Source organism: Prinia subflava, chromosome 23, assembly GCF_021018805.1.
Source record: "Prinia subflava isolate CZ2003 ecotype Zambia chromosome 23, Cam_Psub_1.2, whole genome shotgun sequence".
Lineage (NCBI taxonomy): Eukaryota > Metazoa > Chordata > Aves > Passeriformes > Cisticolidae > Prinia > Prinia subflava.
This window is the reverse complement of record NC_086269.1, coordinates 3,161,729-3,287,173: the sequence shown is the minus strand read 5'-3', so window position 1 is coordinate 3,287,173 and position 125,445 is coordinate 3,161,729. Positions and strand designations below refer to the sequence as shown.

General features: G+C 53.2%; 6 protein-coding genes and 2 long non-coding RNA genes across 25 annotated transcripts; 4 read left to right on the top strand and 4 right to left on the bottom strand.

The window, feature by feature from the left end:
- Nucleotides 1-9,584: 9,584 nt before the first annotated feature.
- APOBEC2 (apolipoprotein B mRNA editing enzyme catalytic subunit 2) lies at nucleotides 9,585-29,840 on the top strand. The gene is made up of 6 exons (XM_063418654.1): nucleotides 9,585-9,738; nucleotides 10,927-11,135; nucleotides 12,010-12,148; nucleotides 23,314-23,471; nucleotides 27,263-27,810; nucleotides 28,468-29,840. The coding sequence occupies exons 2-5, from the start codon at nucleotides 10,963-10,965 to the stop codon at nucleotides 27,801-27,803; spliced, it is 1,011 nt and encodes a 336-aa protein (XP_063274724.1). The 5' UTR covers nucleotides 9,585-9,738; nucleotides 10,927-10,962; the 3' UTR covers nucleotides 27,804-27,810; nucleotides 28,468-29,840.
- Nucleotides 29,841-29,980: 140 nt separating this feature from the next.
- Nucleotides 29,981-33,546, bottom strand: OARD1 (O-acyl-ADP-ribose deacylase 1). Of its 2 annotated transcripts, none has more exons than XM_063418631.1 (6): nucleotides 33,522-33,546; nucleotides 32,860-32,927; nucleotides 31,744-31,888; nucleotides 31,577-31,635; nucleotides 30,795-30,907; nucleotides 29,981-30,513 (listed from the first exon to the last, which is right to left on the bottom strand). In XM_063418631.1, the coding sequence occupies exons 2-6, from the start codon at nucleotides 32,893-32,895 to the stop codon at nucleotides 30,411-30,413; spliced, it is 456 nt and encodes a 151-aa protein (XP_063274701.1). In that variant the 5' UTR covers nucleotides 32,896-32,927; nucleotides 33,522-33,546; the 3' UTR covers nucleotides 29,981-30,410. The 2 variants fall into 2 exon arrangements, with proteins under 2 accessions (XP_063274701.1, XP_063274700.1); XM_063418630.1 differs by lacking the exon at nucleotides 33,522-33,546 and adding an exon at nucleotides 33,202-33,394.
- A 379-nt stretch (nucleotides 33,547-33,925) lies between these two features.
- NFYA (nuclear transcription factor Y subunit alpha) lies at nucleotides 33,926-52,289 on the top strand. Of its 14 annotated transcripts, none has more exons than XM_063418595.1 (10): nucleotides 33,926-34,105; nucleotides 36,273-36,360; nucleotides 38,944-39,024; nucleotides 40,942-41,088; nucleotides 43,511-43,642; nucleotides 44,294-44,399; nucleotides 44,832-44,998; nucleotides 46,008-46,181; nucleotides 48,326-48,427; nucleotides 49,217-52,289. In XM_063418595.1, exons 2-10 carry the CDS (start codon nucleotides 36,286-36,288, stop codon nucleotides 49,268-49,270), a joined length of 1,038 nt encoding a protein of 345 aa, XP_063274665.1. In that variant the 5' UTR covers nucleotides 33,926-34,105; nucleotides 36,273-36,285; the 3' UTR covers nucleotides 49,271-52,289. The 14 variants fall into 14 exon arrangements, with proteins under 14 accessions (XP_063274665.1, XP_063274662.1, XP_063274663.1 ...); XM_063418592.1 differs by having other exon boundaries at nucleotides 38,944-39,027; XM_063418593.1 differs by having other exon boundaries at nucleotides 38,941-39,024.
- Nucleotides 52,290-57,244: 4,955 nt separating this feature from the next.
- Nucleotides 57,245-62,697, bottom strand: LOC134561518 (triggering receptor expressed on myeloid cells 2-like). Of its 3 annotated transcripts, none has more exons than XM_063418619.1 (4): nucleotides 62,286-62,491; nucleotides 59,700-60,041; nucleotides 58,156-58,213; nucleotides 57,245-58,038 (listed from the first exon to the last, which is right to left on the bottom strand). In XM_063418619.1, exons 1-4 carry the CDS (start codon nucleotides 62,380-62,382, stop codon nucleotides 57,831-57,833), a joined length of 705 nt encoding a protein of 234 aa, XP_063274689.1. In that variant the 5' UTR covers nucleotides 62,383-62,491; the 3' UTR covers nucleotides 57,245-57,830. The 3 variants fall into 3 exon arrangements, with proteins under 3 accessions (XP_063274689.1, XP_063274690.1, XP_063274691.1); XM_063418620.1 differs by having other exon boundaries at nucleotides 58,156-58,210; XM_063418621.1 differs by having other exon boundaries at nucleotides 57,902-58,038; nucleotides 58,156-58,287; nucleotides 62,286-62,697.
- Nucleotides 62,698-62,839: 142 nt separating this feature from the next.
- On the bottom strand, nucleotides 62,840-72,177 carry LOC134561494 (polymeric immunoglobulin receptor-like). Of its 2 annotated transcripts, none has more exons than XM_063418564.1 (8): nucleotides 72,052-72,177; nucleotides 69,281-69,598; nucleotides 68,713-69,003; nucleotides 67,444-67,767; nucleotides 66,723-66,798; nucleotides 65,823-65,938; nucleotides 65,040-65,089; nucleotides 62,840-64,607 (listed from the first exon to the last, which is right to left on the bottom strand). In XM_063418564.1, the coding sequence occupies exons 2-8, from the start codon at nucleotides 69,375-69,377 to the stop codon at nucleotides 64,407-64,409; spliced, it is 1,155 nt and encodes a 384-aa protein (XP_063274634.1). In that variant the 5' UTR covers nucleotides 69,378-69,598; nucleotides 72,052-72,177; the 3' UTR covers nucleotides 62,840-64,406. The 2 variants fall into 2 exon arrangements, with proteins under 2 accessions (XP_063274634.1, XP_063274633.1); XM_063418563.1 differs by lacking the exon at nucleotides 72,052-72,177 and adding an exon at nucleotides 71,382-71,811.
- A 3,662-nt stretch (nucleotides 72,178-75,839) lies between these two features.
- LOC134561538 (uncharacterized) lies at nucleotides 75,840-77,510 on the top strand. Its single transcript, XR_010082941.1, has 3 exons — nucleotides 75,840-75,948; nucleotides 76,685-76,868; nucleotides 76,996-77,510. It is a non-coding gene; the product is annotated as an uncharacterized LOC134561538 (long non-coding RNA).
- A 27,659-nt stretch (nucleotides 77,511-105,169) lies between these two features.
- On the bottom strand, nucleotides 105,170-116,693 carry LOC134561568 (uncharacterized; the record flags this gene model as incomplete). The annotated part of the gene is made up of 2 exons (XM_063418700.1): nucleotides 105,170-105,238; nucleotides 116,649-116,693. Coding segments are annotated over 2 exons (114 nt in total), but the record flags the coding sequence as incomplete, so codon positions are not given.
- Nucleotides 111,813-116,588, top strand: LOC134561539 (uncharacterized). The gene is made up of 3 exons (XR_010082942.1): nucleotides 111,813-113,955; nucleotides 115,566-115,918; nucleotides 116,145-116,588. It is a non-coding gene; the product is annotated as an uncharacterized LOC134561539 (long non-coding RNA).
- Nucleotides 116,694-125,445: the final 8,752 nt, after the last annotated feature.

Sequence of the window (125,445 nt, the reverse complement as noted above, 5' to 3'; positions counted from 1 at the left end):
GGAAAGAAAGAAAGGAAAGGAAAGGAAAGGAAAGGAAAGGAAAGGAGCTCTGGGTATAAATTGCTGCAGGAGGAGCAGGGGGGCTCAGGCTTTCCACAGAATCGGCCAGGAGCAGATTAAGGATCGGAATCCAAATGAATATTTCCCCCCAGGCCCCGGGGGCTATAAATAACCAATAACCTCCCCCCAGCTCTCTCAGTTTGGAATCTGGATTCCAGAGGATTCCCAGTGCCCGGAGCTGCCTCTGGGAGAGCAAAGGGTGAACTTAAAGGGAGGAGAAACGTCCCCAATTAAAGAGGCAGCTGCTCCCCTAATCCACTTTATGCCCTGCCCCAAACCCAGATCCGGCTCCTAATTAAATCACCAAAAAAATAATTAAGGCCACACTATCACTGCAGTGTTTGCCCGTGGCCATTCAGATGGGATTGACCCCAAACCAGAACCCAGGATCTGGTGCCGATGTAGATCAGGAGCTGGAATTGGAGTCGAGTGTCTCTGAAACTGGGTCACATCCCAAACTCCTGAGTTTTGTGGGAATAAAGCTTTTTCAAACCCCCAAACCCCACGAGTTTTGTGGGAATAAAGGTTTTCCAAACCCAAAACACCCAGGTACTGTGGGAATAAGCTCTTTCAAACCCCCACACTCCTGAGTTTTATGGGAATAAAGGTTTTCCAAACTCCAAAACACCAAAGTTTTGTGGGAATAAAGATTTTTCAAGCCGCAAAACACCCAGGTACTGTGGGAATAAAGGTTTTCCAAACTCCAAACCCCCAAGTTTTGTGGGAATAAAGGTTTCCTAGGTAATCTCCAGGACACAAAGTGAATGAGAGTGGGCAGGAGCTGGGAGAACGCTCCTGTTTTTATCATTTCCCTTTTTTGAACAGAACCCCTCCCTGCCAGGCACGTTTCCCTCGTTGGCACATGCCTGGGATCCTCAACCCCTGGCTGGGATCCCAGGGCAGGATCCTTTCCCTCCCCGGGGTTTTTTCCTGTCCATCCATCCCTCGTTTAATTCCTGCTCCCAATACCTGGGATTCTCCCTGGGATGTGCTGCAGGGCCCAGGGGAGTTGCAGGGAGCTGATCTTGGCCTCCCATCCCAGGAAAACACAAACCTGGGATTGTCCAGGGCTGGGATCAGCCCCTCTGGAAGCAGCAGAACCTTCAGGGCATCCTCTGAGAACAGATCCCAGCTGCCCTTCCCTGAGCCAGGGGTTTTTTTTTTCATCCTGAGCTGGCAGCCAGAGGCTTCTCCTCAATCCTTTATTCCCCAAATTTCCTTGAGCAGCTCTAGGAATAACAGCAAATCCAGGAGGAGAAAGGCCTGGAGATAAACCTGAGGGAGGGGAGCTCAGCTCCAGGGTGACACAGGTGGAGCTGGGCTCTGCTGGAGCAGGAGGAAGTTTGCTCTCCCATCAAAACAGAGATTTTCATTAAAAAAACCCCAACAAACCAACTAAACAAACAAACAAAAAAACCCCAAAAAACACTCAAAACCCCCCCCCAAATATTTGAAGTTTCTCAGCCGCTCCAAACTTGGGCTGAACCATGCAATAAATGCAAATTCCTGGAGCTCTCCAGGCTGCTGCTGGTGCTTTTCCAGCTTTCCCAGTTCACTCCCTGGACAGGGGAAACACCCCCGAGGTTTTTCCTGCAGCTGCAGAAACCCCAGCTCGGAGTCCTGAGGTCAGCGCTGCCCCTCAGCTCCCGGTGATACAGAGGAGAAAAAAATATTCTCCTCTGGAAGCACCCAGGAATATTTCACATTAAATTCCGATATTTCACACCACGGTGCTCCCAAGCCTTTTTTCCCAGGCTGGAAAAGTGTCCCGGGGTGATTTAGGACACATCAGAACTCGAAAGTGAACTTGAGTGAAGCGAGGGGCATCCCCTGGAAACCGCAATTCGGCAATTAACTCCGAATTAATTAATTCCAAGGTCTCTCCGATTGCCGGGAGACCTCGGAATGCGGCTCGGACCTTTTGTAAAATCCTTTACGAGCGTTTTTATCGCGGCTCCCTTCAAACCCGACCCCCCGTGTGACAATGACACAGGGGCTGCCACCCCCGGAGCCGGCTCCATTCCATCCCCTGCCGGGGAATTCGGGATTTCTGCAGCGCTTTTATCCCCGGGGAAGGGCTGGGATGGGGTCGGGAAGGGGCTGGCAGGGGTGGGAGAGGGTGGGAAGGAGCTGGAGGGGATTGGAAGGATTGGAAGGGGCCAGCAGGAGATGGAGGGGGTGGCAGGGGATGGAAGAATCTGGAATGGGCTGGAAGGGACCAGAGGGGGGCCTGGAAGAGCTTGGGAGAGTCTGGAATGGGCTGAGGGGTTTGGAAGGGTTTGGAAAGAGTTGGAAGAGGCTGGCAGGGGCTGGAAGGAGCTGACAGGAGTTGGAATGGGCTGAAGAGGGTTGGGAGGGGTTGGAAGAATTTGGCAGTGGCTAGAAAGGGCTGGCAGGGACTGGAGAGGACTGGAGGGGACTGGAGGGGACTGGAGAGGACTGGCAGGGACTGGAGGGGACTGGAGGAGACTGGCAGGGACTGGAGGGAACTGGCAGGGACTGGCAGGGACTGGCAGGGACTGGAGGGGACTGGCAGGGACTGGCAGGGACTGGCAGGGACTGGAGGGGACTGGCAGGGACTGGCAGGGACTGGCAGGGACTGGAGGGGGCTGGAGGGGACTGGCAGGGACTGGCAGGGACTGGCAGGGGCTGGAGGGGGCTGGAGGGGACTGGCAGGGACTGGAGGGGACTGGCAGGGACTGGACGGGACTGGAGGGGACTGGAAGGGACTGGAGGGGACTGGCAGGGACTGGCAGGGGCTGGCAGGGGCTGTCCCTGTCCCGGCTGCCCCAGGTGCCCCCCGGGGCTCCCCGAGCAGGTATGACCGGTCAGGGGAGCCGAAAGCCGAATAGAAATGATTTCCTGTCCCGTTCGGGCTGGGCTGGGCCCGTGCCCGCGCGAGGTTCATTAGCGAGGCTGGGCTGCAGGGCGCTAATTTGCTAAGCTGCAGGGCCGCGTCCCGGCTGTGCCAGCGGCAGGAGCGGAGCCGGGGCCGCTGGAATTCGCTCCTTGGGCTGCAGGGGCGGCTCCTGCGGGCGGGCAGGGCGAGCCCGGCCCGGGTTACCGCAGCGGGCAGCTCCTGCCAGCCCCTTCCTGTCCCCTCCAGCCCCTGCCAGCCCCTTTCTGTCCCCTCCAGCCCCTGCCAGCCCCTTTCTGTCCCCTGAAGCCACTTCCAGCCTCTTCCAGACAGCTCCAACCCCTCCTTTTCCATCTCCCCCTTTTCCACCCCCCATTTCATCCTCCCTTTTTCCATTCCCCCTTTTCCATCCCCCTTTTCCATCCCCCCTTTTCCATCCCCTCCTTTTCCATCCCCTCCTTTTCAATCTCCCCCTTTTTCCATCTCCCCCTTTTCCATCCCCCTTTTCCATCCATCCTTTTCCATCCCCTTTTCCATCTCCCCCTTTTCCATCTCCCCTTTTCCATCTCCCCCTTTTCCATCCCCCCTTTTCCATCTCCCCCTTTTCCATCCGCCTTTTCCATCCATCCTTTTCCATCCCCTTTTCCATCCCCCCTTTTCCATCTCCCCCTTTTCCATCCCCCCTTTTCCATCCCCTCTTTTCCATCCCCCCCTTTTCCATCCTCCTTTTTCCATCCTCCTTTTTCCATCCCCCCTTTTCTAGCTCCCCCTTTTCCATCCCCCTTTTCCATCCATCCTTTTCCATCCCCTTTTCCATCTCCCCCTTTTCCATCTCCCCCCTTTTCCATCTCCCCCCTTTTCCATCCCCCCCTTTTCCATCCCCTTTTCCATCCTCCCTTTTCCATCCCCCTTCCAGCCCTTTCCAACCCCTGTGTGCCCCAGCCCAGCCCGTCCCTTCAGCCTTTCCGAACACACCAAAACGGAACTTTCAGCCCCAAAAATGATCCGCTTAAAGATTCCCTCTAGCGGGGAGAAGGTGGAAATCCGGCTCCCTGCTCGTTCCGCATCCAGCCTGAAGGGCTGGGGGCTCCAGATGGAAAAAACCCCAGCTGGACAGCTGGAAAATCCTGGATCCCTTCATATGAGCCAGGATTTTTTATGTCTGCATCACCAAAAAATAAAATTAAAAAAAAAAAAAAAAAAAAAAGAAAAGAAAAAATAAAAATAAAAGTAGGGTGGTGCTTTGGGTTTAGTTGTTGGGTTTTGGGGTTTTTTTTCAGTACAGCACCAGGAAATGTTTCTGCCGCAGTGTCGGGGCTGGCAGGTCGCAGGGATGGCCACGAGGGTCCTGCCTGTCCCCTGTCACGTCCTTGGTGGCAGCCAGGCGCGTCCCCACGCCGGTACCAGCCCTTTATTGCAGCTGTAAATCAGGGAAGCTCCGCCGCCTTCCAGGAGCTCTGCAGATTTATGCCGGGAGCTGACCCGGCATCTCTATTTTCAAATCTAGGGCGGATTGAAATATGCTGCTTTTCAATAATATATTCAGGTTAACAGGGCCTTTCTATTTGAGCGATTAATCTTGCGCGGAGCCGGCACCTCCGGGGACAGCGTGCGGGGGTTGCTAAGGAGAGGAAAACAAACAGCGTTGTGTAACCCAGCCCTGCTGCGGGGATGCAGCACAGCCCGGGCTCCCGAATCCCGGGATGGACACGGCTCCACTGCAGAGCAGCCTCAGCCCAGCCCGGGTCACTGTGAAATGATCCGGAGCAGAAATATCGAGGTGTGAATCTGTGGGAAGAGGGGAAAGGCAGGGCTGTGCTGGAGGGAGAATTTCCAGAGCATTCCCAAGGCTGTTCCATCCTCCAGCACGTGTCCAGGGCAGGAGGGGGACTGAGGGCACAACGCACATCCCTGGGGGTGGCCATGGATGGATTCGTGTCACAGATAAATCCAGGCTGGCTCCGGCACTGATGGTGTCACCCAAACCTGGTCCTGCTCTTTCCCGAGCTGAGGGATGGACACGGTTCCACTGCAGAGCAGCCCTGGCCCAGCCTGGGTCACTGACAAACCATCCAGAGCAGAAATATCGAGGTGTAAATCTGTCAGAAGAGGGGAAAGGCAGGGCTGTGCTGGAGGGAGAATTTCCAGAGCATTCCCAGGGCTGTTCCCTGCTCCAGCAGGGCAGGAGGGAGCCAAGGGCACAATGCACATCCCTGGGGGTGGCTGTGGATGGATTCATGTCACAAATAAATCCAGGATGCCTGCAGGACCGATGGTGCCACCCAAACCTGATTCTGCTCTTTCCCGAGCTGAGGGATGGACACGGTTCCACTGCAGAGCAGCCTCAGCCCAGCCCGGGTTACTCACAAATGATCCAACACAGAAATATCGAGGTGTGAATCTGTCAGAAGAGGGGAAAGGCAGGGCTGTGCTGGAGGGAGAATTTCCAGAGCATTCCCAGGGTTGTTCCATCCTCCAGCACGTGCCCAGGGCAGGAGGGGGACTGAGGGCACAACACACATTCCTGGGGGTGGCTGTGGATGGATTCATGTCACAAATAAATCCAGGCTGGCTCCAGCACTGACGGTACCCCCAGAGACTTCCCAAAGCTGATCCTGCTCTTTCCTGAGCCGTGGGAAGGACATGGGAGGGGAACAGGCAGGATCCACTGCAGAGCAGCCTCAGCCCAGCCCGGGTTACTCACAAATGATCCAACACAGAAATACCAAGGTATAAATCCATCAGAAGAGGGGAAAGGCAGGGCTGTGCTGGAGAAAACCTTTCCAGAGCATTCCCAGGGCTGTTCCCTGCTCCAGCACGTGCCCAGGGCAGGAAGAACTCCAAGGGCACAACACACATTCCTGGGGGTGGCTGTGGATGGATTCGTGCCACAGATAAATCCAGGCTGGCTCCAGCACTGGTGGTGCCCCCAAAGACCTCCCAAACCTGATCCTGCTCTTTCTGCCTCCCTGTCGCTGTCTCCTGCCAAATTCCAGCTTCATCACCACCCAACAAACACTGGGACAGAGAGAGGCTCTTCCCAGCCAGGTCCCACAGCACCAGGAGGGAATGGGAACCTGCTGGGAGCTACCTGGGGCAAACCTCACCCCATTTTTTCTCACCTCAGGTCTCCCCTGTGAATGAATCAGGAAGGAATTGTTCCCTGTGAGGGTGGGGAGGGCCTGGCACAGGGTGCCCAGAGCAGCTGTGGCTGCCCCTGGATCCCTGGAAGTGCCCCAGGCCAGGCTGGATGGGGCTTGGAATAACCTGGGACAGTGGGAGGTGTCCCTGCCCATGGCAGGGGGTGATCCTTAAGGTGCCTTCCCACCCAAACCATTCCATGACTCCCTGATCCCCTTTTTTACCCTAAAGCTCAGTTCAGACACAGCTTTTAGGCCTGGAACCGCCCTTGTGATTTTCCCCCTCTTCCCATTTCCTATTCCCCCATCTCAGCAGCATTCCCAGCACCACAGATTCACAAATCCTTTGAGGGTTTCACCCTCAGCTTCTCATTCTTCCAGCACATTCAATTCCCAAAACCAGCCTGGGCACACTCCTGTAACCATGGGGGCAGAAAACCCTCCAGCTATAAATCAGATTTTGTGCTTTTTGCAGGAGCTGCCGGGGGCTGGGGGAGGCAGCAGGGGCTGAGCTCTGCAGCCCAGCAGGGCCTGGCTCCGATGGAAACCATCCCGGCTCTTTTAGGAGCTGCATCATTCCAGGACACAAATTTCCAGTCACAAATAGCAACAGGCTCTGGGAGAAGATGCAGGTGGCTGGAGCGTGATTAATGAGAGCTGCCTCTGTCACTGGGAGTGGGAATTCCACCGGAGCAACCCACGGCAGGGCAGGATCAAGGCTGGCTGAAAATCTGCTTTTCTGCAGGGTTTCTCCCCCTCTTTTTTTTCTCATCCAACAAAAAAAATCATTTCCTTGGGAGCCCAGTAAAAAAGGAGATTTTCCTGATTCCTGTTGCAGCAGCAAAATCCCAACGTGTGAGGAGCCAGCGCCGCTGCTGCCTCTGTGAAATCCAGGTAATGATCCAGAACTGCTGGGAATTAGTGTTTCATTTTGGCGGCCCTGGCAGACAGCTCCCTAATGGAAATTGATCTCTGGCTTTCCCCTCTGCCGTTTCACACAGAACAGCTTCGGTTCACCCGCCAGGGGATTCGGGCCAAAGGGCTGCACGGGTGGCCCCGGGAAGCACCTGGGTAATTAGCGGGGTGTTAATGAGCACCCGGGGGCATGGGGAGGGGGGGATGGGCCAGGAGTGAGGCAGGGACATCCTGTAATGGTGACAGTGACACCCCATGAGTGTGACAGTGACATGCCATGAGTGTGACAGTGACATGCCATGAGTGTGACAGTGACACCCCATGAGTGTGACAGTGACACCCCATGAGTGTGACAGGGACACTCCATGAGTGTGACAGTGACACCCCATGAGTGTGACAGGGACACTCCATGAGTGTGACAGGGACACCTCATGAGTGTGTCAGGGACACCCCATGAGTGTGACAGTGACATGCCATGAGTGTGGCAGGGACACTCATGAGTGTGACAGGGACACCCCATGAGTGTGACAGTGACATGCCATGAGTGTGGCAGGGACACTCATGAGTGTGACAGGGACACCCCATGAGTGTGGCAGGGACACTCATGAGTGTGACAGGGACACCCCATGAGTGTGACAGTGACATGCCATGAGTGTGGCAGGGACACTCATGAGTGTGACAGGGACACCCCATGAGTGTGGCAGGGACACCCCATGAGTGTGGCAGGGACACTCATGAGTGTGACAGTGACACCCCATGAGTGTGGCAGGGACACTCATGAGTGTGACAGTGACACCCCATGAGTGTGGCAGGGACACTCATGAGTGTGACAGGGACACCCCATGAGTGTGGCAGGGACACCCCATGAGTGTGGCAAGGACACCCTGCGGATGTGGCAGAGAGATCCCATGAGTGTGTCAGGAACACCCTGCACATGCAGCTGGGACACCTTTGAGTGTGACAGGGACATCCTGTGAGGGACACCCTGTAATTGTGACAGGGACACCCATGAGTGTGGCAGGGACACCCCGTTGAGTGTGACAGTGACACACTGTACATGCAGTAGGGACACCTCTGAGTGTGACAGGGACACCCTGTGAGTGTGACAGGGACACTCCATGAGTGTGACAGGGACACTCCATGAGTGTGACAGGGACACTCCATGAGTGTGAGTGACGTCCCATGAATATGACAAGGATATCCCATGAGTGTGACAAGGACACCTCGTGAGTGTGGCAGGGACACCCTGTACCTGCAGCAGGGACACTCCATGAACACGACAGTGACATCCCATGAGTGTGACAAGGACCTCCCCTAAAGGTGCCAGTGACACCCCTGAAGGTGCCAGTGACACCCCCAAAGGTGACAGTGACACCCCATGAGTGTACCAGGGACCCCTGTGAAGGGGACAGTGACACCCCTGAAGGTGACAGTGACACCCCATGAGTGTGGCAAGAAGGGTCACCCCCTGAAGGTGACAGTGATGCCCCTGAAGGTGCCAGTGACACCCTATGAGTGTGCCAGGGACCCCACTGAAGGTGACAGTGACACCCCATGAGAGTGGCTGGGAGGGACACCTCCTGAAGGTGACAGTGACAACCCTGAAGGTGACAGTGACACCCCGTGAGTGTGCCAGGGACACCCCTGAATGTGACAGTGACACCCCTGAAGGTGACAGTGACACCCCGTGAGTGTACCAGGGACCCCTGTGAAGGGGACAGTGACACCCCTGAAGGTGACAGTGACACCCCATGAGTGTGGCAAGAAGGGTCACCCCCTGAAGGTGACAGTGATGCCCCTGAAGGTGCCAGTGACACCCTATGAGTGTGCCAGGGACCCCACTGAAGGTGACAGTGACACCCCGTGAGTGTGGCAGGGAGGGACACCCCCTGAAGGTGACAGTGATGCCCCTGAAGGTGCCAGTGACACCCCCAAAGATGCCAGGGACACCCCTGAATGTGACAGTGACACCCCTGAAGGTGACAGTGACACCCCGTGAGTGTGGCAGGGTCACCCGGTGCAGCAGCTCCCGCCCCGTGCCCACGCCAGGGCCGTGCTCTGGGATGTGCCCAGGGCTGGATCCGGGTCCATCCCGGGGGTGACAGCCCCGAAGCCACCGCGCCCTTCCAGGCCCCAGCACCCCAAATTGTCCCAGGGATCCATCAGCCCAAATCCCCGGTGATTGTCCCCAGGCTCCACCATCCCAAATTCCTGGTGATTGTCCCAGGGCTCCACCATCCCAAATTCCCAGCGATTGTCCCCAGGGTTCCAGCACCCCAAATTCCTGAGGACTGTCCCAGAGCTCCACTATCCTGAATTCCCAGGGTTCCATCACCCCAAATTCTCAACAATTGTCCCCGGACTCCAGTGCTTCGAATTCCCAGTGATTTTCCCCGGGCTCCACCACCCCGAATTCCCGATTGTTGTCCCCGTGCTCCACCACCCTGAATTCCCGATTGTCACCCCGGGCTCCACCATTCCGAATTCCCGACTGTCACCCCAGGCTCCACCATCCCAAATTCCCGATTGTTGTCCCCAGGCTCCACCATCCCGAATTCCCAATTGTCACCCCGGGCTCCGCCACCCCAAACTCCGGCGCTTGTCCCCAGCGGGAGCTCCCGGTTGAGTCTGGCCCAGCCCCCCCGCACCGCCCAGTTTGGGGCTGTTTGGGTAAAACCGGGTGCCAAGGGCGGCACTCGGGGAGCGCCGGTGGCCCTGGATGTCCCAGCCCTTCCCTCGGCCAGGCGGAGCGGGGCGCTGACACAGGTAAGGCTCAGGCAGCTCGGGGGGAGGCAAAAAAGGGGTTTTAACCTCCTCCACTTCTGCAGCCGCCCAGGAATTGGGGGAAATCCGCTTTTCCCACATTCCGTTCCCGCGGTGTCTGTGGGAAGCAGAACTCGGCGGGGCTGGGTCGCGTTTAAAGCAGAATTGGATTTTTCTCGGTTTTCCTGGTTTTTTGAGAGTGCCATAAATTGTCCGGTGAAGGAATTGTTGGTTGAGGTGGTGTTTGTTCCCTGCTGAGGTGGGAATTGGCTCCCAAACACGTCGTGGTGTGGTAACAAGAATAACAATTAGCTGGGCGTGCAGCAGAGCGTTAATTGGGAACTGAAATCCCAAGCAGAGCGTGTCCAGGTCAGTCCCGTCCTCTATTCCCGCTTTCCCTGGGCAGCGCTCGGGGCTCCGGGACAATTCCCTGCTCCGTGCCCGCTGCTCCTCCTGCATTCCTGAATCCCGAACCCTCCCGGGGCGGGCTGTGCTGACAGCTCAGCACCGCGCTCCTGCCTGGCATTCCCCGGGAATGCTAATTGAGGTTTAATTCCTGCACGGATCCGGAGGGAAGGGGAATTTGGGGAGGAGGGAAGAGTGGCAGGCTCGGAGCTCTGCAGGGGAAGCTGCAGGACAGACACTGAATTCTGGATTCGTTACCCTGCATTGTGTGGGGACATTTTTATTATTTAAGCAACTTTCCCTTGGTTTTATACAAAAGGGAGTCCATGAACAAATTCAGAATCTCCCCCTGTGCCTCAGCTCCCCTCTTGCTGTGGGTTCCTGGAGCACTTCGAGCCACTGGAAGGATTTTTCTGTCATAGACCTCTTTTAAAATAGAAATTAAAGTAGAAACCCGCGGTGAAAAATCATCGGAAAGTCTGAACGGAGTTTGGGTTTTCATCCTCAGGGCAGCTCCAGGAGGCAGCTCAGAGCCTCAGCCCCAGGAGCGGGGAGGGGGACAGCCCTCAAATCCCCCCACCATGCAGGAATATCACAGGGAACTGGGAAAATCGGGGGGAAAACATCCCAGGCAGGAATAATCCCCATTTCAGAGAGGGCTGAACACAGGAAACCCTTTCCATCCACCTTGCGGGCTGCAGTGCCACACGGACTGAAGCAGAGCACAGAACCAGGGAAAGAAACGTCCTTTAAAAGTGACGCTGTGGTTTTGGTTTTTTACCTCAGAGCAGGAAAAAAGCGATTTCAAGCCCCTGAGGGAGGATGTGGGCTTACACCGTGGGCTTCACCGTCCTGCCCCACGTCGGAGGGTTCCTGGGCTGGTTCCTCAACAGGAAGGAGATCCCAGAGTGGTACGAGAAGCTGAAAAAGCCCTCGTGGAGCCCGTCCCGCAGGATGTTCCCCGTGGCCTGGACCATGCTGTACACGAGCATGGGGTGAGTGCTGCCCGTCCTGCTGCCCCTGCCGGGCTCTGCCCCTGCCGGGCTCTGCCCCTGCCGGGCTCTGCCCCTGCCGGGCTCTGCCCCGGGGTTTGGGGTGCCCTCAACAGCCAGGGGTGAGCCTGGCACGGCGCTGGCAGGGACACAGCCAGCCCTGGCACCGGGCTGGGGGCAGGAGCCGCTCAGGGTGGGACAGGGGAGGTTTGGGAGGGACAGGGAATTGTGGAGTGGAATCGTGGAATGCCCTGAGCTGGAAGGGGATGATCCAGTGCAGATCCTGGCCTGGCACAGACACTCCAAAATCCACTCTGTGCACCCCTGGCAGCGCTGTCCAAACTCTCCTGGAGCTCTGACAGCCTCAGGGCCGTGCCCATTCCCTGTGCCCATTCCCTGGGCAGCATTCCCTGTGCCCATTCCCTGTGCCCATTCCCTGTGCCCATTCCTATTCCCCCGCACCCTCTGGGAGAACTTTCCCTGATCTCCAACCTGAACCTCCCCAGAGCTGTTCCCTTGGCCCTGCCCTGCCCCAGAGAGCAGCTCAGTGCCTGGGCTGCACCAAGGAAAGAATTGTTCTTTTTTCCAAGAGCAGAGACACGAGAGTGTGTCAAACTTGTGAGCCTGCCCCCACTGCCCCGAAGGTCATAATTAACGACATAATTGGCAAAAAGCCCCACGCAGGATCCGCCAGGTGCAGTGCGAGTGCCTCATCCTGGAGCATTTCTGTGCTGTTATTAATGAGAAAAGGGTAAAATAATGGGAATTCCAAAAGGATCCTGCTCGCTGTGGTAAAAACGGTGCTGCAGGTGGGGAAAACCCTCCTGGGGGAGAGATTCCATCCCTGCCACGGCTCTAACGCGGGTCCTTCCTCCAGCTACGCCTCCTACCTGGTGTGGAACGACCTGGGCGGCTGCGGCAGCAAGGCCATGGTGCCCCTGGGGCTCTACGGGGCTCAGCTGGCGCTCAGCTGGGCATGGCCCCCCCTGTTCTTCAGTGCCCGCAACCTCAACATGGTAATGGGGCTTCCCTGCCGCCTTTGGGGTTCTCTGGGGCGGTGCAGAGGGGGATGTGAGGCCGTGCAGGGAGGTTTGGGGCTTTGGACAATGGTATCGGCCTGTCCCAGCCTCGCCCCGCTGCGATAGCCGGGGTGGGGGCTGCGGGCTGGGCAGTGCCAGGGCTGCACCCCGCAGTTAAGGGTCCTGGCTGGGAGATAAAGGCCTTTGTGGGGTCACACCCTGCGTGACAACGGCGCTGTCACATCCCTGGAGGGGGAGCGGCTGCCGGGGGCTTATCGGGCACAGCCAGGGCGGGGCTGGGGAGGTGCCACACCCGGGCTGGGACACCTGGCTGTGCCGCAGGTGACAGAGGCACGGACGGGGATTTGCGGGTTTCCAGCTGAATTTTGTCACTCTGGGAGTGAAAGGTGATGATGGAGAGTTTGTTCAGAGGCCAAGGCCAGGTTGTGTGTCAGCAGAGGGGACACTCACCACGAGCAGGGCGTGAATTTTTGAGATTCCATAATGAGCAGAGAAGGGCGCATTAATTAGTGACATTAATTAGTGACATGAGTACAGCTTGGGGTGTGACACACTCAGATGTCACCCATGGGGCTCAGGGACAAGGTCCCGGGGGTTGGGGTCGCTCCAGTGCGGATCTGCCCCGGCTCCCCACCCGCAATGGGATTTTTTGGGTGTTGGAGTTTGTTCGGTGGCCATGGTTGGTGTCAGCACAGGGGACACTCACCACGAGCAGGGCGTGAATTTTTGAGATTCCATAATGAGCAGAGATAGGCACATTAATTAGTGTTGGCCCGGGGTGTGACACATTCAGATATCGCCGATGGAGCCCAGGGACAACATCCTGGGGGTTGGGGTCCCTCTGGTGCGGACACCCCCATCCCTCCCCCGGCTCCCCACCCGCAATGGGATTTTTTGGCTGTTGGGAAATTTTGGTGGCCACAGGCAGGGGCAGGTTGGTGTCAGCACAGGGGACACGAGCAGGGCATGAATCTGCGGGGCTCGAGCGGAGGAGAGCACATTAATTAGTGACATTAATTAGCAACATGAATACAGCTCAGGGTGTGACACACTCAGACATTGCCCATGAAGCTCAGGGACAATATCCTGGGGATTGGGGTCGCTCCAGTGTGGATCTGCCCCGGCTCCCCACCCGCAATGGGATTTTTTGGGTGTTGGGGTTTGTTCAGTGGCCACGGCCAGGGGCAGGTTGGTGTCAGCACAGGGGACACTCGCCACAAGCAGGGCGTGAATTTTCGGGATTCCACAATGAGCAGAGAAGGGCACATTAATTATTAATCATTAATTAGTGTCGGCCCGGGGTGTGACACACTCAGATGTCGCCCATGAGGCTCAGGGACAAGGTCCCGGGGTTTGGGGTCCCTCTGGTGCGGACACCCCCATCCCTCCCCCGGCTCCCCACCTGCAATGGGATTTTTGGCTGTTGGGAAATTTTGGTGGCCACGGGCAGGGGCAGGTTGGTGTCAGCAGAGGGGACACTCGCCACAAGCAGGGTGTGAATCTGCGAGGCTTGATAACGAGCAGAGGAGAGCACATTAATTAGTGACATTAATTAGTGACATTAATAACTCACATGAATACAGCTCAGGGTGTGACACACTCAGATATCGCCCATGGGGCTCAGGGACAACATCGGGGTCCCTCTGGTGCGGACACCCCCATCCCTCCCCTGGCTCCCCACTCACACTGGGATTTTTTGGCTGTTGGGAAATTTCAGTGGCCACAGCCAGAGGCAGGTTGGTGTCAGCAGAGGGGACACGAGCAGGGCATGAATTTTTGGGATTCCATAATGAGCAGAGAAGGGCGCATTAATTAGTGACATTAATTAGTGACATGAATACAGCTTGGGGTGTGACACACTCAGATGTCGCGCATGGGGCTCAGGGACAACATCCTTTGGTTTGGGGTCCCTCCGGTGGGGACACCCCCATCCCCGCCGGTCCCCACCCACACCGGGACACTTTGGCCGCTCGGGGCGGGCGGTGCCGTTCCCGGGGCGGGCGGTGCCGTTCCCGGGGCGGGCGGTGCCGTTCCCGGGGCTCAGGGCTGTGTCTGTGTCGCAGGCTCTGATCGATGTCCTGTGCCTGGACGCGCTGGCCGTGGGCACGCTGTGCTCGTGGGCGCGCATCAACCGCGTGGCCGCGCTGCTGCTGCTGCCCTACCTGGGCTGGCTGGCCATGGCCACCTGCCTCACCATCCGCGTCTGGAGGGACAACCCCGAGCACAAGCGCGACTGAACCCGCCTTCTGTCCAGCTGAACCGCCCCGAGGTGGAGAGAAGGTGGAATAATTTTGGGGGTTCGTTTTGGGATGTGCGTTTTCTTCTTCATCCTCCTCCTCCGTTGTGAGAGGTTTGCGCCGTTCTCTACTTTAAACAGATTTTTCTCCAGAAGGTTTGGGGGTTCCCAAAGCTGTTCCTTAATGCCACCAGGTCAGATTGCAAAAGGATCTGGAATAATTCAGGCTGGGAACCGCGGGCACCCCCGGCCGCTGTCCCCATCCCCCCCAGAGCAGAGCGGGGTCACACACGTGGCAAATCCACCTCCTCTGCTGGGCCAAACCAAAACGGCCTTCACCTCTGCATACCCATTCTTTAAGAATTTACTTGATTTTTTTTTAAATAAATGGATTTATTTCAGAAATTACTTGGTTTTTTAAAAAAATAAATTAATTGGGTTTTTTTTTTAAATAATTACTTGATTTTAAAAAAGAAATTACTTGTTATTTTTAAAGAAATTGATTTTTTAAAAAGAAATTACTTGATTTTTTAAAAGAAATTACTTGATTTTTTAAAAGAAATTACTTGATTTTTTAAAAGAAATTACTTGATTTTTTAAAAGAAATTACTTGATTTTTTTTAAAAAAAATTGATTTTTAAAAAAGAAATTACTTGAATTTTTTAAAGAAATTACTTGATTTTTTTAAAAGAACTTGATTCTTTTTTTAATTACTTGATTTTTAAAAGAAATTACTTGATTTTTAAAAGAAATTACTTGCTTTTTTTAAAAGAAATTGATTTTTTTTTAATTACTGGATTTTTAAAAAGAAATTACTGGATTTTTTAAAAATTACTGGATTTTTTTTAAATTACTGGATTTTTTTTAAGAAATTACTTGATTTTTAAAAAGAATTTACTCTATTTTTTTGCTCTTTGTGCTGTTGCTTTGTGTTCCTGGATTGTGCTTTAGCTCTTTACCTGCCAGCAGGGATGAGATTTGGCTCTGCCTCCCGTCCGGGGAGGATCCCACCCCTTCCCCTCCCTGCTCCGGGATAAAGCAGCAAAGCAAACGCTTTTCCCAAGAGGAAATTCCCCTCTCCCACCTCGGTGTGCCATTCCTCAGCAGAGCTGAAAAACAGCAGTGCCTTTGAAGAAAACTCTTAATTTTGTGCTTTTTTCCAAGTGTGGAGACACGAGAGGATGTCAAACTTGTGAGCCTGCCCCCACTGCCTCGCAGGTCGTAATTAATGATATAATTAGCAAAAAGCCCCACGCAGGATCTGTCAGGTGCAGTGCGAGTGCCTCATCCTGGAGCATTTCCCTGCCATTATTAATGAGGAAAGGATAAATTAACAGGAATTCCAAAGGGATGGGATGGGGACAGACACAAGGGGTGCAGGGACTCATCCTGGTCTGTCCCTTTTCCTAGAAACCTGAGCTCTGCTGTCTCCAGACAGAATTTATATGATTTTTAATTGCTAAAAGCACTAAAGAGAAAGGGCCACGTGGATCTTCTTCCTGGCACTGGCTGTAATTGGGGCTGTAATTAATTTGGGTTTTAATTGGGGCTGTAATTGGGGGTGGGAGGGCTCAGCTGGGGCTGTACCATAAATTGTATTTGCTTTGAATAAAACAAGCCATTGTGGGTTTTTTTGGAGAATAAATAAATAAATCTGAGTTATTCTCGCTGTGCTGGTTGGAGTGAGGTTCCCAAGAGCTCAAGGGAAGGGATTTGGGAAGGCTCCACGGGTGGAGCAGGTTGGGAGTGCACGGAACCCCCAGAATGTCCCCAAGGTCCCTCCTTGGGGACAGCACGGACACCTCCCCTTGGGGACATCCCTGGGATGGGTATTGGGGTCCCCAACACCTCCGAGGGTGCAGCCCTGCAGAGAAATGGCTCAATAAGAGCCAGACGGCTTCTCGTTGTAAAATAAAAGGTTTTAATAACGACAAAAATAATAAATATTATAGAACAAAGAAATACAAGCCGGACACAGTGCAGAGAACACTCTCACACTGGCTGAGGGTCCTAAAAAGCCTCGAGCACCTCTGGGCTGTCCCTCGAGTCCCTGATGGTTCAGGTGGGCTGTTTGTCACCCTGCCCCATGGAACTGGCACCAGGCTTTGAGAGGCACCTCCAAAGCCAAATTGGTGCCTCTGTGCTGGCACTGGGCCACTCACAATGAGCAGGCTGTAAAAAATTCTACTTTAACTTCTTTACATGTTCCAAAGCCCGCTGAAACTCCTTCCCTTGTCCAGAAACACCCGCTGGGTGTGGAAATGCCCTGCGGCAGAGGCTGTGCTGCTCCCAGCCCAGCTCCCAGGGGAGCAGCACCATTCCTGGCACTGGGATCCTCCTGAGTCACTCCCAGCTGGATTTTGGGAGGTGCTGAAGGTCCCTGCACCAGCCTGGGCACAGCTGGGGGCTCAGCACCGCTGCTGGAAGAGCCTGGAGGGATGCAGGACTCCCATGGAGCTCTTAATAAAACTCCTGTTTTATTGCACGGATGGAATTACAGCAATCTTGAGTCGTGGGTGAGAAGAGCCAACCTAAACCTGCCAGACACAGCTGAAAGCCTGAGCTTGAGAGACCCCTCAGTTGTGGTTACAATACATTTTATCTTTTTCTGTGCTGAATATGCTGATTTACAGCATCCAACCAGTAAAAGACACAAATCCTATAGAATTCACACACAGCCTATTAGAAGTCCTGCATTCCCATACTGGGTTACATTTGAAACCCTAAAAGCTGCTCTCTAGACTTTCCTTTCCTTTCCTTTCCTTTCCTTTCCTTTCCTTTCCTTTCCTTTCCTTTCCTTTCCTTTCCTTTCCTTTCCTTTCCTTTCCTTTCCTTTCCTTTCCTTTCCTTTCCTTTCCTTTCCTTTCCTTTCCTTTCCTTTCCTTTCCTTTCCTTTCCTTTCCTTTCTCCTTTCCTTTCTCCTTTCCTGCCACATTGGCAGGGTCTCTCTGACCCTTGGACCCCTCGACATCCCTTTATTTTCCAAGGATATTGTTCAATCCACAGGGATCTTCCCACTCAACCATCATTTTTTCCAGTTGTTCAGTATCTACCTGGCATCTTATACATCAAAACCAGCTCTCATTTCTATTTCATTTAGAGGTTTCATATTCTCAGAGTCTTTTGCCAAGCAATCACATCTGTAAGAGTTTCCTGTTTCACCTTCCCCAGCACACTGAGCAACGGGAGCTGAGAGCAGCTGGAATTTGTAATTCCTCATTAAATTTGGTGATTCAGTGATAAATTTGGTGATAAATTTGGACATTTTGATCTGTTATTTTTTTCCCCCTGGCTCGGGAATTCTTTCCCCAGGGCTGTCCCAGGGAAAAGCTGCAGGAAAAGGCCGAGGAGCAGCCGAGGCTGGGAGCAGGAGCAGCCCCACAAAGCCCTGCCAGCAGCACTGGCGACATCAAAAGCTGCTGGAATGAAAAGGAAATTAAAAAAAGAAATCCAATAACACTTCAGGGCTTTCTTTTCTGTGATACCACTGCGCTCATTTACAGCTCCTGTGTCTCGCAGGAAGTCCCTCATGCCAAAGGACAGGAAAATGTAAATTATTTCTCCCTCAAATGAAGGTGGGGTCTGGCTGATTTGGGGGAGTTCAGGCTGATTTAGGCTCTGCCCGTCCTGTTCTGAGGGATCAGGGATGAGCAGGGCCATGCAGAGGGGCCAGGAGGGATTAAAGGAGCCTTTATATCCTTTTGGAAAGAAGAGAGAATTATTTAAATCACATTTAAATTGGTGGCTCTAGATCTGGCTCATACCTGCAACTCTTTAATAACATTTCCAATTAAATAGATGAATGCATATTTGATCAGCTTTCATAAATTGGGTCTATTTCCTCTTCCCACATTTTTTCTGCAGGCAAAGGAAAATCAGAAATTAAGATTAATAGATTTTTTTCCATGTTTGCCCTCCCCATTTCCCCAGCTGCCTTGCTCTTGTTTTCCTTCCAGTCTCTCCTCCTCCCAAGCCAACCTGGAAGTGCAGAAGGAGCTTTTCTTTGCCTCCTGCCTTTTCTCACAGGCAGCAAAAATAGCAAATATTCCTCCCTGTCCTATCCAGAGCAGCTTGAAATCAACTGGGAAAATTAAATTCAGTGAGACACCCTCCTGTATTAATATTTAAAGCATCGTTTGGTGCGTTTGCTGTTTAAACAGATACACTGAACCCCTTTGCATAAAAATAACTTTAATGACATTTCAAAGTCATCTGGAGGGTTTCTTGCCCAGGCTGTGCAGCACAGCCCCAAACCAGTTTGGTTTTACAGAATCCTGGAGTGGTTTGGGATAGAGGGGAATTTCAGGATCACCCATCCCACCCCTGCCAAGGTGTCCCAGGTGGGTCCAGGCTCGTGTTTGCCCAGCCCAGCCCAGGGTTGCCTTTGGGACGGGCACAGTGTCCCAGGCCAGGGATGAGCCCCGTGGCTCTGAGGGCTCCCAAGGGCACTCGGAGCCCAGAGCAGCTCCCTGGGGATGCCCCTCACTCCCAGCTCCAGCCGCTCTCGACAGGAGATGGAGGAAATTCCCAATAAACTGAGGGTGCCCAAGGGCCCAGCAGTTGTTCCTTGGCTGCTGCAGCCACAGGATTTGTGCACAACCTTCTTCCTTTCCTTTCCTTTCCTTTCCTTTCCTTTCCTTTCCTTTCCTTTCCTTTCCTTTCCTTTCCTTTCCTTTCCTTTCCTTTCCCTTTTTTTGTCTCCCTTCCCCCTTTCTCCTCCCCTTCCCCTTTTCCTTCTCTCCCTTTGTCCCTCTCCCTCCCCCTTTTTCCTCTCCCTTCCCCCTTTTCCTCTCCCTTCCCCCTTTTCCCTTCCCCTTTTCCCTCTCCCTCTTTTCCCTCTCCCTTCCCCTTTTCCCTCTCCCTCTTTTCCCTCTCCCTTCCCCTTTTCCCTCTCCCTTCCCCTTTTCCCTCTCCCTCTTTTCCCTCTCCCTTCCCCTTTTCCCTCTCCCTCTTTTCCCTCTCCCTTCCCCTTTTCCCTCTCCCTTCCCCTTTTCCCTCTCCCTCTTTTCCCTCTCCCTTCCCCTTTTCCCTCTCCCCCATTTCCCTCTCCCTTCCCCTTTTCCCTCTCCCCCATTTCCCTCTCCCTTCCCCTTTTCCCTCTCCCTTCCCCTTCTCCCTCCTCTCCCCTGACTCTCAGCTCTCCCCGCACTCTGCCTGCAGCAGGGCAGAGCTTTCCCCGCTTCGCTGCTGCCTGCAGCACTTAAAGCACCCACCGCGGTGCCAGCCCGGGTTTGTCACCTCCCTGCAGGTGACAAATCCACCCTGCCAGCCCTGCCCCAGCTCCGGGTGCTGCAGGACAGGGATTCCCGTGCTGGGATTCCCGTGCTGGGATTCCGTGCTGGGAGCAGCGGGGCTGGAGCTCTGCTCCTCTCCTTCCCCCAGAGCAGGGCGCTGCAGCAGGAGCTGTCATTAACTCCCACTTAATGGGAATTAATTGGGGAGCGCCTGCCAGGGCTCCTCGTGTGCCAGGCTGGGATTTGAGCGCCTGGGAGGGTCTGGCTGGGGGGATGAGGAGGGTACAGGTGAGAACATCCCTCACCTGGGGCTCAGCACGTCCCACCTGGGGCTGGAGCAGCTTTCAGCGGGGTTTGGGCACTGCCCAGCTCCACCCGTGGCACGGGAGGGTTTCCAGCCCTCCTGGAAACCTTTCTGGTCCTGAGGGAGGAGGAGAGGGACAGGTGAGGACCCCAAAGGAAGGAAGGGAGGAAGGAAGGGAAGCTGTCAGTGTTTATTTATTTGTCCCGTGGTTACAGCTGGAAAAAGCAGGAGGGGCTGGTTGCCAGACAATGTCTCCAGGGAGACGTTTGTTAGTGCCACCAGCTGTCCCCTCGGCATCAGAGCCGTGACTCACCCGGCCGGGCTCTGATTTCACTCTCACATCTCTCCCGAAACGTTCCTGCGGGCCCACAATGCCATAAAAGCTCTTTTTTCCTGGCGGCGGGCAGGTGTGGGTGAGGGGGAAGGGAACGGCCAGGTTAACCCCAGGAATTCCTGCTGCTGGGAGAGGGACGGCACAGGGGGCACAGGGACACAGCAGAGATCCCTGCTTGGGGATAAAAGTCATCAGAGGCACCTCTAAAGTCACTGAAAAAGCTGCCCTGGACTTGGATGGATGCAGAATCCTCAAAATCCTAAAGTCCAGCAAAGCCTGGAAACTTCTCCCTGTGCAGGCTGTCCCTTAGCCCTGTCCTGTGTGTCCCCTGTGATCCCCCGGAGCTGGGGAAGGTTCTGGAGGGTCCTGAGGGAGCTGGGGAAGGGTCTGGAGGGTCCCAGGGGAGCTGGGGAAGGGTTTGGAGGGTCCTGAGGGAGCTGGGGAAGGATCTGGAGGGTCCTGAGGGAGCTGGGAAGGGTCTGGAGGGTCCTGAGGGAGCTGGGAAGGGTTTGGAGGATCCTGAGGGAGCTGGGAAGGGGCTCAGCCTGGAGAAAAGGAGATTCAGGGGGAATTTCTGGCTCTGCACAACTCCCTGACAGGAGGGAGCAGCCGGGGGGGATTTGGGATCTGATCCCAGGGCACAGGGACAGGAGGAGAGGGAACGGCCTCAGGCTGTGCCAGGGCAGGCTCAGGGTGGCAGCAGCAGGAATTTCCTCATGGAAAGGACGCTCAGGCCTTGGAAGTGCCCGGGGAGGTTTGGAGTGCCTGTCCCTGGAGGTGGCACCGAGTGCTCAGGGCGGGCACCGGGCACAGCTGGGACTCGATGATCCCAGAGGGATTTTCCAGCCTCACTGATCCTGGGATTTTATGGACAAATTCAGAGCCAGCTGGACAAAAGATAAAATCAGCAGGGACAGGGACAGGTGGAGGGAACCTCAATCCAAACTCTGGCTGGCGGGTGCACAATTTGGGGTCCCCTGAGCCCCTGGGGACACGTTTGGGGTCACAAAGAGCCACCAGAGCCAGCAGAGCCCTCGCCCAGCCCCAGCTCCGACGCAGCAGCTCCGTGGTGCCCTTTTATATTTTTGGCTGCAGTGGGGGGAGGACCATGGCAGGTCCAGGCGCTGCCCTAGAAGGAGCTGGGGAGCAGCTGGGAAGGGCTGGAGAGAGGGGGAGCCTCGGTGCCACATTCCCCAGATTAGATTAGAGCTCAGCCCTCGCAGGGGCCAGGCTAAAGCTGCAGCAAAATTGGGACCCCGGCCATGAAGAGCTTCCAAAAATAAACCAGAATGGGTCAGAGGGACTGGAGAGGGGCTGAGATGCTGCTTGAAAATATGAGGATTAGGAGGAAATGAGCTGTCAGTCATTGGGAGAGGATTCCCACCCCAAAAACAGCCCCTGAAATGTCAGAGGTGACAGCAATTGGACAGGGGAGGTGGAATTTGAGCGTTGTCACCACGCAGGCGGCAAAACAGCAGCCCTGCCCTGCAGGAAAGTATTTTAGGCTTAAAAATAAATAAAATCCTGCACCGTGGAAGATATATGTTCCATGGATAGGATGTCTTGGAATTTGTCAAATCCCTGGTTGGGCTGTCACCACTGCCAGCTCTGTCACCTAAACAACACCACCTAAACAACAACTCACCCAAGGGGTGCTGTGTCCCCAAAATCTGCATCCACGCGGGCACTGGGGAAAAGCTCCAAGGGTTATCCAGCACAGCAAGGCAGGGTGGTGGCAAGGGGGCTGGGAAGAGCAGGCAGAATTAATTATCTGTCATAATTTGTTATTAATTTTCTCTGATAATAAATGCCCAGTAGTGTGGATTTATTTCGCTTTGTGATGGTGCAGTCTCATCTCACAGCTCTAAAGATTTGGGTTTAACAGGATCACAAAGGCTGAGCTGGCTCCAAAGCAGATATTCCCACTGATTTGATTTTTATGGAATATCTTTTCTCCTCCTCAGACTAACAGCAGGTTTTTTCCATTAATGCTGACAGAATACAGCACCAAACACAGCTGAATATTCCATATTTCCTCCAAGTTTGCTGGCGGTGGGTTCTGAGGTAAGAGCAGAGCCCACAGTGCTGGAGGTTTGATTTCCAGTGTGCTTTGATTCCAAAATCCTGCACGGCCACACTTTCCCCACTTCCTTTGCCCCGTGGCATGGCCAGGATTGGGAAAACCTCACTCAGGTTTTTATTAAACTCAGCTCAGGCAGGATTGATACAAACTGTAAATGACTGAAATTGAGTGACACGCTGGGATAGTTTCATACAACTCTGAAAGGAACAGGAAAGAGAAGGAAAAGCCCCTCCAACCCAGATGGATCAGAACTTATGGAACACTCAGGAAACGGAGAGGAAAATGCAGAAAAATGGGAGAAGCAGCACTGCTGCCCACTGGGAATTCCTGCTGGAGTTTCAAATATTTGGGAGAAGGTTCTGGCTTGGATTCACAGCTCCAAGGAGGAGATCTCCCCCTCAGAGTCCTGCACGAGCAGGGTGGGGCGAACCTCAGGTCTGCTGGGATGCTCCAGGTGGTCCAAGAAGCCAAACCCACCAAACCCGGGGATTTTCCAGCAAAACAGCCACGACCTCTTCCCCCCTTGCCTGAGCCAGGCCAGGCTGAGCTGCTCCTTCAAGGTCAGCCACGGAATCCCCTGGCAGAGGGGGCTGTGAGGGCACGGAGGTGCCCCGTGCCCCGTGCCAGGGGATAAAGACGCTCCCAGGATTTTCCATCAGGGAAAATTATGGGCTCATCCCGCCCACTGTGAAGTTGTCACTGGGTTTGAAATTAAAAGGGGGGCAAGAGGGACCGCTGAGAGGAGCTGGAGAGAGCAGGGGAAGGAGGTGACACCCGAGAGCCCTGGGTCACCCAACCCCTTCCAGCCCCTGCCGCCTCTTTGTTCCAAATTTAGTTCCTGACAACTGCGCCTGGGGCAGGAACTCCCAGCTCTGTTTTCCCTCCTCCCTCGGCTCCCCCTCCTCCCTCGGCTCCCAGGGCTCTCAGAATTCGCTATTTCTCTCTCCCAGTGGCCACGGCTCGGTCCCAGGGTCCTGGCAGAGATGGCAGAGAAGCAGGAGGAGCCCAGCAACGCCCAGAACGGGGAACCCGACAACGCCGAGGAGGGCGAGGGGAAGAAGAAGAAGGTGAAGAGGGAGGACCTGCCACCCTTTGAGATTGTGACAGGGTAAGAGACGGGCATTAAAAATGGGATTGGGGGAGTTCACAGAGCTCTGTCTCAGCTCTTAGCTCGGGCAACACAAGCAGCATCTTCTGCCAGTGCATTTCTGAAGAGCCTGAAATGCTTTGGATTTATCTGTGGGGTTTTGTTTTAAGTTTTGCTGACTTTTAGGGGGTGGAGTCCCAGCAGGCAGGCACAGGAGTGCACTCGTTCTGTAGGAACAGCTCTGCTCCTGCAGCCCTGGCTCCCTCCCAGCCCCGCTGATGGGATGGGGATGGAGGTGTTGGCTTTGATGAGAGCTCGGTATCGATCTCTTGCTGTGATCAATGGCTCTTGTCTGAGAGTTTCTCCACCTGTGGATGAGGAAAAACACCCCTGCTATGGCTGATTGGCTTGATGGGCCTGAGGGACAGATTTTTCAAGACACCTCTAAAGGTTCACATTTTCAAGAGCTCCGCAGCCACAGCTGGAACCTGACTTTCATAAGGGAACCAAAAAGCCCAGCTTGCAGAAAGGCTCCAAAACAAGAGGCAGTTTTGAAGGCAGCAGGGCAGCAGGGAGCCTGGCCTTTGGAAAAGTGGGATATCTCAGGGATCTGGTGGAAGCTGAACTCAGCCATAATTGACAGAAAAGCCCTCGGTGTCTGCCCCCTGCAAATGCTCCCTGTAGGAGCAGCAGGATGAGTCCTTCCCCCCTCACATTTCCCTTATTGGTCACCAAAGGAGTGGCCCAGCAAATAAAATAAACCCAGGATTTCTCCCAGCTGCTTAAAAGTAAAGCTCAGGCCTCCAAAATGTCCCCTGGAATCCTTCTGCCCGTGCCATGCAGGTGAATTTTGGCTGCTTGTTCTGACCAGGATGAGTGAGGCAGGGCAGCACCCCTGTCACAAAATTGGGTTCCATTCCTGCCCAGGGGAGGAAAAATCTCCATTTTCTTCTCAAAATGTGACTGCTGTGGAAAAAAAATCCCTTCTTGGGGTGGTCTCTGTCACATATAATCATAGGAATAAATGATTGGCAGTGGCTTTTAAGGAAAGAACATCCCTCTGCTAGGAACAGAGCTAAGGCACCTAAAATTGTGGCTATAAACCACTGAACACTTAACACATGTCCTAAAATGAATATTAATGAGCAAATTGGGTATTCCAGCCTTGGAGCACTGAGCCTGCAGTTAGAAATGCTGAGGGACTGAGCAGGATTTCCAAATTTCCCTGCTAAACCCAAGGCCCTGTGCTAACCAGGGCTGGAAAATTTCCTCAGCCTCATCCTGCAGTTAAATCCTTTATTGGAACACCACGAGTATTCCAGGATTGGACAGGATTTTCCACCCTGCAAAGGGGAGAGTGAGGAAGTGAAGCAGGAATCCTAAAGGAGCCCCAAAGAGGTGCAGAAACCCCAGGGATTTTTAAAATTTCATTTTAAGGAGGACAGCAGGAGATGGGGCCAGGCCTTGCCCTGGGATCACCGCCTGGGTTTTCCCAACGATTTACAAATTCCCAGCCAATCAAGGCGGTCATGGGAGTGACGAGGAAACACAACTGCAGCCAGGGAAGAAGCACTTAAACCCAATTATGTGGCATTTCAGCTTTAGCCCTGGGATTAGGGGCATCTCAGGACTCCCAGCCAAGTTCTCACTCTGCTGTTTACTGCTCCACGAGGAGTCTGGCTTCCAGGAATCACTGCAAAGCCAATTACTCTCTTTAAGAATATTATTCCATTTTTTTTTGGCTGAACACAGCCTGTAATCCCAATCTGGGAGTGTTTCCTGTCACATTTATTTCCACTTTCCCCAGGTATCAATGAGGCTCCTCGTAGGAATAATTCCTTGTTACTCCTTTAGATAATCCACATTTTTATTCCCTCATTGGATGTTTTCCTTCTCTCCTGTGTGGCAGTGTCAGGGTCTCGCTGGGTATCTGCTCTTTCCTCCAGTTCACCTGATTTCAGCAACTTCAATCACAAACTGAAGATTCTGCCTCAAAATTTCAACTTTTTTTGGTCTCAATATGATCTATCACTTTGCTGCCCAGGGAAAACCGATAAATTAGGTTGGAGGATTTAGAAATCCCAAAAAAAATGGCATTTAATGATGCTTTTGAGGGAAGGTTTCAGTTTTGACCTTTCCTATCCTCAGGTGAGCTGTGCCACCCCAGCCTGGTGTCAGAGCAGGGTTTATATTGAGAATATTGGGGGATTCAGTGCCTGTAGACAGTTTTAAAATGATTTCCATAAACATTTTCCCTCTCCACAACGCCCTGACAGGAGCCAGGTGGGGATCAGCCTCTTCTCCCAGACAACAGGATGAGGGGAAAACACCCTCAAATTTTACCAGGGGAGGACATGAGGGGACATTTCTTGACAGAAAGGGCTGCCAGGCATGGGAATGTGCTCTGAGCGTTGTTTCTATTCCTTATTGGAACCTTATTAATTGAACTAATGCAGATTCCAAACGGCTGGGAGCAGAATGGAGGTGAACATCCCAGCTAAGCTCGGGCACACGCCGAGATAAGCAATAAAATCCAATAAAACCCATCTGGGAGGGCTCCCAGTCAATCCCTCCTGGAGCAGGTTGCTGCTGCTTCAGCTGTTCCATGGAAAGCTGTGACCCCTCTGCTGTGGGAGAGTTAAATCAGGGATGAAATTCCCTGTGCCTCTGATGTATTTAAAAAGCTGATGTTATTGTGAAACCACTCGTTGCAGGCAGCGCTCAGGAATGGGTGTCTCATGTCTGCCCTTCAAAAAAGTCGTTAATGAAAGAATCCTGAGCCAAAGAAGCACTCGTTATCCACGACACCAAGCAGGAAAATGCTGCTCTTGGAAGTTCGTGCATTTTTCCCACTCTTTTCCATCCCTTCCCCTTCCCATCTCCAGAGCCATCCCATGAGATGTTCCACCACGAGGTGGTCTTGGAGCCACAGAAGGGAAGATGTGGACAATAAATTAAAAGAGTCGGTGAAGTGAAGTTTATCAGTAGGGATTCCAGCAGGAAATCCACATTTTCACAGCAAAGCCGGATTTGAACCTGGATATTTTATAACCTAAACCTTGGAACAGAGAGAAATCAGGGGAGATGCAGTGATTTGTCCATGGTCCCACACAGGGGTGACCCAAGAGTGTGACCTATTGCTTTTTTATTTTCTTTTCTGTTAGAATTGGGATTAAATGCTCAAGAGACAGTGTTCATGTTCAGACTTAAATGTTAATTAATTCTTATCTACAGCACGGTCTCACAAGTTGTGAGTTCTAACTAACAAAGCAGAAAATGGTTGTCTCTGTCTCTCCATAAGGTTTTTAAAGTATGAATTTCCAATTACGAAATGACACCTAAATTATTTTTACTTTTAACCCAATAACCAACCACCCTTGGTCTGCAATGTGGATTTTTCTATCCAATTACAAAACACCACCCAGAGCCAAGGGGAAGAAGGTGAAAAAGAAGGACTGGCCAAAGCCCTAAATCCTCCATTAATATGTATATAAAATAAATATATAATATTAATTTATATATATATTAATATAAAGTAATCCTAAATTACTTATATATATATTACTATATTCTAAAGCCTTAAACTGTAAGTTTTCCACCTTGTGGTATCACACATTTCTATTCAAACTACACCCCCACAATCCCAGTTCTATAATTCAATTTTGGAGCCTGTTCCATGGCCTCAGGTCAATGCAGAGTTTTCTTGGGGGTCAGTGCCTGCCAGCACAGAAAGCCTGAAATTCTCAGTGCCCAAGATTCCAACACCTAAATCTGCCTCTGATCCTCCTCTCCGCTCTCCCCTCCCCTGGCAGGGAACGCCTCCCAGCCATCTTCTTCAAATTCCAGTTCAGGAACGTGGAGTACAGCTCTGGCAGGAACAAAACCTTCCTGTGCTACGTGGTGGAGACGCAGGGCAAGGAGGCGGCGACCACGCGGGGCTACCTGGAGGACGAGCACGCGGCGGCCCACGCGGAGATGGCCTTCTTCAACACCATCCTGCCCGCGTGCCAGGCGGGCTCCCGCCACGATGTCACCTGGTACGTGTCCTCCAGCCCGTGTGTCACCTGCGCCCGGGGGATCTGCGAGGCCCTGCGCAAGAACAAGGGGCTGCGCCTCACCATCATGGTGGGACGGCTCTTCATGTGGGACGACCCCGAGATGCAGGCGGCCCTCAGGAGCATGAAGGAGGCCGGCTGCAAGCTGAGGATTATGAAGCCTCAAGACTTTGAGTATGTCTGGAAGAACTTTGTGGAGCAGGAGGAAGGGGAGGAGGCCAAGTCCTTCGTGCCCTGGGAGGATATTCAGGAGAATTTCCAGTACTACGAGGAGAAGCTGGCGGAGATCTTGCACTGAGGCTTGGGTGAGTGAGGGGGGTCACTCATTAACTCTCTTTAATTTGGGTTCCAGCTTCTCTTACTGTCAGCTGAATGTTGCTAACAATCCCCTCAGGTGAGTGAGGGGGGTCACTCATTAACTGTCCTCTCTTTAATTTGGGTTCCATTTCTCTTATTGTCAGCTGAATGTTGCTAACGATCCCCTCAAGTGAGTGAGGGGGGTCACTCATTAACTCTCCTCTCTTTAATTTGGGTTCCAGCTTCTCTAACTGTCAGCTGAATGTTGCTAACAATCCCCTCAAGTGAGTGAGGGGACTCACTCATTAACTCTCCTCTCTTTAATTTGGGTTCCCGTTTCTCTTACTGTCAGCTGAATGCTGCTAACAATCCCAGGCAGTGCCTTGCCCCTTCCCGGGGTTCCCCCACACCACATTCCCATGGGATTTAGTGCTTTTCTGTCTTCTCCTCCAGGAATAAAGAATTAAAGGTTCCAGGGTCAGCAGAAGACCTCCCTGTTCCCCACAGGGATGATATTCAGGACAAGAGGGAGAGGGTTGGAGATTGAAGGGGATTTTACTCACACCCCCAAGTCTAACCCTAGCAAACACCACTAAAGGAGATCCCAGCTGTTGCAGAATTCCCTTTCCTGTGAGTCTCTAGGACGTCTCTTTTTCCCTCCCCAGGATGAGAAAGGATCCATGAAGAGGTGACAGACCTGGACACCCGGGGCAGTCCTGCTTCCCAACGCTTTGATTCCAGCAGGATGGAGAACCAGCCTGTGGGAGACAAGGCCCTGTGGGACCCTCAGCACACACACACGACACAGGGCTCGGGTGTTTGGGATTTTTTGGGTGTTTTTGTGTTCCTCCCCCTCCCTGCCCCAACCAAACCCTCGCTGTGGTGAAAGGGATGGCAGTGATCCCCAGGCAGGCTGTGGGATCACATTCTGGGAATGTTTCATGGGAAGAGACCTTAGAACAAAGCTGCTGGTTAGATAAATGCATCAGAAAGGGGAAAAGAAAGGGAATTAAAGTGGAAAAGAAGTTTTCTCCCTCTATTCTCCTCAATAGTCAGAGCTGTGATTTCATGCAGGGCCAACAGCTCTCTTCCAAATCATGATGGAGCCCAAGAACTCGCTATCAAACAATGATGTTGGGATATAAACCTGGGAAAAGCAAAGTGAAATAAAATGGGAAGCCATTGCAAAAGCCAAAGCACTGTTTATTCCTTCTTCTCTGCTTGCAAGAAGTCCTGAATTGAACCTGACAAGTCTGAGTTCGAGGACATCCCAGGACAGCCACACAGGGAATATTTTGTAGCTGGGAAGGGAGAACTAAATGCCTAAAAAATTTCCAGAGTGCGCACAAGTGTTGGAGAGCGGGATCATTTTCCATGTAAAACAAAGCTCACGGGGATGCCGTGAGAAAGGAACCAGAACAAAAACCCAGACACAGATAAGGGGAAGGACTGAACCCATGAGCAGCCTCAATGCCTGTTCTGGATCAGTTCATTGCTCCAAATTCCTCCTTGTCCAAGGTTGTTTTTCCCAGCTACAGCAATTCCCCACCAAACAGGTTTACAAATATGGGTAAGGAACAGGAAGAGTAAGGATAGGGAGATCATAAACAGGATTTTCAGCAGCAAGAACCCCCATAGAACTGAGTAACCTCGTCCCTTCCCAAGGAAATCCAATTGGGAACCCTGTCATGCTACAAAATTCCCAACTCTTGTGTCCCATTTTTATATTTCTTCAACACACCTGGCACTTTTCTGGGCATTCAGAAGGAGAGAAGTCAAAAAGATTTGTTACTGTGGGAGGGTGGGAAATGAAACACAAAGGAAATGCAGTCCACAGTTCTGGAACAAACTCTTCCAATCAGTTTTCCATGGATGTAGGAACCAGGGCTGGTACTGATTTGCTTTTGTTTTGGGTGACAAACACCAACCTTTGTGTAACATCTGGACTACAAATGCAACAAAGAAAGAGATGTGAAAATCCCACCTTAAACTCCATCCTGTGAGTTTTTAGAGCAGATCAGCCTGTCTGGATCCTCACCAAACAGAGCTCTGCACACCATAAATGACAGAGCTGCTGTATAAAGCCCACCCACCAGGTGTATTTGGGTTTTTTATTTGGGAATCCCCTCCAGCATTCCCTGAATCCCAGCCTGTCCCCAGAACAGCCACAGGTAGCAGTCCAACAGCAGGGCACACTTTATTTAACACCACGGCATGATCCTGAGTGAGCACGGCCTCAGCAAACCCAATTTGTGGCCGCAAGGGAAAAGTGAAACCGTTCCAGCTGCGAGAACAGGGGAGTGACAAAAGAACAAAGCAGAGGTGCCGGCGCTGCTGGGGCGGCTCAGCAGCGCCAGCCCCAACAGAAACCCCAAACCCCGCGGGGCAGCGGCTCCGTGGAGCCCCAGTGACACCTGGTGGCAGCGTTTGCACAGCGCCGCCGCCTCCTGCTAATTAACAGCCCAAATTAACTTCTCTGGAGCTTGCTGCTGCTGGAAGCCCCCCGCACTGTTACACCCGGATGCAGAATGTGCTCCCCACACTGTTCCCCCCTTTTCAGTTCAGGTTGTGCTCCCAAAATTGGGGGAAATGGGGATCTTTGTTCTGCTCACAGGCTGTAAACTGTGATCTTGATGTCAGTGTTGTCAAACACCTCCTCAAGGATGGCTGACACTTTCTCCCACTGCAGGCCGTCGAGTCCACACCCAATCCTGGAAGATAAAGCCCCAAAAGAGCTGTGGGGCCTTGTGCTGTGCCCGAGCAGCCCTGGCAGCAGCTGCAGTTTGGGGCAGCCCTGCCTCAGCTCCCCATAAGGCCACAGAACATGAGGAGAACGAGGAAACAACCCAAATGCACTCTGCTATTACTGCAGTGCAAATTAGATTTGCCCAGTTGAACAGAGCATAGAGGTGGATGCTTGAATTCTCATTTCACAGCCATCCTTCTAGAATTAACCCCCCAAGCATTGGCATTGCAGCTCCTGAGCCCTCACCTGGGCATGGAGATGTCGGTGACTCCGTTGTTCAGGCAGTGAGCTTTCATGGCTTCCAAACTCTTCTGCATGTTCTCATACGTGGGCTTGTGAGAAACCTTCTGCTTTGTGATCTACAGCGAAATGGAAAAGCTCAGCTGTGCCTTGGGCACGACCCCTGCAAACTTCTGTTTGTTATAAAACACACATTCCGTGATAGCCTAGAACTCTGCACCCAGACCTGCCTCTGTGGAAAGACCTGAGCAAAGAACTAACATTTCACAGCTTAAAACACTCTAATTTAGCAGCCAGTTCCGTCCATGGAAAGGTGAAATGCAGATGCACAGAACAGCTTGGCTGCCCCTCACCAGTGATGTTTGAGGACACATCTCTTATTGAGAGGAACATTCCAGAATCTCCCTTCCAGTGCCTGAAGGGAGCCAACAGGACAGAGACTATTTACAAGGGCCTGGAGTGACAGGACAACAGGAATGGCTTCACATTGCCAGGGGGTTGGATGGGATAGTGGGAAGGAATTGCTCCCTGTGAGGGTGGGGAAGCCCTGGCACAGGTTTGGCTGTTTCATACCTGAAGTGTCCAAGGCCAGGCTGGACAGGGCTTGGAGCACCCTGGGATAGTGGAAGGTGTCCCTGCTCAGGATGAGCTTTAAGGTCCCTTCCCACCCACACCATTCTGTAACTCCCTGATTCCACCAACATGACCAAACCCCCCCAGCTGTTAATGCCAGGTATGTGACACAGTTCAGCTGCAGGGAGGTGTCCCAGTGCCACCCCAGCCCTTACCAGGTAGTAAATGTACCGCTCGTCCCTCTGCAGAACCGCCACCTCCCCCGTCTTCTTCTCTAAAGCACAAAAACCGAGGTGTTCTCACAACAGCCACGCTCCACAGCCCCAAACAGCTCCAGCACCGTCCCTGCTGGAGATCAGGAGCTCCTCCAGGCACCACTCACTCTGATCCAGGAGCTCCTGGACGCCTCCAAACTTCTTCTTGAAGAGCACGGCGATGCCGGCGCCCATGCGGCAATCCTCGCTGATGCAGTGCGCCAGCGCGTCCGTGCCCGGGCACGAGAACAGGTCCCCCTTCACACACCTGATCTGGGGAACACAGACACAGAATAAAACAGAATTCATCAGCACGGCTGGTTTGATAGCCAAAACGCCATGGCAGGAACAAACAGAGCTTTGAGGATTACAGAAAGTGGGATTAAACCTGATGATGGGAAGAGAGGGGATTCAGTCAAGGTTCTGGAAGCAAAAAGATGTTGTGAAGTGTGTGAGTTGTCTGTAGGATCTTTAACCTGATTATTGTAGTGGAAAAGTATTAATCTTCCTGAAATGGTGTATAAGCTTTTGGAAAATCTGAGTAAAATTGAATTCTGATCACTGAATCAGTCTTCCTGTCTCTCTATCAATTATCAATACTGATCTGCAGAGCAGGGGCAGCAAAACCTCCTCAGTGGCTACACAGGGCTCTGTGTGCAGGGCAGCAAGAGGGGCAGGGTTTGAGTTTGTTGTGCAGGGCGCAAGCGTTTGAGCTTACAAACCCAAAGGGAGGGAATTACAAACCCCACAAGCAGAAAATACAAACCCCCTAGACAGAATTACAAACCACACTCACAGCGTTACAACCCGAGCTCACAGAATGACAAACCCAATAGAGAGAATTACAAACCCACTACGGAGAATTGCACACCCACTAGGGAGAGTTACACACTCCGTACACGGAATTACAAACCCACTACACCTTCTCAACAAGATCATTTATGAGCATCACGTGCCAGCTCAGCAGGTAATCTTATAAAATCAAAGCTTAAACGGGTAATTATGTGACAAGAGAGCACAGCTGGATTAGTGAAACCCCTCTGGCAGCAGCAGTCCCGAGGTGCTCAGGCAGGCAGGTGAGCTCTGTGCAGATATTACACAAAAAGCACACGGAATTCAGCACTGGCAGCCACTCTGCCCTCAAAAGCTGCAGGACGCAGCCCCTGCCGTGCTGTCAGGGCTGAAATGAGGGGAAGTCTCTTTACACAGACAATAATATCCCGTGTAACTCGTTTCCTACGCACTCTCTCCTCCTGATCCTTGGAGAAGTGGGTGGCCATGGTAACGTGGGGTATGGAGAAGGCTCCTGCGGCTGGAAAGATGAGAGAAAAACAATTATTAGGAACCTCAAGCTAGGCAGTACGAGTGTTAGAGGGGGCGAGGGTAAGCCTAATTAATCTGTGACAGCGGGACACCCCTGAAGATACCGGTGCCCCTGGCCCGGTCCCGGCCCGGGAGGAGGCCCCAGCCCTGGGTCACCCCACAACGGGCACCCCCAGGCTGCCGCCCTCCTCCTCATCACCATTATCACCTTCCTCCTCCTCATCCTCCCCCTCCCACCCCTCAGGGCCGCTCGGCCGCCGCACCCGCGGGGCGCCCAGCGATCAACCGGGCCGGGCCCAGGGCCTGCGCCACGCCGAGCCTGCCCAGCGCCGCCCACATCGCTCCGGCCGAGCCTGCCCAGCACCGCCCACATCGCTCCGGCCGAGCCTGCCCAGCGCCGCCCACATCGCTCCGGCCGAGCCTGCCCAGCGCCGCCCACATCGCTCCGGCCGAGCCTGCCCAGCGCTGCCCACATCGCTCCGGCCGAGCCTGCCCAGCGCTGCCCACATCGCTCCGGCCGAGCCGCAAGGGCGGCCCCGCCTCACGGCACCGCGGCTCCGCCTCAGGGGGACATCGGCCATACCGCCTCAGCGGCCCCGCCTCGCGGCGAAACGGCGGATCCGCCTGGCGGGGACTCGGCTGATCGTCCTCAGCCCACACGGCGGTGTGGCCGCACACAGCCCGGCGGTGAGGCCGCACACAGCGCGGCGGTGAGGCCGCACACAACATGGCGGCATAGCCACACACAACATGGCGGCATAGCCACACACAACATGGCGGCATAGCCACACACAACATGGCGGCATAGTCACACACAACATGGCGGCATAGCCACACACAACATGGCCGCCGCGCCGCTCCGCGCGCGCGCGGGCGGACCCTCCCCATGGTCCCGGCCCAGAACATTCCGGGCAGGGGGCGGAGCCTGAGGGCAGGGCGGAGCCCGTCCCGCGCGTGCGCACCACGGCCCCCGCGCAGGCGCAGCGGCTCCGGGCAGGGCGATGCGCGCGGTTGGGCGGCCGCGGCCGGGCGGGGCCCCGCCCCTCGCCCCCTTTGTCCGCGGTTGGGCGCCATTTTGCGCGGCGGGCGAGTGCGGGCGCTGATTGGGCTTCGGGGCCCCGCGGCGGAGCCAATCAGCGCGGGGCGCGGACCGGGCAGCGCGGCACGGTGAGCGCGAGCGGCCAATATGGAGCCCCGGCGCGCCGGGATTGGCGGGGCCGCGGCCACTCAGGGGCTGAGGGGGGAACCGGGGCCGGGCCGGGCCGCGGGGCTCTGCGGGGCGAGCGGGGCCAGCGGGGCGAGCGGGGCTACTCCGCGGCCGGGCCGGGGGCGAGGCGCCGAGCGCCGCAGCGGGGCCCGGCCTCTTCCCCCGGCGGGGCCCGCAGCGCTCCGCCCTCCCCGCTCCCGCTGGCGGAGGGGCCGGGGCTGCCCCGTCCGGCCCCGGTGTGCGCGGTGCCGCCTGCCCAGATGCGGCTCCGGCAGCGCGGCCGGCCCTTGGGGCAGCTGGAGCACGCCGAGAGCGCCGTGCCGGGGCTTCCCGCATTGAAACAGGAGCCGCGGTCACGCCCGGCTCCCACGGCGAGCCCGGAGCTCAGGCCGGCTGCACACGGCGGGCTCAGGCCGCCCCCGGGCCGGGTCCCGCTCCGGGTGTGGGCGGGCGGTGTCCTCGGAGCGCCGGGAGCCCCCGGGAGCGGCGCTGCCCGGCCGGGAGCCCCGCGCTGGGACACGGCTCAGGGGATGCTCGGAGCGCTCGGACTGTTCCTGGCACTTAGTGTAGGTTGCTAGTTGAGGAAACTGTTCCTGGTGCGGATATATTTGTATAAATATAATTTATGTATATTACATGTGTATATATATAAGTATTTGTGTATGTTTTTGGAGCTATCCTGTGCAGGGCCAGGAGTTTGATGATCCTAATGAGCCCCGTACAACTCAGTATATATATATTTTATACATATATATATATATATATATGTAGTGTCTGTATAAATATCTGCTGCTGGAACTGGAACCCTCCCTGGTTCCCAGAGCATTCCCGGTGAGGAGGAGCTGCCCATGAGCTCATGGAGGAGGAGCTGCCATCCTCTGCCGTTGATTGATCCCTGATCTTTAATATTTAACTTGGCTACTCCGTATTTAATGAAAGATAATCGGGAGGTGAAGATCCAGCAGTGGCAGGACCTTGTCCAGAAGTTTGGGCAGCTGCTACAGAGTGATGGGATTACAGAGCCGTTAATGTTTTAATTAAAGGTTTTAATTTAAGGCAGAAATGAAGTATCCAGTGTGAAGTTGGAAGGAGAACCTGACAGCAGCATTTGCAGAAAGAATATTTATCTTCTTTTATTCTGGCTGTGAAAAAGTCTCAGGAAATGGGCAGAGGATGGAGCTCCAACAGCAGCAGTAACCACAGCAACGGGTACAGGGAGTCTGTGACTTAATCCTCTCAGCATTCCTTGAAAAACTGAGGGAGCCAGAGGTTTTGTTGCTTTAGACTTGGAAAATTCAAGTTCCAGGCTGTGTTTTCTTTCAGCAGCGTAGCAGGAACTCGTTCAGTCGTGGCATAGCTCAAAGACCTCACTGCAGTAGGAATTCTGCTCTTGTTGGGCCACTGAGGAGAGGAGCAGTGGCAGGGAAAAAGTGTTTTTATTTCAGCACGGTGGTGCTGAGGTGTGCAGGGAAAGGGCCAAGGAATGAGAGGTGCTGGGAAATCTGGTGGTTCTCAAAACACACAAAGGATATATTTGAGTACATAAATACTTCTTTAGAGAAGAGATTCCTCTCTGTGAGGGTGGGGAGGCTCTGGGTTCGGAGCTGTGGCTGCCCCTGGATCCCTGGAAGTGTCCAAGGCCAGGTTGGAGCAGCCTGGGATGGGGGAAGGTGTCCCTGCCAGGCAGGGGGTGGCGCTGGGTGATCCTTGATGTCCCTTCCCACCCAAACCATTCCATGAGAGTGGGAGGAGAGGGAAGGAAATGAGGAGAGCGTGGTGGGGGAAGGAGAGAAGCCTTCACTGCAGAATTCTTGAAGTGCAGTTTGGTTTCACACCTAAGGGTTGCATTTCCTGAGGTTTCCCAGCAGTGACACTCCCCTGCGTGGGCACCTGGCTCCAGACTCAGAGTCTGGTGGAGTCCATGAAATTTGGGGCAGAACTGAGGAGCTTTTGCTGCTCTCTCAGTTGGAAGTGCCTGAAGTGCCACCTCTGTGTATTGCTGAGATGGAGCAGCCGTGGAGAGCCCTGGGGCAGCTCCTGCTCTGCTTGGCTCTGCAGCTGCTGGGGGAAAACGAGAATTCCCAAGCCTGGGGACAGCACAACACCTGATTTTTGCTTTCCTTGCAGGGGCTGAGGCAGCATGGAGCAGTACACGGCCAACAGCAGCAGCTCCACGGAGCAGATCGTGGTGCAGGCAGGGCAGATCCAGCAGCAGGTACGGGCTGTGGGCATGGGGGAGCCCTCAGGGGGACACAGCAGCACAGCCCTGATCCTCCTGGGGACCTTTCACCTCACTGCTGTCACCTGGGCACTGCCAGCACCTGCCTGGAAGTCAGAATAAATGTGGGTTTAAAAATCCACTTACAATATTTTAAAAATCCACTTACAATATTTTAAAAATCCACTTACAATATTTTAAAAATCCACTTACAATATTTTAAAAATCCACTTACAATATTTTAAAAATCCACTTACAATATTTTAAAAATCCACTTACAATATTTTAAAAATCCACTTACAATATTTTAAAAATCCACTTACAATATTTTAAAAATCCACTTACAGTATTTTAAAAATCTAATAAATTTTATATAAAATACAAAAAATTATATAAAATTAAATTGCGGGTGTACAAGTGACCAAATTTCAGTGTAGCAGGGAGTTTGCAAAACGGTAGTGACATGGGGAAAGTAAAATATAAAGACATATAAAAATATATTTACACATCTCTGAAGATGGGGAAATAGAGTATTAGCAGAAGCAATCAGTTGTCCACAAGAAAAATGCCCCCTAAGTTGAAATAAATTTTGTTCATGCCCACAGAGGTTTCCTCCAGCTCTATCAAATGAACATTTATAGAGATTCTTTGTTTCAGGACAACAACTGGAGCAAAACAAACACACAGAACAGGAATTAAACCAACCGTGGAGCTTTGGATGAACTCATCCATCCCACAACAAAGTTCATGTTTCAATGTGCAGAATACCAGGGCTGAGTTTTGAGGCTTTACTGATTTGGGCTTTCCATATTCAGATTTGGGGGTGTATTTTCAGCTGCTGCTGAATTTCTGATGCATTTTCTGTTCTGGTTCAAGGGGGGTTTGGTGCTTTGCCATGCTGAGGCACTGGATGATGTTTTCAGGGAGATCTGCTCTGCTTTGGCCTCAGCAGGGACCAAATCCTTCCACTGGAGTTGACTTTTTTTCAGCCAGAACAAGATTGCACTTGAGATTAAAACATTTTACATTAAGGATTATCCGAAATACCTGTTAGCAGCAGATAACCAAAGATGTAGTTGGTTTATTGACATTTTCTTGGTGAAAAGGAGATAAAACCATCTCTTGGCTTTCATTTGCAGTACAACTTCTTCAAGGCTGTGTCTGACATGAAACATTTTGCTAAAATAAATTGTTTTACCAGCACTTGGGAGGGAGCTGTCCTTCATCTCCCCATGCTAACACAGTTACTGGGAGTATTTTAGGACTCTTAGCAAAGAGCCTAAAGATAGAAAAGGCTTTTAGCTCTGCCTGCTCCTGCAGCCTGTCCAGACTGTCCCTCAGGGTCACTGTGAGCAGACAGTGACACAGGGGTGGCAGAGATGAGCTCAGACTGTGCTGCAGGAAAGGATTTGTTGGGATAAACCAGTGTGTCCAAAATCTGGAACCCTTCACAGTGCCAAACCTGGGCCCTGAGCAGACTAAAACCCTGAAACTGAGCTTGAAATGCTGCAAAATTTTAATTTTCCCTCCTGTTCCCTGTGAGTTGGGATACTGAAGCCTGCAAAATTTTCCCTCCTGTTCCCTGAGTTGGGATATTGAAGCCTGCAAAACTAAAACCCTGAAACCCTGCAAAATTTTCCCTCCTGTTCTCAGAGTTGGGATATTGAAGCCTGAAAATTCAAGTTTAAACCCTGAAATTGGGCTTGAAATCCTGCAAATTGACCCTTCCTGTTCCCTGTGAGTTGGCATACTGAAGCTTCAAAACTAAAACCCTGAAATCCTGCAAAATTTTCCCTCCTGTTCCCTGTGAGTTGGGATATTGAAGCCTGAGGCTTCAAATCTAAAACCCTGAAACTGGGCTTGAAATCCTGCAAAATTTTAATTTTCCCTGCTGTTCCCTGAGCTGGGATATTGAAGCCTGAAGCTTCAAATCTAAACCCTGAAACTGAGCTTGAAACCCTGCAAAATTTTCCCTCCTGTTCTCAGAGTTGGGATATTAAAGCCTGAAACTTCAAATCTAAAATCCTGAAACTTGGCTTGAAATCCTGAAGAAGTTTCCCTCTTGTTCCCTGTGAGTTGGGATATTGAAGCCTGAAACTTCAAATCTAAACCCCTGAAACTGGGCTTGAAATCCTGCAAATTGACCCTTCCTGCTCCCTATGAGTTGGCATACTAAAGCTTCAAAACTAAAACCCTGAAATCCTGCAAAGTTTTCACTCCTGTTCCCTGTGAGCTGGGATATTGAAGCCTGAGGCTTCAAATCTAAACCCCTGAAACTGAGCTTGAAATCCTGCAAAATTTTCCCTCCTGTTCTCAGAGTTGGGATATTGAAGCCTGAAACTTCAAATCTAAACCCCTGCAACTGAGCTTGAAATCCTGCAAAATTTTAATTTTCCCTGCTGTTCCCTGTGAGTTGTGATGTTGAAACCTGGCAGTGCCCCGTGCATTCCAGGCACCTCCATCCTTAGGAATCCCCATTCCTGGTGCTCCTGGAGCAGCGTGTGTCATCCCCACCCCCTGTGCCAGCAGCGTGTTGTGCATTTCTGTGTTTCAAGCTCTCCCTGTTCCTGTTCCCAGCAGCAGGGAGGTGTCACAGCTGTCCAGCTGCAGACTGAGGCCCAGGTGGCATCGGCCTCAGGCCAGCAAGTCCAGACCCTCCAGGTAGTGGTGACCTCTCTGATCCTTTCTGAGCACTGCATGCCCCTCCCCAGCACATATCTAATGCTGTGTTTGCCCGGGCTTCCCAGGAGAGCAGGGGATGTGGAGCAGGAATCTCTGCTGGGAGCTGCCTGCAGGGTTGGCCCTGGTGTTGGAGCTGTTCCCAGGGATTCTGGAAGGGAGCTGTGAGGCTTCAGAGTTAAAAACAGCAAAATGAGGAAGTAAAAGTTGGGGTAAATCCCAAAGATTTGGTGTAATTCCAAGGAAATGAGGGTTGTGAGGTCCTCCCTGAGGAGGGCTCTGCCTTCACTGCAGTGCCAGAGCCTGAGCTTGGCCAGTGGAACCTTCCCTGTGACTGAAAGGACACCTGGGGACAACATTGCCCTCTGTGGCACTGGGACATCCAATTTCTTGTTTACATGTGAGCAACACAGGGAAACCCAGGAGCCACGTGAATCCAAGCAGCAAGTTTGGAAAGAAACTTGTTTCAGTGTGAAATATTTCCAGTCTTGCAGCCTCCACTTCCTTAACTGAGCCAGGCTTTCCAGGAGCCCTTTGTAGAGCAGCTGACAGTTCTGTACTCAGTATTCTGGTCTGGTTTGGTTTGTAATTCTTCAGAGCAGGGTGGTTCCAAGGGGCTGGAATAGCTCTGCCAGGTGCAGAATTAACACAGCATTTTTTATGTTCAGAGTTTAAATCTCAAACACTGCCTGACTTGGATTGCTGGGCTCACTGGGGCTTCTGGTTGTTGTTATGTTCTCCCCACCATTTTTTTTTTCTTCTAGTTTGCCTTGCTCTGATTCATTAACAACAAAAATCCTGGAATGTCTTGTTTTCCTTTCTGCTTCTTGGGTTTTGTGCTGCTGCCTGTGCTTCTGTGTGCTGACCTGAGCATGCTCCTCCCTGTGTGATCCAGCCCAGGGGACCTGGAAACTCAAATTCCCAGGGCAGGATTTGGCTCCTCACCCCCCTGGGATGTGAAACCCGGGAACTGGGTGACTTTACCACATTGGGATGTTCTTGTTCCTAAACAAATCACATTGTGTGATTTCTGAGCTCATGAGATTTAATTTGCATTTAGGCCTTGAAGGTAGAGCATTTTTCAAGATGGGTTTGGGGAATCTGGGGACTTGGAGGTTTTCCCATTGTTTTTCTTTTCGTGGACCTTTTTCCCAGTGACCAGAGAGATACCAGATCCAAGAGTCCAGAGATTCTCAGGCCAAAGTTACCACAGAATCCCAGACTGGTTTGGGTGGGAAGGGACCTTAAAGCTCACCCAGTTCCAGCCCCAACACCTTCCCCTGTCCAGGGTGCTCCAAACCCAGTCCAGCCCAGCCTTGGGCACTTCCAGGGATCCAGGGGCAGCCACAGCTTCTCTGCCAGGGCCTCCCCACCCTCACTATTTATGTTTATACTTAAATTTATATTTATATTTTACTTATATTTCTGGGCATTTTTGGCCCAAAAGTGGCTGCTGCTCATCCACTTTGCCTCTTCCTCCCTGAACTCCATTTTGTGTTGCTCCAGTTACAATTTCCCTTGATAACCATGGAGAGTTTCTCTCAGCACATCCCATGCTCCCTGTCAGTTTGGAAATGGGAATGTTGTAGGCATGAAATTGGAGAGAGCTGAACCCCCCTGTCAGAACAGAGCTCTCTCAGTAGGAACCTCGATTAAAAATCAGTAACTGTGAGGTGAATACTGAAGCTTTTTACCCCACTTTTCTCTTGGGCTGTGCATGAAGGCAGCTGTAGTGGTTGTAAAATGTAGTTTTTATGCTTTATAACAGCTAGACTGCAAGAAAAGCAGACAATCCACCAACCCCACAGCACATCCTGGAGCCCAGAGCAGCTCAGTGCTCATTTCCCCGTTCCCCTGGGGCTGCCTGGCGGGGTTTTCATTGTCCCCTGTTGTTTGCAGGTGCAGGGGCAGCCGCTGATGGTGCAGGTGAGCGGGGGCCAGCTCATCACCTCCACGGGCCAGCCCATCATGGTGCAGGCCGTGCCCGGGGGCCAGGGCCAGACCATCATGCAGGTGCCCGTGTCTGGCACACAGGGACTGCAGCAGGTGAGACACCCCGGGGACACTGGGGACACCCTGGGGACACCGCACAGCCTGGGGACACCGCACAGCCCGGGGACACCGCACAGCCCGGGGACACCGCACAGCCTGGGGACACTGCACAGCCTGGGGACACTGCACAGCCTGGGGACACCCCGGGGACACCGCACAGCCTGGGGACACTGGGGACACCCTGGGGACACTGCACAGCCTGGGGACACTGGGGACACCCTGGGGACACTGCACAGCCTGGGGACACTGCACAGCCTGGGGACACCCCGGGGACACCGCACAGCCTGGGGACACCCCGGGGACACCGCACAGCCTGGGGACACTGCACAGCCTGGGGACACCGCACAGCCTGGGGACACCCCGGGGACACCCTGGGGACACCGCACAGCCTGGGGACACCGCACAGCCTGGGGACACCCCAGGGACACCGCACAGCCTGGGGACACCCCAGGGACACCGCACAGCCTGGGGACACCGCACAGCCTGGGGACACCCCATACCCCGGGGACACCGCACAGCCTGGGGACACCGCACAGCCCGGGGACACCCCGGGGACACCGCACAGCCTGGGGACACCGCACAGCCCGGGGACACCCCGGGGACACTGCACAGCCTGGGGACACCCTGGGGACACTGCACAGCCTGGGGACACCCCGGGGACACCCTGGGGACACTGCACAGCCTGGGGACACCCCGGGGACACCCCAGGGACACCACACAGCCTGGGGACACCCCGGGGACACCGCACAGCCTGGGGACACCGCACAGCCTGGGGACACCCCAGGGACACCGCACAGCCTGGGGACACCCCGGGGACACCGCACAGCCTGGGGACACCGCACAGCCTGGGGACACCCCGGGGACACCGCACAGCCTGGGGACACCCCGGGGTGCTGCCACCGCCACCCGGGGCTCTGCTCAGAGGTGGTGTTTGGTGGCTCTGTCGTGGTGGGAATGAGGGAAAAGTGCTTTCTATGAACTCAGGTTTTGTGTTTTGTGGCCTGGTGGAAAGCTTTTAGATCAGTGCTGGGTTGGTTTTTGGGGTTTTTCGTCCTGGAATGGTTTGGGTTGGATGAGAGTGTCTCGCTCGAAAAGACACACGGAGCTGAGAATTTGGGAGAGCAGAAGCAGCAGGAAAATCTCCTGCTTTGTTTATTACTTGTTATTATATACTTTTAGCAAGGTGCCCATGTATTGCAGAGTGGCATTCCCACTTCTCTACCACATTGGTTAAAGGGGCTGTCATTCAACTTGCCCTTCTCTTGGGGAAGGAGTTTAAAACAATGGCAATATTTATAAAACACAACCTCTTTTTTTACATGAATGAGTGTGAGAAGGGGCCCACTTCTATTTTAGTATGAACGCTCAGCAAATTAATAAAATCTCATGGTAACATGAGACCTTAAAGCTCATCCAGTTGCTGTAGGGGATACCTTCCCCCAGAGCAGGATTTTTGTTTGTTGGGATATTTTACCTGGCCCTTGCAATGTAGTTGGGGGTCTGGTGCCTGTTGAATTTATGGCTCGGAAAGAGGATTTAAAAAAAAAAATATTTAAGAAAGCTTCTTGCAAGTAACTTGTGCTTGAGCCCCCCTGATATGTGATGGCTGAAGGGAATTTAAACATCCCTGTTGCACAGAGGCAATAGTGAAGGAGGTACAGAAAATGGATTTTTTTGGAAGTAATTACCTGTTTAAAAGACAGTTGGTAAATTTAAGGAGGTGGTCAAAGCGTTCTTGAAAAGCAAAGGGAAAAACTGTAACCATGGTGTAATGAAAGTGTCCTGATGATTTAGGATGGGATTTAGGAACCCAGCACAGTCCAGGAAGGCAAATGATGTCTTGATGTTTTGAGAGGTTTATTTAATATTTCCTTCGTTGAAAACCACTGTGATTTGTATGAGGTTCTTCTCAGTCTGGTTGGTGGAGGAAAATCCATAACTGTGTTTTTAAACACAAACTTCAAACCATATTCCAGCTCTTCTTTTTTTAATCTATGAATGTTCCACAGCGGTGGAAAGACTCTGCAAAGCTGGGGACAACTTTATATATCCCACAAGTACTTCTGAGTGCTGGATAATTAACACCCTGCAGACGTCTTAAATCTTAGTCCTCCTCTTCCACCTGACTATTTGTTCCCAGTGGATGTGAATAATTGATTTCTCCCGAGTGATTTATTGTGTAAGCAGTGCAGAACTGCCGGAGCACGGTGACACAGCAGGCTGGTCCCTCTGCCCTGCGTGGCTGTGTCACAATCCATTAAAACTCCTCATTTTCAACTGGAAAAAGAGAAGACTCACCACTTCCTTTTTCTGTGCAACACTAAATCACCCTCAGAGATGACTTGGTCATGCTGAGGCCGAGGAGGGAGAAATCAGAGGCATAGTTAATGTTCCTTTCTGACTCTTTCTTCCACAGATTCAGTTGGTCCAGCCAGGTCAGATTCAGATTCAAGGTGGGCAGGCTGTGCAGGTACAGGGGCAGCAGGGCCAGACCCAGCAGATCATTATACAGCAGCCCCAGACTGCAGTTACTGCTGGCCAGACACAGGTAACTGCACAGCATGAAAGGCTTTTCTGCAGAGGAACAGGAGGAGAAACTTGACAAATGACTTAAGATGTGGTTAAGTTAAAAAAAAAAAAAAAGGAAAATAAAAAGGAATTATTAATGTTGAGGAGAACTTGAGAATAAGTGTCATGTTTTTGTAGCATTTCATACATGACTCTGGGGCAGACAGATTAGATTGCATGTTTTTCTCCATCGTGTTTCTGTATTTTATTGGTTCGTGGTTGTTTTTGTCTCTTTGTTGGATTTTGAAAACATGAAGCATTGCTAATTCCATACTTGGGCCATTCTGTGCAGTAGTCCAGTCACACCTGGGGTTTCTGCTGATGCTTTTGGTTAGGGGCAAAATTAAATTTTGGAGCAGAACAGTTCTTTCACATCTTCATCGTGAGACAGGAAACCTAGAATTTGGGGTTTTTTTCATTAATGAACTGTTAGAAAAAGCATCTTACATGTGCTTCAGGTGTTTGATCTCCAGGTATTTGCCCTGTGCTCCAGCCTATTTCTTACTGCTGCTAATGAAGCAACAGAAATAGACACCTGGAACACCTCAAGCACCATGTGTTCATTCAGGAATTGTAAACACTGGAAAAAAAAGAGAATTTGTAAGGTTTTTGTGCTCTTTGTTTTGTTCAGACCCAGCAGCAGATAGCAGTGCAAGGCCAGCAGGTTGCCCAGGCTGCTGAGGGCCAGACCATCGTGTACCAGCCCGTGAATGCTGATGGCACCATCCTGCAGCAAGGTAGGAGGGCTGGGAGGAGCCAGGAGAGGCTTTTTATTTATCCAGGTGTTTGTGTGCTCTGCAGGAATTCACTCCAGGGTTCTTCCTCCACAAATGGAAAATCTCCTTGTCCTGGCAAGGGCTGGTAGAATAAAACCACTTCATTTTTGCTTTTGTACCTCAGGAGTACAGGGTTACTCACAGTGAGGTTACAAATGCAAAAACCAGGAATAAAACCAGGAATTCTGATGGAATTTAATCCCTCACTTCAGCACTTTTCTGACTCTCTGCATGTTTTGGAAGGATGAATGAGTGAAACACAGAAGTGGGACTAATGCTGTTCCCTTCTTTTTGTGTGCATGTTTTTGTTTCTTTTTTTTTTTTCTCTTTTCTTTTTTCCTTTTTTTCTTTTTTTTTTTCTTTCCTTTCCTTTTGTGTTCTACTTCCTTAAAGTTACAGTCCCTGTTACAGGCATGATCACCATCCCTGCAGCCAGCCTGGCTGGAGCCCAGATTGTCCAAACAGGAGCCAACACCAACACCACCAGCAGTGGCCAGGGGACGGTGACAGTGACACTGCCAGTGGCTGGCAACGTGGTCAATTCAGGGGGAATGGTCATGGTAGGTGTGAAATTCCCACTGCTGCCTCTGGAGGTTGAGCTTTAAGGTGTTTGTAATCAAATCTAGCGGGATTTTCACAAGGGTAGGGATGGTGGGAATGGCTTTGGGTTGAAGGAGGGCAGGGTTGGGTGGGATTTTGGGAAGGAATTGCTCTCTGGAGGGTGGGCAGGCCCTGGCACAGGGTGCCCAGAGGAGCTGTGGCTGCCCCTGCATCCCTGGAAGTGCCCAGGGCCAGGCTGGAGCAGCCTGGGATGGTGGAAGTTGTCCTGCTCATGGTTGGAATTGGGTGATCCTTAAGATCCCTTGCAGCCCAAACCATCCTGTGATCCCCTGCTAAACTCTTGTCTGAGATTCAGATACTGCTGTCAATCCTCTCTGTAAGTTCCATTAGTTTAAAGTTTAAACAATATAAATGTTCAGCTTCAAAGGCCTGGATCCTGCTGTGATCTTTGCTCTGGACTTTCTCCCACAGCAGCTCTGAAATCCAAACTGAGCTGTGAGCAAAGGTTTGAATAGATTGAGTCACTTCTGGTTTTCTTGAGGATCCCTTAGGATTTGTTTCCATCATTTACAGAGGTTTTTGCTGCCAATTCCTGTTTCTTTGTAGTGTGAGGCTCTTGAATGTTGTTGGTCCCCACTAGATGTCAGCAGCTCTGCAGTGTTGGCTTAGAGATGCTCTGAAATTAAATAATTGAAATAAGAGATAACCCAAAAAAAGAAAGGGAAGCACTGACCATGTCCTGTTTGTTTAATTGTCTAAGAAGCAACAACAGAGTCAAGGAATTGTATTGAAATTCTGCCTTTATCAGGAAAACCCAGCAGGACTGATAAGGAATCGATTTATTTAAATTGATCCTGCAGTTTGAGACCAGCTTTATTGCTCCTTCTCATTTAAGCAGCTGCATTACCAGAGCAAACCCCACTTTCTATTTCAACACTGGGGGTTTTAATGACATTTTTGTGAGCAGTTTGTGTGCTGAGCAAGGACTAAAGGCAGTTCTGTGCACAGATGGTGCCTGGGGCTGGCTCAGTCCCAGCCATCCAGAGGATCCCTCTGCCTGGAGCAGAGATGCTGGAAGAGGAGCCCCTCTACGTCAATGCCAAGCAGTACCACCGCATCCTGAAGAGGAGACAGGCCCGGGCCAAGCTGGAAGCAGAGGGAAAGATCCCCAAGGAGAGAAGGGTGAGAGTAAAACTCGGCTCTGACACGGGGTTGCTCTGTGAGGAAGGCACAGAATCCCAGCTGGGCTGGGCAGTGGGGATTGGAATTTGGTGTTCCTCAGTTTTACAGTGGTTTTGTTGCTGTTCATGAGCTACGTCAGAGGAAAATTTTTAAGGGCTTTGAGGATAATTGTGCTTCCTTTGGGTGTTTTGGGAGTGTCTGGAGCTGTGTGAGTGGGCACTGAGTGTCAGCGTGGTGCCTGTGGGGCAGGGGATGGATGGGGACTGGGAATTCCCTCTGGAAAAGCAGTGACAGGGAGTCTGTGGGGCAGGGAGTGGATAGGGATGGAGAATTCCCTCTGGGAAAGCAGTGACAGGGAGTCTGTGAGGCAGGGGATGGATGGGACTGGGAATATCCCCTGGAGAGGCAGTGAGTGGGAGTTTGTGGCCCAGGGGATGGAGGGGACTGGGAATTCCCTCTGGAAAAGCAGTGACAGGGAGTCTGTGGGGCAGGGGATGGATGGGACTGGGAATTCCCTCTGGAAAAGCAGTGACAGGGACTCTGTGGGGCAGGGAGTGGATAGGGATGGAGAATTCCCTCTGGGAAAGCAGTGACAGGGAGTCTGTGAGGCAGGGGATGGATGGGGACTGGAATTCCCTCTGGAAAAGCAGTGACAGGGACTATGTGGGGCAGGGGATGGATGGGACTGGGAATTTCCCCTGGAAAAGCAGTGACAGGGACTATGTGGGGCAGGGGATGGATGGGACTGGGAATATCCCCTGGAAAGGCAGTGACAGGGAATCTGGGGCAGAGGATGGATGGGGACTGGGAATTCCCTCTGGAAAAGCAGTGACTGGGAGTCTGGGGCAGAGTATGGATAGGGACTGGGAATTTCCCCTGGAGAGGCAGTGACAGGGACTCTCTGGGGCAGAGGATGGATGGGGACTGGGAATATCCCCTGGGAAAGCAGTGACAGGGAGTCTGTGGGGCAGGGGATGGATGGGGATTGGGAATTCCCCCTGGAGAGGCAGTGACAGGGAATCTGAGGCAGAGTATGGATAGGGACTGGAATTCCCTCTGGGAAAGCAGTGACAGGGACTCTGTGGGGCAGGGGATGGATGGGACTGGGAATTTCCCCTGGGAAAGCAGTGACAGGGAGTTTGTGGGGCAGGGGGTGGATGGGGACTGGGAATTCCCCCTGGAGAGGCAGTGACTGGGAGTCTGTGGGGCAGGGGATGGATGGGACTGGGAATTCCCTCTGGGAAAGCAGTGAGTGGGGGTCTGTGGGGCAGAGTATGGATAGGGACTGGGAATATCCCCTGGAAAAGCAGTGACTGGGACTCTGTGGGGCAGGGGATGGATGGGGACTGGGAATTCCCTCTGGAAAAGCAGTGAGTGGGGGTCTGTGGGGCAGAGGATGGATGGGACTGGGAATTCCCTCTGGAAAAGCAGTGACAGGGAGTTTGTGGGGCAGAGGATGGATGGGACTGGGAATTTCCCCTGGAGAGGCAGTGACAGGGACTCTGAGGCAGGGGATGGATGGGGACTGGGAATTCCCTCTGGGAAAGCAGTGACAGGGACTCTGTGGGGCAGGGGATGGATGGGGACTGGGAATTCCCTCTGGGAAAGCAGTGACAGGGACTCTGAGGCAGGGGATGGATGGGGACTGGGAATTCCCTCTGGAAAAGCAGTGAGTGGGGGTCTGTGGGGCAGGGGATGGATGGGGACTGGGAATTCCCTCTGGGAAAGCAGTGACAGGGACTCTGAGGCAGGGGATGGATGGGGACTGGGAATTCCCTCTGGGAAAGCAGTGACAGGGACTCTGAGGCAGGGGATGGATGGGGACTGGGAATTCCCTCTGGGAAAGCAGTGACAGGGACTCTGTGGGGCAGGGGATGGATGGGGACAGGGACTCTGTGGGGCAGGGGATGGATGGGACTGGGAATTCCCTCTGGGAAAGCAGTGAGTGGGGGTCTGTGGGGCAGGGGATGGATGGGGACAGGGACTCTGTGGGGCAGGGGATGGATGGGGACTGGGAATTCCCTCTGGAAAAGCAGTGAGTGGGTCTGTGGGCCAGGGGATGGATGGGGACTGGGAATTCCCTCTGGGAAAGCAGGGACAGGGAGGAGTGGCTGCTCCCTGAGCTGCCCCTGCCCTCACTGCAGAAATACCTGCACGAGTCCCGGCACCGGCACGCCATGGCCAGGAAGCGGGGAGAGGGCGGCCGCTTCTTCTCCCCCAAGGAAAAGGACAGCCCGCACATGCAGGTGAGTGGGGTTTGGGGAAAATCCCCTCTCAGCCCCTCAGGACACACACCAGAGCTCTCTGTGCTGCTTTGTTTGGGTTTTTGGGCTTGGCTGCTGACCCTTGTTCCTCCCTGCCTCTGAATTTCTCTGCTGCTGACCCCTCGTCCCTCCCTGCCTTTACATTTATTTCAAGCATTTGGAGTAAAACCTCCTGGCACTTGTGGAGAGCAAGGGATGGTTTCCCTGAGGAATTAAATTCCAATGATGTGGGTAGAAGTGTGTTCACTTTGTAGTTTTTAGAATAAATGCACACAAACGTTCTCTGTTTGTAGAACAGCCTTTCTGGTTGGGTACTGGGGTGTTCTTTCAGGACATGAATTAAAGGTAAAGACACCTTATCTTTACATCTGATGGAAAATTAAAAAATGGGAATATCTGATTCTTAGCTGCGTCTTGATTTGCATAAAAGCTTCAAGGCCTTTTTCAAAGGAAGGATTCTACACAATGGAGTAGAATGAGCAGGTTCTGTGGTTGCTCAGTGCTTTAGAGAAGTCTTACGCCTCCAAGGAGTGTTTTTTATTTTGAACTAAAATAATTCCAGAATATCACACCAGTCGTAAGTCATCCTAAATACCAGAAACAACAATTTCCTGTGAGATATTAGGATTTTTATATCCCTGGCCTATAAAACCCAGGAAAAACAGGACATTTTTGGAGATCAAGGGAAGTGCCAGGAGTGTCCTGATAGTTGTGTGTGCTTCTCTCTGCTCCATGGAAAAACGTGGAATTTCCTACCTTTTGTGTCTGCAGGATCCAGGTCAAACCAACGAGGAGGCGATGACACAGATGATCAGGGTCTCCTAACCCCTGCTTCCAGGGAAAAACGCCTGAAGGGAATTCCCATCCCTCCTGCCAGCCTGTCCTGCCTGCCCACAGTGCCCAGATTTCCACAGAGCAAGCACCACGCGTTGAGGACACGCCTGAGGTTCCAACTCTACCAGCAGAGCCTTTCAGACCTCCTTGGTGCCCTCTCCTGATCAAGCACAGGGAATTCAGAGCCTGAGCTCCCGTCCCTTTGGTTTTCCTTCATTTCCCACCTCCATCCCTGTGGCTGGTGCAGCTCAGCCCTGTCCAGGGACAGATTCCAGCTCCTCCAGCTGCACCACAGGGCTGTGTTTGCCCAGCAGAGATTTTGGCATTCCATCCACTCCTCACCCCTTTGGACTGGGATTTCCCTGAGCTGGGCCCTGCTGTTGCACTTCCAACCCTGGCAGAAACTGAAAGGAGGGGATTCTTTTCAATTCCACCTTGTAAATGTGTAAAGAAGCTCTTCTCTGGGAAAGGTTCAGCCATGCAAGCAGTGCTAGAAATAGTCAGGATTCCTGCAGGACTTGATGTGTCGTGTCTCTGTTGCCAGTGGGGTGGGAGAGGGAGATGTGGGGGGGATTGGGTCAGTAAATCAGTCTGGGTGGTTCTGGGTGTTCATTGCCAGTCCTTGTTGCTTTGGAAGACAACTGGATGCGAGTATAAAAAGGATTGAAACTTTTAAGTGAGTCTCTTCCAAAGGATTTTTTTGTTTTGTTTTGTTTTATTTTTTTTTTTTTTTGTTTTGAAGTCTTTCTCACCTGCCAGTGAAGTCCGTGGTTCCTCAGAGAGATGTGGAACCCTCAGTGTCAGAGTGGTGGCACTTTGTCCATTTTTGGGATGGAATTCCTGATGCCCAAATCAGTTCTAAATTCCAGAGGGATGGTTCAGGACAGCAGCAGCTGGGGCAGCTCACCTGAGGTGGACTCAGCAGATGAAGGCAGATACTGATGAACCTTTCACACTTTTTAGAAATTAAGCTCTTAAAAACAAAAGTGGCACTTAGTGAAGGAGAAATACTTACATTATGAAAAAAACAGAATTTTTCTATGACCTACAGCTGGCTTTGGGCTGAGCAGCTCCACAGAACAAAGCTTTAATTAAGGTTCTAAGCCTGCTCTCTTATAATTTGAATTTTGGTGATGGGTTAGAAGCATTTAACAGGTGAATTCTCCCCATTCCACTCCTGTCCCCTCCCACCTTGATGAGCTGCTCTGGGGATCACCTGCCTGCTGGAGCCCCAGATTTTCCAGTTTTTGTGTCCTGTAGTTCAAACTGGATCACAGCAGTGAAGCTTGGGGCTGGGAATGCTGCTGGGTGAGGAATGAGGAGTTCCTGAGGAAATGCAGCCAAGGATGGGCGAGACAGAGTTAAATTCAGTGAATGCTGATTTCAAATGACAAAAAAATGCAGCTTGAAAATTATGTTTCCTCCCTCCCATGTTTTCCCATTTACTGGAAGCTTATGGCTGAAGACAAAGTGGAGGATACAAAAGAACAGAGCCTGGAAAATTCTGTTTCCTTTGGATGAAAGAAAAATACTCAACCTGAGAGTATTTTTTGGATCCTTGTTGTAAGCAGGCAATCCTGGAGGAACCTGTCCAGGTGTAAGGATGCCCCGTGGAAGGACAGGGAGGAGCTGCAGAGGGGGTTTGGAATTGGCAACTGCATCTCTGAATTCTCTTGGTGTCAATTCTGGATCCTCCCCACTGCTGGAGCTGGGAAGGAGCAGCTGGCCTGGCTCTAGCAGGCAAATAAACCTCATTTCTTTCAATTTTTATCCTGAGTTACACCAGTAATCTGACACTCTGCTCACAACTCTTAATTAGGATTTATTTCTAATGATTACAAGGGCATTTTTAACATCCATGGCATTGTCAGGGCCTCTCTGGTTGCTTCTGCCTTAAATCCTTGCCCAGTTCCAGCACTTTTTCTTTTTTCTTTCGCTGGTTTTCCTCACCTGAAACCCTCACCCAGCATTTCCTGGGCTCTCCCCATTTCAGGAACGTGCAGCTCTTTTTAAGGGATTTTAGTTGGATTTGCAGCATTACTGTAAATATTTTTTTGGAGCATCTGTACATTTGGTTGGTGGAATATTTGTGTGCTGGAGTAAGAGCCTCTCCAGGATTTTTTTTTTGCTCTTCAGTTGATGGTAAATTTCTGTCTTGAAACACCTTTTTGAGAGCTGGAAATTCGGGAAGCAAGATTATTGCTCTGACATAGATTTTGTTCCTTTTTTTTTTTTTTAATGAGTAATTACTTTTCTTAAAGAACTCGTAGACTTTTTCCCAATATCCCTTCATATCTAGGTTCTCTGATCTGCTGTTGTAGGTTGTGTGTGAAGAAATACGGATTTGTGTTCTAGAAAGTCTTATTAATATTTTAAATAGTGATGTGAAAGCCCGAGTGCTCCTGTCATATTTTTATTTGTTTTGTGTTCTGTGTATCACTGCTGAAAGTTTTGTTTATTTGATGAGGTTGGAGCCAGCAGTCAACACCATGGTACCAAAAATATCTGCTTTCTTTTCCCAGGAAATGTGTTAAAATTGGAGACATGTCCAGTTCAAACCTCCCTGGTAATTAAATGAGAATTCTTTGTAGATTGGCTACACTTGAGCAAAAATTCGACTTTAGGAGTGAGTTAAAGAGTGGGTGAGGATGAAAGAAGAGACTTGGGGGAAATGTGTTTGATTGACCCAGAGCAGTGAAGCATCAAACCCATCAAAACCCAGATTTGTAGGAGTGTAAAGAACAGATTTTGGAAAAAAAATGGTCCTCAAGTGATGCTAAATGGCTTTAAGGCCCTGCATGTTAAAAAGAGGGGAAAAAATAAACTTTTCTTTGTGAAGGGGCATGGGAGGGTCCTGAGCTAAACATAATGTCAGGCCAAGTTTGTACATAGTTCAAAGTTTTTAATTTTTTTTATATGATGCATTTTTTCAAGTGTATTTTGGTCTTTAATAGATGCAATTGTAAGTACTGTGTACACTCTGCAGCTAATAAAATTTATAAACTGAGAAGCTTTTGCTCTGTGCTGGGATCTTGTGATGGGGTTTGGGGAGGGCAGGGGGGGCTTTGGGGTGGCCGGAGAGTCCTGTCCTGACCCAGAATGGTCAGAGAGTCCTGTCGTGACTCTGGTCAGAGAGTCCTGTCCTGACCCAGAATGGTCAGAGAACTGTCGTGACCCAGGGATGGCCGGAGAGTCCTGTCGTGACTCAGAATGGTCAGAGAGTCCTGTCGTGACCCAGGGATGGTCAGAGAACTCCTGTCGTGACCCAGGGATGGTCAGAGAGTCCTGTCGTGACCCAGGGATGGTCAGAGAGTCCTGTCGTGACTCAGAGTGGTCAGAGAGTCCTGTCGTGACCCAGGGATGGTCAGAGAGTCCTGTCGTGACTCAGAATGGTCAGAGAGTCCTGTCGTGACCCAGGGATGGTCAGAGAGTCCTGTCCTGACCCAGGGATGGTCAGAGAGTCCTGTCGTGACTCAGGGATGGCCAGAGAACTGTCGTGACTCAGAATGGTCAGAGAGTCCTGTCCTGACCCAGGGATGGTCAGAGAACTCCTGTCGTGACTCAGAATGGTCAGAGAGTCCTCTCCTGACCCGGGGATGGCTGGAGAGCCCTGCCCAGAGAGTTAAAGGAAAGGAAAGGAAAGGAAAGGAAAGGAAAGGAAAGGAAAGGAAAGGAAAGGAAAGGAAAGGAAAGGAAAGGAAAGGAAAGGAAAGGAAAGGAAAGGAAAGGAAAGGAAAGGAAAGGAAAGGAAAGGAAAGGAAAGGAAAGGAAAGGAAAGGAAAGGAAAGGAAAGGAAAGGAAAGGAAAGGAAAGGAAAGGAAAGGAAAGGAAGGAAAGGGAAGGAAGGAAGAAAGAAAGGGAGGAGAGAAAGAAGATGGGCTTGAAGGAAGGTGGGAAGGAGAGAAAAGATGGGAGGGTGAGGCCGCACCTTGAGTGCTGTGTCCAGCTCTCGCCCCTCAGCCCCAACACAGCTGAATGCAGACCCTCAGAATGGGCTCATTTCTGTGTTTTGGCACAAAAAGAGGTTTCCTCTTGGGAGGATTGGGTGGGCTTTGAAAGCTTTAAGAGACAGCGAATTTCCCAGTCTGCTGTAATCCCTCTGGGCATGCTGCTCTTCCCAGGGCTGGATCTGCACACTCACTGCAATACCAGAAATAAAAACTCCACACCAACATTTCAGCATCTCAAAACCCCCAGAGCACAAAGCTTGCAGTCATGAATTCTTTCCAGAATTGGCCAATACAGTGACGATCCCAAAAAACAAACAAACAAAAAAAGAAGGAAATGACAGAATGTAAGATGAGCGAGTGGGAAGCTGGGACAGGAAATGAGGAGAACAATCATGCAAGCCTGTTTAGGAAATCAGAAATCAGGTTTTTTTAGCTATTATGATGTAATTTTCTAACTTTTTTTTTTTTTTTCCCAGACAATTTGCAGTAGAATAATAAAATCATCTCGGATATAATGGTAAAAACCGGGTATTGTGCAGCCACATCAAAGCAGGGATGAGAATTTACTTTTCTCTCTCACCCTCACCTTCAGAACTGCGTAAGCACTCACAGAGCAGAGTTTATCCAATCCATGGATGAATTCCCTGCCTTTCCACCTTCCTTCCCGCCCCTGCCACCCAATATCCAGGCTGGAGCCTTCCTGCAATCTTGATATCCAAAACTTAAACCCATTTTTGTGTCCTGTTCAGCATCCTCAGTCTCCAGCTCACGGAATTAAGAGGAAAATCTCAGCCGGCTGAATTTGGGGATTTATCCACAATCCCTGAGGGATGTTTGCTCATGCCTCCTCCATAACAGGATTCTGTAGCTGGATCAACAGGGGTGTAATTTGTAATAAAGTCAAGCTAGATTTATCCTGGAGCACGGCTGTGTGTTAATAAACAACAAACAGGGAAATACAGAGTTATTTCTTTGTAAAACAAATCCATACCTTGGAGTGTAAATTCCACCCCAGCAGCTCAAGCTGATGACAGTTTATACTATAAAGTAGATAAATATTTTCCAAGAAGCCCCTTGTTTATTAGAACATGTCAAGTGCATTGCTTGTCTCTCTGAAGCCCAGGAAAAAGCTTACAGGTTTAAAACAAAGCAGATTTTTACCACTTTGGGGAATTTTATCAGAATGGGCAGTGTTTAACACCTTTTTTGGTGAATATTTAAGTCCAGAGGAAGCAGCTCACTCGGCCTGGGTCTGGTGCTGTATCAGCTGCTGCCAGACACAACCAGTTCCCTGTATTTGGGTTTATATCTCCCTGCAATTTGGAAATTTGGAAATTTGGATTGGAAATTTGGAAAAGCAAATGCACCACAGCTTTCCTCTGGGTTTGCCCACCAAGGCACTGTGCTGTCAGAAAATGCAGTTATTTCCCAGGGAAATTGTGCCAGGCGTGTCCATCCCCTCACCCCAGCCGGGTTGAGCTCAGTGGTTTTAAGTGCAGCGGTTTTGGTTTCTGAATATCACCCGTGGTTCATCTGCAGCTGCAAATTTTTCCTCCTTGTCTCATGGAATTGGGGAAGGGCAGAGGGGATGTGCAGCAAATGGGAATGTGAGCTCAGAGATGTTTAGGAAATTTGCACAAACTGCATTTCCTAAGGTTAAAGGGACTGGGCAGAGTCAGCACGTGGAATATTTGGGGTGATTGCAGGTAGCAAAGTTTCCCTTCTGTGAAGATTTGATGTTGTCCCTGCAGATCCAAGGGCAGGTAATGATCAGCATTTTGTATTTTTGTAATTACCACGAGCAGACAGAAGCAGAAGGGCTGGGACTTCCCCAAACCAATGAAGTGGTTTGTGTCTGCCTTGAAAGAAGGTGTCAGACTGTCCTGGTTTAGGACAAATTAGGGGGAAATCTCCACAACTCCCTCCCCCACCACCGGGTTCGGGAGGAATTTCCTCAGAGGAAAAGTGGAAAAAATTTGTTTATTAAGAAACAACGAAAAAACACTGCCCAACACAAGAAAAACAGTCCGAGATGACAACAAATGTTTCCAGCAGTCCAAGAGAGGGTGAGCAGTCTCTGCTGGGGAGGTGCCAAAGCTTCTCTCAGGTGGAGAATCCGGGGGTTTTCCCTTGATGTTCCCGAATCAGGGCCCGAAGCAGGTCCGATGTCTTCAGGGAAGGGAGGAAGGAAAGAAGGGGAAAAACAAAAGCAGAAAAATGGCAAAAAGCAAGCAAAAAGCAGAAAGCAAGAGAGCAAAGCCAGCAAAGTGAGCCTAAGCCAGCAGCAAGCCAAAAGCAAACAGCCAGGGGAGGGGCTCAGCTATAGACAAAACAAACTGAGAACAGGGGAACAGAAAAAAACCACGATTTGGGATACAAAGCATGAAAATGTCCTGTGACCCCAGGACACAGACAGCCAACAAATCCAGGCAGGTTTAGCCTGGGAGCTCGAGGAGAAGCCTCACGCCCTCTGGGGATGGATGGAACTGTTGGATAATCCCCTGGAGTGGTAAACCTGCATAAAACATCAGGGATTTCTGATTGGGGTCTGCCAAAGTCCATCCCTTTTCCTGCCATGAGGGATAGAAACTCTTTTGGGTATAAAACTGCACTTTTCCCTGCTCATTTTAACCTGACTCTCACTCCCAGCTCATCCCTGCCTCCCTGGCCAAAGATTGCTGTGAACACCCTGATTTTTTGGGATGACAAGCTGTAGGAGCAGGAAAACCAGCCAAGGATTCCGATTGCTCAGAGCCTGTTCCATCTGCTGGTGTAAATACAAAATCTCATTTATCAGTGAAGCCAAGCCAGCCTCCCCCCTCCACCAGTCTGCTCCAATTTGTTTATCCCATTAGCATGTATCAAAAATCTGTAAAAAAAAAAAAGAAATTCAGGAATTATTTGTGTCTCAGGAAATTTCCAGGCTCTGCAGAGAGCTCTTTAGCACTGACCTGTAATCTCTCTTGTCAAGTGGTAAGAAATTGCTGACTTTTAGAAGACCATTAATTCTTTGATTAACTCACCCCAAACTTCCAGCTTGATGCTGTTCCTGAGTTTGTTTCTCCCCTGGAAATGGCTCCCGAGGTGATCTTCTCCCGAGTCATTAAACTGCACTCTAATCATATTCCATGAGAACTCATTCATCATTCCAGTCCCTCCTGCTTTAATGAGACTTTGATCAGAGTTACCTTGAATTTGGGACAGCATTTTGCACCAAACACAGAGTTGGAGTTTCCTGTTGGCTCTCACAGGATGGGAGCACTGAGGGACAGGGAGTTCCTTTTTGGTTTTTTCAAACAGCCCCAAAAGCTCTGATGAACCTCAAGTTGTGATTCATCGAGGGGGAAAACAGGAAAAAACAACTCCCGTGGAGTGTCCAGGTCACCCAGCACAGGAACAACCAAAATCAGAGGGAACAGGGAAGGGAAGGACAGAACCAGCCCCAGAAATATTTGTGTCCCAAACCCACTTGATTTTGATTAATACAATCCTACCAAATTACATTCATTGGTTTTGATGGTAATCAGTAAATTAAGGACTAATTTCTTTTTGTTTCCTTGGAGATATTTTATTTCAGATGGCAAATTCCTCTCTGTGGACGCAGTCAGACAGAAGGTCACCTGTCTGGACCAGGAGAGAGCAACAAATACAGATTTTCTTCCCCAAAAGTTGCTGATTTAAACTGAGAACCTCACAGTGGTGGGAGGGAAAGGCCTCAGAAGGACAAAGGTTGCCAGATGTCCCACCATGAATTTCAATTTATGCAAAAAACTCAGAACTACTCTAAAAATGAGAACCCAAGGGTATAATTAAAATAAGCAAATTTCAGTTTTTGCTTTTGTGGGTAATGAGAGGTTGGGCTCTGAGCTGATGCTCCTGCACAGAGCTGGCTCTGGATGTCCCAGCCTGTCCTGCTGGCTCTGAGTGTTCCTGGATGTTCCAAACACTCCAGGGTGTCCCAAGCACCACCTCTGCTCCGGGACACGATTGTGTCCCGCAGAAATCCACACCAAGCCAGAGAATCAGCTGGATTTTATTTAGTTTAGCAAGGAAAAAGAGATGTGAGTGCCCATGGGTTTGGAGCCTGGGAGAGCTGAGCGCAGCCTCGCTGTGGGGAGGGATGAACAACCACCACCATGGCAGAGAAAACACAGGGAGAACAACAGAGAGGAGTTCCTGTGTTCACAAAGCGCCTTCAGAGAGGAGGAAGCCGGCTCAGAGCTGTGGGGAGACCACATCCCTTTCCTGGTACATCCTGCAGTTCCTTACACCTTTCCACAGGGGTTTTCTCCAAGCAGCCCCACTGTCCGAAGCAGCTTGTGGGAGCTGCTTTTTGTCACCTTGGAAAGACAGAATTTGTCACCTGGCTGTGCCCTGAGGTGACAGGAAGGTGATGGGTGTCAGTTCAGGCTGTGATGGAATGGTCCAGGGAATGATGTCTGGAATATCTGCCTGGAGATGAGGTGCCAGGAGGAAGAGGTGATGAAGACAGGGACATTCCCTCTCCAGAGTGACAGGTTCTTCCAGACCTGTGTTTAGCAGATCCTTTTCTTAAGGCAAACTCCTGATTTTCCTTTTCCATGGATTCCCTTTGGCTTGGCTCACGCAGAGCTCTCCCGGGAGAGGCCGATTCCACCTCGTCCAAGGTCAGCAGGGAACGGGAGCCCCTGCTGCTCACCCAGGCCTGGGTTCTGCCCTCTGTTCTTCCTGCTGTGGGCAACAACACACACCACCACAGCCACCAGGAACTTGGCCACCAGGAATCCAGCCAGGATGTAGAAAACAGTGAAATCCACGTCAGGAGGGGACCTGTGAACCAGAAATTAAACCATGAAGGGGATGCTCCAACCTTGAAAAAAATCTCTTGTGGTGCTGCCTCAGTCCTAGGAAGATCAGAGATCTCAGCACGGGGAGTTTTGGGCTCACCTGGAGATGCTCTGCACAGCTCTGGGCTCCTCTGGCACAGGGGTCACCAGGTCAGCTGCTGATGGAAACACAACAGTTTAGTGTGCAGATGTTTCTGGGTGATGTTCAGTTGGGCAGGTAGCCCAGGTGAGACTGGGAGCAATAAGGGGGTGACAGGTCAGATACCCTCCAACAGTGAGGTCACGCTGTAAATCAGGAGTAAAAAGGGGCAGTGAAACACAGAACCTCTTTAGAGTGAGATAAATAGAGATGTTGAGTCAAGCGGGACCTTGGCAGCTGCAGGCACCCCTGAAATTCCAACAGGAACTCATGAAATTCCAGTAGGAACACATGAAATTCCAGTAGGAACCTGTGATATTCCAATAGAAACTGTAAAATTCCAATAGGAATCTGTGAAAATCCAGTAGGAACACATGAAATTCCAAGAGGAACATGTGAAATTCCAGTAGGAACACATGAAATTCCAGTAGGAACACATGAAATTCCAATAGGAACCCATGAAATTCCAATAGGAACGTGTGAAATTCCAGTAGGAACCTGTGATATTCCAATAGAAACTGTAAAATTCCAATACGAATCTGTGAAATTCCAGTAGGAACACATGAAATTCCAGTAGGAACCTGTGAAATTCCAGCAGGAACGTGTGAAATTCCAATAGGAACCTGTGATATTCCAATAGAAACTGTAAAATTCCAATAGGAATCTGTGAAAATCCAGTAGGAACACATGAAATTCCAATAGGAATCCATGAAATTCCAGCAGGAACACATGAAATTCCAGTAGGAACACATGAAATTCCAATAGGAACCTGTGAAATTCCAATAGGAACCTGTGATATTCCAATAGAAACTGTAAAATTCCAATAGGAACCTGTGAAATTCCAGTAGGAACCTGTGAAATTCCAGCAGGAACGTGTGAAATTCCAATAGGAACCTGTGATATTCCAATAGAAACTGTAAAATTCCAATACAAATCTGTGAAATTCCAGTAGGAACACATGAAATTCCAATAGGAATCCATGAAATTCCAGCAGGAACACATGAAATTCCAGTAGGACACATGAAATTCCAATAGGAACCTCTGAAATTCCAGTAGGACACATGAAATTCCAATAGGAACCTCTGAAATTCCAGTAGGAACCTGTGATATTCCAATAGAAACTGTAAAATTCCAATACAAATCTGTGAAATTCCAGTAGGAACACATGAAATTCCAATAGGAACCCGTGAAATTCCAATAGGAACCCGTGAAATTCCATCAGGAACCCTCAAAATTCCAGTAGGAACCCGTGAAATTCCAAGAGGAACATGTGAAATTCCAGCAGGAACACATGAAATTCCAATAGGAACCTCTGAAATTCCAGTAGGACACATGAAATTCCAGCAGGAACCCAGGAAATTCCAATAGGAACCTGTGAAATTCCAAAAGGAACCTGTAAAATTCCAAAAGGAATCTGCAAAATTCCAGTAGGAACCCGTGAAATTCCATCAGCAACCCTCGAAATTCCAGCAGGAACCCTCCAGCCTCGGAGGCCCAGGACGTACCTGCCAGCACTTCCACCCGCACCCTCCTGAGGCTCTTTGTCTCTCCCAGGAAAGCCGTCCTGCACTGGTACAGCCCCGCGTCCTCCCTGCGGAGGTGGCGCAGGGTGACGGTCACCAGCCCGGCGCGGGTGTTGTCCCTGATGGAGGTGGCGCCTCTGGTGCCCCTGGGGAAGGGCAGCCACGCCGGCGGGGCGCTCACCACGTGCTGGCAGCGGCCCTGCCCCAGCTGCCTGCACCACGTCTTCTCCAGCCACCACTGCCGGGGGTCGTAGGAGCAGTTGACGGAAATGGTGTCCCCCTCCATGGCGGCCACCACGGTGACGTTCTCCGCGGCGCAGGATGCTGCCAGGGACAGAGGGACAGAGGGACAGGGGGACAGAGGGACAGAGGGACAGAGGGACAGAGGGACAGAGGGAGGGGTGAGCCAAGGCTCTTCCAGGTCTATCCCTCATTGTGGGGATGCTGAACGTCATTTTCATCCTCTAGGGATGTCACCCATAGGGCTGTCACCTGTAGGACTGTCACCTGTATGGCTGTCACCTGTGGAATTATCACCTGTAGGAATGTCACCCATAGGGCTGTCACTCATAGGGCTGTCACTCATAGAGCTGTCACCCATAGGGCTGTCACCTGTAGGGCTGTCACCTGTGGAATTATCACCTGTAGGACTGTCAACCATAGGGCTGTCACCCATAGGGCTGTCACCTGTAGTGTGTCACCTGTAGGACTGTCACCTGTAGGAATGTCACCCATAGGGCTGTCACCTGTAGGGCTGTCACCCACAGGGCTGACACCTATAGGAATGTCACCCATAAGGATGTCACCTGTAGGGCTGTCATTTGTAGAACTGTCACCCATAGGGTGTCACATGTAGGGCTGTCACCCGTAGGGTTATCACCTATAGGACTGTCATCTGTAGGGCTGTCACCTGTGGGGCTGTCACCTGTAGGACTGTCACCCATAGGGCTGTCACCTGTGGGGTTATCACCTGCAGGAATGTCACTTGTAGGGCTGTCACCTCTAGGACTGTCACCTGTAGGGCTGTCACCCATAGTCTGTCACCTGAAGGACTGTCACTCATGAGGCTGTCACCCACAGGGCTATCACCTGTAGGGGACTGTCACCTGTAGGGTGTCACCTGTAGGGTGTCACCTCTCCACTTCCCCCTCAACCAACCCAGTGTTCTCAGATATTCTGGAATTTGTCCCCAGTGACAGCTCCAAACCAGTGCCCTGCTCACTGGTTCCTTCTGAAATCCCACTCACAGTTTTCAAATCCAGCTTAACTTTTTTTTTTCCACCCTATCTTTTAATATCTTACTAATTTTAACCATGTTGACAACTGGTCTTTGTCTTGGGTTTTTTTTTATTGTCTTGGTTCCTCATTTTTAATTTCCATTCCTCTTAGTGACAGACAGAGGCAGAGGGGACAGTCTGAGCTATTAATACTGCCAGAGAGAAATGCAGTGTGGTATTTGTGGAAATCTCTATTTCTAGTGAAAAAAAGTCACAGGCTAATGCCTATATGAGACCATAAGTAATGATAAAACAGAAGTAAATTTAAAAATAGGCTCTTCTGATGACTTTGTGCTGGCTGAGCCTTTTAATAACACTTCTTACAACAGTTTGAACAATTCTAAGTGAATTGTAAACTGAAAAATATGAAGGTCCTTTCAGCTTGACTAGAAAAAAACCTAAAATGGATCTGCAGGTATCCAACACCTACAGGGCTTTATCCTGATGTGTTTCTCCACTCGGGTGTTCCAGTCAGGGTTTGCCTCAGGGAATGTCCAGTCCAGTCCTGTTCAATCCCTCCAAAACTCTTTAACTGCTTCTCCTCTTTCCCCTTCCTTCCTCCAGCTCTGCCCCTTCAGCCCCAGAATTCCCACAGAACTGCAAAACATCTCTTAAACAGAATTATTGAAAGATTCCTCGATGCCCCTCTGGAAAATGTTGTGTCATTCCCTTTTCAACCAGTTCCTCTGACAGATCATAAACTGCTGGTGTTCCTCCTCCCTTCCTGGGTGCCACTGAGCAAAAGCACAAAAACTTTTCCCAAACTCATCCCAATTTTTGGGACAGGTTCCTGCGCTCCCCCAGCCTGAGTCTGTTGCCTTTTCCTGCACTGCTGTGAGGATCTGGGATCCCCAGGGCGCTGCAGAGAGCCCCAGCCCTGTACCTCAGTTCTCATTCCAGATGGACACTCCTTTCCCAGCTGGAAAACCCAGGTCTGGGATTTCAGATCTGGGATTTCCGAGCTGTGCCCTTCACTGGGTTTTACTTCCCTCCCCCTGAGCCCCACCTGTGGTCATTTGCATCTATGTAAATCCCACTTGCTAATGCAAACAGCCCAGGATTTTGCAATTTCACGTTGCACACAGGATCTCTCTCATCAGTGGTTCCTGTTCTGACTCAAAAGGATCCCTGTGAGGAAATCTGGGAGCGCTGGGATCGCCCTTTGGTGGGTGGCTCTTTGGTAAATAAAGGGAAAAGGGGAAACTCTGAGGATGGAGCCTTCAGACAGAGCCAAAGCTTTGCCCCAATCCTTCACCCTTTCCCTGACCCCAAAGCCACGGGTAGCCCTTACCTGACAGGAAGACCAAGGTGAGGTGCAGGAGCTTCTCCATGGGGCTGAGAAGGGAAGGGAGAGGAGCCTGGAGAGGAGCGACGCCGGCTCTGCCCATGGGCAGCTCCTCTCCCCCTCCTTGCTGTGCCGGAAGGAAGGAGCACAGGAACTTGGCATCTTTTTCATCCTGCACATTGAGCAATCCTCCATGGCTCTCGTGGCCTGAAAATTCAGGCATCAGCAGTGCCCAGCCACAGCTCGGGCAGCCAGGGAGGGAGCAGCACGTGGGGGCCTGACGTGTCTGCTCCAGCTGGAGCAGGGTTCACAGAATCGTGGGATCACAGAATGGTTTGGGTTGGAGGGACCTTAAAGCTCATCCAGCTCCATCCCTGCCATGGGCAGGGGCCCCTTTCTCTGTCCCAGGCTGCTCCAACCCGGCCTTGGGCACTGCCAGGGATCCAGAGGCAGCCACGGCTCCTGTGCCAGGCCCTGCCACCCTCACAGGGAACAATTCCTCCCCAATGTCCCTGTGGAAGTGGGAAGCCATCCCGTTGTGCTGGCACTCCAAGGTGATAAATGGTGATAAATCATGGTCAATTATTTACAGGAGCTGTGCATGGGAGGAATTTCTGGAAAGCTGAAAGGGAGGCTCTCGTGGTAGCTCTGCAGCACCCTGAGGGTGAAGGAGGACAAGGACATCATGCCCTGGGTTTTCAGGAGAAAGAAGAGCCTGTGCATGGAGCATCCTTGTTTGAAATCCAAGCACACACAGCCGGGCAGGGGCTCTGCTCTGGAAGAAGCTGTGGCTTTAAACAAGCCCAGCACCCCCCGTGTTCTGTACCTGGCACAAAGGACACAGGATCTCTGCTGGGGACACCAGTTCTGAGCCAGCCAATGCCACAGCGCTGCAGGGGCTCAGGAATGCAGCCACGGACCCCCCAGAACAGCAGCAAACTGATGAGGGTGGGCTGCTGGTTTTTCGTTTTTGAGCTGATTTATTTACTTGGAGGTCTTCCATGAAAGTACAAATAGACCCTGGTTTCTAAACTGGTGTGGTGCTAAACCTGCAGGCCTGGCCATTCCTAAATGTGCCTTTGCTGGAGTTAGTGGTGAGGAAAATGGTCCCTCGCAGTGACCAGAAATTCTCTGTCAGGTGACTGATAGCAGTTTTTGTTCCTTCTTGTTCCAGTGAACACTAATCTGGAAGCTCTTCAGGAATCTTCCCAAAAATGTCTCTCTTCCACTCCACTGGTTTTTGCTATTACTCTTCCACAGCCTGACCCAGTGCAATTGCACAAAGAGCAAATTGTTAGGGGAATGTTGGGCTGAATGAACCATTTCCAGAACCATTTTCTTTTCCTTTCTGTCGGTTCAACTCTGAAAATCTCAAAAAAATTTCCATCAGCCTCCCTGCTGCAGCCCTGCCAAGAGAAGCCTGCTGGATGTGACTGGTCTGGGAATGAGGGCTGGTTCCGGCCTCTTTCCCCTCCAGCAGGGCTTGGGGCAGGGAAATCAGGAGCCAGAGCTCCTGGAGAAATGGAACTGAGCCCCATAAACTCCTGTCATGTTGCTCCCCACATGACTGCTAAATAAAATGCGTCACTTGCAGCGTTTCCAACAGAGGTAGGGAAGTGCAGTTGGTTCTGCTTATTCTTAAAATCCACCACTGGCATGCCCAACCCATTCCATTAAAAATAAACCCAGCCACAGCAAGGTTCCAGCTCGATCCCTGCAGCACTGGAATGAGTTTGCTTGGCTGCAGCAGTTGAGTTTTTGGGATTGGGCAGAGTTTGTACCGGGATACAGCTGGAATACTCCACCCAGCCATGTCCAGCCTGCTCCTCTTCACCAGGCCAGGCCTCCACACCTGCCTCTCCAAGACTCTGCACTTTACTGGAACTGGAAAAGCAGATGTACAAGAGATCCTGGGAATTCCAGCTCTGCCTGACCCGAGGCAATCTCCCACAAGTGTGGCAAAACCTCTGCTTGGCCCTGAAACAGGAGAGGAAGGCTGAAAATGCTCAGGCACCACCACACACACGGCAGCAAAACTCCGCTTGTCCATCCACACACCCCCTACTCCTATTCCCACTCTGTATCCCAGTTTTTTCCCCCTTTCTGGCTGGTTTAGGATGCTGTCCTTCATTCCCTGCCGCTCCTTGGGGACTGGCTGAAGGCGATGACGGCGTATTCCACGTGCTGGGGGTTCCTGGGAGCCTGGCTGGGCTCCACGTTGCAGTAAAGAGGATCCTCGGGGCTGGGGTGGGATTGCACATCCAGGTTGATGTATGCTGGCCCTTTGCTGTCAGCCTGAGAACTCTCCCTCCTCCCAGTGCTGCCAGGCTGGGAAAAGAAAGGGAAAGCACTCGTTAGCATGAGTCAGTCCAGAGCTGCTGCCGGGAGAACGAGATTTTCCCTCAAGGGAAGGAGAAGCCACGTCAAAATTTACCTTTGGCTGTGACAGAGGTGAAAGAACAGAGAATTCTTTTTGTCACCACCTCTCCTGGATACAAGTGACAACCCCATGCTCTGACCCTGCTTGAGTCCCTTCTCAGGGGTTACTAGAATTTGCTCCACTGGGTTTGGTCCTACTGGAGTTTCCTTGCATTAATTAACCCCCCTCTCTCCAGCTAGGACTATTTCTCTCTCTGCTGACATTAAATCCCATTTCTCTCCTATTTATAACCAAACTGAGCTCCAAGGTCCTCCCCAGGTGGGTCCCAGATTGTTGGTCTGGGATTTGGCACCGTGTGGGAAATGTTTCATTTTCCTTACCTGTGCTGCACCCTCTGCTCTGTCACTGGTGTCTTCTGCTTCTCTGTTACCTTTGGAATGAGGCAAAATCAGAGGGTTTAGAGAAATCCATGAAGAGCCCTGTGCCTGAGGAGGGCTGTGGGTTGCCCAGGGATGGGATGTGCCTCTGCCCCGGGCCTGGGGAACACTTTGCTCTCTTTCCTCCTCCTCTGAGGTGTTTGCACCTCTGTGCAGGCTCTGGAGGAACCTGGGTTTGATTTATGGTGAGGAGAGGCAGGGAGGAGCCTGCCCTGAGGGCACTGGCACTGAGCTCACCTGTAGGAACCCTGGGCACTGAGAATTTCAGACTTTCTGTGCTGACAGGCACTGACCCCCAAGAAAACACTGCATTGACCTGAGGCCATGAACAGGCTTCCAAAATTGAATTATAGAACTGGGATTGTTGGGGTGTAGTTTGAATAGAAATGTGTGATATCACAGGGTGGAAAAGTCAGAGTTTAAGGTTTTAGAATAGTAATATATATATAAATCAAGATGGAGGTTTTAGGGTGGAGGCCAGTCCTTCCTTTAATGCTTTTCTTCTGATCTCTGCCCAACTGGTAAAATTTAGTACACCTCTTGAAGGATCTTTTGTATTATTATTTGAGATGACTCCCAGAACAGGAGGAAATGGGACTAACTCTCTGTTTGTGCTCTGTGGGTCTGTGTCCTGTGAAGATGCTCATTCTTTGAGCATCCTGAGCATTCCTGAGGCTGTGTTCACTCACCTGGAGTGCAGCAAGGGACAACCCCAGCCCCACATACCTGTCCTCCCCAGGAGCCTGTAGTGCCTGACAGCCAGGGCTGCGCAGGTGATGAGGGCCAGGAGGAGGAGGATGAGCAGCACCACGGACAGGACGATGAAGGTGTTCCCGTTGGAGCTGGAGGAGAGGGAGGGGGTTACCAGAGTGGGATGGTTTAACAGAAAATCCCCAAACAGGCACCAAAAGAGGGACAGGGACAGGTTTGATGTGCTCAGTTCAAGCACTTGGAAGGAAGGTCTGGTTCTCCTGCAAGATCTCCTGCAGGATCCACCGTCTATGAGGATGGGCAAGTCCCAGCTGACTCAGGAGAGAATAAGAGGCACCGGGGGCTTTCCCTGGTTCCTGATTCTTGATTTTTATACTTGGTTGTATCTTCTGAGCTTTTCCTAAACCATTCTCCAGGCTTTAGAAACAAGCCACGGTTCAAAGCTCCGAGCACAATCCCGGGCTCTCTGGAGCAGGGATGATTTTGCTCTTAGGTGCTGCTTGCTGACAGCAGATGTACAAAAGGGGGAAAATCCTTTACATTTAACTGGTAAAAGGAATAATAACAGCCAAGGATTGTCCCATTGTTAAATACTCAGACAGGAGGGAGCAAAGTCGAGGCTGAGGGGCAGAACCTGGGGGTTCTGCCCATGTGAAGTGCAGAGCCCAAAGAGAGAAGGATAAAGAAGTAGAGAGGCACCTGCAGAAGGCTGTGACATGATTTTACCAATCTGCCTCTTCCTTTGGAACTGGGGTTGGGGCAGGAGCTGCAGCAGGAGAGGCCACTTTGGTGGAGATCCTGTCATATCCAATTCCTCTATGGGCAGGAGCCAGAGTGCCCAGGGCCTGCCTGTCCCAGGGTAAAACACGAATAACTTGAATGTGCTTAGGCTCAGAGATTCTTCTTAGGCCTTACCTGGGTTCTGGGCTGTCGCCCAAAAGAATTTCCTCACTGTTGCCTTCAGTGTCTGGAAAACCTCCCGGAGGCAAGGCTGCAATCACAGACATGAGGAGAGGAATGGTCAGTGCGGGGCTGCTCTGCATTCAGCAGTGAAACCTCTGCACTGCTGCTCCCCTGCCCACGGCCCTGATCCCGTGAGTTTATCCAGAGCATCCCAAGGTCCCTTCTCATCATCTGCACTGCTCGTTCTGAGTTCTGCAAGAGCCAGGCTGCAGCCTGGTGCTGCTGTGCCACGACCAGAGGCCTCAGTGCCTTCCCTTACAATTAAACATTGTCTGAAAGAGAACCCAGAAGTCACAGATCTGTAAAATGTGAGTCTAAAGTTGTTCCCTTGACAACCCAACGGAAGATCCTTGAAAGCCAAAGGATGAATCACTCTAAAGGGGCTATAAAGTCATTCTAAAGAACTGATATCAAACTCTGAGTGACAGAAACCCCTCTCAGGACAGCTGAAGCTGCTCCCAGGTTGAGAAGGAGCAGCACAGCACCGACGTGGATCTGCTCCCACCCCGCTGCTATTCCACAGGGTGGTGGCCACGAGAAGATCCAAAGCTGAAGGGTTTGGGCAGGCAAACACAGGCAAGGTGGGAAGTGGGGTAAGCCGGGCAGTGCAGGAGGAGAGAGCAGGGCAAAGGGTCTGGAATCCACAGCCGTGTCCTGCCAGATCCATACCCACCCCTGGAAACGTTGAGCGTGACCTCCTCCATGCGGGACAGGCCGGAGCTCTCCTGGAGCGCGCACCAGTACACGCCCGAGTCCTGCACCTGCAGCTGCTCCATGGTGACGGTGACAATGCCCTGCTGGGCGTCATCGTGGATCCTGACACCTTCCCGAGCCGTGCTGTGCCCCGCTGGGGGCTCTGGGCTGGTGCTGACCAGCACGTTACACTTTTCCCCCTCCTCTTTGCACCAGGCCTTGCTGACGGCGCCGTAGTCTGAGATCTTGTAGTGACACTGGACAGAGACGCTGCCTGACTCCTCGGCTGAGTGCTGCTGGGTCCCTGGAAAACACCCGGGGTGAGACCCGAGACCCCAGAGTGGGGTCCCACAGTGGCACCCCTGGAATTCCAGCACTGGAATATTCTGGAGCTGCCTCCACCTCCACACATCCACCGCCCCTAAGCAGAAGGGGACTGCACCCAGATTCCCCACTCAGTGTCATAAATTTGGGGGTCCTGTCCCCCTGCTCTGGTTGTGGGACACTCAGCCCATAAGGTCAGGGAGGGTTGGTGGCTGTGGGGTCAGAGCAGTGCCTGGCTGGGAGGCTCCCAGCAGCACCCACTGGGAACCAGTGCAGGAGGCAGCGGTGTGGCCCTGTGGGAAGCAGCTGGGATGAGCATCCCCATCTGTGAGACTCACAGGAACCTCCCCTGAGCCTCTGCTGGGAGCAGACAGAGCAGGAAGGGCCAGGCCTGAGCTTTGGCTCCAAGGTCCTATGGATGAGCTGCCACTGTGTGTGCTGGAGGGACAGGCAGGGGGAGAGACAGGGGTCACCTGGGCTGAGACCTGCCCACATCCACACCTGGCTGCCAGGAGGGGCTCACTCTCAGGCAGTGAGAGTGCAGCAGGAACCCACTCTTGGGTAGTGAGAGTGCAGTAGAAACTCACTCTTGGGCAGTGAGAGCACAGCAGGAACCCACTCTTGGGCAGTGAGAGTGCAGCAGGAACCCACTCTTGGGCAGTGAGAGTGCAGTAGGAACCCACTCTCGGGTAGTGAGAGTGCAGCAGGAACCCACTCTTGGGTAGTGAGAGTGCAATAAGAAGCTACTCTTGGACACTGAGTGCAGTAGGAACTCATCCATGGACACTGAGTGCAGTAGGAGCCCACCCTGGACACTGAATGCAATAGGAACTCTCTGGGACACTGAGTGCAGTAGGAACTCATCCATGGACACTGAGTGCAGTAGGAGCCCACCCTGGACACTGAGCACGTGGCAGGTACTCACTCTTGAACACAGAGAGCACGACCTCCTTTATGCGGGTGAGCCCAGGGTCCTCGGCACACCAGTACACACCAGAGTCCCGGGTCTGCAGCTTCCGCATGGTGACAGTGAGAGCCCCTTGAGTATAGTACGTGATCGATGCTCTGCCTTGCAGGGATTCCGCTGCACTCCGTTTTGAAGGTATTTGTATCTCTGCCAGGACTGTGCAGCCCCTCTGCTCACTCCGGCACCAGGCCATGGCATTCCTGAACGGGCACTGCACTGACAGAGTGTCCAGCTCCCACCTGAGCACCTCTGTGGAACACCAAACACTGCCCCGTCAGTGCTGGGCACACCTGGGACACACCGTGCCCTGGGCAGCTCCCCCAGGTGAGCCCCTCACCAGGGCAGGGGGAGCCAGCAGGACCAGCCGGGTCTGTGGGGCTCCTTCACTCCCTGGGAGGGAGGGAAAGCAGGGAACGAGGCTGGGGGATCAGGGGAAGCTGCTCAGCTGTGGGGGAGAGGAGAGCAGGGGAAGGAAGGATGTTGTCTCCTGACAAGACTTTTCTTTGGTTGGGGTACAGGTACTCACCTGTGAAAACATTCAGTGAGACCTTCTTTAGTACATTCCTATATTTGTTAACAGCACAGAGATACGTGCCTGAGTCCTCTGCCTTGAGGCCAGTCATGGTGATGGACACAGTCTTACTGGTGCTGTCATCCTTTATTGTAGTTCTCCCATCATTCCATCGTCCATAGGATGTGGACACTCCTTGTTGACATGTTTCCTCTGGTGTAAGGAGGCACCAGTATTTGATGTTCCCAACTTCAGTCTGTGTGTAAGGACACTTGACAGACAGAGTGTCCCCTTCCCGTCGTCTCTGCACTTCAGGGGTTTGGCTGTGGAGACCTGGAAGGATCAGATGTGTTGAGGGAGAGGGGAGCTGATCACAGAATCCCAGAATCCCAGAATCCCAGAATCCCAGAATCCCAGAATCCCAGAATCCCAGAATCACAGAATCACAGAATCCCAGAATCCCAGAATCCCAGAATCCCAGAATCCCAGAATCCCAGAATCACAGAATCACAGAATCACAGAATCCCAGAATCCCAGAATCCCAGAATCACAGAATCACAGAATCACAGAGTCACAGAATCACAGAATCACAGAATCACAGAGTCACAGAATCACAGAATCACAGAATCACAGAATCACAGATTCACAGAATCACAGAATCACAGAATGACAGAATCACAGAATCACAGAATCACAGAATCACAGAATGCACAGAATCGCAGAACCACAGAATCACAGAGTCACAGAATCACAGAATCACAGAATGCACAGAATGCACAGAATCGCAGAATCACAGAGTCACAGGATCACAGAACCACAGAATCACAGAGTCACAGAATCACAGAATGCACAGAATCACAGGATCACAGAATCACAGAATCACAGAATCACAGAATCACAGAATCACAGCGTGACAGAATCACAGAATCACAGAATCACAGAACCACAGAAGCAGATTCAACAAGGTTGGAAAAGACTTTTGAGCTCACCAAGTCCAACCCATGTCCTAACACCACCCTGTCACCCAGACCATGACATCCTGCCTTTTCTTAAACACCTCCAGGGCCAGTGACCTCATCACCTCCCCGGGCAGCCCCTTCCAATGCCCAATTGCCCTTCCTGCGAAGGTGCAGGGCTTCACCTCTCGAGGGACACAGGGAAACTCTGCCTCCAGCCCTCCCCCGGGGATACCGGGGGCTGGAAGGACCCCCAAACCCCCAACCCCTTCCCCAGGCTGAATTCACCTGCATGGAAACGGGAAGGGCAGTGCTGAGATTTGGGCTGGGGCTGCAGCTGTGGGTTGAAGCCCACAGAGGTGCACAGGGTGCTGGAGGTGCTGGGCCTTGAGCCGTGCGTGGCACTGTCTGCAGCTGTCCCCTTGTCCCTGCTGGCCCTTCCAGCCGTGTGTGGCACTGTCTGCAGCCGTCCCCTTGTCCCTGCTGGCCCTTCCAGCCGTGTGTGGCACTGTCTGCAGCTGTCCCCTTGTCCCTGCTGGCCCTTCCAGCCGTGTGTGGCACTGTCTGCAGCCGTCCCCTTGTCCCTGCTGGCCCTTCCAGCCGTGTGTGGCACTGTCTGCAGCCGTCCCCTTGTCCCTGCTGGCCCTTCCAGCCGTGTGTGGCACTGTCTGCAGCTGTCCCCTTGTCCCTGCTCCCCCCTGCAGGCAAATGGGGACCATCCCCTGCCCACAGCAGAGCCAGGGGTGGTGGGAAGGAGCAGAGGGAAGCAGCCAGGGCAGGGAAGCAGCTCCTCCCTGCCCCATCCCCAGCGATGCCAGCGGCTCCTGGCTCTGAGGCTGTGCTGGCTGCGGGTTCCTTGCCCAGCCCTCCACGTGCTGGGAGCTTTGTGCTCTCTGCAGGGCTGGTGAGGGACAGGAGGTGCCCTGGACACTGCCCTGACCCAGGGCTGCCAGCAGAGGAGCTGAGCAGGGCCAGCGTGGTGGGAAAGGCTGACTGGGAGAGGCTCCGTGCTCCCCTGGAGGAGCCAGGGCAGCGTGGTGGGCACTGGGGCTGCCCTTCCCTCCCAGCCCTGCCCAGCTGCTGCTGGAGGAGCTCCCCGGGCAGCAGGAAGTGGGGAAGGTTTTCCCTGTCCCCAGGGACACGCCGAGCCCTCCTCCTACCTGGGAAGCAGAGTGGCAGCAGGAGCAGGGCTCTCAGCTCCATGGCCATCCTCAGGCCCGGGTGAGGGGCATCGCCCGGTGTGTCCTGTGCCACTGCAGGTCCCCTGTGACCCCTCCTGCCTGCCTGGCAGTGACACAGCTGGGGGAAGTGCTGAGTTCTTGCCTCAAGCGGAAACACCTCCCCACGTTTTGTTACAACATTAATATGAAGATAATCTCAGAGTGATTTTGGGGAAGTGGATGAGCTCAGAGCACGGCCTGTCCCTGGTGACAAAAGCCGTTGCTGCTCTCGCTTGGCTGGTGGCATTTGTTTTGTCACCCTCCTGTCCCCCCAGCCTGTGGTGAGGTCGACCCACCTGGCTCCTCTTCCTCCCTGGCTGGTGGGAGAGAAATGTCCCAGGTTTTGGTGTCTCACAAACTTCCCTGTAGCTGATTCTGCACCCAGGCGCTTTGCAGGGCTAACAGAGGAAATGGGAAATGGCTTCTGTCCCTTTTCCCCTCCCTTCCCTCAGCCTCTCTGAGGAGCTCTGCCTCCTGCAAATCCACACAACGCAAAGCCAGGAATCCTCCAGAACACTCCTGGAGCTGCTGAGTGTTCATCCCACAGCCAAAGCCCCCTTTGGTGACCGCTGTCCCAGCTCTGGGGGGACTCTCTCGTGTTCTCCCACACCTGGTTCAGTCTCCAGCAGCTGCTTTGGGAAGCAGGAGCGGTGTCAGGTCTTGTTTGCCTCGAGGCCAAGCTGCCCTGGCCTTTCTCCCTCTGGGTGCTGTAAGGGTGCTCGGGTGGGGCTGGGCTCTTCCTCCAGGCAGCCCTGACAGAAGGAGAGGACACAGCCCCAGCTGAGCCAAGGGAAACACAGGTTGGAGATCAGAAGTTTTTCACAGAAAGGTGACAAAGCCCTGGAATGGCCCTGCCCGGGGAGGTGCTGGAGTCACCATCCCTGGGTGTGTTAAACAAAGCCTGGATGTGGCACTGGGGCCAGGGTTTATTGAGGAGTTGGGGCTGGGTTGGACTCGATGGTCTTGGAGGTCTCTTCCAACCTGGTGATTCTGTGACTCTGTGACTGTGAATTCCGTGATTCTGTGGCTCTGTGAATTCTGGAATTCTGTGACTCTGTGAATTCTGTGATTCTGTGGCTCTGTGAATTCTGTGATTCTGTGAATTCTGTGAATTCTGTGAATTCTGTGAATTCTGTGAATTCTGTGAATTCTGTGATTCTGTGATTCTGTGACTGTGAATTCTGTGAATTCTGTGATTCTGTGATTCTGTGACTCTGAATTCTGTGAATTCTGTGACTCTGTGACTCTGTGACTGTGAATTCTGTGAATTCTGTGAATTCTGTGATTCTGTGATTCTGTGACTCTGTGACTGATTCTGTGAATTCTGTGAATTCTGTGAATTCTGTGAATTCTGTGACTCTGTGAATTCTGTGATTCTATGACTCTGTCAATCTGTGACTCTGTAACTGTGAATTCTGTGAATTCTGTGACTCTGTGACTCTGTGACTCTGTGACTCTCTGACTCTGTTAATTCTGTGATTCTATGACTCTGTGATTTTGTGAATTCTGTGAATTCTGTGAATTCTGTGATTCTGTGACTCTGTGACTCTGTGACTCTGTTAATTCTGTGATTCTATGACTCTGTGACTTTGTGAATTCTGTGACTCTGTGAATTCTGTGACTCTGTGACTCTGTTAATTCTGTGATTCTATGACTCTGTGATTTTGTGAATTCTGTGAATTCTGTGAATTCTGTGACTCTCTGATTCTGTGACTCTGTCAATTCTGTAACTCTGTGATGCTGGGGGAGGCCTGTGCCTCGCTCTGCTCCCAGACACCCCGTGCCCCCACCCTGGGACACGCGTGCCCCCCATCAGCAGGACTCAGCCGAGCCCCTCCTGCCTCCCCTTCCCCTCCCTGTGTCCTTCCCTGCCCTTGAAGGCGCCGCCGGCAGCGCAGGGACCCAGCCCCGCGTCCCCGGGGCCGCCGCCTGCCCCGCTCCAGCGGAGCAGCGCGCGCAGGCTCCGCCGACACCCCGGCTGCAAATCATTTCCAATTAGACGAATAAGCAGCTTATTAACAATACATTCAGGCTAATCATTTTGTGCTCGATATCTCCGCATTGTCTTGTCCCCAAATCCCTCTCTCATCAGGCGCTTGATGCGCGGTAACGAGAAGGGGGAACACGCTCGGGCTCCGGTGAACAAATCCCAGGAGCCTGCAATTAGCTCTGTTGCTGCAACTGGTGCCTCCAAACTGAGCCAAGAGCTGCTCCTCAGCCCTTCCCAGGGTTTTCTGCATCCTTGGGAGGTCCTGGATGAGGGGAGAGGCTCTGTGGGGCAGGACAGGGCGGGAGGAGATGCCTGTCCAGGGGCTGGCACCTTGCAGCAGCAGGAATGAAATGAAGTTTCTCCTTTTGCTGCGTCTCTGGCAGAGGATCAATATGATTTTAATTATAGAATTGCAGGAAAGGAGATGAATGTTATCTCAGGAGGTCGCTTAATCCAGCCCGGTGACACAGCAGGACCTGTCCATGTCATTTCTAAAGATCTCTTCAAGCAGTTGAGCTTGCAGCGTTCTCCAGTGCTGCACCAGCCCCATCTGAACACTCCTCCCGCCCTGCTTCTCCCTGCTCTTTGATGCTTTGCTCCTCTTTAATGCCTTTGTGACCTCGGATAATTCCCATTCTCCATCCCTCCCCTCAGTCTTTGCACTCCAGAGTGACTCCAGACAGCTGCATCCAAAATATTTTGATTTTTCCTCCTCAGCTGTGGTCCTGAAAACTCGGATTATTCTCCCCCATTATCTGAACTCTGTTATCAATCCCTGACTGTCTCCTTGGATTCCCCAAAGTTCCTTTGAGGCTTAAGGATGGAGCCATCCCCTTTCTGTGCCTGCCAGGACACCCTGGAATTGCAGCTGATTGCCGCTAAAATACTCTGGTTGCTGCCACACCCACGGAAGCTTCTCTGGGTTAGACTTTTCTAAAAATATCCGAGTTTTGGGGGCGTTGGGGTTTTTTGGGTTTTTTGGGGCAGAGGGGGCTGCGGTGGCGGTGTGAGACCGCCAGGGGGCGGGGGAGGCTCAGGAATGAGCCCCGGTGACACCCGCGAGTCCCCAGTGCCACCCTGCCGTGACAGGGACACCTCCCACAGCCCCCAGTGCCACCCTGCCGTGACAGGGACACCTCCCACAGCCCCCAGTGCCACCCTGCCGTGACAGGGACACCCCCCCAGTGCCACCCTGCCATGACAGGGACACCCCCCCAGTGCCACCCTGCCATGACAGGGACACATTACACACCCCCCCAGTGCCACCCTGCCGCGACAGGGACACCTCCCACTGCCCCCAGTGCCACCCTGCCGCGACAGGGACACCTCCCCACTGCCACCCTGCCATGGCAGGGACACATTACACACCCCCCCAGTGCCACCCTGCCGCGACAGGGACACCTCCCACAGCCCCCAGTGCCACCCTGCCATGACAGGGACACCTCCCAGTGCCACCCTGCCATGACAGGGACACCCCCCCAGTGCCACCCTGCCGTGACAGGGACACCTCCCATGGCTGCCAGTGCCACCCTGCCATGGCAGGGACCCTTCCCACTGCCCCCAGTGCCACCCTGCCATGGCAGGGACCCCTCCCACAGCGCCCAGTGCCACCCTGCCGTGACAGGGACACCTCCCATGGCTGCCAGTGCCACCCTGCCATGGCAGGGACACCCCCCCAGTGCCACCCTGGGACACCTCCCACAGCCCCCAGTGCCTTGGTGGTGGTGTCCCTGCCCATGGGTGATATTTCACATCCCTTCCAATCCAAAATATCCCACAATTCAAAGATATTCTCGCCTCACCTGCAGTGGGCTTTAAAAAACGCTTCTTCCCCAAACTCAGAGCTGACTGCAGACCCAACCCCGGCCTGCTCAGCTGGGGGAGCCCACCAGGCCCCCCCGAGACACAACCAGGAGCTGCATCCTCAGCACTCGGACACAGAGCGGCCCCTCAGCCTCTCCGGGCTCTGCAGGGACCAGAGGGGCATCGATCCCAAATTCCCATCAATTCCCCCCTGAGGAAGGGGAACACTGGGGTGAGGGAAAGGGGGGACTCAGGATGAGGTAAAGGATGGCTCAGGAAGGAGCAGGGGAGAGGAAGGCAGGGCAGGGACCCCCAGGCTGGGCGTGGAGGGGCTGCCAGACCCCGGGCACGGGCTGAGGGCTCAGCTCTGGAGGAGGAGAGGCCCCACAGCAGCAGCTTAGCGAGGGGCCTGGTGTTTGGTCTGTTCCACATCAATGGGGCGTCCAGCTGTGGCTGAGGATGAAAGCGAACGAGAGAGAGAGGATTAAAGGCTCCCAGGGTCTCCTCTAACCCGCCTAAGACTCGCCAAGAGGGCAGTGTGAGGCTTCAGGAAGGCTTCTTCATATGGAAAATATTATGGGAGGGAGAGAGAGGGGAGGGGGAAGGGAGCAGGGAGAGAGGGAGATTGTCCAGAGAGCGCTGGGGGAGGACTGACCACTGCAAGGCTTTGGGAGGCACGAGAGAAAAGTGCTGAGCTCTGCTGGTGGGGCACAGGTGAGATGAGTTTGGGAGGCCTGGAGGCGGGAGAGGCACGGCAAGAGGAAAAGAAAGGGATGGAAGGAAAGTGGAGAACGGGAGCAGAAGGGAGAGGTGGCAGTGGAGGTGTTGGGAGGTGGGCTGGCAGGGGTGGCAGCTCTGCTCCCTGCTGGGGTGGCCTGGTGGGAGCCCCTGCCCTGCCTGGTGGGAGCCCCAGTTCTGCTCCCAGCCCTGTTCCAGGGATGGGAACACATTTCCACCGGGAGTGAGCCCTTCCGCACCGAGCACCAGCGAGGAAAGCAGCCAGGTTTCCTGCCAGATTATCCTCCGGGGCAGGATAATCCCGGGAGTTAACACCCAGCCCTGCTTATGGCCAGGATGAGGGACCTTTCCTGCCACCGTTTCCCTGCCTCCATTCCCGGGATTTTCTGCTTCTCCCACATGTGGCATTCCCGGTCTCCTCCCCCTCCACCTCCCACCGCTGAGATCTCCCCGGCATCCACAGGCTCCCACTGCCCTTCCCTCCTTGATTTATCCTCAGTGACCTTCCTCGCCCTCGTTTCCAGGCGTGTGAGCAGGCAGGGCGAGGGCGGGCTGTCCTTCCCTCCTGTCCTGCTCTGCTCACACCAGCGTGGCTGTCCAGCACCCCAACCTGCAGCAGCTCCCATGGTCAGGGATACTGGAATATTTGGGCTGAAAAGCACAGCTTTTCCAGTTCCATCCCTGGAAGTGTCCTGGCCTTGGATACCTCCAGGGATGGGGCAGCCACAGCTCCTCTGGGCACCCTGGGCCTCACCACCTTCACAAGGAGAAATTTCCAACCTTGCCGTGTTCTTGGCCATAGCTGCAGCAGCTGAAGACATTCCAGATGGTGCAGAAATTCAAAATGTAGAGCTGGGAGTTGTTCCCTGACCCCCCAGCACGGGCACACCCGCCAGGTGAAGGGATTTCTATGGCCACAAATGTCCTGGTGCCTTGTGACTCCTCAGGGAGTGAGTGGATTTTAACAGGGTAGAAATCGCTTCTCCCTCCTCCCTAGAAAACTCTCCTCACTCTCTTCTCCAGGGTCTGAGGAATTCCAGATCAAAGTCTCAAGGCCTGAAGTGTCAGAGGTGCTGCTGGGTTTTGGGACAGCAGCTCAGCTCTGATCCCGTTCGGGCTGGACCCACCCCAGCTCCCCGACATCCCAAAGTCTCTTCCACACTTTTCCTAAATAGCTGCCAAAGCGTTTTGCCCCCTTCCCTCTCGCAGCAGGGAAGAAATCCCTTTGCCCCCAGTCTGGAAATGTGCCTTCCTGTCCCTCCCTTCCCTGCCTTCCTGGGGAGCCGCCGTGGATGCCGTGCTGCCGGCTTGCCTGTCTGAGCTGCTCAGTTAAGAATAATAAACAAATTCCTAAATGGAAGGATATTCTTGAAACCTGCCTTGTGCTGCCTGCCAGGGAATGCGGAACCCACCTCCTGTCCCCCTGCAGCCCCGGCTCCAGGCTCTCCTGAAACCTGAGCTGCGGAGCTGCTCCGTGGCCTCTGCGTGCACCTTCCCCCCTGACCCCGTCTGGATTCTCCTGTCCTTTTCCTGACACGCTCCCTGCCAGCTCCTGCCTCGCACTCAGCCCGGCAGGGGCACAGCCAGAGCTCGCTGTGCCCGCCCCACAGCTGGGCACCCCACGGGGAATCCTGGAATCGTGGAAAAGTTTGGGTTGGAGGGACCTCAAAGCCCATCCAGTGCCACCCACTGCCGTGGCAGGGACACCTTGACCATCCCAGGGGGCTCCAAACCCCGTCCAGCCTGGCCTTGGACAATTCCAAGGGAAATTTTCCGAGGGTTGGGGCAGCCACAGCTTCTCTGGGAATTCCCAGAGAAGCCTCCCCACCCTCACAGGGAACTATTCGTTCCCAATATCCCATGTGACCCTGCCCTCTGTCCCTCTGTCCCTCTGTCCCCCTGTCCCCCTGTCCCTCTGTCCCTTTCCCATGTCAGCAGCCCCTCTGAAGCCCAGCCCTTCCTGAGCTCACCTGTTCTGCTTCCCCACTCCTCTCCCTGCAGCTCCTCCGACCCGGGGATGTCTTTCCCTTCCTCCCCATGTTGCTCCCGCACCTTTTATGGATGTAAAGATAGAATATCTCTTTTATTGAGATCTTTTCCCACCTTGTCCTGCTCGTTCCCCCCTCCCAGCTCTCACAGTTCCCTCTTTCCTTCTTGGTGGCCCATTTTCCTCATCCCAGCACTCCCAGCCCGCAGGAAGCCGATGTCAGCTGGAGCCTGAGCAGTCCCTGGGACCCCCTGGCCCTGCCACACTTTTCAACCCACTTCTCATTTTTCTTCTCCTCCTCCTGTAATTTATTGTTTTCGGCTCTCCTCCTCCTCAGTTCCTGCTGACGGGAACTCATCCCCTGCCTCTTCCCTCTGTCTTCATCTTGAGAAACAGGGAAAAACCCATTTCGCTCTTTCCCCAGCTCCAATTCCCCCTCCACCCCCACACCCTCCCACCTCCCTTCCCAGCCCTGAAACCTCTCCCTGGTAGTGTTGCTGTAGCTGTTCAATTAAACGAGCAATTACAAAATCAATCAAAGCAAACCAGAGCCGAGCACCGAGGGGGGCCCGGCTGGGGACAGGGACGGTGCCAGCGCCCGGCCCAGCCTGGGGGCAGCTCTGCTGCAGGGGTGGGGACACCGAGGACAGGGTGGCACTGCCACCACCAGCCTCACACCCCACCCCCCTGCAGAATTCCCCTTGCTGAGAAAATCCTGGAAAAGCTGCTGGTGCTGCCCATGGTTTGGATCAGCCATTCCATGGTTTTGGCAGGATAAATCCACACGTGAATGGGTTTATCTGCCATTTCTTGCGGTTTCTCCTGCTGATTCCCTTTCCCCTGTGGATGGCTGTTCCTGGGATCAGTGTCCCCTTTGCCACACCAGGTGACAGTCACAGTGTCCCACTCCCCACTGGTCCTGTCTCCTCAGAGCTCCATCCATGATTTTTGTTGCTGGAATTCCCTTCCAACACCTCGGTGCTGTCACAGCCAGCCTGGCCCTGACAGGGAGGGACAAATCCTCCCAGACTCATCCCAAACAAGGCAAGACGAGCTGGAAAATGGCTCGGATCAAGAGGAAATTGTCCAAAGCAGATGAGTTTGGGTTCATCCCTGGGCAGAATCCTGGCAGCTTTCCACAAGGAGTTCAGCTTTGGCACAAGGATTTTTCCAAGGAGACCCAGATCCTGCTCCTGGTTACACCAGGGAAAGCCCCACCACCACCTCATCCCTGGAAAGGCTGGGTGGATTTACTGGATGTCCCCACGGCCTTGATGTTTGCATAAATCCAAGGAAATCAGGGGCTGTTCCAAGCACTTTAAAGGCTGAATTTGGGGTGGAAAGGATGGGAAAGGCTTTGTTGTCTTCTTGGGAAGACATCCATGAGAGGAAGAGCTCCCGGGAGCCCTTTGCCTTGGGATGATCCATCAGGAGCACGCCTGGGTCTCACTGCTGGGTTCTGGGTCTGCTTTTCGGGGAAGACCCCTCTGGATGGAAGGGAAGCGGGACTGGAGCCATTTCCTGAGGAGCTCTGACCCCAGACTCGCCCCTGATTCTGCACAGTCAGAGCAGCAGCAATCCAAAGCTTTATCAATCCTTTCGGAGCAGGAATCTGGCAGCGCTCCTGGGGCAGGAGTCCAGTTTGGCTTTCGTTTCCAGTGAGTAATTCCCAAAGCCCGGTCACCCTGCGGGTCCCAGGGAATCAGGGCTGGGATGACTTCACGAGGGACAAATCCATTTACCAGAATGCTTGAAGGAGGTCCCCATCCCTGGGGGTTTTTGGGCTTTTTTGTGGGGATTTTTTTGTTTGTTTGTTTTGTTTTGTTTTGTTTTGTTTTGTTTTGGGGGGGTTGTTTGTTTTGGTGGGGGGTTTTTTTGGTGGGTTGTTTTGTTTTGTTTTGGGTTTTTGGGTGGGGTTTTTTTGTTGTTTGTTTGTTTTGTTTTGTTTTTTGTTTTGTTTTGTTTTGTGGGTTTTTTTGGTTTTTTTTTTGGTCCCCCCCCCCAGCTCACCAGAGGTTGATATCCATTAAATATTAAAGATAATCACACAACTTCCCCCTGTTCCCAAGACCCCGTGTCTGACTGTGCTGCTGCAAAACTCCTCGATTTCCCCACGCCCCTGGAAACACAGGATAAGGAGGGCTGGAAAGGCAGGAATTTGGCACAGGTTGATTTTCCTGCCCCTGGCTGGTGCCGGGTTATCTTGGACTGTGCTGACACCACTCAGGGTGGATTTACTGGGTGTGCCCACGGCCGTGGTGTTTGGATAAATCCAAGGAAATCAGGGGCTGTTTCCTCGCAGTTTAAAGGCTGAAACATCAGCCCGGCTGTGCCGCTCCTGTGCAGGTGACACAAATCTGCAGGTGCAGGGTTGGCACTATTGGATCTTCAACAATTTGGGAAAATCCCCAAGGTTTTGTCCTTTGGCTCTCGGTCCTAAATAGATTTTACCCTGTGACTTTCACACTGATCCCCTCCCTGGCAGCCTTTGAGTGGAGGGATCAGCTGAAAGCCTGGATGAAATTCCCATTTTTCCTGGTGCCTGGGAGAGGAATCATTATGGGAATGATCTCCAGTGCCAGCAGGGACAGGGAGGGAGGTTATTTCATCTTGTCCCTGTGCCACAGATCTGTCACCCACCCCTGGCTGGGAAGGGGCAGATCCCAGTTCAGGAGGGAGGAAACCCCCCCCTGGCTCCTTGGCAGAGAAAGACTCCAAACACTGCTGGGCTGGGAGATCCCAGTTCCCATTCCCAGTTTGCTGGGGTGGGATGGAGGTGGATAATGGTCCTGAACACGCTCCCGCTGGGTTTCTGTCGGGTGGGAACAACGCTGTCTCCAGGGAACTGACTCATGATCCGTGGGGGTCTCGCTCCTGCCTTGCAGCAGGAGGAAAAATGGGAATTTTTTTGCAGAGAGGCCCTGGCACAGGTTGTCCACGGAAGCTGTGGCTGCCCCTGCATCCCTGGGAGTGTCCAAGGCCAGCCTGGATGGGGTTTGGAGCACCCTGGGATGGTGGAAATGTCCCTGCCCATGGCAGGGGGTGGAATAAATTGATTTTTAATGTTCCCCCCAACCCAACCAAACCCATCCTGTGATTCCACAAACACCCAAATCCTCCCAGGATTTGGCAGGATTTGTGCTCCCAGGTCCCTGGCACTCCTGCAGCTCCCAGGCTTTGCCCCTGTCCCCATGAGGTGACAGGGGGTGTGTGGGGACACAGCCACGTGCCCGGGTGGTGGCACCACGGCCGAGCCCCTGCCATGCCCACTGCCCTTTTCCACCTATATTTGGTCAAAAAACGCCCAGGAATTGTTTGTTTGTGGCTCCTTGGAAACACCTCCCCGTGGAAATGGCTCCTTTTGTTTGGTTACTTGGGAAAAATATTTTCCTCTCCTTCTTTCCCTGTTTTGAAACCCGAAAAAAGCCAAGCTTTAAAAAGCCCAGGAATATCCTGGAGTGTCACCAGCTCTGCCGTGGCTCCGTGGGCTCTGTCTCTCCCTGACACCCTGCTCCACCTTCCTGCACACCCTGACAATGGAAACACCATTTAAATGTCCTCCAAGTTTCTCTTCCCATTGAAAGAGGGGATTTATTCTCCTTTTTTTTTTTTTTTTAATCAGAATTAATGTGATTCTAATGTGTTCCTTTTGATCTTCAGGGGATTTTTTACACTGATGATCCCTAATTTCGAATTTTTTTTTTTTCTCCCTCTCTCTTTTTTTTTTTTTTTTTTTTGGTTTTAATTGTTTTAAAAAGCTTCAGCGAAAAGGGGGAGAGATAGAGAAAAAAAAAAAATCCATCCTCCTTCTTTGGCACATCTTTAACCTTTAAGTACCTCTGGAAAAAAAATGTTTAAAATATATTATACATTTTTAAAGAGGGTGCGTTTGACAGGTCAGTCTCAAACCTCTCTCTCTTTCCTTGCGCTGTGTTGGAATAAGACAATTCTGCAGCTTGGATTTTTTTGACAGTTAAATTGCAATGTAGGCAGAGGGTGGAATAGGGATCCTGTCTCTTTAACTCTCGAACTAGACAAAGACTTTTCCCCTCTGAGAGCTGAGCCCGGGATCAGAACTGTCAGATGATCTCGTAGCACTTGGGAGAGTTTGCAAAGTCATAATTATATCTTTTAACCTGTCTTGCTCTTTGCAAAAGAAAGGTCCTATTATATTGAAATGAGATTATTAGCCATCAAATACTTTCTTTCTTGGGATTCTTCTTTCCTTAAAAAAAAAAAATACATATATATATATATAAAATTCAAATACCTTAACTACTTTGCAATTGAATTTTTATAAGATTTACTTTTTGCTAAATAAATGTTCTGGAGCAGCTTTTTTTTTTTTTTTTAAGTGTTTTTAAAAGGGTGTTTTCAATATGCAGATGCAAAAAAAAATCAGACTCAATGTCTGAAATGTCACCTGGATAATTAAAGGAAGGTAAAGTTTCAGAGCTCAGTTCAGGTTTTTCTCCCTAACCCTGCTGCTTTTCTTCATTTCAATGCCAAAAATATATTTTCCCCCGAAACCCAGTGATTTTCAACCTTCCATTTTCTCTTTAATATTTTTTTTCTGTGTCATTTCTTCTTGAAAAAAATGAAAATGAAACCCCAAATAACTGGAAAGGGTTGTTATTTTTTTTTTCAATCCCCACAATTAAAATCCCCACACTGCAGTGTCGGTGTGGGCTGGAACAAAAAGGGGACGAGTGCTTTAAAGGAATCAAGGTGTCACCAAAATCCAAGGAAAATCCCATCCCAAATTCAAGGAAAAGCCTCTTCCAGGAGCTCACCCAGTACCAGCTGGCACAAATTTGAATTTTCAGATTAGGAACCGGCAGATATTTAACCCATTTTAAAATATCTGGCTGAATAAGGATTGAAAGGATATAAAATAGTTGAAATCCATAGAAAATAGAAAATCTGGGCCTGATCCCAAGATCTCTGTGAGGATCCTTCCACCTGCCCAGTTGCTCCAGCACCCTTTGCTGGGAGGGACTGGTGGCTTAACTGGGGTGATCAAAGCGCTGTCATTGATGCCCTTATAAATCAGATTTTGTCACCCTGTCCTTTCTAAACTCCCTTCTCAGGGCTGGGTGATGTTGTGGCCATAAAATTCCATCCTGAGATTAAATTCAAAATTCACATCTAACAAAGGGCTCGTTCCTGGAGCAAACTCCCAGGGTGACAGGAGCTTGCTGCCGGTTTGTGGGGATTTTTAAGGCATTACAAAATTTAATTTTTTAACAATAATTTTAAAAATGCTTCAGCAGTGTGAGTAGTTTAAGACAGGGGGAACTATGAGTAAAGTTACTCCCAGGTTATCTGTTTGCTCCTACTCTGGTGTGTGTTTGGTGCACACCTCAGTTTGGATTTTCTTTTTCTCTCGACCAAATTCTGCTTTTTTAAAGAATTATAAAGCCTAAGAACAAAATCCATTTTTTAACCCCTGATTAACCAGAGATGTCTCCTCACACACAGCCCAGGTGAGACCAACCCCACCCACCCAGGCCCTGATTCAGAACCACTCAGGAAAGGGGTTTTTTTGTTGAAAATCGCATTTTTCAGGACAGGAAAGTTTGGGATGCATTGAGCTGCACATCAGCACCTGCTGAATATTCCAGAAACTCAGGCACCTGCTCAGGGGTTCTGCGTCTCCAGAGCTCCCTCGTGCTCCTTTGCTATCGAAACCTCTCCCTGCCTCACCTGCTTTTAATACTCACAAACTGAACCTATTTCAAACCAAAACCACATATTTTCCCCTGGTTTACAGAATAAAAAATCCAAGGAAATGACTGGACACACTCAGCAGGTGTTCTCTGTCCCTCCAGGTTTTGGTTTTCCTGCTGGAGCTGCAGCCCCGAGTTCAAGGCAGGAGCAAATGTCTCCTTTCCCTCCCACTTTTTTTTTTTTTACCCTTTTATTTCTTTTCCGAGGGGACGATTTCGGAGCAGAGAGTGGCAGAAATTCATGGAGTGCCTGCCCGAGCTGCCTCTGGTTGTCCCTGCGTGCTGGGGAGGCAGGAGATGAGAGCAGAGAGCTCAACCTGTGTGAACTGGCACCGGCCCCTGCCTGGCTGGAGCAGCCTCAGTTTACACCGCCGAGGAGCCGACTCGGAATTTCAAGGCTTTCCAGTTGCTATCATAAATATCTCTTCTTTTTCTTGGCAACAAAGTCATCTAGAGAGGGGTTCCAAAAAATTGAAAGAAGCTGTTGGCAGATGTGTCTATTAGTCGGGGATGGAGGGTTTGGGCTTTTTTGGAGCTCAGACGTGGAGCAGCCTGGAGGCTTCTGGACGTCCACAGTAGCTTTACCTTTGGCTGGGCTGTTATTCCTGGAGGAATGTGCTCTGCTGAGGTACGGGAGAGGTTTAAATGAGAGATCTGGGAAGCGGGGAATGGGAATAATTCCAAAGCTGCTCCCTTGTCTCGCTGATGACCCCAGCTGATGAATCCCTGAGTCCCAGGAATGTGTCAGGCCCTGGAAGCACGAGGTGAAATCCAACTCTGCCCGTTTAAAACACAAAACCAGCACCTTTCCCACAGGTGGGCTCCTCTTTCTCCCTGCAGAAAACGCTCTCAGCTTCCTGGGAGCAGAATTCCCCAGAGGGGTTGTGCTGGGGAAGCGCGGCAGAGCCAGGCCTGGCGCCACCGAGGGTGTGGGTGTAAACACAAACCAGGCAGGTGTGCCAAAACCAGGCAGGTGTGCCAAAATCAGCCAGGTGTGCCAAAACCAGGCAGGTGTGTCAAAACCGGCCAGGTGTGCCAAAACCAGGCAGGTGTGCCAAACTCGGCCAGGTGTGCCAAAACAGCCAGGTGTGCCAAAATCAGCCAGGTGTGCCAAAGCAGGCCAGGTGTGCCAAAATAGACCAAGTGTGCCAAAACCAGGCAGGTGTGCCAAACCCGGCCAGGTGTGCCAAAAACAGCCAGGTGTGCCAAAATAGACCAAGTGTGCCAAAACCAGGCAGGTGTGCCAAACCCGGCCAGGTGTGCCAAAGCAGGCCAGGTGTGCCAAAACCAGCCAGGTGTGCCAAAAACAGCCAGGTGTGCCAAAACCCACCAGGTGTGCAAAAAACAGCCAGGTGTGCCAAAAACAGCCAGGTGTGCCAAACCCAGCCAGGTGTGCCAAAACCAGGCAGGTGTGCCCAAACCAGGCAGGTGTGCCAAACCCGGCCAGGTGTGCCAAACCCGGCCAGGTGTGCCCAAACCCAGCCAGGTGTGCTGTCTTGGTTTGGAAAGACACGTGTCTGTCAGGGAAAGCTGCAGCTCTCCTTGGAATGGAGAGTGTAAACTCCCTCCCTGATAATGATAAATTATTATCATTTTGAAATTAGGGTCTTTCAGGCTAAAATATGGGAATAGGAGCAACAGTTCTTTACTAGGAATGTTAAAAATACAAATGCAGTAGCACAAAACCAAACAAGCAAACAAACAAAAGTCCTAGAAAACCCTGACAGAGTCAGAGACACGACCCTGTTGGTCAGGGTGTTGGGAGCAGTCCAAATAAATCCTCCTGCAGTGACAGATGTGGTTCTGTTGGAGCAGAGATGATCCTGCAGACAGGTTCAGTGCTGGTGAGATGGATCCGGTCTTCCTCTGGGAATCCAGTGGAAAAGAGGATCCAGGGGGTCCCTGTGTCCCCATTTTTATCTGGGTAGGAATTGTTTGCTCCTCCCCCTGGGTGGAGCATTCCCAATGGATGATGGAATGTGTCAGTCACTGGTGAGTTCATTAACAGCAGATATCCCCGAGGTTGGACAGAACACACCAGACACGAAGCTATTTTGGACATGGATGTTTATTATTTTTTATCTAAGATAGATTTTTACAAGGTGTGATTGTGAGCCTTTAATGGCCCATTAACAGCAGATACCCCCGAGGGTGGGCAGTGGTGACAGAGATAACAAACCCTGCCCCGCCTGGTTTATCAGCTGGGCTGTGATCAGAAGGAATCTGCCCTCCTCCCCTGGAGTTACAGGAGATAAAGAAAAAAGAAACCATCCCCAACTGCTTTCCACAGATGAAATAAAACACACAATTTTTTTTGGTTACATAACCCAAGACCTGTGCCAAGCCCAGCGTGCCCCAGGTGTGCCCCAGGTGTGCCCCAGGTGTGCCAAGCCCAGCGTGCCCTGGCTGTGCCAAGCCTGGCTGTGCCGGGGCCGTGCTCCTCCACAGCCTCTCCACAGCCACCCATGACCCGCTCCCGCTTCCAGGGGATGTGGAAGCCGCCGTGTCTGCTCTCCTTTGGCAGCCCTTGGAGGCCCTGGAGGGCTTCCTCCAAGTTGAGAGTGGCTTTGCAGAGCTGGGCTGGGAAAATGAACGAGGCTGTGTTTGGGAGAAACGAGGTCTCGGTTGGTGGAGGGACCCACGCGTGTCCTGCTGATCCCATCTCCGGCCTGGGCTCACATCACCCACACAAATCCAGGTGAAACGCTGTATGAATTCCCAGCTGGAGCTGGAATTGCCTGGATTTTATAATTTGGCGCTGGGACCCATCCAGAAAAAACATCAAAGCCTTGTGCTCCATCGCTGGTGCTGAGTTAAACTGACCTTGGGGGCTCAGCTGACCGCACTCCCTGGAAAGCAGAGCTCGAACGCCCACGTGCTGCTCTCTTGGGTTATGCCAGCCAGGAACCAAAATCCCAAAATCCAAAATCCCAAAATCCCAAAATCCCAAAAACCAAAAACCAGGAGCTAAAATCCCATTGCTGCTTGTGGTGTCACCCTTCCCCATGGGAATCACCGCGTCTGTGGGAGCAGCAGCTCCGTGAGGGCAGCAAGGACTCGCTGTGGGCATCGTTCACCTTGTCAGGTCTCTGTGGTGGCCTGGGGGCTTGGTGTGGGCCCAGAGAGCAGCACGGGGCAGGATTTGTGTTGCCGTGGCCTTTTTGGGCACTACCAGCTCCCCAAACTTTGCAAAGTGGAGCATTTTTCCTAACGCAGCTCAGCTTCTTGCTGCCAGGACCGTCCTATCACCTCCAGAAACTCAGCGCTTTCCGGGCTGGATCAATGGACAATTGTTCCAAAACACATGGAGCTCCCCCAGCCTGCCTCTCTCCTTCTGTTGTCTTCTGTTTTCATTGGGCCTTTTTTTTTTCTCTCTTTTTTTTTCCAAAATTTTATTTCAACCTTTAACAAAACCCCCAGAGATCCGAGCGAAAAATAGCACGGATAAGAAAACAAATTCTATCATAATTTTTCTCCGGGCCAGGGAAATAATTGCCCGGCGTGCTCTGCTCCTCCTTCCCAGCCCCGGGAAGGTTTTACGAGCTGGAGCAGCCGCTCTCTCAGGAGGTGCTGGAGAGGAAAAGGAGCCCACGAAGCCAAGGCCGTGTTTTCCATCTGCTGTTTGCCCGTGGAAGCCAGGCCCAGGCGGTGACAAACCCCTCGGATCAGGGTCAGGGAGCTGAGCTGACCCCTGGCCCCTCTGCAGTGACCGTTCCAGAGGGGCCGGACGCGGCTCCATCCCACATTTTGTGTTTCCAATAATCACCTCTCAGCTCCCCCTCCCTCCCCGGCCCCGAGCAGCGGCAGACGGGAGATTTCACGTGCCATAAATATTTAGATTGTGCCTGTGTGTTTATAACACTTGCTCGGGGTGGGACTGGGGCAGCTCCGCAGCAGCACCTGACGCCGGGGAAAGTTTTTGTCACCTCGCAGGGACCACGGGACAGCCACGGGGATCTGGGCTGTCCTTCCCCGTCCTGCTGCTGGAAAACAGGAACAACGCGAGGGGGATTTCATGGAGCTGCTGCTCCAGAGGATCCAGGAAAAAAAACAACATTGTGGTTGGGATGGAGTAGGGAAATTTTTGTGGCATTACCAGGGGAAAACTGGTCCCCTGTGTGCCCCAGAGGTTCCAGACCTCTCCAACACGGAATCCCAGCCTGGTTTGGGTTGGAAGGGACCTTAAATCCCATCTCACTGCACCCCCTGCCACGGGCAGGGACACCTCCCACCATCCCAGCTTGCTCCAAGCCCCGTCCAACCTGTCCCGTGACATGGTTCCCCTGAAAAATAACTGCATGGGATAACGAAATGGTTATAAATTAATAAATACAGCAGGAAGGACGTTAAAGGGGATTTTTGGGAGAGCAGGAAAAGCCCAGCTGAGGTTTGAGGCCCCTTTCCATAAGGATCAGGCCAGGCTGTGCTGTGCTGGTGGCCCTGGGTGGGTTGGACTGGGCAGACTGGGAGGCCCTGCAGGGCAGGCCCCGTGCTCAGCCCAGCACTCTCCAGCACGGAAGTGTTATGGAATTCTGGGGGCTTTAATAAATGTGTTTTTACAAATGTTTCTTTAGGGGAAAATATTTTTCTTTTGTTTCTCTGCGTAGCCTCTTTAGGACTTGCTGTGGAAATGCAGCCAATACTTTGAGCTCTGGCTCTTTTTTTCCCCTGTCCTGTGCTTTTTTTCCCCCTCTCTTTTTGGTTTTCTTTTTTTGGAGAAGAAATAAATCTCAGGTTTTAGTCCCTTCCCTTGCTGCTATTCCATCTACCTGCTGGGTTCTGTTCTGTGGATTTAGAAACAGGAAAAATGACTCCACAGCAAACTTGGGAAGGGTTTTCCTCCCTGGGCAGGAGGTTTGATTTTTGTCTTTGCTCCAACCTTTTTCCTGGAGCCTTTAATGCTTATCATGGTCTGAGACAAGCCACCACCAAAGATGGATAATAAGGGATGCCCAGTTTGGAGATTGTTGGCTCCTCTTTAAATTTTGAGTTTGGTGCAGTGAGGACTGGAATGAAGAAGGAAAAAAATACAAAAAAAAAAAAAAAAAAAAGCAGAGAAAAAGAGCGAGAAAAGCCTTCCTCATCTTGTTTTAGAATCAGCAGATGGAAAGGAAACATAAACTCAATTTTATGTGGATTATAAGGCACCTATAAAGAGTCATATGAACTGAGACACTTGGCTCTGGTACCCTCGTGATACCTATGGAACAATATGTGAAACCTATTACACTCTCCTGGCTCTGCGTGTGTGTATATATTTATATATGTGGACAGAGAATGAGCGAGGGGGACGAAATATGGGGCCTTTATTTTTATTGGCTTCTGCGAAGAATAAATTACACAGCAAGGGCAAGGTTAAATTATTGTAAATGTCTGTATGAAAGGCATCACTTAATTATTAACAGTCTGCTACAAATAAAAGGTACAGATGCTAAAATGGCCTGACCTGCTGGGCTGGGGGGGTTGTTTAAAGTTGGTGCTGGGGCCCACAGCTGATTTGTGCTGTCAGACAGGCTGGAAAAAGAGGCAGGGTAAGGTTTCATTGCAGGGTAGCTTTACCCTCTTTTTACCAGATGGCAAAGGAAGGCTGGAAAATGGGGCAGGGGAAGGTGGGAGCGTTCTGAAATCCAGGGGAGACCACTGGGAGGAGATGCTTAGAACCACCTGGATGGGGAAAAGATGGGAATTCCAAGAGTGGAACTCCCTGAAAATTTTGTCTCGCAGCTTCTCTCCCTCCTGCCTTGCCCACAAAGGGCAAATCCGCGGTGGATTTGAGTTTCTTAAAATGGGATCAGGAAAATCCCCCCTGTCCCAGGTAGGAAAAGGTCAGAAGCCCTTTAAAGAGGGGGCTGCACCTGGGCAGTCTGCAAAAGGCAACTCGCAGACAAGACCATCCCAGCACGGGATTTTCACAGGGAAACTTGGAGGAAAGTTGGGAGGAAAAAAAATAAACCAAAAAAAAATAAAGCCTGAAACTCCACCAGTCTGTAGGAATGAAAGAACTCTGTGGAAAGCTCTCCTTTGCACTCACTCACCAAATTAAAGCTGCTTTTGGCAGGGAAGGGGCCGTGGCTGTGATTCCGTGCTCAGCCTTGGGGCCAGACGGAATCCCCTGGAGCAGCTGGGCTCACCCCTGCCCATCCCCACCCTCCTCTTCACGCTCCTGGTAGAGCTGGAGCATCGTCTCCTAGGGAGAGACATCCAGGCTTGGGTTTGGATCCCAAAATCCCTGAGAATTCGCTGCCTCTCCCCTCGCCAAGCCCTTCCAAAGCTCGGTGTGCCAACACCACATGTGGGAAAGCAGGATGGAGAAGGAAACACTCGGTGTGAGCTTGATCCTGATGGATTTTAAAGCAGGGAGACACCTGAGGGGATGGGACAAAGAGGAGGAATGCAGAAAATCACCTTGCAGTGGTCCCTACACCCATGTTCAAGGGCAGAGCATCCCCACCCCGGCCTTTGACACAGAGTTGTGTAAAGCACATCACATTTCTGCCCTGAGCTTTCACCTCCTGATTTCCATAACAAGAAGGCACAACCAAAAAATGCCAATTTCATCTTCCATGTCACTGAAATTCCCATCAGTGGCTGTGTCCCTGCTTCCTCTCCATTCCCTTGGCTCTGGCTGCTCCCTGCAGGAACAGGCCTGGGGCTCCTCAAGGGTGAGGATGTCCTCGCCCTTCTTCCAAGGCTCGGGTTTGTGGAGAAGGTGTTGAAGAAATTACCCCAAAAAAGGGAATTCTGCTGTGGTTTCCCATCACCTCAGACTTCTGCATGAAGGTTTGGGAATATGAGCCTTGAGCTGGGGAAATTTGAAGTCCAGGTGGAGACTGGTTGGATGGAATTAATGACAGGTAAATTCTCTGCTCCACGGGATTCCTCCCATCTCTGCGTTCCACCTTTGTGGGATGTTTTCCCACAAAGCCCTCGATGACAGCAGAGCAGGAAAACACTTAACCCACCGCTCCTCTGAGCTCTGGAGCTGCAGGAAAGAGGAGCAGAAGGGTTTCTTCCCTGCTCCTGGCAGACAGGGATGGAATCCCTGCCGGGGAAAAGCCGCCTCCACAGGAGGTACATCTCGGAACAAGGGGGAAGCGTGTCGTGACCAGGCTCCAACAGTAGCACAGCCTGCTCCAGACCCCATGGGCTGCTGAGAATCCCGATCCCTCACATCTCATGGACTGCCTTGGCCCCTCTCCAAAGGCCCTTGGCAGCCGTTCAAGGCCTCGCAAGGTGCTGAACACGCCGACGTTCCTTTTGTCTGCGGCGTGTGCGTGTGGGGATGGATTACCCCCGCTTCCCTGCCGGAATGGGGCTGGGATCTGGCTGGAACAGCGGGGTGGAGCTGCAGGTGAAGGGTTTGTGAGGTGGCTTCACCTTGGGTGGGAGCTCCAGATGTTTCTCCAAAGGTTTCTGGTGGGTGATTGAGGGCCTGATGTTTTTGGGCCTTAGGGATTTTACCTGCTGGTAGCTGCCAGCTCCTTCCACAAGGGAAAGGTTTCTTAGGAAAGCTTCTTCCCAAAGCAATCTGGGCAAAACAACTGTCCTTGCCCAGGTGGTGTTTGCCTTTCTGGTTCTCAGAGAAAATCAAACTTGGGTCTTTTTTAGCTACTACACTACTGGGGAAGGACAAAAAAATAAATATCCAATCTTGGATATTTTGCCAAGATTGTTTTGGGAAGAAGTTTTCCTAAGAAACCTTTGCCTTAGGGAAGGAGTTAGCAGTTACCAGCAGGCAAAAATCCTAAAGGCCCCAAAAACATCAGGCCCTCAGGTGATCTCAGTTCCTCTTGTGGCTGCAGCATCACAGGGCTGTGGGTGAAGCTTTGGAAAAGCATCAGGAATGTGGAGGAGATCAATCCAGAGCAGGACAGGGATGGAGATGTTGGTGGGAGCCCCTTCTGTGCAGCTGCCCAGTGGGAAGTGCTGGTGGTCGCTGCAAAGGGGCCCACGGGGGTTGGATGAACGGGGTGGGGGAATTTTCGTTGTTGGGATTTGGTGGGAGGGGTTGGGAATGGCAGAACTGCCACCGGGAGCTGGGGGTGGGATGGGAATTCAGAGATTCAGAGCTCCAGAGATTCAGAGCTATGGGAATATGGAGATTCAGAGCTCTCCAAAGGTTTTGGAGCAGGGCAGGGACAGGGACAGGCGTGTGTGCCCCACAAACCTCCCATTCCCACATCCCCTGCTCCCGGCCAGTCCTGAGGGGAGCCACGGCTGGGGGTGAAACTTCCAGAGGCTGGAAAACCCGGGATCTCCACGAAAGGGAAAAAGTGACAGGGGGGAGAAGCCAGGCCGGCCCCACCTCGCAGGGTCCGGCTGGAATGTGTTTGCTCTGGGGGTGGGGGTGTTGGGTTTGTAACGTGAACCCTCTGCAAATACCTCCGGGGCAGACAGGTCCCTTTCGGGCTGTGTTTATTTAATAAAGAGCCAGTGAAGTAACTGCAATTTCATTGTCAATTTACTAATGCGTTACAGTTATGTTTCTGAACCTCATTGTTTGGGCTCAGGAGCTCGCAGCGCCTGGCCAAAACTTTCCTTTTTTTTCCTCCCCCTTATTCCTCCCCTCAAGTGTAAAACACGTTTTATTATGACTAGAATGTCTTCTATTTATCAAAAACTGGGATTAAAACCCTTGACTCCCCCCTTCCACGCACATATCCAACTTGGCAGCAGGTCGGTGATTAACCTCCTGAAAGCCTCACTCGTTCACTCATTTTTTTTTTAAAGTCTTTTTTTTTTATTAAGAGAGGTAAAACCACGCACGTTTGCACACACGCTGACACATAACACACACACACACACGTTTTAAAAGTTCATCTGGGAAGAATACAATGGAAACTCTGGCTGGAAAAGCCACGGAGCCGTGCGTCTTTGTGGTCTGGGGAGTCTGACTACAGCCTCCTACTCTTCTGGATGGAAATCTGGGCTTCGAAACACGACTGCACGTTCTCAGTAATACTAATAAAAAACCCCCAACAACCACCCAGCCCTCCCCAACAGGGAGTGGAAAGCAGAAATGAGGTTTTTGGATGGGGAGAAGGTGGCAGAGCAGCTGCTGAGCTGGTTTGGGTTTGAGCCTCAGCAGGTCCTTCCTGCTGTGGGAAGGGGTGGGGAGCACTGGGGTCGCTCTCAGCTGAGGTTTGGCCGATCCCCTGCCCCACACAGGTTTATTTTCACCAAGGATCCTCTTAGGAGAGGTCTTTCCTCCTCTCAAGGCTGTGGGAAGAGCCTTGGGTTCACCAAGTTTGACTTCAGGGCTGCTGTGGGAGCAGGGTGGGACGTTTGGCTCCAGACAGGACATGGGGACATTTTTGGGTTCACCCAGGTGATGTTTTTGCTCTGGATTGCTGCAAATTTCCCTATCCCACATCCCCAGGCACTGTGGGGGTTTGGGAGCAGCTCTGCCTGTGGGTCCTCTGTGTGTCCACATCCCCATCACTAACGGGGGACATCCACAGGCAAAGCTCGGTCTGCTTGATTTTTTGTCAATGAATTTGGGGTTTCACTCTGCCCAGGACACTCCAGGTGCTGCTCCTTGGGGCAGGGCTGTGCCAAAGCTGTGCCATCAGATGATGGAGCTGCCCGTGGATGTCTCAGGGTTGTTTGAATGGAGTTTTTCTCTCCCTTTTGGGGCTGTTTGAGCTGGGTTTGTCTCTCCCTTTTGGAGCCCTTTGAGCACGTTTTGTCGCTCCCTCTCAGGGCTGTTTTGGCGAGGTTTTTCTCTCCCTTTTGGGGCTGTTTGAGCTGGGTTTGTCTCTCCCTCTTGGAGCCATTTGAGCCTGGGTTTATCTCTCCCTTTTGAGGCCGTTTTAGCTGGGTTTGTCCCTCCCTTTTGGGGCTGTTCGAGTCAGGTTTGTCTCTCCGTTTTAGGGCTGTTTAAGTTGCGTTTGTCTCTCCCTTTTGAGGCTCTTTAAGTTGGGTTTGTCTCTCCCTTTTGGGGCTGTTTAAGCTGGGTTTGTCTCTCCCTTTTGAGGCTCTTTGAGCAGGTTTTGCCTCTTCCTCTCAGGACTATTTGAGCCAGGTTTGCCTCTCCCTCTTAGGACTATTTGAGCCAGGTTTTGCCTCTTCCTTCAGGACTATTTGAGCCAGGTTTTGCCTCTTCCTTCAGGACTATTTGAGCCGGGTTTGCCTCTCCCTCTCAGGACTATCTGAGCCGGGTTTGCCTCTCCCTCTCAGGACTATCTGAGCTGGGTTTGCCTCTCCCTCTCAGGACTATTTAAGCCGGGTTTGCCTCTCCCTCTCAGGACTATTTAAGCCGGGTTTGCCTCTCCCTCTCGGTACAGTTTGAGCCAGCTCTGTCTCTCTTTTTGGGTCGCTTTGAGCAGAGTTCCCCTCTCCCCGCTGCCCTCATCCCCCGGAGCCCGGAGCTCTCCCCAGACCCCTCCGCAGCTCCGGCAGCTGCAGCCCGGCCCCGCCGGGGCCGCGACCCCGCCGGGCTCCCCCCGAGCCCTCCACGCCGGATCAGCTCCCGGGGCCCTCCGCAGCACAGTCGTGACAAATTACACGGGGGTGGCTTCAGCGGGGACCCCTCGGGCTTTGAAGCAGCCCCGAGCCCGGCCCGGCGCGGGGGCTCTTTGTGCGCCCGGCCCGGCGCGGCTCGCTCCGTAATGAGAGCGGAGGTTTCTGCTAATCTCCTCCTAAATGAGGGGCTAATTCCTGCCGCAGAAACTTGTCAGCTGCTTGTTAACAGCCTCTCGGACCGCGCTCACGTGGCCTTCATTATTTTTAGGAGCTTTTTTTTTATTCTTCTTTTTTTCCTTTTTTTTCTCTTTTTTTTCTTTTTTTTTTCTTTTTTTTTTTTCTTTTTTTTTTCTTTTTCTTTCTTTTTGGTTTGGAACAGAAGCCTAAACTTGGCTTAAACTGAGCTCGTTTAACAACCCCCGGCTTAAATCCGATGGTTTTGGGAGAGAAATCCGCCGAGAAATCCAACAGCACTTGGTAGTGGGAGACGTTTCGTATTGAATTTTCCTCTTTTTTTCCCCCCCCTTTCTTTTTCCTTTCTTTTTTTCTTTTTTTTAATTTTAAATATGGAAACTTTTAGGCACAATCCCGGCCCTGTGTTTAAGTCATTAAAACATCTTTAAGCATTTTCTGGTTTGAGTTTTCTTAGCAGCAGTCCTTTTCCTGGAATGTATTTTATTTTTCTTTTAAGTTGATGAAAAAAAAAAAAGAAAGAAAAAATAATAAAAAATAATAAAAATAAAAACCCGCCCCTTGTATTTCCAGGCGATTTTTTTTTTTCTTTTAAGGGGAGTGAGGAGAGGGGGTGGAGGAGGTTGTGGGATGAGGAAAGTGAGAGAACAGGGCCCTTTCTGTGCTTTATTTCTAATCCGCAGGAATCCATTTTAGCCTTTTACGGCTGTTGCACTTGCTGACAGGATTTACATTCTCCGTATGTTATCTGAAACATCACAATCTGCGGCTCTGGGATTGTTTCATGCCTGGGTTAAAAACACGGCCGGTGCTTCTGGGAGGCTGCGGGAAGGGAAGAGCAGGGAGGGAGAGGGGAAAGCTTTTAAAAAAGGGGGGAAAAAAGAGAGGGAGAAAGTGAGAGCTGAGCACTTGGCGGCAGAGTTCACGGCCCAGACAAACCGATGTTCAAGGGAAGCAGGGAGGGTTTTAGATCCCTTTGATTCGGCCCTGTTGGAGCGCAGTGCTGGGCTGGGAAAGCGACGGTGGAAAAATCCACCCTGCACTGTGTCTCCGTGTTAAACCGGGATGGAATCACAGAAGGGTTTGGGTTTGAAGGGGCCTGAAAGTTCCTCCAGCCCCTAAAATATTCCATTATCCCAGGTTGCTCCATGCCCCTTCCAGCCTGGCTGGGGACACTTCCAGGGATGGGGCAGCCACAGCTGCTCTGGATAACCAATGCCAGGGCCTGCCACCCTCACAGGGACATCCAGGTATCAAAGTTTCCCTTTTTTCAGTTTTTCAGTCGTTCCCCCTTGTCCTGTCAGTGCAGCACTCTGGGGATGGAGGGAGGGAGGGATGGAGGGATGGAGGGACGGATGGAGGGATTGAGGGATGGAGGGATGGAGGGACGGATGGAGGGATTGAGGGATGGAGGGATGGATGGATGGATGGAGGGATGGATGGAGGGATGGATGGATGATGGATGGAGGGATGGAGGGACGGATGGAGGGATTGAGGGATGGAGGGATGGATGGATGGAGGGATGGATGGATGGAAGGATGGAGGGATGGATGGATGGATGGATGGATGGATGGATGGATGGAGGGATGGATGGATGGATGGATGATGGATGGATGGAGGGAGGGATGGATGGATGGATGGAGGGAGGGATGGATGGAGGGATGGATGGATGGATGGATGGATGGATGGATGGATGGATGGATGGAGGGAGGGATGGATGGATGGATGGAGGGATGGATGGATGGATGGATGGATGGATGGATGGATGGATGGATGGATGGATGGATGGATGGATGGATGGATGGACAACCACATCCAAAACCTTCTTCTGGCCTGCATACCAAGACCTCCTGGGAATAAAACTTGATTTTGCCATTTGCCGTTTTACCACTGAGTGCCATTAAAATCCAGCTTTGCCAAGTGTTTGTTGAGAGAAGAGCGAACACTGAGGACATGGTAACAATTTTCCAACAGCCTCAAACGTTGCTGTGTCCATCCATCAGTGATCCCAAACACTCACTCCTCCCTCTGCCTCAGCCTGGATACCCCAAAAATCCCCAGGCTGGGCTGTTCTCTGCATCCCCTGCTCTTCCCCACCAAGCCTGGGCCATGTCCCTGAATGCACAAGGAGGTGCCACTCCACGTCCTTGGCTTTCTGCTCATGACCAAGCTCTAAGCTCTTAAGGTAGGGACTTCAGCTTTTTAATAACTCACAGGAGAACCCGGGGAAAATGTAAGTTTTATGGAGTCTAGAGAATATTTTTAAAGGATTTAGATGTCTGGAAAAAGTGTCTTAGGAGGTTTAACTGCTTTGCAGTGGAAAAAAAAATTAACAAATATTCTTATTTCTTTGTTAGTCCCTTTTGGGGCAGAGCAGCCGCCACATGTTCCGGGCAGGGCTGGGATCCCAAGGCTCTGGGCCAAATCCCAAATCCGTGCAAGGCAGCACAGTCCAGGTAGGGTGGGCTGGAGCTTGGTCCTGTCTGTGTTTACAGGGTGAAAGCTCTGTAATCCCCGGGGATCTGAGAGATGATTATTTTTGGGGTGGTGTAAAACTCGCTGGGCTGTGAAAAGCCTCGTGTTGGAGAATCAGCAACATTATCCGGGATCCTAATCCAAACAAGGGGGGATTTGGGCCCGCCAGGCTCTTCTTGTACCCCCCTCTCTGTGCTGGTTTATCCTCTTAGGTGGGATGGAGCCGCCTCTCCAGGAGCTGGATCATGGCTGGGCACAGCTGGGGCTTTGTGCCAGAGCAGGAGGTGGTTTCAGGTTGGTCTGTGGCACCTGAGCTCGGGAAAAGCGAATTTCCCATCGTGGCACTGGCACAGCCTGCTCCACACATCTCTGACCCGTTTGGGGTGGGCTCCACCCAGGGTAAATTCACAATAATTCCTCATGGAAAGGGTGGTCACGTAATGGAAGGGCTGCCCAGGGAGGTTTGGGGTCCCCATCCCTGGAGGCGTCAAAGGAAGGACGGAGTGTCACACTCAGTGCCCTGGGCTGGTGACAGAGAAGGGATCGGGCACAGCTTGGACTGGATGGCCTTAGGGTTGGACTTGATGATCCGGGGGGTCTCTTACAACCCAATGATTCTGTGCATTCTGTGATTCTGTGATTCTTTGGTTCTGTGATTCTGTGATTCTGTGATTCTGTCATTCTGTGATTCTGTGATTCTGTGATTCTGTGGTTCTGTGGTTCTGTGATTCTGTAATTCTGTGATTCTGTGATTCTGTGATTCTGTGGTTCTGTGATTCTGTGATTCTGTGATTCTGTGATTCTGGGATTCTGGGATTCTGTGATTCTTTGGTTCTGTGATTCTGGGATTCTGTGCCTTGAAGAGCTTTCCCAGCCTCGGAGGTTCTGGGATTCAGTGGGACACACCGTGAGCCTTTGTGTCCCTGCCTGGGTGTGTTGCCAGTGTCCTACACACAGATCCCTCCCTGAGCCCAGGTGTGACCTGGAACTGAGCTCCTCCCTCCCAGGTAAGAAGGAGAGCGGGTTTGGGTAAGATGTGAGGAGGAAACTCCTCCCTGTGAGGGTGGTGAGGCCCTGGGGTTGCCCAGGGAAGCTGAAACTTGGAAATGTCCAAGGCCAGGCTGGACCAGGCTTGGAGCACCCTGGGACAGTGGAATGTGGACAGAGCATGGAATGGGATGATCCAGCTCCCTCCCAACACCCCATCCCACGATTCTGTGACCTTCAGCACCCTGCCTGGCCATCCCTGTCCCCCCCACAGCCACGGGGACGTCCTGCTGTCACCTCCACACCCCTTGGCTCACCCCTCTGCCAGTGACCCACCCGTGGGCACCCCCAGCCCGGTGCCCTGCGTGGAGCTGTGTTCCTTCCCCCCACCCCTGTGTGAGTGAAGGATCCCACCTGTGTCTGCGGGGCCTGCTCGGGATTCCTGGGAAACTTTAACCTCTATTAATACCGCTGAATTATTCCTTCATATGGCAAAGCACTTATGTAAACCGATCTCCTCCCGCCTCGGAGGAGGCAGGCGCTGCTCAGATGGATCTACCTGCTCTCGGGGGGCTCCCAAACCCTCCACATTCCTCCACGGCGGCTCTGCCTTTTTTTGTTTTCCCCCCTTGCAGGAGGATTCGCGTGTGCTGGGAGCGGGCACGTGATGGGAAAAGGGGGAGAGGGAGAGAGAGGAGAAGGAAAGGGAGAAGTGAGATCACCGCGATAATTGGCTGCCTCTGGAGCGGCAGCAGGTTGGGGAGCACGTTTGTCTGTCTGTCTGTCGAGCTGGTGTCTGAGCCAGACCTCCCCAGAGCTGGGGTGAGTTAGGAGGAGCCTGGCTGGGGTCACGGTGGGCTTGGCTGTCATTGACACCGACACTTTTTGTGCCACGGCGGCTCACAGTGTGGCCAGAGCCATTCCATGGAGATTCCATGGAAATGAGAACCAGCCCCAGGAGGTTCCTGTCAGCAGTGGCAGCACTGGGGATTCCCAGCCAGCGACACTCAGGAGCTGTGGAATCACGGGGCTGTCCTGAAATCCCTCGGCTGGGTCGTTCTGCTCTGTTCCTCGGGGGTTTATGGCTCCTGCCCTTGGCTGCAAATGCTGGGAGGGGGATTTTGGAACAGGAGTGAGTGAGGGAAAGATCCAATGTGGCAGGAAATTGTGGGGCTCCAGCAGATGGGGCTCAAAGAAAAGGATGCCAAAGTAGCCCCGGCCTGGGGGCGCTGCTGGGTGTCACTGGGGCAGAACCAGGCCTGTCCTGGGGACAGGAGTTTCAGGGGAAAGGTTCCTTCCTTCGTCCTGGCTGCCACCTGGATGGCACTCCTGGATGGTTTGGGTTGGAAGAGACCTTAAAGTTCATCTCATTCCATGCTCCTGGCATTGGAACACCTTCCACTATCCCAGACTGCTCCCAGCCCCAGTGTCCAGCCTGGCCTTGGACACTGCCAGGGATCCAGGGGCAGCCACAGCTGCTCTGGGCACCCTGTGCCAGGGCCTGCCCACCTTTACAGGGAAGGATTCCTTCCCAAAATCCCATCTATCCCTGATCTCTGTCAGTGGGAAGCAATTCCCTGTCCCTCCAGGCCCTTGTAAATATTCCCTCTCCATCTTTCCTGGCTCCCTCAGGCGCTGGAAGGCCACAATCAGGTCACCCTGAAGCTTCTCCTCTCCAGGTTGAACAACCCCACTCATCAAGATACATTTGAACCTCTCAGGGCATTCCTAAATCAAGAATTCCTGGATCCCAGGATCCACAGTCAGCTCTGAGCCTGGTGGGAAGCCCGTGGTCACAAAGGATCCTGAGCACTGGGAGAGATTTTGGCTTTTCCAACCCAAGAGCAGAACAAGTTGGAAAAAGAGGAGTGGGAGGTTCTGCAGTGTTTCACCTCTCTGCTCCCCAGCAGATGTTTTGTTTGGTTTTTGATGGTTTTTTTTTTTTCCAAGCAGAGCTGAGGTTTGAAATTCCACCCACGCTGAGAAATTCAAAATCCATTTTCCGTCTCTCCAGTCACCCTTTCTGCATGGCTGAGGAAAAGAGATTTTGGGAGACTTTTTGCTTTGTTAGGACCAGGTTAGAATTCAGCCTTGGGTCAGTCGTGAGAAGAGAGAAATGTCTGCACCCCCAAAATTCAGCTGTGTAGAATTTCCTGTCCATCCTTGGACTGAATTAACCTCGGGTGAGGCAACAACACAGCAGTGCTAAAGAAATGCTGGAAATGAGGCTCCCCTTGGCCTCCACAGTTGACTTTGTCCTGTCTGCCTTGTCCCTTTGTGCTGGTGACATTCCTGGCTGGCTCTGTCCTCTCTCTCTCCAGCACCAAGCACGGCAAGGACCTGATTCCATCTGAGGCTCTGAGATGCCACCATCAAACCAGGCTGTCCCTGCAGCCCAGGAGTGCCCAGATCCCCCCTGTGACTGCTCCAGGCGATGCTGCACTGGAAGAGCTGCCCCAGGATCCGGAGATTTCGTGATTCCATGGCTTTGGATGGAGCCAGCATTCCTGGGAGAGTGCTCTGGTCACTGCAGGGGATTGGGTTAAGTCTGGACAAACGGAGACAAAGGAATTACTGAGCAAAATGTCCTGGCCTGTCTTCTGCAGGGGGTCACCCAGGTGATCTGTTTGTCCCTTCTGGCCTTTAAATCCGCTAATCTATTTTCCCTTCCAGGAACTGGAACTGTATTCTGAGAACAGCCCCTTAGGAAAAGAGAAAAAAGCAGGCGAAGGAGGCCTTTGAAAAACAACAGCAAAGCAAAACCCCCTCCAACTACAAAATAAACTGAGGTACAAGGTGCAATTAACAATGCACCAACAGCAGAGCCTGGAATGTAAATTGTATTTAAATAGGGCCGTGAAGAATGTTTCAGTCCCCTAAATGGCTTCTCTCTCCTGCTGCCTTGAACCTCCAATCAAGCCCTGCCTGGGAGTAATTTGGGGCTGGAAATTGTTGCCACACGAACAGCTGAAGGCTGGCAGGGTCACCGGCCCCCCGTGTCACACCCTGTCATTTTAGATTAAGATATGCAAAGGCGACGCGGCTGCAAACTTTCCCTGGGCTGTGTCCATGCCCGGGCTGCGAGCGCAGGAAGGCGTAATTGGAGTCAACTGCTTGATTATGATAATTGCTACTGTCTGGGGGAAGAAATGGCCGGGGCCTGGAGCCTGAGCCGTGCTGCACCTTTGGGGTGCTGCCAGCAGATGGGCCTGGCACAAAATGCCCTTTTTGGCCCCGTTTCGGCCCCTTGACCTCTGCTTGACCACTCGTTGACTCCGCGGCTCCGGGCAGGGTCGCGGGGTTTTGCTGCTCCTTCTCAGAGGATTGGGCCTGAAGGATTTATCCCCTCCGAGGGGAAAGGGGCTGTTTAAAATGTATCCCAGGAGGGAGGAGAGGGCCTTACGGGATATTTATCGGCCTCCATTGTACGGCCTGTGGGAAATCCACCCGGGCGCTCTGCTGGTCGATCTGTCACAGGATGCCTGAGCAGGGATGGTCCTGGGGGTCAGAGCATCAGGGTGGGAATGAGGGGCAGGCACTGGGATTTCAGCGCTTCCAGCAGAATTTAATGGGATTTTGTGGGGTGTTGCCTTGATTTTGAAGGCTTTTCTAAGCCTTCTGTAATGTTCTTCATATTAGAGTCAGAAATTTTACATTATCACACTTGCTACTATAAACACTGGCCATGTTTTGCTAACTGTCTTTCATTGTTTACGTATTTCTAGGTAAGAAGAGAAAGGTGATTGACAGTTGGCTTGACCAATGTGGATTGAGAGGTGGAATTCCATCCTCCAATCCACAGGCCCCATAGGAAAGGTATAAAACTGAGTTTTGTAAATAAACTCGTCCCTTTTTCCTGCTTTGCTCACCAGCGTATCCTCGTGTGGTTCTTTCCGTGTCCACTGTGACAGTCGGGTTCCCGCGTGTCCCTCCGCCTTGGAGCCCCTTTGAGGAGCAGCTACAGCCCCCTCTCTCCATCAGCTTCATTTTCAGGGCTTTTAACTGGTTTTGAGGTCCTGGCAGAGAGAAGGAAGGATCTGAGGGTGAAATCCTGAGGAAATGCTGTTGTATTCCCAAATCCACGCCAGGTTTGGGCTCTGAGGCCTTGGAGCCGTTGGCATTTCCAGTGGGAGTCAAACACTTCCACACCCCTGGGAACCTTGGCAGAAATTTCCTTCAGCACACGGGAGCTCCTCAGCCCAGGAGCGATGTCAGGCAGGGAAAAGCCCCGGAATGGAGATCACATCCATCATTAAGGAATTATTGTTAATTCCTGGCTCTTATTTATTAACATCAGCCCTCACTGCAAAGATGCTGTTGTGGAGCAATAAGCACAGCCAGAGCTCCAATAAGAAATGACAACAAGTCCGTTGTATAATAATATAATCCACCGAGGATAATTGTTTCTTCGGTGTTGTAAAAGTTGACTAAAATTGCGAGGTTTAATGTTAAAAAAGCAGAGATCTCTGAGGAAGGCGTACCTGTGGGGATACCTGGATCTCTGGAACAGAACAATGGGATAACAGGGTCCATCTGTGCCTGTGCAATCTCCAGGAGTGCCCAGCCCCAGCTGCTCCAGGACAGGGTGCTCGTGCCCTCAGAGCACTTAAGGCAATGACTCAGGACCCTGTGGTTGAGGGCGGTGACACCATTGATTCCATTAATTTATGGGATAACCCCGTCCTTTGGGAGGGGTTCTTCCTAATCTCCATTAGCTCAGAATTGCTTTATCCCTTTGCAGCCAGGAATTTTGCGTCCCTTTCCTCGGTGAGCTTTCCTCAAACTCCATCCCCGTGATTCTGGGGATCATTTATTTCAATTTCCGCGGTTTTGTTTTCTTTGGGTTTTTTTCCAGCTCCTCGGGAATCGCTCGGGGAATGAGCAGAGTGAGGCCTGCAGGTGAACTCTGCTTCTCCATAGAAGTCCAGATCTTTCTGACAGCTTCACTTTGCTTCACCAAAAAATTGCCAAAATACACTCAGGGCCTGTTCTCTCACTCCATTTTCAGTTTCAATAGGAAACTCCAAGAGCAGCTGACAAAACCCCTTTCACACTCTCCCAATTTTCTTTTACCAAATCCAGAGCCCTCGCTGGCTGCCAGCAATTCCTCCTCTTTCATCCAGGAGCTGCTGCTGCTCTGCTGGAGCTGCAGGTGTGGGGTCAGGAGCAGGGTGGGGAAGTGAGGGCTCTGTCCAGGTGTCCAGCACAGGTTCTGGGGCTGCAAAACCCCGCCTGTGTTCCCAGAGGAGCTGCTGGGAGCTGATTTGTGCCAGGGGGAGAAGTTTTGCAGGGAGAGCACAACAGGCCCTGGCTGAGCTGCTGTGGAGGGGGCAGTGAGGGATGGGGTCCCCCAGCACCCCCTGAGCTGGGTCTGAGCTCCCCCCACGGGCTGGACATCGCTTAAATAGAGCCATGACCTCAGGGAGAGGCAGATCCAAGCCCTGGAAACTCGGGAATGTGGCGGGATGAGGGATGCAGGGTTAGCAGGGTGGATGCAGGAATCTCTCATTTCTCATGGCCCATCACAAGCAGCTGGAGCCTGGAAATGTTAACCAGGGGGTGACAAAACATTGGCTCTTCTGGAACTTTCCTCACAAGGGCGAAATCAAGCCCTGAGCCCGGGAATGTGACTGTTCTTCCTCCTTTGATCACGAGTCAAACATGAAGGGAAAGTTTCAGAGCCCTTCAGCACTCAGATGCTGCCTGGTGTCTGTGGTGCTGGGAGCAGTAAAACAAACACCCCCTCCCTGGGCCAGCCCCGGGGCTGCAGCAGGAGGGAAGGAGCATCACAGGATCCTGGAATGGTTCGGGTTGGAATGGGAACTCAGAGTCCCCCTTGCCTGGCAGCTGCTGGGGATGATTTGGGAAACAGAGCTCTGCCCTCACCTGTGGGAGGTGCCCTCACCTGAGGCAAAGGAGCTTTTCCCTGCCCTTTGGAGGGGGGGTGAGGATGGCAGCCTCCTCCCTGGGATGCTTGGAAGTTTGGGAATACCAAATGCTGCCTGAGAGCTGCTCGTTGCTGCTGCCCTGCAGCACATGGGGAACTCCATGCTGTGTCCCCATCCCATTGCCCCATGTCCCCATCCCATTGCCCCATGTCCCCATCCCATTGCCCCATGTCCCCATCCCATTGTTCTGTGTCCCCATCCCATTGCCCCATGTCCCCATCCCATTGTCCCATGTCCCCATCCCATTGTCCCATGTCCCCATCCCATTGTTCTGTGTCCCCATCCCATTGCCCCGTGTCCCCATCCCATTGCCCCATGTCCCTATCCCATTGTCCCGTGTCCCCATCCCATTGTCCTGTGTCCCCATCCCATTGCCCCGTGTCCCCATCCCATTGCCCCGTGTCCCCATCCCATTGTCCTGTGTCCCCATCCCATTGCCCCGTGTCCCCATCCCATTGTCCTGTGTCCCTATCCCATTGTCCTGTGTCCCCATCCCATTGCCCCGTGTCCCCATCCCATTGCCCCGTGTCCCCATCCCATTGTCCTGTGTCCCCATCCCATTGCCCCGTGTCCCCATCCCATTGTCCTGTGTCCCCATCCCATTGTCCTGTGTCCCCATCCCATTGCCCCGTGTCCCCATCCCATTGCCCCATGTCCCTATCCCATTGCCCCGTGTCCCCATCCCATTGTCCTGTGTCCCCATCCCATTGTCCTGTGTCCCCATCCCATTGCCCCGTGTCCCTATCCCATTGTCCCGTGTCCCCATCCCACTGTCCCGTGTCCCCATCCCATTGTCCCGTGTCCCCATCCCATTGTCCCGTGTCCCCATCCCATTGTCCCGTGTCCCCATCCCATTGTTCTGTGTCCCCATCCCATTGTCCCGTGTTCCCATCCCATTGCCCCATGTCCCCATCCCATTGCCCCATGTCCCCATCCCATTGTCCTGTGTCCTCATCCCATTGTCCTGTGTCCCCATCCCATTGTCCCATGTCCCCATCCCATTGTCCCGTGTCCCCATCCCATTGTCCTGTGTCCCCATCCCATTGTCCCATGTCCCCATCCCATTGTCCTGTGTCCCCATCCCATTGTCCTGTGTCCCCATCCCATTGTCCCATGTCCCCATCCCATTGCCCCATGTTCCCATCCCATTGTCCTGTGTCCCTATCCCATTGTCCCATGTCCTTGTCCAGCTGCAGGGGCTGGGCTGATCTGGTGCTCTCCCCTAATTAAAATCCTGGCTCAGGAGCGGATTTGAAGCTTGCTGTCATCCCAGTGTGCAGTGGCGGTGCCAGAAGTGCCAGCAGCAGTTTTGGGATGTGGCTGCACACTGTGGCTGTGGTGGCACCCACGGTGACACCCCGGGGGATGTCCCATGTCTGGGGGACAGCTCAGCCTGCTGCAGAGGGAAGGGGAGGGGAGGGGAGGGGAGGGGAGGGGAGGGGAGGGGAGGGGAGGGGAGGGGAGGGGAGGGGAGGGGAGGGGAGGGGAGGGAAGGGAAGGGAAGGGAAGGGAAGGGAAGGGAAGGGAAGGGAAGGGAAGGGAAGGGAAGGGAAGGGAAGGGAAGGGAAGGGAAGGGAAGGGAAGGGAAGGGAAGGGAAGGGAAGGGAAGGGAAGGGAAGGGAAGGGAAGGGAAGGGAAGGGAAGGGAAGGGAAGGGAAGGGAAGGGAAGGGAAGGGAAGGGAAGGGAAGGGAAGGGAAGGGAAGGGAAGGGAAGGGAAGGGAAGGGAAGGGAAGGGAAGGGAAGGGAAGGGAAGGGAAGGGAAGGGAAGGGAAGGGAAGGGAAGGGAAGGGAAGGGAAGCCTGCCTGGCTGGCTGGGGAAGCAGGGATGGAGCCCAGCTCTCCTGAGAGCCCAACCAGGCTTAATCCAGAGCCCATCCTGCAGATCTCAGCTCCCAGAGGCAGCAGCTCCATCTCCCACCTCCTCCCTCTTTCCCTCCCAGCTGCGGGACAGGCACAGAGAGGGGACAAAGCTCAGGTGTCTTTGTAGCATCAGCTCCAAAAAGGTGGCAGCATGGGGAGGAGGCGTCTTTTTCAAAAAGAGCCAAAAAAAGTAAAAGGAAGGAAAAAAATAAATAAAAAAGAAACAGTAAACGCATCAAATAATAATAAAAACCCACCCTTTTCTTTGAGCCTCAATGTATGCTGGTGCAGTGCTTAGGGGATTAATCTCTTAAAAAATAAGTGCCATGTGAGTAGACAGGCAGTGATTAAGGTTTTAACTGATCAGTCTGCGTCTGACAGTGAACCAGCTATTATCTTAACGGAATCAAACGAACATTCAGAGCCTCCGCTCAGCCCCAAACATGAAAGGAGATGTCATCTGCTGGCAGTTGGCAAAGCCGCAGGGGAAGGGGGAGAGGGAGAAAGGAGGGAAGGCGAGGAAAGCAAAACAAGGGTGAGAAAAAGGGAGAAAGGAGGGGAGAGAGGGAGCAGGGCTGAGAGAGGATGGAGGGGTAAATAAAAGGGAGTGAGGGAGGTGAGGAGACAAAAGGGAGGGCAGGAGGGGTTTGAAGTGCTCTGCCCTGGTGTTCCTTCCCTTCCTGCTTTCCCGAGGGGTTTGGGAGCTGCTCCCTGAGCGGTGCCGGCCTCTGGAGCCCTCCCCAACCCCTGCCCTGCCTTTTCCCACCGCGGCCGCCGAGGTCTGCCCTGAGCCGGGGAGGTCTGGCACTCTTGAACCTGAGGTCAAAAACAAGAGGGAGGAGGAGAATGGCCTTCAGGCCAGGGCAGGAAACCAGGGCAACCGGGCTCTTATCGGGATGAAAGGGCTTTATCTCGGGGCACTTCAGCAAAACACACAAGCAGAGAGAAGAGGCTCTGCAGAGTGTCTGGCGGGGCCACGCGGGAGACCCCAAATCCCTGCAGGATAGAGGGGTTCATTCCTTAGGGAATGCCCCAAATCCCTGCAGGATAGAGGGGTTCATTCCTTAGGGAATGCCCCAAATCCCTGCAGGATAGAGGGGTTCATTCCTTAGGGAATGCCCCAAATCCCTGCAGGATAGAGGGACTTATTCTGTAGGGAATATCCCAAATCCCTGTGGGATAGAGGGGTTCATTCCATAGGGGATACCCCAAATCCCTGCGGGATAGAGGGGTTCATTCCTTAAGGAATATCTCAAATCCCTGCAGGACAGAGGGGTTCATTCTGTAGGGGAGACCCCAAATCCCTGCAGGATAGAAGGGCTCATTCCTTAGGGGAGACCCCAAATCCCTGCAGGACAGAGGGGCTCATTCCTTAGGGGAGACCCCAAATCCCTGCAGGACAGAGGGGCTCATTCCTTAGGGAATGCCCTAAATCCCTGCAGGATAGAGGGGTTCATTCCTTGTGGAATATCCCAAATCCCTGTGGGACAGAGTGGTTCATTCCATAGGGGAGACCCCAAATCCCTGCAGGATAGAGGGGTTCATTCCTTAAGGAGGATACCCCAAATCCCCGTGGGATAGTGGAGTTCATTCCATAGGGGAGACCCCAAATCCCTGCACGATAGAGGGGCTCATTCCTTAGGGGGGACACCTCCAATCCCTGTGGGATAGAGGGGTTCCTTCTTTTGGGGGAGTCCAAATCCCTTTGGGATAGAGGCATTCCTTCCCTAGGGAATACCCCAAACCCCTGAGGGACAGAGGGACTTGTTCCTTACACTGTGCAGATCCCAGAGCTGAGGCTGGGGCAGATTTTGGGCCCTGGGGATGGAGGGCAGGTGGGATTTCCCTGGGAATTTCCCCTGGGATGTGCTGGGAGACTGAAATGGAGCAGTTGCAGTCCCCAGGGCAGGGGAATGAGGGCTGGGAGAGGCAGAGGCTGCCTGGTCACGTTTGCGTGGTCACTTCACATCAAGGGAATTCCAGGATTTATGGACTGGGGGGTGCAGGACGAGCTGGGCCTGGAGGAGGATGGGAGAGGTGGAACAATGGGGGTTTGTTCACCCAGGGCTGTGTTCACCCTGGGAGGTGACTGCGACCAAACGGGGGAAGCCAAGGGGCTGGAGAGGAGATGGAGGAGCCTGGGGCTGGCTGGAATTCCTGTTAAAGGAGTTGTAGAGGGCAGGATGGGTTCTGGGTCCTGTGGGAAGGGGTGGGATCCACGCTGGAGAAAGGCAGCAGGGCTGGAGGTGCCACTGCCCCACATCCCACGGACCTGGATGCCCTGTGGGTGCCCCTGGGAGCAGCAGATCCACATTCACAGGTTAAAGGCAGTGCCCTGCCAGCACCCAGCACCCCTGGGTGTCCAGGCTCCGCTAGTCCCCTTTTCCAGAGGGGCTGGCACAGCTGAACTCCTCGTGGTGCCCTGCTCCAGGGGCTGATTTCTGCTTGACGCCTTTGGGACTCAGCCCTGTCCCTCCCCATTCCCTCATAACCACCTTTCCCTCATGCCCCTGGAAAATACTCTGTGCCAGAAATCCCCTTTTTGGGGTGGGATATCCTGCTCTCCACCTTCCTGCCAGGCTCCCCGAGTGGAGCTCAGAGCCTGGTGGACACCTCAGGTGTCCTTCCACGGGTCCCTCCCATCCCACACCTGCCCCACAGCCCTGGAGCATCCCAGCACAGGGAGAACCATGAATCTCCCGGGGTTCAGCCCCCTCTGCCAGGCTGTTATTGCTCCGTGCTGTCCCTGCTGACTCCATCCCTCTGCCTGGTGCTGCTGCTCCGTGCCAGGAGGGCTCCGGGAGCTCCGGGGTCACGGCTGCCCCATTACGGGGCGAGATTTATCCTTGGCAGGTGTGCTGCGGGATGCTATATTATCCAGGATTATGAACTGTAACAGGATAATCTCTCTAATGTAATTCAAGCTCTCGACATGGCTTATGGCTCCTTAATGTACCTCAGACTGAAGAATTACAAGAACATTTTCCCCCCTCCCTGCCTTGTCAGCTCCTAAATGATTTAGGCAATCGCCTGAAGCCAGATCTTGGCCTCCAGTCATAACTCAGAGCAGTTCAGTAAATATGATGGGGAAGGAGTTTTCCGGGCTTTGCTCTTTCTTCCTTCCACTCTGCTCAGCCCTTGGCGAGCTGGGAGAGCTGGGATGCCCAGGGAGTGAGTTGGGATTCACAGGGAATAAGCAGGGAGGGCTGGGATGCCCAGGGAATGAGCTGGGAATGCTGAGACTCACTGGGAATGAGTTGGAACTCAGAGAATGAGCAAGAAGAGCTGGGATGCCCAGGGAGTGAGTTGGGAATCACAGGGAATGAGCAGGGAGGGCTGGGATGCCCAGGGAGGGAAAAGGGAGAGCTGAGACTCACAGGGAATGAGCGGGGAGAGCTGGGATGCCCAGGGAATGAGCTGGGAATGCTGAGACTCACTGGGAATGAGTTGGAACTCAGAGAATGAGCAAGAAGAGCTGGGATGCCCAGGGAGTGAGTTGGGATTCACTGGGAATGAGTTGGAACTCAGAGAATGAGCAAGAAGAGCTGGGATGCACAGGGAGTGAAAAGGGAGAGCTGGAACTCACAGGGAACCAGTTGGGACTCAGGGAATAAACAGGGAGAGGTGGGATGCACAGGGAATGAGCAGGGAGAGCTGGAATTCACAGGGAATGAGTTGGGACTCACAAGGAATGATTTGGGACTCCCAGGGAAAGATTTGGGACTCCCAGGGAAGGATTTGGGACTCCCAGAGAATGAGCAGGGAGAGCTGGAATTCAGAGGGAATGAGTTGGGAGTCACAAGGAATGGTTTGAGACTCCCAGGGAATGAACAGGGAGAGATGGAACTCAGAGGGACTGAACTGGGACTCCCAGGGAATTATTTGGGACTCCCGGGGAATTATTTGGAGCTCCCAGGGAATGATTTAGAACTCCCAGGGAATGATTTGGGACTCCCGGGGAATTATTTGGAGCTCCCAGGGAATGATTTAGAACTCCCAGGGAATGATTTGGGACTCCCAGAGAATGATTTGGGACTCCCAGAGAATGATTTGGGACTCCCAGGGAATTATTTGGGACTCCCAGGGAATTATTTGGAACTCCCAGGGAATTATTTGGGACTCCCAGGGAATGATTTGGAACTCTCAGGGAATGATTTGGGACTCCCAGAGAATGAGCAGTTACTCCCAGGGAATTATTTGGAACTCCCAGGGAATGATTTGGGACTCCCAGAGAATTATTTGGGACTCCCAGGGAATGAGCAGGGAGAGCCAGGACGCTCAGCCCTGCCCTCACCTCTTCATCATCCCCTGGCCTTCCTCCCTCGCTGCCCTCAGCTTCCAGCACGGATTGCTGCCACCCCTCCAGGGCAGGGCACAGGGCGCTCAGCAGGTCCCCTCTGGGGAGGGCTGTGCCCGTGTGACCCCAGGGCTGTCCCCATTGCTGTCCCCACCCCTGCCAGGCACAGGAGCAGGAGAGCAGGAGATTTCCCCAGGAAAGCCCTTCCCTGTGCCTGGAACACGCACTGAGCAGCAGAGGCAGCCCCTTCCCGAGGCCTCTGCTACATCCTGGGAGAGGAGACCCTCCCGAGTGCAGAGTGGCAGCATCAGAGCTCTGCTCTCAGCAGCAAGACGGATTCCAGCACCTGAAGGAGGAGGGGTTTCTTCCCCTCTTTATTTCTTTCTTTTCTTTTTTTTTTTCTTTTCTCCCTTCCCTGGAAGCTTCTGCAAGACAGAGCCTCATAAATCTCACCTCCCAAACCCCTCAGGCGGCCGGGTGTCTGCGTCCTCTCCATCTTCATTTCTTTTCCCTGCTTTGATGCTCGGGGAGGTGGGTGTGCCGTGCCAGGAGCCCGAGGTGGGAGGTGGGAGATGCCACCCTCTCCGTCCCTGCCGTGACCTTGGTGGCACCTGGGGTGTCCCAGTGGGGACTGTGGGGTTTGGAGGGGCTGTCCTGGATTTTCCAGGGGCTGTTTTGGTACAGGTGGTTCAGAACCCCTCAACCACTGTGAATTCTGCTGTGTTCCCTGCTGGGATTCTCTGTTGGGATTCCCTGTGGGATAACTGGGCAGTAATCGGTGGTTTGGTGTAAAATCACCAAAAATGGTGATTACACCAACTACAGGTGCTGGGTTGTTCCCGAGCAGCTCCTCTGCCCTTCCTCTGGCCCTGCTTCCCCAGCAGGGCAGGGATCCACAGCCTCCCACTCCCACTGACACCCAACCAGCCCTGCTGCACCTCGGGCATTGGCATCTGCAGCCCCCACCCAAAAACCCCTCCCGGGATGCAGGGAAGGTGGATTTGGGGGTCCCAAAGGTTTCTGTTCCCTGCACACCTCAAATCCGGCATCCAGGGAGCAGCAAAATGTACAAAGGGAGGGGATGGAGAGGGATTTCCAAGGGATGGATTCCCATTGGCAGAGGGCAGGGCTGGATGGGATTTGGGGAAGGAATTGCTCCCTGTGAGGGTGGGCAGGCCCTGGCACAGGGTGCCCAGAGCAGCCCCTGGATCCCTGGGAGTGTCCAAGGGCAATTTGGAGCACCCTGGGGTGGTGAGAGGTGTCCCCACCCATGGAGGGGTGGAACTGGATGAGCTTTGAGGTCCAGGCTGACTCCATGCCCTCCTGTTAGGCCAAGAGGAAGCATTCCCATCTTTTCCCTAACTGCCCACCTCTGTTCATTGCTTTGATTTTCTGGTGGATTTTGTGGCGCTGATTTTAAGTGGAATGGGGATCATTCCAAAGGAAAAGACAATTCAGGCAGCTCCTCCATCCCAAAGACCTCCTGGGCTGGGGAGCAGCGGGATCCCAGCTGGGACCTGCCAGGAATTCTCCTCTGGAGTCACTGGCCCTGCTCAGCCCTTCCCTCTCTCCCGGGATCTTCCCCAGGGTCAGTTTTCTCCTCCTGCTGCTGCCTCGGTGACCCCGAGGACAAAATCAACTTTGTAAACGGGATGGGAGGGGAGGAAAAGAAGCAGAAGAGGCGAAAAAAGCCGTGATTGAGGACAGGAACTGCGGGGATACAAATTCCACCCGGCCACCAGACTTCAAATAAACACCGGCTCTGCAGATGATGTGGGAAAAAAAAGCGATCCTGGAAAAAAAGCACCTCCTGCAGCATTCCCGGCGTGAGGCCTCGTTACCTGTTGCTGGTGTGAACCGGGCAGGTGTGCAAAGAGCTGGAGGGGGAAGGAAAAGGGGAATGTGAAAAAAAGAAGGAAGAGGAAGAGACAGTGGGGGAGATGCAGCCTCGGGGGCAGTGGAGTGGCTGAGGACAGAGATTCCCTGTGAGCACATCCCTGGATGCTGCCCAGAGCCTCGCCAAGGACCCTCTTTGTGCCCTGGGCACCGCTCCGTGCCCATCCCGGTGGGCAAAAACCCCCGAGGAGCTGCTGGGGCTGCGTGGGGAGGCTCAGGGAGAGGAAAACAACCCTGGGAAGCAGAGGGATGAAAGGGAGAGGCGGAGGGGCCAGGGCTTCAAAGAGGAGCTGAGCCCGGTGACTCCTGCAAAGGACACGTCCCGGAGCCGCGGGTGCCCGAGAGGGGCTGGCAGGGGCACGACAAGAACGGGGGGTGTCCCCCGGAGCTGGGGACGGTCCCCGCGGGCAGGGCAGCCGCCTGCAGCTGTATTTACTGTTGCTGTTTGTTGTCGCCCTGGCAGCCCTCGTAATGTGAATTTTCTGTGTCACTGGCTGAGAGGATTCCAGGCAGGTTTTTGATAATGCGGGGGTTTTTGTAAACCAGGGAAGGGAGAAAGGGGGGTAGAGGGGAAAGAAGCCACGGGCTGGAAACTGCTGGGCCCTGGAGCTTTTAACTCCTTCGGCACCGAGTGAGTTTGGCTGGAGTTTGTGGCTCTCAGAATCCAGGGATTTGGGGCGGGTTGGGAGCTGTAAATGCGGTGTTTCCACCACGCTTCCCCTCGCGGCAGCCTCAGCCCATCCTCAATTCCCAGCATCGAGAATTCAACCCCCCCCCAACCCCGTTCAGCAGCTCCCCCCATCCCTGCCCACTCCCTGCATCCCCCTCCCGTGCCCCTTCCCCATCCACTGCTCGGGATTTGTGTCTCAAATCCCTCCGTGCCTCAGTTTCCCCTCCTGGAAAAGGGACAGAAAGAAATCCCCGACAAACAAAAAGCAGTGCCCAGCTCTTGCCATCGCTGCCGGGGCTGTGCCAGGTTGCCCGGGCAGGTGCCCACCCCTCAGCCCGCGGCTTTTGCCGCTTGAAAGCCACACAAGGAAATGGCAGCAGTTTTGATCCCTCCACAAACAAACTGGGAATCCAAGGGTAATCTTCTGCTCCTTTGTTTTCGGGCAAACAGAGCAGCAGCGTCTGTCCCCTCCCGGCTCCGCTGCCAGCGCCCTCAGCCCGCGCTCAAAGGCTCCAGAATCCCTCCTTTCTTCCTTTCTTTTTTATTTTTTTCTCCCCTTTTTGCGCGGTTGTGCTCGGGGTGATGGGTGCAGCCCGGAGAGGAGCTGGGCACAGGAAGGAAAATCTGTTTTTACGTTGGCACAGCATCCCCAGAGCTGGCTCTGCCTCCCAGGTGGCACCTCCGGCTTAACCTCTTCCTTCCTGTGGCACAAAAGGGGAGCTCCGCCAGCCTTTGCCATCTCCTCCCAAAAGGCTGCCGCGGATTAACCCTTTGCTCGCTCGTCCAGAGGAGAATCAGGGGCTTTCCTGCTTGTCTGCTCCCTCATTTCCACGTGCCTGTTGCCGTGACCCCAGGACCTTGCACGGCACAAGGAATGAGCCTGGAATCCCTGGGCTTGGACAAACATGGCATTTCCAGGCCTGGATTTCTGTGTTTTCCACCAGCTCTGCTCCCTCTGCTCACCTCGCTCCCTGTGGGGAAACTGAGGCACCAAATTCCCTGGGATCGAGCAGCAGAACCGCGGTCGGGACCAGCCCCAGCCCCGCTTCCCCCGCTCTCCGAGGGGTCTCCCGGCTCCCCCAGCCCCCTCGGGAGCTCGGGTCACCTCCGCTTTCCCACCCCTCGGATTTCAGCTCCCCTCGCCCGGGCAGGAGCCCCTGACTGACACTTGATTGACGGAGCCAATTAGCCAAACGAAGCCAGCTGCATCCAGCCGGGGGAGGAGGGGGGGACGGAGGGGAAGCCAGAATCCAATTCCTCTCCCATCAGCCGTGATTGCCGGGTTTGTTTTATTCTCTCTCAGCCTGGGTTGGTTTTGGTTTTTTGGTTTTTTTTTTTCAGAGCCCCTGCCCCTGGATGCCATTCAAAGGGGGCTCGAAGCCTCTCCCCGGGCCGCCGGGGAGCTCGGGGGTGTTGGCATCACCTGGGCACGCTGGCATCACCTGGGCACGTTCTCGCAGCTCCGGGATTTCCCCGGGTGGAGCGGGGAACTCCTCGTGCCCTGACACGTCCCGGATGAAAGCGCGATCCCATCCTGGCCCCGGGGCGCGGGGGATGGAGCAGGGGGGATGCCCGGGGGGGATGCCCGGGGGCGGGCAGGGCTCAGGTGGGCGCGGAGGGAACTCCCAGGTGCGGCTCGCTGGGATTTGTTCCCCCCTGCGCGTCCCTGGAGGAGCCGGGAGCGCGCTGGGGACAGGCTGTGCATGGAGTTTGTCTCTCCGGAGATCTGCGTTTCTTCTCCCCCGATGTTTCCTGACTCATTTCCTCAGCTCGCAGGCAGAGGTGTTTATTTAACCCCGCGGAATGCCGAGTCTGGGGCTGCGGGTGCTCCCCCCGCTGCCCTGGGGACACGTGGGGACTCACGCGCTCCTCGGGGACACACGGGGGGACACGCACGGGTGGCAGGGTGCCCGCAGAGGTGGCACCTCGCTGCCTGCTCGGGCAGGGCTCCAGTGGGCAGCAGGGCTCAGCAGTGCCAGTCCCAGTGCCAATCCCAGTGCCAGTCCCAGTGCCAGTCCCAGTGACAATCCCAGTGACAATCCCAGGGACAATCCCAGTGCCAATCCCAGCGCCAGTCCTAGTGACAATCCCAGTAACAGTCTCAGTGACAACACCAGTGTCAATCCCAGTGCCAGTCCCAGTGACAATCCCAGGGACAATCCCAGTAACAGTCCCAGTGACAATCCCAGTTACAATCTCAGTGACAATCCCAGTCCCAGTGCCAGTGACAATCCCAGTGGCAATCCCAGTCCCAGTTCCAGTCTCAGTACCAGTCCCAGTGCCAGTCCCAGTGCCAGTCCCAGGCAGTCTGTCACACACAGCACAGACAGATGTCCCCATGCCCAGCCCAGCTGCTGCAGGTGACAAATCCCCCAGTGTTCAGTGCCCCAAGGTACCGAGACCATAAACCATCACGGATTTAAACGCTCCTATTTTCATCCACCAACACGCGGATTTTTGTCACCTCCCTGGTGCTGGGGACACTCCAGCAAGGCTGGGGCACTGCAGAGGAAGGACCCCCCTCACTTTTACCACTCCTGGGGTGGCCAAGGCCTGTCCGTGACCTGGCCCAGCCTCCTCCTTCCCAGCTATTTTCACCAGCCCAGCCCGCAGCCGTTCTCCCTCAAAGCCCTCCTTGTGTCGCGATCCTGCCAGCCAAAGCCTCTTTGATGGGTGGAGAGCCGGCCCTCGCTGACCACCGCCGGCCTCTGGACAGATCCCAAAGCTTTCCCAGCCTGTGACCGCTGCTGAAAGGGTTCATTTCTTCCCCTAATGAGATGCAGCCCTGGCTGGGGGCACTGCAGCATCTGCTCAGCAGCTCAGAGCAGCCAGGCTGGGTGAGGGACAGCGAGGAGAAGCTTCAGCCAGGCCAGGGGGGTCACCCAGCCCTTCCTGTGGCACTTCCCGGGCTCCTGAACCCGGGATCCCATCCAAGGAACCCCCAGGAATAGCAACACTCTGACGGGGTGGGTGTGGGTGCGTGGAGAAAGCTGCAGAGAGCTCGGGGTTGGCACAGCCTGGGTGCCCCAGGAGTGGCAGTGGCACAGGGGGAGCACCCAGCTGTGCCACCCTGTCCCTGTCCTGCAGAGCCACCACTGTCCCAGTCCCAGCCACCACCACCACTGGACAGAGGGGCACGTGCACAGCTGGCCTGGCGTGCAGACAGCTTCCTCCTCCTCCTCCTCTTCCTCCTCGAGGGCAGGGAGCTGGCAGGAATTCCAGCGGGCCGGGCAGCGGGAGCCTCCAGCTGGGAGAGGTGCATGGAAACACACCCGGAGCTTCCCTGCAGCCCCAGCGCAGCGCACATGAAAAAGTCATTCAAGGAGCCACTTGAAAACAGCCCCGCGCTCCCCTGGGCGCACTCGGGGTGTCAAATGATTCCCAACCATCCAAGAAAGTCTGATCAGCCTTGGATGGATGGAAAGAATCCGGCTGACTTGGTGAGCTTTGGAGGCAGCCCGCAGTTATTAGGAAGTAGCTCTCAAAGCCTGCAGCAGGCAGCTGAGAGGAGTGAAACTCTACCCAGGTGTTAGAGATCCTTAAACTGGGAAGGAATTTTTCTTCCCCTTGGCTCTGGAACAACAACAACAGCAGCACTTTTTTTTTTTTTTTTTCTCCTTTTTTCTCCTTTTTTTTTTCCTTTTTTTTCTTTTTTTCCCCTTCCAGCCTATTTTGGGGCAGAGCAGGGGGGCACTTCTCCTCCTCCTCCTCATCCTCCCTGGGGTTGTCTGGAGCTGTTTGAAGGCAGGAATGGGGGCTGTGCCAAGGGTTTGCCCCTCTGCCAGCGGCTCTGCCATGGGCTGTGCCCAGGGGCAGCTCCACCGTGGGGCTGCAGGAATCAGAAACGCTGAATTCACCCCACGGCCCGGCCTCTGCCAAGGGGACTGTGCAGAGAAGGAGGAAACTGGCAGCAGTCCTGGAAATTTAAAGCCCTTCCACTGCCCGGTGCTTTAAAATAAAAAAAGCATTTGTGATAAATGAATGAATTCGTATCGCTCTGCCCCCCTGAGTCATCCCGGCCGCTCTCCCTGGCCGGGGATGGATCCATGGAAGGAACCCCGGGGATGAGCACAGCCCTGGGCCTCGCTGCCCGAGAGCGCGGGGAGTGTAATTCCCTGATTCCCCTGATCCCAGCAACATGTCCCGGAGGGGCTGGGGCTGCTGGGAGGGCTCTGGGGCTGCCAGAGGGGTTCTGGGGCTGCCAGGGGGGCTCTGTGGCTGCCAGGCAGGTGCTGGGGCTGCCAGGGAGGTTCTGGGGCTGCCAGGGGGGCTCTGTGGCTGTCGGAGGGGCTCTGTGGCTACCAGGGGGACTCTGGGGCTGCTGGGGGGGTTCTGGGGCTGCCAGAGGGGTTCTGGGGCTACCAGGGAGGTTCTGGGAGTCCCAGGGAGGTTCTATGACTGCCAGGGGGGCTCTGGGGCTGCTGGGGGGGCTCTGGGGCTGCCAGGATGGTTCTGTGACTGCCAGGGGGGCTCTGTGGCTACCAGAGGGGCTCTGGGGCTGCCAGGGGGGCTCTGTGGCTACCAGAGGGGCTCTGGGGCTGCCAGGGGGGCTCTGTGGCTACCAGAGGGGCTTTGTGGCTGCCGGGGGGGCTGTGGGGCTGCCGGGGGGTTCCTGCACCGCGCTCGGGCCCCGCTGGCTCACGCGGGCCCTTCCCGGAACCCGCCTGCCCGGCTCGAGCGTTTCTGGGAACGAGGTCCCAGCGCTGTTGGTTTGGGGAGCCTGCCAGGATTGGGGGGGATTGGGGGGAACAGCGAGGGGCCCCTGCTTCGCTTAACCCCTTCCCTGCCAGCGCCAGCTCCGGGGATTCACACAGGGACAGACAGAGAGATGGACACTGCCTCGCTCCACACCAGGAGGAAAACCAGAGCCTCGCACATCCATCCCGTGCCCGGCAGTGCCAGCGGGTGCCCGGCAGGAAAAAGGGAGGGAGAGGAGAAATTTCCAGCCAGAGCCAAGCCTGAGCCTCCCAAATCCCGGCCCATCCCTCACGGGTTAAGCGAGCCCAGGGCTGCGCGCGCTAAGGTCAACACAGGCTGCACCTGCCCACGGCTCCTGTGCAGGCAGCACAATTGATGGCTTGTTCCTCTCAGGGTTGCCGTTGGAGCGCGGTGCCCAGGCCCCGGGCCAGCCTGCTGATCACATAAAATATTATTTGTGTTTAAAAATTCCAGTAATTGACTGCGCACCGGTTTTTTCCGAGCCTTCTGCCAAGGGCAGTAAAAAAATCGAAATCCGTCCCAGGTTATTTTCATCATGCAAATTCTCATTTCTGTAAACAGGAGCGCGGCGCTGGGAGCCGGGGCCGGGATGGAGGCCAGGGAGGGCCGGGCTGGGAGCACCGGGGAGGGACAGGGACAGACAGGGACAGGGACAGACAGGGACAGGGACAGGGACAGGGATGGGACAGGGACAGGGACAGGGACAGGGACAGGGACAGGGACAGGGACGGGGACAGGGACGGGGACGGGGACGAGGACGGGGACGGGGACGAGGACAGGGACAGGGACAGGGACAGGGACAGGGACAGGGATGGGACAGGGACAGGAGCAAGAACAGGGACAGGGACAGGGACAGGGACAGGGACAGGGACAGGGACAGGGACAGGAGCAAGAACAGGGACAGGGACAGGAGTAGGGACAGGAGCAGGGACTGGAGTGGGAACAGGGACAGGGACAGGGACAGGAGCAGCCCAGCCATGCAAGGTGCAGGCATTGAGAGCAGCCCCAGCCAGGCCCTTCCTGTGCCACAGGGGCTTGGATGTCCCCTGGCCCCTCCTGGCTGTTCCATTCCTGTGTTTTCCATCCCTGTCACCCCAGCTCGTCCCTCTGCAGGATCTCGGTGCTGCTCAGTCCTTGGGGTACCCCAGTCCATCCTCACTTCTCCCAGTTCAGCCAGGCTGGGAGGAGGGAGCGTTCCTGGGAGGGGAACTCGGCGTTTCCTCACGGAAAGCCCCTGCAGGCTCTCTGGAGATGGTGTGAGGGAGGTTTTGGCTGCCTCACAGGGAGCACCTGGCTGCTCCAAGCTGCTCCCAGGGTGGAGGGGAAGGGCTGGGCAATCCCAGCTGGATCCCCCCAGCTTCTCACCCACCCAATCCCAGCACTTTTGTGCACAGAAACCTCTCAGGGCTGGCCCAGGATGCTCCAGTGACGCTTTTCAACCATCCACAGGCACCACAGGAGATGTCCCAAAGCAGGATCCAGGCCCCACACCCTCCCGGGAGCCTCTTTAGCCCAACCCAAGTGGGTTTGGCTAAATCCAGGGCAGGATTGGTGCTCTCCAGACTCCAGGAAGTGACAGGTAGATCTGCAGGCAATCCCAGTTATTTGCAGTTTCTAGAGACTTGGAGGGTTTTGAGGTCAGGGTTAAGAAGTCTAGAAAGCATCACCAAAAACCCCAGAACTCCTGAAGCTGCGTGAGAGATAATGACAAGCTGTGAGAGTGCCTCGGGGCATGCACCAGCAGCAGGCTGAGGCTGGGGCCGTCACTGGATGAATTATCCCATTCTCCCTCCTTATGAGTCCTCTTTGTACCCGTTTTGGAAACTTGTGGGAGCAGCTGAGGTTTGGGGTGGGACACGGGGCCACACAAGCCCCTGACCTACTTGGAAATGGCATTTTCGAGTTCCTTGGGGCCTTTTGGGTTTGCACACATCAGCAGAGATGACATTTTCTCCTCTTTGAGGAGAGGGGAGGGAGCCCTCACCAAGAATTCACATCTGTTTTGGAAACGAGTCAGCGCAGGAAAAAGTGCCCACACGGAGCAGAAATGTGGTTTTGATTGTGCTGCACTCTCCAGAAAGGAGGGCTCGCATTTTAAACTCTATTAGACAGAATAATAACAGCTCACAGCTCATCTGCCTTTCATCTGGCCCTGCTTCCCCAGCAGGGCAGGGATCCACAGCCTCCCACTCCCACTGACACCCAACCAGCCCTGCTGCACCTCGGGCATTGGCATCTGCAGCCCCCACCCAAAAACCCCTCCCGGGATGCAGGGAAGGTGGATTTGGGGGTCCCAAAGGTTTCTGTTCCCTGCACACCTCAAATCCAGCATCCAGGGAGCAGCAAAATGTACAAAGGGAGGGGATGGAGAGGGATTTCCAAGGGATGGAGTGCCAGGACAAAGCGGAATGGATTCCCACTGGCAGAGGGCAGGATGGGATTTGGAGAAGGAATTCCTCCAGTTGTGGCTGCCCCTGGATCCCTGGGAGTGTCCAAGGGCAATTTGGAGCACCCTGGGGTGGTGGGAGGTGTCCCCACCCATGGAGGGGTGGAACTGGATGAGCTTTAATGTCCTTCCAACCCAAACCACTCCAGGATTCTCTGATTCTCCCAAGGGCTCTGCATTATTCCAGGGATGGAGGAGCCCAACCCGAGCCTCAGGGAGGTGGAGGAGCTCAAGGAAAGACCCATCTGCTCCCCAGGTCTCTGCCAACGCTTCCTTGTTGTCCCAAATCCATCGGATCTGGAGTTTGGGTGTTGGAGGGGGAGAGGGCATCTTGGTCTGGATCCATCCTGGTTTTCCACCAAGTTGGCCCGTGGGCCGTTTTGCTTCCAAAAGAAGAATAAATCCATGCGTTATTCTTTATTTTAAGGTGATCCCTGCAGTCTAACTCTTGGCTAATTACTTTGGCTCCATCGAAAACGTGGCGTGATTAATGGCCACGGATGTGTGTTTAACCGAAACCCCTCACGTTTGGCGGGAATAATAACAATAATAACTTTTTCCATCCATGGAGATCTGGACCACTTATGATAATTAAAATTGCACAACACCGCCAGTGAGGGTCTTGAGCTACTTTCCAGTTACCCAGGTAATCCTTTTCTGCCTCCGTTATTGCTCCAGGGATCTCAAGTGGATACTGGAATTTTATGTCATTTTTTCTTATCCTCCCAGACCGCTGCATTGCTCTGCAGTGGAGCTGATGGCTCCTTGTCCTGTGGCACGGCCTGGAGAGGCATTTTGGGTGCATTTGGTGCAGATAAACCATTCCCAGCAGCGCGGGATCCTCCCGGAATCCCGCTGGGATGGAGCGGGGTGGGTGCGCCGGGAATCCGCCGGAACTGGAGGCAGCAGAGGGGCACAGAAACAGCTCCAGGAGCAGCTCCAGCCCTGCTTTGAGCATTTCCTGCCTGCCTGGGGTGTGACCGGCCCGGGCTGTGACTCAGGCCGTGGAGAGGCTCCGGGCTCAGCTGTTTATCCGCTGGCAGGGATGGACAGGCCCCGCTCGGGGATCGCGGGAGGCTTTGTACAAACAAGGAGAGGAGAGGCAGAGGGAGGGCTCCGGGCTGGAAACACAGGCTGTAAACACGGCACGTTCCACGCCAGGACAGCTCCGAGCAGGGTGATCCAAAGCCACGGACGTGGAGCAAACAGGGAGGGCGCCGCGCGCCCGCGTGGAGCGGAGCTTTCACAATAAATGATTAAAGCATGGTTCAGATCCCGTCAAATGGAACGGTGCTAATCTAATCACAATCCATCTGGCACTGCCACATCTGTCCCAACACCTCCACCTCTTCATTTTCAATCAGCCTTAAATAGTACATAATTATTAATGTCTCCCCGCCTGTCAGACGGCGCGGGGGATTCACTTATCTCTCACGATCGGCGAGACAGAGACGGATCCAACGCCAGGCTCGGGGGCCGAGGAGCCTTTTGCCCTTGGGTTCATCCTGCCCTGGCACTGTCCTGGCTTCACGCTCAGCCCCTGGGGTTGGCAGCAGCCCTGGCAGGGATCGGTGCCCGCGGTGCTGGCACTGGCCAGGGAGGGATGCTCAATCTGGGAAAGGCCAGGAGGTGCTCCCAGCTGCAGGAAAACTTCCCAGCTGCAGGGGAAAATCCCCCCTGAGCAGCCCAGGCTGGCCCTGACCTGCTGCGGGCCTGCTCTGTGGGGACCCCGTGTCTGCTCAGGAAAACCTCACAGAGAGTTCACCTAAATCTTCGTGGCCTGCTCTTCCCAAATCCAGAGCTCGCTGGCGTTCACAGAAGCTGCTGCAACAGATTTTTGCAGCCCTTCCAAGACCCAAGCCAGCAGCAAAGCCCCAGCTGCAAACAGGTCCTGTGTCCTGGATAAAACCTGGGCTCAGAGCTCTCCGTGTGGGCTCCTCGCAGCTCTGGGCCACACTGAGTGGCCAAACTAAGCAGCCCAAGGTTTTACCAATCCTCGGGATTTTTCTGGTGAGTCTCCCTAAATCTGGAGATGTTTAAAGCCTCAGGAATCATGTGGTTATGTGAAAATCTCGTCTGTTTCCTCTTTTATAAAAAAAATATTTTCTTGTCCTTGCGGCTGAGATAAAGCTCAAAACTATGAACTGGAGCAATGTGAAACCCAGAAAGTAAACACCGGGCTTTCTTCATGGTTTTTAAGCTCGTTCCCTCAGGTGGGGGGAGGCAGGAGCTGTGATTTCCTGACGCTCAGGATTAAATCCCCCTTCCCATCAGGCAGCCAGGCCCAAACCTCTGCCCCCAGCCCAAAAAACCTGCTTGGCTGAGCTCAGCTGAGCCTGAGCAGAGCAGCGCTCAGACCCAGCCCGAAGGAAGCAGAGCCGACAGCAAATACCTCGAGCGAGCCGAGCGAGGCAGGCCTGGCTGTTTACAGAATAAGTTACCAAATAACCAATGTCTTGGGGACTGCTGGTGAGCCCTTGGAACAAACATTCCCTTTTCCAGCCGGGCGCGATCGATGTGCAGCGCTTTAGGTGGATTTGGAGGTTGAAAGCGAGCTCGGTCGCAGTTCACAGTTTGTTCACAGACAAATCCTGCTGCTCGCGTTGTGCGCGGCTCTTTCTTCTCGGGAAGAGCCTGCTCAGCATGGCCAGGTGAGGCAGAGCTCTCGCATCACCCTGGGCATCTAAAGCAGGGAGTTAAAGGCAGAGCTGACAGGGGGAGAGCTGAGCTGTGACAGGGATGCTCCTCTCATCCCTCTTCCGCGCGGCTTCAAAGCAAATTATTCCTGATGCAGGGATGGAGGAGCCCAATCCGAGCCCCAGGGAGGTGGAGGAGCTCAAGGAAAGACCCATCTGTTCCTCCTTGGAGTCCCAAATTCATCCCCTGTGTGGGGTTTTGGATCTGGAGTTTGGTGTTGGAGGGGGAGAGGGCAGCTTGGTCTGGGTCCATCCTGGTTTTCCAGGATGTGTTGGCCCGTGGGCTGTTTTGCTTTAGGGATTAAAAATTAAAAATTAGGGATAAATCCATGGCCTGTCTTGGCTCAGAAGGTTGGGAAGGTGATTTACAGGACTCTGGTTGGTTGGAGTTTCAGGCTTGGTGAGGTCTGGGGGGAAAGGGGGAGGAGAGAGTGAAGGAAGGAAAAAGCAGGTACCAGCTGGAACCAATGGAAGTGACTCAGGCATGGGCCAGGTGCTCCATTTGGGGATCTGGGATGATTTGGGGACAATTTTTTTCCCCACCCTACAAAGGTGTCCGTGAAGGGGGAAGGAGCTTTGCTCTGCTTTGCTGCCCTGGAAGCTTTGGTGGGTTTTGGGGACAAATGTGGCAGCAGCACGTGGACAAAGGCCTGGAGTGACAGTGGGAGTGACTTCCCACTGCCCCAGGGCAGGGCTGGGTGGGATATTGGGAAGGGATTCCTCCCTGTGAGGGTGGGCAGGGCCTGGAAAGGCTTTCCCAGAGCAGCTGAGGCTGCTCCATCCCAGGAGTGTCCAAGGCCAGGCTGGACAAGGCTTGGGCCAAGCTGGGACAGTGGCAGGTGTCCCTGCCCATGGCACGGGGTGCCACTGGATGGGCTTTAAGGTCCCTTCCAAGCCAAACCATTCCATGATTCTGCAATCTCCAGTGTGGAGACCCCGGGTTTGGGCTCCTCTCCTGTTTCTGCCCCTTTGTCCCCAGGCTCAGCCGTGCCCGAGCTGCACCAGGGGGTGCCAGGTCCGTCGTTGTCACCTCCCGGGGTCGGGACAAGCAGGGACATCCCTGGGGCAGGGAATTCCCTGAGGATTGCGGGGAATGGGATGCGGCGGGATGGAGCGTGGGGTGTGACTCTGCCCCGCTCCTCTCCCTCTCGCTCCTCCCGGTGCCCCCGATCCCCCCGGGCCGCCGCCAGCAGAGGGCACGGTCCGGCCTGCGGAGCGCCCGCTCCCGGCTCTTCCCGTCCTCCGCCGCCTTGCCCCGCTCAGCCCGCGGCTCTTCCTCCTTTTTTATTTTATTTTATTTTTCCTCACCCTTTCTTCCCTTTTATTGTCTTCATCATCTCTCTGGACACCGCTTTCGCTTTGATCTCCAGAAACTTTGGCGTCGCTCCCAAACAAATGTGTGTGTTTTCGGGGCGGGGAGGGGAGGCGAAGGGAAGAGGAGCCTTTGTTCCCGCAGCTGCTGCGATGCCGCAGCGGAGCTCACACAGGTATTAAACGCTCCCTTCGATCCGGCAGCCTCTGCTCCGATTTACACCAGGAATAATTCGGTTCCTGAGGTCCTGGGTTGAAGGGAAGTGAAATGAAAGCAGAGTGAGGAGATGGAAGAGGCGTTGCGCCCCCCAGACAGAGAGGGACACGGGGCAGGGGCAGCGTGAGGCGCCGCAGATTGGGAATCCCGGGGATCCCTCCCCATGGATACCCTGGGGACAATCCGAGCTCCCTCAGCATCCCCGCAGCCCGGGGCTGTGCCAGGGGACCTGGGACATCCCTGGGACATCCCGAGAGGGCACGGGGGAGCCCCGGAGCTGCCCAAAGGGACGGGAGATCCCTCACTCCTCCGGGATATTCCTTACTTCTCCGGGGTATCCTTCACCCCTCTGGAGCATCCCTCACCCCTCTGGGGCATCTCTCACCCTTCTGGGATATCTCTCACTCCTCTGGGGTATCTTTCATTCCCCTCCAGGGTATCCCTCACTCCTCCAGGGCATCCCTCACCCCTCTGGGGTATTCCTCATTCCTCTGGGGCCTCCCTCACCCCTCCAGAGTATCCCTCGCCCCTCTGGGATATCTCTCACTCCTTTGGGGTATCTTTCCTTCCTCTCCAGGGTATCCCTCACTCTTCTGGGGTATCCCTCACTCTTTTGGGATATCCTCTCACTCCTCCAGGGTATCCCTCACCCCTCCGGGGATATCCTCACTCCTCCGAGGTATCCTTTGCTCCTCCACGTATCCCTCACCCCTCCAGGTATCCCTCGCCCCTCCAGGTATCCCTCACCCCTCCAGGTATCCCTCATTCCTCCGGGGTATCTTTCCCTCCTCCTTCTGACAGGAGAAGGCCTGGGCTGGCACAGGGCAGAGCCTGCTGCCCTCCGTGCCAGCGGGACCATCCCTGCCCTGGCCACGGGCACCACCCAGGGCCGGGGGGGCTCAGCTCGGCCCGCGGGTACCGCAGAGAACTCGGGGGGGGGGAAGAACCCGGGGCATCGTCTGGCTCCCACATGTGCCGAGGCTGTTAGGAAGATTTATAGGGCCGAACGCGGGGCTCTTTCTCCTCGGCTTTACGATAATACATCAGGCTTTTAACCTCTGACCGGCAGCTCCGCCGAGGGGATGATCCCGGCGGCACCGGGCGGCTCCAGCGCCGCGGGCACGGAGGGGTTAACGCGGCGCGCAGGAATGCGAGAGTTTAGCGAGAGGCGTCGGCTGTCTTGAGGTCACCTGTGAGGGATTAGCCGGGCGGGCAGACAGTTGTTGTTTGAGCACTGTCTGAGGCCGGGGAAGGGGCGCAGGGGGGCGGCTCGGGGGCTGCCGCGGGTGGGATCGGCCCGGCCCGGCCCCGGGGAGAGCGCGGCTGCAGCGCGGCTCCTCTGCCCGGGGGATAAACCCATCCCAGGAGAAGGTGGGGGATCCCCCCAGAGCCTGCCAGAGCCCAGGTGGGCGGCAGAGGGGCTGAGGAGGAATTGAAATGTTCCAGGATCCGTCAGGGCTCTCCACATCTGGGCTCCAGTGAGGACCCTCAGCCCAGCCCGTCCTGGCCGGGGCTTTCCCAAAACCTGCGGAACCCCTCGGCCCTGTGGAGCTCCCGTCGAAAATCCCCTTTTCCCTG

Excerpts from the sequence above, each read along its gene's own strand:
- APOBEC2 (XM_063418654.1), top strand. The coding sequence starts at position 10,963 with ATGTGGGCTTACACCGTGGGCTTCACCGTCCTGCCCCACGTCGGAGGG. Across the intron at positions 11,136-12,009 it reads ATGCTGTACACGAGCATGGG|CTACGCCTCCTACCTGGTGT; the intron begins GTGAGTGCTGCC and ends TCCTTCCTCCAG. Across the intron at positions 12,149-23,313 it reads GTGCCCGCAACCTCAACATG|TGGCCACGGCTCGGTCCCAG; the intron begins GTAATGGGGCTT and ends TCTCTCTCCCAG.
- OARD1 (XM_063418630.1), bottom strand. The coding sequence starts at position 33,379 with ATGTGGGCGGCGCTGGGCAGGCTCGGCCGGAGCGATGTGGGCGGCGCT. Across the intron at positions 32,928-33,201 it reads GATCGCTGGGCGCCCCGCGG|CCGCAGGAGCCTTCTCCATA; the intron begins GTGCGGCGGCCG and ends TCATCTTTCCAG. Across the intron at positions 31,636-31,743 it reads CCAGGAGCTCCTGGATCAGA|AGAAGAAGACGGGGGAGGTG; the intron begins GTGAGTGGTGCC and ends TTTGTGCTTTAG.
- NFYA (XM_063418590.1), top strand. The coding sequence starts at position 36,286 with ATGGAGCAGTACACGGCCAACAGCAGCAGCTCCACGGAGCAGATCGTG. Across the intron at positions 44,999-46,007 it reads ATTCAGGGGGAATGGTCATG|ATGGTGCCTGGGGCTGGCTC; the intron begins GTAGGTGTGAAA and ends TTCTGTGCACAG. Across the intron at positions 46,182-48,325 it reads AGATCCCCAAGGAGAGAAGG|AAATACCTGCACGAGTCCCG; the intron begins GTGAGAGTAAAA and ends CCCTCACTGCAG.
- LOC134561518 (XM_063418619.1), bottom strand. The coding sequence starts at position 62,382 with ATGGGCAGAGCCGGCGTCGCTCCTCTCCAGGCTCCTCTCCCTTCCCTT. Across the intron at positions 60,042-62,285 it reads CACCTTGGTCTTCCTGTCAG|CATCCTGCGCCGCGGAGAAC; the intron begins GTAAGGGCTACC and ends TGTCCCTGGCAG. Across the intron at positions 58,214-59,699 it reads GCGGGTGGAAGTGCTGGCAG|CAGCTGACCTGGTGACCCCT; the intron begins GTACGTCCTGGG and ends TGTTTCCATCAG.
- LOC134561494 (XM_063418563.1), bottom strand. The coding sequence starts at position 71,430 with ATGGCCATGGAGCTGAGAGCCCTGCTCCTGCTGCCACTCTGCTTCCCA. Across the intron at positions 69,004-69,280 it reads CTCACTGAATGTTTTCACAG|AGGTGCTCAGGTGGGAGCTG; the intron begins GTGAGTACCTGT and ends GGTGTTCCACAG. Across the intron at positions 64,608-65,039 it reads GAGCAGAGGGTGCAGCACAG|CCTGGCAGCACTGGGAGGAG; the intron begins GTAAGGAAAATG and ends TTCTTTTCCCAG.